Below are 124,613 nucleotides of genomic sequence, written 5' to 3' on the forward strand. Positions count from 1 at the left end.
ATATGTTTCAGTTGCCAAAATTAGGGTGTTCACGGTCCAGTTCAGTGCGATTTGGAGAAAATCTTAGACCAAACTAGTAAATTATGGTTTGAAAATTTTCTAAATCAAATCAAACCGTTTTGGTATGAAAACCAAATCAAACCGTTTTATTACAGTTTGGTGAAGTTTCTAATACGGTTTGGGGACTTTGGTCCATTCTATGCTCTTTTGGGCTTAACCCAATTAGAAAGCCCAAATAGCACCCCTAAAAATTAAAACTTAAAAACTTGTATTTATTATTTATTATAAAATAAAACGTACGTTATATATTTATAGTCTTATGTATTCCATTTAGATATATTATATATAATATTTAGGTTTACAGTTTATGGTTTGGTTCAGATTATAAAATTAAATAAACCAAACCAAAACTGTAATTCGTAATTTAGAAAAATTCTCAAACCGAACCAAACCAGTTATAGGTATAAACCAAACCAAACCGCAAACTTGGTTTGGTTCAATTCAGTTTTGCGATTTGAACCATATAATGAACACCCCTAGCTAGTCAAAATAACATTCTTGAATTGAAGTGATTTAAAAAAAAAAGAATTGATTTTCAAGTACCAAAAAAGTAATACACAAAACAACTCGACAACAACAATAATGACTAAATTCACTATGAATTTATAATCCAACTTTAGCATTATAATCATTATTTGAATAGTAATCAATCAAAGCTACTAAGCTAGCAAGTGAACATAACGAAAATGACTTACCTAACAATTGAGCATGAAAAAATAACACAAATGGAAAATGTAAGTTCAAATATTTTCGATCATTCTCTAATTTAAACTCCTCTTCATTACCAAAAAAAAAAAAAATAAACTCCTCTTCTTGTTTTCTTGTTTGGTCTATAAATTTAATAGCGGTGTTCCTTCCATCCAAAAGCATTCCTTATAGACTAGCCCAAAACGACCATGTCAAAACAGAAATAGTAGTCTTTCCAAAGCTATTTAAAAGTGAAGAATTGAACCACTATCTCAGTTGCAAGTTATAGGGTTGTATAATCAGCTTTTCTCTTCATATAAACTGCTATACACCCAAAACAAATTAACCAAAAAAATAAGCATAAAAGATAAACCAAAAGAGAGTGCAAGTTAAATCAAAATTTAGAATTTTAGACAAAATAAAAAAAAATTAATAAACTAACTACTTTGTTGAGCTCTTCTTATTTTGGATTCTAAATTGATTGTGTATCCAAATAAAACGAAATAGCATTCAAATCCTATAACATACTACACCCCTATTTAGGTTCAAATTTGGAGGATTTTTATAAATATGATCACATTTTTGTTAAAAATGGGGAGATACATCCATTCAACTTATCAATTAAGTTTATCCTTGAAGGAGAAACTTTGAACTTATCATGATGATTTGATTCCATTTAATATCATGAAAACAATCCAAAGTAATGTGAGAGTTGTTCAGCCCAAGGTTTTTAAAACCAACCCAGACAACGAACCAGTCAGGGGTCCAGTTCCCAGGTCAAATGACCCGTTCTGACAAAAAATACAAAAAATAAAAAAAAATAAAAAAATAAAAATCGGCCAAACCATTGAACGGTTCGAACAGTTCGACTCCTCGGGTCAGCGATTTGCTGACCAAATCTATAGTTTTGGGGGAAATAATGGTTTTGGGGTAAAACGGAACCGGTCACTTGACTGATTCCCGGTTTTTCCGGTCAAGTAACCATGGTTCAACCACATTGATATTTGATAAAAATTTAACCAACATTATGACTACCTTAATAGGGTAACCATTACGTGGAGAATTTCGATGTCCACGTATTCATCTTTTTAGGGCACTTGTCTCTCTTGTATATAAGGGTAAAATAGAAACTTGTGAATTTGCTAGATTGGTTGTCAACCTATTCAAAGTTGTATTATTAATAGGGGTAAATTTGGAAATAAAAATTTGGGTTTCAATGAAGAGCCATTGATCATTCTCATCTTTAATAATGTAGATAATGAGATGAGATAATAAATTTGTATTATTAATAGGGGTAAATTTGGAAGTAAAAACCAGGGAGTTCAACGAAGAGCCATTAATCATTCTCATTTTTTGTAAATAAAAATGAGGGTGTTCTACAAAAAAAAAAGATAATTTTCTTATTTTTAAAATTTTTAAATAATGGGGTATATGTTAGTTTGGCTGTTTTGTATTATCAATAGGGGTAAATTTGGAAATAAAAATATGGGTGTTCAACGAAGAGCCATTGATCATTCAAATTTTTAATAATGAATAATGAGATGAGATAATAAATTTGTATTATTAATAGGGGTAAAATTGGAAGTAAAAATCAGGGTGTTCAACGAAGAGCCATTAATCATTCTAATTTATATATATATATATATATATATATATATATATATATATATATATATATATATAAAAAACAAAATAACAAATTACAAACCAAGTTAGTTGTACCATGGTTTTTAAAACCAAACCGGTCAAGGGTCTAGTTACCAGGTCGAACAGTCAAACTGTTCGAACCAAATGCTTGGCCCGTTTTGACAAAAAAAAAGCGGTCAAAACTGTTCGAACGGTTAACCGCCCGATTCAACGGTTCGCTGACCAAAATCAATGATTTTGGGGGGAATCCGGTTTTTGGAGAAAACGGAACCGGTCACCTGATTGGTTCCCAGTTTTTCTGGTCCGACCGTCCGGTTCGGTTTTGAAAACCATGAGCTGTACAAAGTTAATGTTTATACCAAAATGCCCCTTTGTTAAAATCTCACTCAAGAATTTTCCTTGCCCAAAGACCAAACACCTCTTTCTCTTGCATGATTCCTCTTCTTCCTTCATCTTTCTATTTGGGTTCTCAATAGACCTGTTCATGGGCCAAGTAGCCCAATGGTTTGGCCCGCACCCCAGTTGGGCTAGGGCATGTAGTTAGGCCCGCGGACCTGACCTCGGGCCCAAAACACCAAGCCCGATTGTGTTTAAGGCGGGGCTCGGGATTTGTCAAAAAAGTTAGGCCCGACCCGACTAATTTATATAATATAAAATATATAATATTTGTTATAATATATATTAATAATTTAATATATACATTTTTTATTTTTTTTTCTTTTTAATCTCTCTCTCTCTCTCTCGCTGCTTCAGCGATAGCAGCGGCAACAAGTTGAGCATTAGAGTTTGGGCTCGGGTCCAGGCCCGGGCTTTAGGCTTTTTATGAGGGTCGGGCTTAGGCCCAAGTTATAGACCCAATGGTTAGGCCGGGCTTGGGCCTTAAAAAAATCTATTAATAAAGAGTGAAAGCCCAGCCCATGAACATGTCTAGTTCTCAACCATGGTCTAAGCATTTGCCTACCATGGCCATCTAAGGTGGTATTTGATGCATCTTTTCAGCATGTCTTTCAATTTAGTTCAAAAAACCAAAAAATGTTTTTTTTTTTTTTTTTGTTTGGTATCATATAGACTGAAAGACCTGAAGACAAGCATATAGAAAGATTGAAAATGTCAAGAATCGAGAAGTTTCAAATGAAGCTTTTGGTCTTTCCATGCTAAAAATAGCCTTCCCAACTGTTTTTAACAGCCCACTAGACCATGATGTGAACCAAACAATCTTGATTAGGGGTGAGCATTCGATTTAAAACCAAATCGGATAAACCAAAATTTAAAAAACCAAATTAGAAAAATGAAAACCGAACCGAAACTGAAATTTTCGGTTCGGTTTTTGGTTATTTCAGTTAAAACTGAATTTCGAAAATATATATACTATACTATATATTATATATATCATAGCATATAATATATAAATATATATTATGAAATTAAATTTTATTATATTATATATTAATATATATAAATATATTATATATTAAATATAATATGTTATATATTATATATTACATGCTATATAGCAAAGTTCGGTTAATTTGATTTTTTTTTCGATTAATCGAATCTAATTCTAAAAACCAAAATCGAAACCAAAATATTTTAAAACCGAAAAAACCGAATCGAATTAACCAAAAATCGAAATAACCGAACTGAAAAAACCAAAACCAAAACCAAAACCAAAATTTTCGGTTCAGTTTTAACCGAATAATACTCACCCCTAGTCTTGATATTCAAGAACAATACCCCAAAAGCTTAGTGCATCTTCTTGCCTATTGGGCTGTTGAAAGATCTACCTAGAAAGACTTGCCAAACAGCCCCTAAATGTATTCTATCTTATCCGTCTTCTGGTTTGTAATAAACTAATAATTCCTCCTAGAAAAGAAAGTGCTCTTAGGTTCTACTTAGCTACTTACTCCTAACTATGCATTCAATTCGTTGTTAGTAATAGCTGTCGAAGCAGTTTTCTTTGAATTATTTCTTGATTTATAATTGATATGTTTTGAGTTTGATCAAAGCTTTATGTTTAAGTTGAAATGGAAAACTAATTGTATGCCAAGTGGTAATCTCGTTGGTTTCAAAGATATTTATTTTGTTTTCGTTAATGTGGGGTTATTGCTTTCTTTCACTTCAAAATTATTTTTCATTTGAATTTTGTTTCAGCTTTATTACTTGCATCACATGTGCATGCGTGCACCTTAGGCTCAGTTTGGAAGGAGTAAAAATACAAATATGTACGGTACAAATACATATAAAATACAGGGTTTTGCACTCTAAAAATTTACATTTGTACTCTTTCAAAACTGAGCTTTTTGAAAGGAGTACAAATACAAATATGTAGAATGCAAAGTCTTGTATCTTGTATTATTTTATATGTATTTGTATTGTATATATTTGTATTTATACTCTTTCCAAACCGAGCCTTATATTTTGTAGAGTGCAAAACCTTATACAAATTTGTATAATGGAAAATCAAAGAATAAACATGAGCAATCCATTAGGCTCAAATTGGAAGGAGTACAAATACATATTTGTAGAGTGCAAAACCTTATATTTTAAATTATTTTGTATATATTTATACTGTACATATTTGTATTTGTACTCTTTCCAAATAGAGGCTTAGTCTCAATTTGGAAAGACTGCAAATACAAATTTGTTCAGTGCAAAACCTCGTTTATGATATTACTAAACATTATATTTGTACTATTTGCACTCTTCCCAATTTGAGCCTAAGGCTGCATTTGAAAGCAGTACAAATACAAATTTGTAGAATGCAAAACAAAAATGTCTAGTTCATGTGAGTGCAAAGTGGTTCAAGATTTACACATCTACTTTGCACTCAACTCATTTGTTTTGAAAGATGCAAATAACAATACAACTTTTGTGGTTGATTGGCATTTTCATCGATGCAAATACAACTGTGTCTTGCTCCCTATTGTGTTCCAACTACTCCCGCCATAAAGCAAACATAAAAAATAACAGACCATTAAACAAATATAAAAAATAACATATTATAAAAAAATTTTAAAAAATGCAGGAAACTTTATTAGAAATTTCAAGAAAAATAAAAATAGAAAATTGGTTGTAAGTCATTACTTGCCCCATTACCTAAATGATTACATCTTTCAATTTCTTCCTCCAACTTGTTAGAAGGTAGAACATCACATGGGCCTTGAATTAAACCACCCATTACAATGCTTTCATGGTTTGATTCATAGACCTGCAATGGTTTAGCCATGTGAATGTACGAAATTATGTAGAAAAAACAGAACAACAGATGGCCAAAGAAAAAAAGGAAGTGGGTATAGGGCCAAATTTTCCATCAATTAGCAATGCCCTTGATCAGATGATCAATATGGAGTATACCAAACTTCATACAATACATAATAATGGATTAAAGTTCAAACTGAAAATATGAGAAATCACTTCTACTATACCTCATTATCTTCCAACATACATGGTCGATCCACAACCTCTAGCAAATCACTCAGTCAATAACACCTATTCACAACAGTCCACTTTGACCTAGTTCTAGTATTCTCCCAAAGAGCCTGAAATAAAGAGTTCACATCTCCGCCCCACAGCCCATCCCCGCCGTGTATTGGGAACATCTTCCGATGATAGATGTTATCATCGGAAGATGTTCCCAATACACGGCGGGGATGGGCTGTGGAGCGAAGATGTGTACTAGAAATAAAACACAAAAGTTTACAAATTAACAAATTTTAATAGAATTCAAAGAGATTTGCACTATACAAAAAGACCTTCCCTTAAAACCAAAAAAAACAGGTAGTGGTACCACTTCAGAATGCTAAACCAACAAATTATAAAGCCAAAAAAATCATAGTAGAAAATTTATAAATAAAAAAAAACCATCAAATTTATACTGACTAATAAGAAATAACAGATCATTTAAACAAATATAAAAAATAACAAACTGATTAATAAATTATAGAAAATATGGGTGGGGCAAATATGGTCAACTAGGACATGGGGACTTTGAGGATCACCTTATCCCCCATCAATTGGAAGCTCTACGTGATGGTTTTATTTCTCAAGTCAGTTTTGTTTTCACCATTTTTTACTAGTGATGATTTCTTACTTTCTTTTACCTTTTACTTTTCAATGGAAAGATGGTTTGCACTTTTGAATTAATGAGGAAGTTGGTTAAAACCACTTCACTTGTCCCAAATCCTATTAAACCATACCATAACTCAAATTTAGGATCTGCTATAAAAGTCATTTGAGACTGAAAGTTTTCATATCTCCTTGACTGGATTTTCTAATGAGATTTTGTATTTTCCTTGATTGGATTGTTTTTATTAAAAGGAGTAGCTAATAGGGGCTTTTATTGATGGGATTGAAGACCAGATTGGTGAATTAAGAGCAATGGTTAATGGACCCACTTTGGTCCTTTGTGGTAAATAAGATTTTATTCTAATTTTATTTAAAAATGATGTTTTATTTATTTAAATATTGAAATAATAAAAAAATTCTGATGGGTAAAAGTAACCTTTTCTTTTCAAAAAAAAAAAAAACTTTTATTAATTAAGTTGAGAATAGAATTGGTATCTCTATATTGGGCGTCTAAAGTCTTGGATAATGTGGTGATGTCTTTGAGGTAACTCTTGGATAATGTGGTTATCAAATAAGCCTTTGTTCATTCAACAGAATCGACATCTCTATATTGGAGTTAAGTTGACTATATTAGTTGGTTTGCATTTATAGTTATCTACATCGACTACCAATAATCGATGTTGAATTGAATTGTGTTTTAACTCATGTTTTGTTATATGTTATGATGAAGGTGTTCCACAAGAGGCACTGAGGTAGGTTCTAAGCCTCCATTTTTCCTTCTACATCATAGTTTCTCTAGTTTGATAATCTAGCTAGTCCATGTCAAAGTAAGCTAATCAATTTTTGTTGTTTTAGTTATTCGTGGGGCTGCAAGAATAGAAGTGTGAGAGTTACATGCCAAGAGTCCATGAATTCTCTGCGGATATAAATATCAACTATAGCGGTTATTAGATTAATTAATTAAGTAGTTTTTGAGGTTTTGGCTTGCTAGATGCTGGGTTGCATAAGGTCCAATGATAGAAACATGGGTTTTGGTTTTGCAACTTGGCGAAAACCAAGATTAGAATGAGCATTATTTTAACTATGAAGATGATGATATGCAAGCTTATGAGATTTAGTGAAGAGTGGTTGAGCCCTAGTAAAGTTTCAGATACATTAGTTTCTTTCTAGATTCTAATTTTTGTTATGTTTTCCCTTTTTAAACATGGGCCATAAAATGGCAAGAATGTTGAAACTCTCAATTATGCATTTGGATTCAACTTCTATCTCCCGATGATGACATCATCGAGACTGGTACTATCATCGGTAGATGTTTACAATACAGGGCGGAGATGTGCTGTGGGATGTTGTGGGGCGTAGATTTGAACTCAAAATTAAAACCACACACATACACACATATAACGTGTCATGATCTGACTCATTGGACCCATATGGGGAGATAACTTCATGAATTAGGAGTGATTTTCAAACTGATTTCTAACATGATAGTGCCATATCCATGCAAATAAGATGCAAACAAATAATCTTGTGACAATTACATTTTATTTTATTTTATTTTTGGAGAAATTATTGCCTTGCAGCATGCATTTTATCTACCAAGCATAGTTTCTTGGAGAAACTGGTGATTTGTCAAACCCCTCAAAATCATTGATTCTTGAGGAAATGATTTGACAAATCAATGCTTCCAACCAAACACACACTTATAGATTGAGAATTAATACTAACTAGTACTAAGTTATACTTTTTGCATTATGAAAAAAGCAAAATATAAACCCATTGAAGAGCTATAGAAATTTTCTACTCAAAAGTGCTTTTTTGTATGAACTTACATATCATACCTTTCCATTGCATTGATGTATACACCTTCAATTGATGGATAATAGCCTCTAGTTGTTAGTTTTGGTAGCAACTCTCCTACTCATTATTCAATTAAAACTAGTCTCTTTCATGAAAATAGCTTGGGAGTAAAATATGGACTGCAAGCGGCAAGTTGCACATGAGAAAAGTTTACAAGAAATCGGGATAGATGGAAACCCCAAATTCCATAACCAGCAAAGGATGACTTTGCATAAAGGATTCGACAATTTAGACTCCCCTTTGATAAGATTTAACAGGAAAAATTAGCAAGAAAACTAAATCAATTTTACCATTAACCTAAGCTCTCCATATGAAAACTGATTATTTTAATTCTTCTACAAAACATACTTTGCTCTTGATGTTGAACATATTTAAAACTGAATGCAATATCATCAGAAAAATCTTTAAGCATGAAATTATCCAATTAGGTTAATCAGCTCACATATTGGACACCAAACTACTCCCTTTGTTTAATGAATTGGTTGCTCCTAAAACTGGATCTGTTGGGAAGTAGATAGATCTCCACGATTTGCATTGTGTGTGTTTGATCAAGCTCTCCTTTTTGGGGCCTCTACTATATCATACATATAGTGTTAGACATCTTAAAGGAGGTGTGTGATTTCTATACCCTTAAGCATTAGGGTTTCCTAATGACATGCCTTATCTCTTTGTTCTTGGATTGAAATCTCCATTCCACTCTCTTTGACCTTGATTAAGAGGTCCAATAACACATTTATGATTATATTCATGAGGCGCTTTTGTACAAAACCAAATGACAGTTCTATCCTCCCATACAATAGTATCAAATTCTGATTGAAATAACACAAAGAATCACTCACAATTTGGATCAATCACTATCACATGATGCTTAGTCAAGAGTTCTAATACCAATGAAACACATCTAAGAAATAGAATTTGTAACATTTTTAAATAAATTATTTATATAATAATTGGCTTGCTTCAAAACTCTTTCAAAGGGTAACATTGTAAAAGACCATCTAGGACCATGCAACCCCCAAAATAAAATCTACATTACCTTTGAACTCTGGCCCATAGACATGTATCCCTCCAGTCTCACATCATGATTCATGAACTCTGGCCCATTGACACCTAGACTTATCCAAGATGTAATCAATTCATTTAAACTAGTTTTGAGTAAAGAGCGAAAGCATCATATCTACATTAATTCTTCTCTCTCTCTCTCTGGGCCAAATTGCAAATCAATCACAAGAGGGCCTTTCATTTAGCTAGATACGTAGATAGGGTATTAAAGGAAAAAAAAAGAGGCTTTGGGCATAACTGAACAAAGAAATGCAACTAGCTAAGTAGCTAGAATGTGGTCAAAACTAGCTGGTTTAGGGCCTCAGTTTTCACAACATAGTTTTTGGAATTTCGAAGGTAGTCATTATTAATAAAAGAAATTTATATTTTATTTTATTTTTATTTATTTCCCTACACCTAAAAATTCTTTATAGGCGGCTAAACTGATGGACAAGCACATGCTAGGTGAGCCCATTTTGCTTTTAAGTTTGAATGATAATGTTGTTGGGACCGGAAAGCCCAGAAAGCTTTAATTGAGTGTTGTAATCCTTTACGCCCGTAAAACCCAGAAGCCCGGTCTGGGCCTAGTATAACACCCTTACACCATGTGTATAATCCGGCCTGGGCCCATCCCGGTCCAGCCCAGGATAATACCTAATACACACACTGCCACTTTGGCAGTTTGGTTGAAAGGATATTTTGGAATTATCAAATCCGAATGGTAGTAATACTAAGGCCCCGTTTGGTTTTCAGGAATAGGGGTCTGGAATCAGAATCGAAATGGGCTATTCCGGTTCCAACTGTTTGGTTGGGTGGAATTGGAATCCCATTCCCATTCTCTCTGGAGTAGCATTCCCCCATTTGAGGGAATGGTCATTTCCTGTCCTTCACTTGGGAATGAAATTTCATTCCTGCTGATTCTAATTCTCGTTTCCATTCTTGTCTGAATCAGACAGACTATGAGAATATACCATTCCGATTTCAAATCTAAAGGATTTTGATTTCGAATCAAACGGACCCTAATGGTTTTAAATATGTTGTAAAATGCAATGAAATGAAATTTTTCCTTTTTTTTTTAAGAAGAAATGAACAGGAATGTGGGTCAAAGCCTATTGCTAATTTGCTATGCCCACTTCTAACCATTCCACTCAGTGGTTGCATTGCATATATTTGTATTTTAGGGCCCTGAAATACTTTTACTTAGCCTGGTGTAGCCTTTGCTCTTAATTAATCTTATGGTGTGACAATGTTTTTGCCACGTATATCATGACAATCTGATCTTCCACTCTAGGATATGAATTTCCATTTTGTTAAAAGGCAAAGTTGCTCACATATATTTTGAGGTCTAGTTTACATTCCACAAAGGATCAGATCGGATTTCCTCCTCACAAAATTCATACTCACACCCACCTCACATCCCTTGTAGCAATGTATTGAAAACATCTACAGAGATATTCCTGATGTACGGCGGCTACAAGGGCTGTGAGGTGGGTGTGAGGAAGAAATCCGAACTCTGCAGGGGCATATTCAAACTCTCTCGAGTCCAACTGGCTAGGTGGCAGCTGATGTGGAGACTTCTACTCTATCATGTTGTCTCAGTTATCCAAACTGATGTTTTTGCAATTAATCTTTAACAAACTATAATCATGTAACTATGGATATATGAATACTCTCTATGGAATTATTATCGAACTCTTCAACACCTTCTGGGTCTATAATTCCTATTGTTTGAATTAGAGAGATCTAATATTAATTGTATGCAATTTTTTGTTTTAGTTTAACTCTATGAGGCACTTGTACAATGTTGAGTTTGAAATTTATTCAGAGTAGTAGGAAGAAGTATCAGCTGATAGATGAAATAAGCAAAGAATTATCAAATTACAGAATGTCCATTTTGGTCTGACCATGTTTATACAATTTAGAATGCTTCATGTCATAACAAGAGTTGGATAGCGTGAGGAGAGTCAATGTATTGATCCAAAGCCAAACAAGAATTCTATTTTGTAACATGGTGTTTACCTATTGGTTGGGCTTGGGCATGTATATGACAATACAATGTCAAAACCAAGGTTCAAGTATTACAATGTTTTGGTGCATATAGGATATATATTGGTTTTCAGGTCGCTGAAACACTGGATATTTTGAATTGGTTTAATTGGTGGGTTTAAATAATAATATTCATGTGAAGTTATAATGTAAACTTCAGACTCAAAAAAGTAAAAAAAGAAAAATGATACTGGTTTTCTAGTATTGAGTGTATTGATATTTTGAACTTTGATTGAAATATGATTCATTATTGATAAGACTTAGATGATGACGACTTATTATACGTATAGTGACAAATTGGAGACTGGATTATTCACACAATTCTCCCAAAATTCAAGTTCAAATTTTGCCTCAGCAACATGGGGAGTGAGTCTGATGAAGCATCAGATGAGCTGGAGACAAAATCATACACACCCGGCTGAATTACCTATCACGAGTGAACATGTCAGTGCTCATTATGTTTAGCCATGATAGGTAGCTCAGGTCAGTGTGCATGATGTTGTCTCCAGCTAATCCGCTCCTGCATGCAACATGGATTCAGCTAGAAATGATCTGCAAGGTTGTTTTACAAGTCATGTCAGAGAAATATGCAAACTGTTGCAGTAGAGGTGGAAAGAGAAAGAGAGAGAGAGAGAGGATAACAATGAATGCAGATAATGAAATCAGAAGAGAAAAGAATACCAAATATGCTAAATTGAAGGCAATTTTGGTAAATCAAGCTCTTTCATCCACAACCTACATGGATCTATTGAATTCTACAACAAATTGTCCAAATTTCTTGACAACCCAAGTAATTTAATGAGGGTGTTTCTGTTGTTTTATTTCTAGAGATCTCACTGAGCTATTTTTTTTTTATTAGCCATATATGTAGTAAACTGAACTAAAAACATAGTCTTCTTCTACATGCTTCAAAGGGAAGAAGTGAAGGATGCATCCTCAAACCCATCTCTCTAACAACCTCTTCAATCAAGTCTCCAAATATATTATCTTGTAAAACCAATCCTACTCTTACCAACTCTCTTCCCTCTCCCCATTCCATGTCCTTGGAAACTTCATTGACACTCTGTATCATGGCTTTGCTACTCCCAAACGGCGACGACAATGTCTGCTCCGATTTCTTCACCGTCGACTCGAAATACTGGCACGGATAATCTCCTTTTCGACTTGCGAGCTTCGGCAGTGATTCAAGAGTTACTCTTTGGAAGGACATGCTGATGTTTTCTTCTCTTGCCTTCTTCAGTTCTCCTGCATTGTAATGTACTAGTGTTGTTAGTAGAGCTCTAATTGACAGAGATTTTAAGTTGGACCTTCGGCCCAGCCTGTTATGATCTAGGGGCTTAAGCAGTCTTGGGTCCTTATTGGGCCTGACTAGTTCTGGCCCATTGTAACGAAACAATGGACGTCCTTCTTCTTCTTCCTGCCTTGTGGGATCCGCACACACAATGCACGTGCAGGTTGCAGAGAGGCAGGTGAAGAGTGGGGACCGCCAATTGATGCGTTCCAACTAGGACATTTTCCTTTTGCAGGATCAACGGTCAGCATCTCCACTATTCAATGTGGAGTGGTGTCTCTTTTTCGACTGTATCATCATTCCCTGTTGACCGTCTCTCCCTGGGACCCACTTAATCCTTTACCATAAACTTGGGATCTTCGGCCCAACTTGCCACGTGACAAACATGCAGAGGGTGGGACCATCTATTTTATGGGTCCCCTGTGATTTCTGTTAATTGTGAGAGAAAAGAAAAAAAAGTCAAAAAGAATTGAAAAGTGGAACGAACCATGTCTCTGCCCTCTTCTCTCGCAGGAGATTAGCGGGGAAGAAGAGATGTCGTCGAGAACGGAAACGGGACTCGGCTGCTCGCTGCTAAACTCCGAACACCTCTCCTTCATCCTCCAATCTACACCGTTGGAATCAACACGTAAACTTCGTTTGGACCCAGAACTTGCTCGAGATTTAAGGCTAACATCTCCTTCTGCCGATTGTTTACTAATAGACCTCGACCCTGGACTACTTCTTGGACATTTGACTCCGGCGTTGTCCACCGCCGGCGACGAAGGCATTTGATCCGCCGACCGAATGGCTTCGATGATCTTCTTAAGAGTTTGGAGGTCTTCGTCACATTTCTCCAACGCACCCAACAGTTTCCTCCGCTTCTCTGCCGCTGATTCCGGCGAGGGTGATGCCGGAATTTCATCCAATCCCATAAGCCGCGCCACCACCGGATGGGGGCGGCGATAATCTTCGGGTGAATTGACAGAATTTGACCGCCTGATCTCCGCCGGCAATGTTGGGCTTCGCGGCACGTCGCATGAGAATCTCCGGAAATCGCAGGCTGAAGTAGGATTCTTTCCTAGCGTTTGGACTGCCTCTCCCTCCTTCCCATTTCTTCCAATTGCTGTCACAGCCGCTTCATTGTTTTCCGTTGTTGGCTTAGGCTTTACCGGAGATAAATTACCGTTATCATCGTTCTTCTCCTGTTTCCGAGCTGAACCCAAAATCAAAAGAACAAAGAATAATATATATTATCGCGTCAGAAACGAAATAAACAAAGGGAATGAATTAAGTCGCTGGAATACCAGAGGTGAGGAACTTCCGGCGCTGTTGGTATTTGCAGACCAGCTGAAAAATGCCTGACATGCAGCCAACGCTCTTGGCTTGGTGGTTTTCCGGCGCTGTTTCCCGGCGGGATGAAGACGAAGAAAGCACGCTTTCTCGTCTCTTCATCGCGGGGTTTTGGGGGAAACTTTGGAGAGTGAAAGCCGGAGTCCGGAGAGTTGCACCAAAAGAGAAGTGAACGGTGTAATAAAAACTGTGGAAGGACGAGAGAATGTTATAACAGTGTTGTACGAGAATAGGCTTACGTTTTCATCATATTACAAAACTGCCACTTAAAGGGGTCATTTGGAGCGTGGAATTAATGCCCATTCAACCTTCAAGTGAATGATGATTGAGTTTGAAGATGAAGAAGTTTTTGATTTTCAGCTTTCAGTGGGTCTCACCCAAGAGATGAACAAATCAGACGGCTGAGATGATCCAATATTCTTTTGTTTCTTTTCTTTTTCTTCAAAAGTAGAAGTCTGTTTAGTAACTGGGTTAAAGTTGGAACAGTTACAATGGGTCTCACTTTTGTCAGCTAAGTTTCATGTGTTCATGTGTCATCCTTCCTAGTAAAAAGGAAAAAAAAGTACATCTAATGGGGTCGATTGAGGAAGCTGGGGCAGAAGGGTGTTGGCCCACAAACAACCTTGCCACGTGGAAAGGTTTTTAAAGCCACAGGAAAGCCTTCAACATGTGGGGCCAAGCCACTGCTAATTGTCATCTAGCTAGCCCATATATACCAAGTGGCAAGTGCTGAAATTCAATACGATCTGATTGCTATCTTCTTGTTCAAATGTTTTGTATTTTACATAAAGCAATCTCTAAAATATTCCTCTAATTTTGGTAAGTTTTCTTGTGGGACCCACTTAAAGGGTTAAAGCTTGCAACTGCTTGTGAAACTAGAAGGCTAGAGGCTAGCTCTATAAAGGGTAGGGTGGGGTGGTTGATTCAGGGGGGTAGCAAACTTTGGCCCTTTGCAGTACAATAATTCTCTAATTCTATGGATCTTGTTCTCCATGGAGTTGTGCAATTCCAAAACCATATATTGATAGCTTATTAATAACTATTCTGCTAAAACCCGTTAACTCATTTTCAGTCTTCTTCAACAATATATAAAGACCAAGAAAAAAATGAAAATATACAGCAAACTGTCACTTTGTTTGGTAGGGTTGAAAACAAAGTAATTAAGAAAAGAAATGGTTTGATTTTCTTGAAAATAATTTTTTAAAAGCCCTTTTTTTAAGTCATTCTTTGCCTGTTGCTTGTTTGTTCAAACACAAAAAGTTAAAAACCATTTTTTTATTGTTTGCAGTGATCACTGATCAGCATAGAATGCTCACAAATATAGATGATTGATTGTGTGGTAGGTGATTTTTTTTCACCTTGGAAACTCAATAAACACTTCTACATGAGAGAGAGAGAGAGAGAGAGCTACTGAGCTACAGAAGATGCTAAGGCCAGAACCTTGCAAAGCACAAAAGACAGAAAGCCAAATAGGGTTGTTGACCCTGTTTTAATTTGTCCTTTTGTGTTCTCACAGGGTGTTGGACTGCAATTTTGTATTGGTTTTTCAATCTGTAAGCTTTGGGTATCAAGTAAACATAGAGTCTAGGAGACAGTACTGTTCAAATGTTGTGAATTGCAGATTTGTAGCCCTTGTGGGTTGTGGCGCTATCATGCCCCAGTTGATCCTGTACAAGACAAACAGCTTTGAAAAGCTGCCTTTAGTGGACCAGGGGGCACCAGTCTTTGCACCCAAGCACGCTTAAGGCTGAACTGTTCTAGAAACAAAGACTGGTGGTTCATTTTTCTGATTTTCCATGGATTCGTGGGACCCATTAAAAAATAATAAAAAAATCCAGATTTCCTCTATTTTTTTAGTAAATTAAGCAAATTTAAGGGTGATTTTGACATTCCAATAACGGTATGATAGGATGTTGGGTGCTGTTTGGGGAAATTATAATGAATGGGTTGTGTGGGGTGTTATTTTTCTTGTTGTTTGGGTATCAATTCTTTAGTGAGTGAGAAGAAAGAAGAAAGTCTGCAAAGTGCAAAGCTACTTTAGAATGAGACATCAGTCTCTACTGTTTGACCACTGCCACCACAAGGAAGGGTGAAAACCCCAGCTTTTGAGGGTACCTTCTTCACTTTATGGGCTCATGCACACAAAAGTGAGGCCCATAATGCCTATCAAAATTATCTCCAATCACATGTGTACATAGTATTCCCTCACTTTTTTTTTTAACTTTAGCACTCCACTCAATTTTGATCGATTCCCTTTGGGACTTCAGGGTAAATTTTAGAGTAGTTTGTTAAGGTGGGAATCGGGTCAAGAGAACAGTCCAAAAATCAGACCGGATGTCAAGCTAGATGGTTGGAACTGGCGATCCAATCTTCTCTGGCCTGGGTGATCATTTCCAAGTTTATATTTGACAACCTAGAATTCTTTTTATTTTCTTTTTTAGGTTGGGGAAAGAGGGATGTATTGTAGTTTGTAGATAGTGTTTTTAACCTGCAGTTGAACCGGATGGTCCGACCATTCAACCTGCTGCTCGACCACATTTCTGCTTCTGTTTCGCCCTGAAACATTCAGTTGAAAAAAAAACTGTTTATTTGGTTGGTGACCCAGATAACTAAACCGCATTGAACCATTTGACCTGGTCAATGGATTTTTTATGATGTAACCAATATTGACCCGGATGGTTAAACCAGTGACCCATTTCCCAAACAGAAAAGCGGTTACATTCCAGTAGAACCCGGCTTTTGGTCAGACCCATTTTACCCAACTGGCTGATCTTGTCTGGGTTCACTCAAAAGCATTGTTTTGAGAGACTTTTATGTCATCATTTATCTAAGGGACTGTTTGGCAAAGTCTTTCTATATAGATCTATTGACAGTCCGGTAGACAAGAAAATACATTAAGCTTTTGGGGTGTTGTCTTAAATATCAAGACTATTTGATTTGTGTCGTGATTTACCAGGCTGTTAAAAACAGCTAGAAATAGGGGTGTCGATTGGACTGGATTTCGTCCAATCTGATCCAGTCCAATGTGAATTCATTACAAAAGGATAAGATTCAATCCAATCCAATGAATAGTTTGGCCCATTTTGAACCGGTTCAATTCAATGTTTGGACCGTCTAATTTAATTCAAATTCATTTTAATTTAGATTGGTTTCAACCCAAACCCAGTCCATTGACACCTATATTCTTATCTTGTATCAATGGATCAGATATTGGCTTAATCCAACTAAATCCAATATAAATTTATTATGGATTGATCAGGTCCAGTCCAATCTAATAAATATTTTAGACCGAATTGATCCAATCCACTGTCTTTTTGGTCCGTCCAATCTGTCTAAATTGATTTTGGACTGAACGGGGTCCAGTCCAAAACCATTAGTATATTAGTAGAATGTTTTGTTAGCCAAACCCAAATGCAGTAAAGGAGATTCAAAGGACCATGTGCTGATGTGCACGGCAAAGGAGAATCATCACTAGGGAAAAGTGAACCTCTCTGTCTCAGTACTTCATGTGTTGTTACAGCCAACAGGAGGTTTCATGTCCTGAATGGCACGTTGATCAATTGAAGAACTCACAACTGATGCCAGAGGGAATGAGTATTGTTGCAGGACTTACTGAAACTGGAATAGAAATTAAAACAGAAACAATGAATGGGGATAAGAAGAAATTTAATATGTTTGTTCAGGGATTTATCAAAACTTCAATCTATTTACGATTTTATCTCCCACCCCACATTAACCCTCGAACATTCTACTAAAAGCAGTATTATCAAATTTAGAGAACCGTTTTCATCACTTTGTATCACCGGTTGTACCGGTCGACCATCTTTTCGATTTTGGCTTGTTTCATTAATTAAAAATTAAAAAAAAGATTTAATGAATAATAAATGGTTTTAAATTATATCTTAGAACAATCTTTTTTCATCAAAACACATTTAACATAATAAATTATAAATAGGGGTGACAGTGGAAAGGTTTGGTTCAATCCAAATCGAGACCTGAAATCACTTCAACCCAAACCTGACCTGACTAAATGAAATGGGATGCCAAACCCGGTCGACCTAAACCAAGACTACTAAAGTGTTTCAATGCTACAATGTCAATGAATTGGGTTTGCCATGGGTTGAACACGAACTCTAACCTGATTCAAAATCCAATTTAGGCTGACTGTACCCTAATCCGATAGGAAATGTAAGCCAATATTTCTGATTTGTTTGTTTCTCTAAAGCAGCTCAATTTCTGTGCAGAGGCAAGATCCTTCATGAGTCGAAGAAGCTGAGCTAATGACAGTTTTCAAAGCTCTTTGAGTGGGCTAAAGGTAGGAATGTATGACATATTACTATCTATTCAGCTGCTTCAGGTGTTATTTTGGTTTTAAGGTTCAGTTTATTGAAAGAGTATACAAATATGTACAATACAAACACATATAAAGTAATACAAAATAGAAGGGTTTGCACTCTACGCTTGTTTTTGCACTATACTTCTAAACTGAGCCTAAGGCTTAGTTTGAAAGTTGTACAAATATAAATATGTACTGTACAAATATATATAAAATAATACAAAATACAAGGTTTTAATTTGCGTTCTACATATATATTTGTACTTGTACTCCTTCCTAATGGAGCCTAATAAAACATTTTTAATTCTCTTGGTAAACTTATCATTTTCTCAACCATATCAAATGTATCTTCACCCTTTAGGCTCAGTTTGGAAGGAATATAAATACTAATATGTAGAGTGCAAAATTATATATTTTATATTATTTTGTATGTATTTATACTGTACATATATATTTGTATTTGTACTCCTTCCATCTGGAAAGAGTACAAATACAAATGTGTAGAGTGCAAAACCTTATATTTTATATGCATTTGTACTCTTTCCAAACTGAGCCTTAGGCTTCATGTGTGAGTTCAAATACAAATAAATATGTTCAATAACCCAAATACAAAATTTAGAAATACAAATATGAACATATTTAGAAATACAAAACCTTATGCAAGGTTTTGCACCGAACATATTTGTATTTACACTCTTCCCACACTGAGCTTTAGGCAGCATTTGGTTGTTGCAATGCAAATTTATTTGCACTGATTCAAAATTATGGCTGTGCAAATAGTTTGGGTCTAAATTCTGATTTATTTTTATTTCAAAATTTACCTTATTTGTTTGGTCGTTTCATATAACTAAGGTAAAATAAGACCTGAATCAGAATAAAATAAAACCCAAATTAAATTAAACCGGAATTTGCATTTTTTTCATTTACACTCTCATACTTTTATTTTCTCATACATTTATATTAATGTAAATAAAATTGCACTGCTACCAAACGCAGCTTACTTATATACATACGTTGTATGGACAAAATGTGGTCCAACTGGGCAGATTGACACGTGAGGTGATGGCAATTTAGTGGTTATGATGATGTGGTTGCTTGTTATTTAAGTGAAATGGATCCATTTCCAGTATGAGGCCATCTTCTGCATGGTATCATCTACAGACAAGTTGCCAGAGTTGCACGAAGTGAACCCATCAAAAAACAAAAATGGTATCATCTCCAGACAAGAACTACAACAGAACCTTTAATTTGCACGAGATTTGAATCCTTACATGAACAAGGGTACAGTCCATACCAATTTTATATGCCAAAGCCATAAACATAAATGGCATCTCTTACATTCTAAAAAGCAGCACGGCCGTTTGATAATTTCAGTGACTGATTTGTTGCTTTGACTTATAATGAATTTTATGGGTTTCTTAAGCTGAGTTTGAGTTTGAAAGGAGTACAATATGTAGAATGCAAAATCTTATATTGTGCATTATTTTGTATGTATATTAGCATTTATACTCTTTTCAAACTGAGTCTTAGGGACTCTTTGGAGGGCTGAAGTGCAGCAATTTCTGGATTTGTGAGGTTATGTTTGATGAAAATTTTGGAGGGCCCGAATCATCTGTGAATCGCTCGTTTGAAAGGTTGGTCTGCTTCAATCATCTAGACTCTAGAGTGTTTCAAAGCAACTGAATCAGTTTAGCTAAATATTCAGTTTAACCCTCCCAAACGAACCCTTAAAGGCTGAAGCTGATAAGCTTGGGTTGATTACATGATACCAGCTGAAGGGTTTTGACCAATCAACCCTCCTCCCATAATGCTCGGTGATTTTGGTGGATCCACCTGATTTGATTGGTTACCATTTTTATAATATCAATTGATTGGTTAAAAATTTTAATTTTTTCGGTATCATTATCAGATTATTTATTTATTTGGGGCATTTGGTAGTTCTTTTTTATGTGGTTTTTTTGAGCTTTTAAAAAGCTTAAAGGACTAAAATTTGGTTACGTTTGGCACCCCTCTACTGGTCTGCGGTCTTTTGGAATGTCTACTTAAAGCAAAGTTTTAAAAATCGACCTAGAACCGGAGCAACTTTGATCACCAGTTTTTAGATCGAATGGATCAATGGTTCGACTGTTCAAGACAAAATCGTTGATAAAATCACAACAGTTTTTGGCCAATAACCTAATTAGGGATGAAATGGAACTAATTACCTGAATGATTTTTAGGCCAAATGGTCCGACCATCCGGATTAATAACAGTTCAAAAACACTGCTTGTCGCCTCTCACCAATGAAGTCATTCACCGGAAATGGAGACCTATTGCTGCCACCCGACCATGACCAAGGGTGCATGGAATCATGTGTTAAATGTTAAAAGTATGTCCTTCCTCTACGGTTCCATATTGGCTTGAGTTGTCAAATCATTGTGTTGTGTTGTGTGATCTCAATTCTCAATCATCCTATTCCTTTGTAGTTTGTACAAACAACAACTATTCTCATACATCATTCTTGTCCAAGCCATATGAATTGGGATAATAGATTTGTAGGGCGAAGGCTGGTTATATAGTGGGACCCAAGCCGGCAAACCCCCCAAGTCTTCCTGGCTAGGATCAGATCAGACCCGGACGGTTGGGGCTGTTGTTATACAAATGGGTTTGGGCTTACTATTATACTTGACGGTAGAATCGCCGCTTTTTTATTTTTTATTTTTAATTGGGAATTGTTTAGTCAATTGGTTTCGTTTTATTTCAATCCCAGCTTCTGACAAAAAATCATTAAATCAGTCAACGATTTATTGACCCGAGTAGTCAAACCATTAATTCGTTGACTTGTTCAATGGTTTTAGCAATTTTTTTATTCTTTTAACTTTTGTTGTCAGAATGGGTTGTTCGTTCGAACCAGACAATCAAACTATTGACTCGAAAACCAATGGCCAGAACGGTTCAATTTTTGGGTCGTATGAGTAAAATGACGTAACACGTATGATACTGCTTAATGGACCTCACACACTCAATTTTTTGCATGTAATTTTTGTTGTCAGAACGGGACGCTTGTTTGAACTGGACAGTTGAACCATCGACTTGAAAACTGGTGATAAGAACGATTCCATAATTTTTTGCCTATAATTTTTGTTGTCAGAACGGGCCATCCATTCGAACTGGACGGTCGAACCATCGACCCAAAAACTGGTGGCAAATAAGATATATAAAATTTCTTATGTTTGTTTTTTGTAATTTGAGAAATTTGAAGAATCTTTAGTAATTATAATGGATTTGAACTATTGCCATTATAATTGTTAGTAATTTTGCCTGTAATTTTGTTGTTAGAATGGGTCGCCTATTTGAACTGGATAGTCAAACCGTTGACCCAAAAACTGATGACCAAAATGATTCCATAATTTTTGTTGTTAAAACGGGCCATCTGTTCGAAGCAAACGGTCGAACCATCGACCCAAAAACCGATGGCAGATAAAATATATAAAATTTCTTATGTTTATTTCTTGTAATTTGAGAATTTTGAAGAATGTTTAATAATTATAATGGATTTGAATTACTGCCATTATAATCGTTAGTAATCATAATGGTTAGTAATTATAATCGATAAATTTAATTAATAATTAAATTAATGCCATATAATCGTTAGTAATTATAATGATTAATAATTATAATTATAAATTTAACTAGTAATTAAATTAATGCCATGTGGAAAAAGGGGAGACAACCCCTTTCGTATTAATATATATACTAGCGTAGAGGCCCCTGCAAAGGTAAAATATTAAAAAAAACATGTGTAAATAAGGGTGGGAATACGTGCATAAATGAATCAACTCATACCAACCTCGATCCCAATCCAACTTAACAAACAAAAATATTATTTTTCTCAAACTCGGGTTGGGTTATGGTTGACATTAACCGATCTAACCCGGCCCAACTTGCGGCCACATCTTTGTCTCGACAATCAACATTAAGTCACAGTCCACCAAAACAAGAATCTTCACCAACATCCATTTTATCATGCAATCTGCAGGGGACCCACAACCACTTCTATGGGAGGGAGTTCCTCTACTGTTCTGAACTTCTGTCATCACCCAGGCCATGAGTCCCACTACTATGACCACTTGGGGTGGATAAGGTTTGGTGAGGGGCTTGAGAGCCTAAGACTAAGGGCTTGTTCGTTTGCTCTAACGTTTGATATCTGAAAGTTCAATAATTACATTAAGAGGTATATTGGTATTGGTGAACTTTTCTTTCCTCTAAACTTTGAATGCATAGAATATTGTTCTGAATTCTAAAAAATGTCAAATGTCAAATTTAACCCCATATAAGATAATTTTTATTTATCTATATAATTCAATAAAGAAACAATATTAAAAATTATTATAATAAATATTACCTAATATTAATTATTAATAGTAATTAATTAATAATAAATTAATGATTAATTCATTAGTTATTAATTACTAATTATTTATTAATAATTAATTATTTTATGATTGATTTATACTTATTATTAATAATTAATATTTATTACTAACAATTAATTAACTACTATTAATAATTAATTAATTAAAAACAAGTAATAAGAATTAAATATTACTTAATTATGAATTATTGTTATTAATTAATGAATGATATTATTAATAATTAACAATTAATTAGTAATTAATACTTAATCTTAATAATTAATAATAATTAATAATTAATTCAATAATTATTAATTAGTCAATAACTATTTATTTTTATGATTAAATAATACATATTATTAATAATTAGTATTTTTAATAATAATAATAAGTAATAATAATTAATTATTATTATGATTAATTAATAAATGTTATTAATAATTAATTAACTACTATTAATAATGATTTATTGATTAATCAATAATTAATTATGAATTATTATAATTATTATTAATTAATGAAATATTATTAATAATTAATAATCAATTAGTAATTAGTAATTAATGAAATTGTACGGTGATAATCAATATTGTAATTAATTAATTTCTATTATAATATTACTATAACATATTATAATATTAATCATTAATTAGTAATGTTAGTAATATTATATGATTATATTATAATATTAGTATTATGAATATTATATTATTACTATTCATATTTTATAATACTATTTAATATCTATATCTATATAAATATATTAAGCTGAAATATGTATGTAAGAAGATCTGAGGATGAGGGAAATGGAATCTAACAGTATTTTTTGCCTTTTTACATAGAAATTACAAGAACGCCACTCTCTCTCTCTCTCTCCAATCGAGGGAGACCTCATCTTAGTTGCTAGGGGACCTGCAATCAAAGGTAGTCGAGTTTGAGCCAACCCAAGCTCAAACTTCTAAGCTCAAGCTCATGTCTCTAATTCGAATCAAGCTCGAGCTAGACAACACCTCAACCACTGAGGGAGACCTCGGTCACTAAGGGAGATCTCGGCTCAACACCTTGACAACTGAGGAAGACCTTAGTTCGACACCTTGGCAACTAAGGGAGACCATAGCTCGACACCTCGCCTGCTAGGAAAACCTCAACTCGACACTTCAGCAGCTGAGAGAGACCTCGATTTGGCACCTCGACAATTGAGGGAGACCTCGACTACTTGAGAGATCTACAATCAAAGGTAGCCAAGGTCAAAATTCCGAGCTTTTGACTCGAATCGAGCTTGAGCTCGAGCTTAAGTCTCTAATTCGAATCAAGTTGGAGCCTGATAGTTTATGAGCGAGCCCCTACAACACAGGGCCCCCTCCGCTAGTAAATATATTAAGTTGAAATGTGTACGTAAGAAGGCCTAAGGATGAGGGAAATGGAATCTAACATTACTTTTTGCCTTTTTTTCATAGAAATTACATGAATGCCAACTCTTTACCAACTCTCTCTCTCTTTTGCTTTTTTTTTTTTCTTTCAAATTATAAGAATGCCACTCTCTCTCCTACCAACTTTCTCTCTCTTTTTCTTACAAATTACAAGAATGCCACTATCTCTCCAACTGAGGGAGACCTCAGCTCGACACTTCAACAGCTAAGGGAGACCTCGATTTGGCACCTCGGCAATTGAGGGAGACCTCGGCTCAGAACCTTATCTTGACACCTTGGCTGCTAGAGAGACCTGCAATCAAATGTAACCGAGTTCGAACTTTTAAGCTTTTGATTCGAGCCAAGTTCAAGTTCGAACTCAAGTCTCTAATTTGAATTGAAGTCGAGCATAATAGTTTATGAATGAGCCACCTACAACGCAGGGCCCCCTCCGCTAGTAAATAATTATTGGTTTCATTATAATTGGTGATGGGTCTAATGAGTCTTCATATGAGATGTTATAAATTAATTGAGCATTAGAGGGGCAATATGGATAAAATCCACTAAAATAATGACCCGAGTCATTTGTACTTTAGATATTATTGGGCTTCAGTGTTAAGATCCACCGAACACCTCTTTAGCGCTGAAAGTGGTACGAAACCACTTCAATGTAAAGAGATTAGAGGGGCCGGTTCACACCTGGTCCACATTAGTAGGCGCCGTACGTAAATGACGGATCAGCTCTCCCTAAGTCCCTTTTTTAAATAGGAAGCTCTCACCAATCCTTCTTCTTCTCAGATTTGTTTTCTCCCTCTTTGTCTTCTTCTTCTCAGATTTGTTTTCCCCCTCTTTGTCTTCTTTATCACTCCTTTCCTGGAAATTATAATTCCGAAAAATCATGAAAAACCTTCTCAAATCACAACTGGCTTGAAATGAAATCTCTGTAATAGTAATATGCGAGATTTTCAGTCGTGGGTCCCATACAACGCATAATAGCCAGTGGGCTAACACGGGTGGCGCTAAAATATTGTGGCTTGGTGATGGGTACTTTCAGGTGAGGTGATTGTCGGACGACGCCGAAGAAGATGATTATCAGCGTGAAGGAGTTGATTATGGTGCGCCCGACGCAGGAGACGCCGCAGCAAAGCCTGTAGAAGTCTAACATGGACCTGGTGGAACTCTAGCAGTTCGGCTTCAGCCAATTTCTTCGATTGGAAAGTGCTCAAGGAAGCTCTGAGCAAGGCTCTTGTACCATTCTATCCCATGGCCGGGAGCTGAAGAGGGACGAAGATGGTCAGATTGAGATCAACTGAAGAGGCTCTTGTGTCGTTTTATCCCGTGGAAGCAGAAACTAGTTCAGTCATCGATGATTTCGGTGACTTTGCACCCACCATGGAGGTCAAGCAGCTTATTCTAGCAGTGGATTACTCTAGCGACATCTCTTCGTATCAACACACACACACGAGCTATTTGCACGTGTCCATCCAAGTGGAGGGGTGCTGGCTTGCCGATGTGCCATGTCGGCTTTCCTTGACTTGTCGAACTTCATCCTTCACCGTGTCGATCTGTGCCCGTAGGTCGGTGATCTGCTGGCCGAGGGATAGGCTGGCTGCGTCTTGTTTCCTTTTGGCTTGCTGGTTGCAAGGTCATACTGATTCGTTCTCCCTTTGATCGGGAGGTTGGAGGGTCCTCGACGGCTGACCCACACCCTGGCTGCTTCTGCCGGGTATTGAGGGACTACGAAGAGCATCCGCGGCGGTGCCCCCGACTTTTAGTGGGGCGGCCACCCTACGGGCGACCTCCTACTGATTGCCAAACCTTGTCTTGCTTCTACGTGAAATTGTCGAGCCGGTCGAGGACCGTTTGGAATTGGTCCCTGGTAACCAAATTGTGCTTAGTTTCCTTGCTCCTAGCCATTTCATTGGAAGCTGAGTTATAGCATTGGGGGGAAGACTTAGCAGTCGTTTCCACAGATGGTGCCAAGTGTTGATGCTCAAAATGGGCTGAGGACAACACAGTAAATTTACCTTGTCTCTCGGATGAGCTGGCTAGGAGGATTTGTGAACTGTTGAGGGCGAGGACTGTCTAAGTTTGAGGTGCATTGCGGTCGAGGACCAGTAGGGTCCGAGGTGTGCCGAGGTCGAGGACCTACAAAGGAAGGGGACGTCAAAGGCCCCGGGTGTTAACCCAAGGCGGGGACTCCGATGGTCAAGTTAGTAGGGACTAGGGTGAAGTGAAGAGGGCGAACGAGGTCCGAGGAGTTCGGACGAAGTCACCAAGAAGCTGGAGAGCTAGAATGTGGGATGCAAGTTGCGGATCAGGGTCCAGATCCCTTACCTTGGGGGAATGTTGCCCTATTTATACTTGAGGTCACCTAATGGCGGATGTTACGAACGGTCAGGATGCAACCTTAGCTCTAGGCGGGAGGACATCCGAGAACTATTGCGTTTGGTCGCGCCATTGGTCCCGCGCTAGACACTAACCCCTGCCCTTTACGACGTGCTAACCAGCTCCGAGCTCGGCCATGTGTCAGTGCGCCGAAGGCTTGCCAAAAGGGCCTACATCAGTTCCCATGGATCGAAATAATTAACAATCTACTTGCGATGATGATTCTTCAAAAATGGAGCAGAACAAGAAGCCTACTTTCAATGAAGGTCCTGAGCAGTAGAAGTATAACTAGTGTCAGATTAGGCATCATACCTTCATTTCGTATTTGGAAATCTTGAATTTGTCTCCCAAAACCAAATTGCTCTACAAAATCGCAAAATCATATCCAACACACCTTCTCTTACTATGGAGAAGGTCCTAGAAGAGACAGGAGTTAGGGTTACGACAAGAGACGACAAAGAGGTTTTGAAACTCTTGTATGGCTACCCATCTACTGCCATGAAGTTCTTTTGCATTTTTCTTTATTTTGTTTTAAAAATATAAAACAGTAATGATTGCTTATCTTGATTAGGTTAATAAAGCTACACACTATTAGAGAGAGACCTTTGGGTTTTTCAATGCATTTTATTTTAATGCATGCTATTATTCCATTTAAAAAAGATATTTAAGAGAGAGAGAGACCTTTAGGTTTTCCAAGCCTTTTATTTTAATGCCTGTTATTATTGCATTTAAGAGAGAGAGAGAGAGAGAGTAGTAATAATATAAATAGGTTGAGGTTAAACAATAAAAAAATTATTAATTTAAAAATCCACTAAATGTTAATATGTAATTGTTAATTATTAGTGAAATAATTATATATATATGTATATAATTAACATTTTTAACAATAATTACAAAAGATAACTTTTTTTTTCAATTTTGATTAATTTAAAAAAAAGTACTTATGTTATATACTTATTAAATTATTACTAAATTAATATAATATTATTTTATATATAAGTATATATATATGTGCTATATATATTTTTTTATACTAGAATAGAATTATATAAAAATTTTAATATGTAAAAAATCATAGTTTTATAATTAAAACATGCCTCCTTAGCAAAAGAAAATGTGCAAGCCTGAGTGTGAGCCCGACTCGACCATCGGGCCTAGATCTTGAGCCCAAGCCGGAAGCCTGATCTGTACACAAAATGTCTTATTTTAAATATACTTTTATAAACTAATATTATATTAATTTAGTAATAATTTAATAAATTAATAAACTAATTTATATTTCTTAATAGTAAATTGATATTTATTAAAATTTAAGAAGTATATATTATATTTATTATATATAACATAAGTACTTTTTATATATGTAATAGTATTGGGCCAGGCTTAGGCCTGGGTTGGGCTTATTTGAGAAAGCCCAAGCTCAAGCTCACAGGTTGGGTCGTCAGGCTACCCAACCCATGAATAGGTCTAATTGTATAAACAATTGTATACATTAAAAATCTTATGAAATAACAATTTAAACATATTTTTTATTTTTTTTTAAATGGACCTCTTATAGCTTGGCCCGGGTTGCGACCTAGCCTGGCTGAAGGCTCGACCCATGGACAAGCTTGGCCCACGGCACGACATAGGCCCGTACGGGCTCGGCCGTGGGTTGCGTCGAACTAAACCCCCAAATTGTCCTAGGGGAGGGAGGCACGGCCAGGGATGCCTCATGGGCCAGCATGGCACGATCCACACAAAGTGTGAGTTACATGCGGGTCGTGCCATGCAACACAATACGACCCAATTTACACCTCTACTTGAACTGCCCAGTACTAGGGATGGGGCGGGGAAATTCGAGGATTCCCCATCCTTGATGAGGAGTGGGGTGACTTGCCCCTAAACCCGCCCGACATTGAGGAGTGGTTACCTTGTCTTGAACTTGCCTCACACTAGGGATAGGACGAGGATGGGGTAGAGTGTCTTGACATTGAGGAGTGGTTACCTTGTAATTATTTTTATTTATTTAAAGTTAATCAAAATTTCATTTAAAAATAATAACAATTATGAAAATTACTAAAAATTATTAAAAATTTTAATTTATTAAAAAATATTTGTTCATATTAAATTAATAATAATTATTCTCTGTAAATCAACATTAAATGAAAAATACGATTATTAAAATTTTAGATATTAACAATAACTTTGAATACTTTTAGTTAATTAACAACAAATTTTGATTATTAATTTAATATCAATTAATAGTAATTAATGTAAATACAATTATTAACTTATGATAATAATTAATTTCTGTTCAGTTACAGATTCGTCTTACAGATTTCTTTACAGTTAAAATTTTCTATTTTTAAAGGCTGTAGTATTGGAACATAGACGGATGCATGGGTCATGTGCCCCTTCATTTATTTTACATTTAAGCATTGTAACCCACCATAATTATGAAAAAGCCGTAATAGCAAGCACCCGATACTATTCAATTCATAACCAGATTGGACCTACCAATAAGACATGTTGAATTGGGCTAGTCTGGACTTGATGGTCCAAGGTATTTATTGGATTGGATTGGACTTGATCCATCTGTAATGGATTTATATTGGATTGAATTAAATTGAACCAATATCTGATCTATTGATAAAAGATAAGAATACAAGTGTCAATAGACTAGGTTTCAGTTTGAAGCAATCTAAATTAAAACCAATTTCAGCAGATTGGACGGTCCAAATATTGAATTGGATTGGCCCTAAATGGTCTAGAGTATTCTTCGGATTGGATTGGACCTGGTCCATATGTAATGGACTCATAATGGACGAGATGAGATTGCACCAAATCATGTTCAATTCACATCCCTAATTTTATATAGGAGTTAGAATCCATTTAAAAGAAGGCTCTAGTTCTTAAAACATGAGATATGTGGCAAGTAGGCACTGACTCTAACAATGATGAGATGGAGGAGGACAATGGTACCGTAAGTGTACTTCTAATAATACATTAACAATTAAGGCCATGTTTGGGAGTGCTTAATTTAAAAATAAGTGATTATTTGAATAAACACTTATTTGTATTTGGCATCCAACTTTTTCAAGTGCTTATTTTTACTTATTTTATATTGGGTGTTTGGTAGTTTTTTCTCCAATAAGCACTAAAATAAGCATTTGTGACTATTTTGACAATTTTCTTCCAAATTTTCAAAATATACCCTTACGAAAGTACTTTATTATTTTTTTTTATAAAAACACTTTTATGAATGTACTTTTGCGAAAGCACTTTTAAAAAAATAGTTTTATGAAAGCACTTTTACAAAATTCAAATGGAATTGTTTTATAAGTGATATTTTAAAATTCAACTAAGGATAATTTTAGAAGAAAAAAATTGAATAAGGGCTTAAAAAATAAGCCCTTATTTTTAAAATAAGCACTAATTTTGGGCTTATTCCCCAAATACCAATAAATACTTAATGGTCAAAATAAGCACTTATTTTTAAGCACTCCCAAACATGGCCTAAAAACAACACTCAAGACTCCACAGTCCACATATGACCAACATTAAGTTTCTTTGTATTGATCAAGGTTCATAAAGATGAACCCAAAACTTAGCATCTATAGGCTATTAGTCCCATTACCTATTTTTACATTATGTAATATCAAAATTATAAGGATTGTTCTTGTACACTAATTTCAATGGTATAAAAAATTAATGTTTTTAAAATTGATCCAAAAATAAAACTGTGTTTTCATCTGAGTGGCAGGTCCATAGTTCAAATGTGGTATAGTAATTAGATAATAAAATAAAAATATAAAAAATATATATATGAAATATAGAAAATTTGTTAAAAAAGACACATCTCTAACATTATATATTCTTCATGCTGGACAAAAATAAGCGTGTAACAAATAATAATTACTTTTTATTAATGATGAAAATAGAATATTAGTAAATAAGGAAAAAAAGAGAATTAATATCTAATTAGATTAAGGCAAATGGTTTAGCAATCAAATCAAATGGTTTAACAGTTCGACTAATATAATTGGGTCACCAAGTTATTGACTGAGGCAATAGTTACTTGCAACTATCAATTCAATTTTGAAAAAGGACCCAGGAGGTTGAGTGATGGATTGATAGTCCGATTAATTCATTTGACCATGGGTTATAACAATGCTTTAAAAATTGACCTGAAACTCAAATCGCTTAGGCCACGGATTTCGGATAAGAGGTTCGATTGTCTGGTCCAAACGGATCAGCCTGTTACACTTTAAAATATTAAAAAAATAAATAATTAAAATAAAAAGTTGGCCCAAAATCTATTGTTCGGGTCAAATGGCTTGCTAATTCGATTGCTTGGGTTAGTGGGTCACTGATCAATTCAATGATTTTTGGAAAATAATGGTTCAGAGCTGAAATGGACCCGATACCTTGACCCATTTCTGGGCCAAGCAGTTCGGCTGTCTGGGTTTAAAACCTTGGGTTAAAAACGTTCGAAAAGGCAAAAGCAATGTTTTAAAAAAACCGTTTGGAATTGCATTTCCCTCCAATCTCAATTCAGTAGTTTAACCACCTAGGTCAAACAAATCAATTCTCATTACTAATGGTCAATGGTTCAACTAATTGGGTCATCTGTTGACAAAATCAACTATTTAATAAAAAGGGGCTTGGGATGATAAAACCTATAAAATTTGGCTAGATGACAAAATTAGCAGGTCTAATTATCCTGTTCAACCACAGGTTGAAAACATTAACGTGAACCACAAGTAGGAAATTTTCAAGATACTAGAGGTTGAAATGCAACTAATCAACCATCATATAATGTTTTGATCAAAATTATTATTATAAGAGGGCATTACACAATGTTGGTACTAGCTGTGTTTGCCAGCCCGAGGTTCCACCGTTATACAAATAGATGGCCCCTAATCTGGTTAAAATATTAGCAAATAACAAAGGGTTCAACTATGATACGGAAAAGATATGAAATCTGAAAAACTTCTAAACAGTCAGCTGGAATCATAAACGCGGTTGCAAATTAGGTGTTATTTATCAAAATTCATGTGTGGGTTTTGAATGGTCAAAACTCTTCCCATACCGTATCTTTTCCACATCATAAACGTTGTGCTGGTTGTTAACACTTTCTTTGTTTAACAATAAGAAAGGCCAAAGATAGCTGAATTCCCATCTAAATTACGTGACCATAACCTCTTTGAAAATTTTCGAAATCTATTTTTTTGAAGACAATAAATCTAAAATTTGAGACATGTGAAACATCTCACAAATATCTTGCAAAATTTTTGTAAGTAGGACAAAACTGTAATAGTTCATAGTTGTTAGAGATGAACTTGCTCTTTTATTTCTAAGAGAGAGAGAGAGAGAGAGAGAGAAGTTCTAACATACTATTTCTTATATGTTTTTGCTCTTTTATTTCTAAGTTCTAACATACTATTTCGAAAAAAACCACAAAGATCCCCAACACAAGTATTTCTCAACCCCCTAAACTGTAGATTGTATTTTCATTCTCATCGAAGATTCAAAAGCAAGTAGAATAACTGTAGTAGTAATAGTAGTAATCATCACCATCATCATCATTGTTACTATTATCCTCATCAATAAGACCAACACTTTAAAAGCCAACACAACACAACATCTCAATATGTTCAAGATTGGACAGCCACATCACAAATGCCAGTAATTTATGACAATATAAGACAGACCAAATCCGAAGAGTACATTCAAATCCACAAGGCACTGTCAATGCATCTATGACGATAAGGTCACTGCTACTCATGGCAAAGGCAAAGTTGCTGAAAAACCAAACCTTAGTATCTTCCATTGTAGGAATTTCCTACCTGATCCCCAAAGCCCAACCTTCTTTTCCACCCTCAACCCCTAAAGAAAAAAAAAGGAAACAAAAAAGAAAGAAAAGACAGGATGGAAGGTAGGATAAAAGACTTCTACGAATCGAAACCAGAGTTTCATACAAGGTGGTACCATGGTAGAAGGAAACCAATCATTGCAATATCTTCAAGATAGTCTGAGACATTGAGACATGGTCATACAATCAAGAAGTTTCTTGGAGACGATAAACTGTAATTTCTTGCTGCTTGAAATACCGTCGGTCCTCTTCATCCACAAGAACAAGATTCAAGTAATACTTCACACTGAATTTATTGTTGATGTTACGATATGTTGGAGTAAGTTCATATGGGCTCAGAAATAGTCTGATTGGAATTGATTCCCCTAATGGACAAGAATAAACATGTGTATATGTGAGACAGCTACTTCATGAGAAGCCTAGATAACTGTCTTAGATAAACCATAGTCGAACCAAGCCTGAGAATATATATGATGAAGATAAAGGAAGAAATACCCATTGCTGGATGATTTCCCCTTGCAATCAAACTAAAAAGCTAGCTTGATTAGAAGATTCAGAGCTAATCATGCTAATAACTTGATAATCTCATCACCGATTTAACAATCTTCTCAAAGAAGGTAAAATTATGGTGCTTAGAATTATCTACATGTGGCAACCTTTTGGCCTAAAAGATTTAAGCGTGACATAACACAATTAACATCTCACATTACAGTTCCCACAAGCACATGTGCCATGCACAATCCTTATATGTATTGAACTCATATCATTATCCCCTAATTGCATTAAACTTCATCTCTCAAACATAAATATGATACCTACTACATACGAGGGAAGAGATGCAACCTAAAGTGAAAAAGGATATCTGGATAAATATGGTACTATATGCAGAACTCAATAAGCACTTAAAAACAGTCACTGGATATACCTCTTACTGGAGCTCCATCCATCAATTCAAATTTTGCAAGGGTCTCTGTCTCAACATATGTATTAGGCCCTGATCCTGTTGATTCTCGACGTCTGATCTCAAGCTCCATATTTTTAATCTTAATTCTCACCAGAAGAAAATATATTTTACCAATGATTACATCCTTCAGATGATACCTGAAAATTTAACTAATTAGCAAAAAGAAATATGTCTGACTTTATCTGCAAAAAGATTGAAGGGATTGCACTTGCAATTAATAATTCCAACAGGAGTTCACTTACTTGCTTTTATTGTACTCAAACTCAATATGCAGGCAATCTTCAATTCCAACTTCCATCTACACAAAGAATCAACACTAAGAAAGAAGAAAGCACAACTAGCGTCCAATAAAACAGATAAACACATGAAGCCAATGACAGATGAGCATAATATTATATAATAATAGTATTTTGCCAATGAAAATAGACAAAAAAAAGGTTAATATAAAAATATTCCATCAAGGAAGTTGGCTATCTGCTATCCAATTCACAAACTATGAACACGAACCAAAATTGACGTCATCTGAAGCCAACAGACAACAGTGTGCAAATTAAAGGTTTACAATAAAAAGTAAGATGGCTAAAGAAAATATAGAATCTGTCATAACCACCAGCATCATACCATAATTGTTAGAAGACACATCTAAATGCACAAGCATTACTGGCATATAAATACCATAAAAGTTACAAGTCTTTTTTTAAGATAAAGTAAAAATTTTATTAAAACAAAAAAGAAGTACAAAGAAAGGTGATGAGCAACCACCCGAGGGAAATATGTACAAGTCTGACTAACCTTAATGCTGTTATTAATTGACGGAAGTGGTGTGTAATTATAAACCTGCAGAAAAAATAATATAAATCAAATCCATATGACACAAAATGGAATTGCCATATGTTTATATGTATGTACAGACAAACATATAAGCATGTACATGGTTTGTAATTTCCCCAATTTTGTTTTTCTTTAGTTTGATCAATAACAAAAGGAGAACTTCATTGAGAAAGTAAAAGGTACAGAAAAAGGCAAGCCCTCCAACATACAAGGGAGAACAATGATAAGAAATAATAAAGTGAAAGATATAAATACATGGGATAGTTGAACCCAAATATAACTAATCCTTTATAATTCCACTCCTAGCCAAACTATAAACCAAAAAGTTAGCTGACCTAGGGATTCAGATAAACTAGCTGTTGACTCTGGAAGACAGGGCTGAACTTCTACGATTGATGACTTCACCCAGAGTTCAATGGAACCTTCTCAAAATTTTCTTTGTTTCTTCAGTGAGGAAAACAATAACCCCTGGTAATATGAAACTCTCAAATTTCTGCTATTATTTCTTTTCTTTACATTTTGAGAAGTTCAACATATCAACAAACTTCTCAATTTGTCATGTGCTTACATTCTAAATTTCTTCAAAATATCATGGCAGTTTCACTGACCAAATCAACTAGAAGCCATCATCAATTTAGAAAACACCCCTAAACCACATAATTGCACCCAAAAAAATCATGAATTTATTGACTTTAGATAATGAATCACATAGCTGACCCATATGCTTGGGATAAGGCTTAGATGATGATGATGAGATAATGAATCAACATCTGTATTTAGTTTTTGCTTAGAAAAAGCTATTTTTGATGTTCCAATAAAATAACTTGTTTAACTTGTGGGAATAATCCTTAAAGCTAATGGTGGTCTGGGTATAAGACAGTTGAGGATATTCAACAATTCTCTGCTACGGAAATTGTTTTTGCAGGTTAACTAAAGAACTGGAGAGCTTATTGAGGCAAACACTTGTAGTGGTTAAATATGGTTCGATGGCAAAAAAGTGGAACCAGGGAGAATCTAGACTTTGGAAAGGTGTCGAAAAATCCTACCATAACTTCACCAAAAGAACAAAATACACAATAGAAGACTGCACTCAGGTAAAAAAAGCAGTAGAGGGACTATTGATAACAGACCTCTCATGGACATTTTCCTTGCAATCTTCATGACAGCCCAAAAAGGAAAAAAATGCTTTAAGCCATTTACAGCAGGAACAATCTGGAATCCAAGGATGACGAGAAATCTTAATGATTGGATTGTTGAATCAATAACTGAATTTATGCTAAAACTACTAGGTCAGCACACAAGTTCAAATCAAAGCAATTCCATAACCTGGGTTTGTGATCAATGAGGAAACCTTACAGCTCAGTCTTTCATTTGAAAGCTAAGTTCTAACAACCAAAGAACATTCCCAAGCAGTAGAATCTGGTGTCCTTGTCCTTTTTTAAGTGTTTTCTTTGGTCAGATCCAGTTCCTTGTCTTCAAATTTAGCTTATGAGATTAATAATTTTCTGGGATTTTTTTTTGTATTTATTTATTATAGAGGTACTTACATAATTTTTCTTAGTTTCTATGGTATCAGACTTGCCAGTTATGTAAGTTAAGTCTTGTTTGACTTGTGTTTAAAGTTTCACAGTCATTGGATAAGTATAACAAGATTTATGGTATTTTCTTTGGCCTGAAGCTTACCAATGGCAACTTTATAATTTGGGTGAACAATAATCTGAACCCCACTTTTTATAATATGTCTTCTCAACCACTATATGGACAGGGAATGAATGGAAATTAAATTTTGAATAATGAGACTATTTGAGTGTCTCTTCTGCGTGAGCTATTATTTCTCTCTATTATCGTTAGTTTTTTCGCTCTTCTCTTTTCTCTTTTATTCTCTCCTACAAGTTCACTCAGCTCCAGGCATTTGAGCATCCAAGTCATAATCTTGGAAGCATCAATAGAAAAATGGTGGGGAGAATAAAAAGATAAGAGTATCTCCAGCGGCGAAGTGGAGAAGACATCTTAGTGTCGAAGCAAAGGTTCATCCTCAAGAAGACTGACAAAAACCAAGTAGAGTGATTCTAAAGATCAGGGAGAGAGACAGGGACAGTGTTGAACAATCTTGTTGAAAGGCTTCATTGATGGAGCTATGCATGCCAAATATAGGTCTCAATGGCCAGATCAGAATACTACACAGTACAAAAGAATAAGAACAAGGGAAAATTCCAAGGAATACAAATTTCTGTTCTTGTCATAGAGGAATTTGCAATAATATGCCAATTTCTTATAATGCCATCACAGGAAATACAAGCAAAGATGGACAGCACTTTTACCCAATGTGTCACTCTTCCCAAAATTGTAACTATGAAACCCTCTTTTGCTTGATTTTTATCCTCAAAAATTCTACTATTTCTTTCTTTCCATGTAGACCACACAACTGCTGCTCTTGAACACTAGAAATTATCCCTCTTCTTTGGTGGCGATAACAGTATTACTCTCCATGATCTGAGAACAACCCTAAGAACTGCAGGTGGAAGCTTTTGCCACAACCCAATAAAAAATACAAGCTATCTATCAAAAAAAAAAAAATCACAAAAACATCAATCCACTCTAGAATAATTCCCCAATCAGGCCAAGTAAGTCTTCTCCCTCATATCTTTTCTTTAGTCTCATGTTCTCTCACCATATTTCACCCTAGGAACTTTCAGCATTTGTAAATGTTTTTTTATCAGTAAAACAGAAATAGATTTATTGAGAATAGAAAATTGAATTTATATCAATGAGCAGCCTCGGGTATGTCTCTCTTCTTCTTTCTTCCTTTTTCTTCTCCTTAATCCCATACATATTGTATGGAGAGTTGATTGGTTAATTAATTAGCAAGTATTCAGCCTAGTTAGAGGAGGTTTTTGGAGAAGATTGCAGTGCTTGTTTGGGGCCCAAGGCAGGTTCTTGGAGAGTTTCCCAAAAACCCTAGCTAACTAGAGAGTTTTTTATGTTAAGGGGTATAGAGGAAGTTTGGAAGTGGTGCATGGGGCTAGAATAGAAATATTCTGATTATCTTTGAGATTGATCCAAGTTGGAGAGAATTCTAGAGCCTCTGGTAGGAGCGGCTAGGCTTTCTCTCTCTTCTTCTGGGTGTCGGGTCCAGTGAAATCCTATTTTTGGCTGTTTGAAGAGTAGTTTTGGCCTTAGGGCAGTAAATGCTAACTAGTAACACTCTATTTTTATTTTCGTTTGTCTTCGTTTAGCCAATGGAGCAAACTGAAGGTGAGATGAAAAAATCTACAGATTATGGGTTTGGTTTGGGAGGGTTTGTGGAGGCTCTGTTGGGGTCAGTAATCTCAGTGAAGTTAGATGGGACTAATCATCTGGCATGGTCTCAGTCAATCAAGATTCATGTTTGCAGAAGAGGGAAATGGGACAATGACCCTGCCTATGAAAGGTGGATGTAGGAAAACAATATAGTTGTAGGCTTGTTAGTGAATTCCATGCAACCTCACATTAGTCAACATTATTTGTAGATGGAGATTGCAAAGGAGGTTTGGGACAATGTTACAAAGACCTATTCCTAGAAGTTGAATGTTGCTAGGTCCTACAAGCTGAAGAATGATGTAATAATTTATCACAAGGGGAGAAACCTTTGGTTGCTTACTTCTCTATGCTGAAATCTCTTTGGTAGGAGATTGACTTGATGGAGATTGTTGTGTGGGGGTATACTAAAGAAGTTGATGCTCATAGGAAGTTAGTGGAGAGGAATTGGGTGTAGTTCCTTATTGTACTCAATCCCGAGTATGATATTATCAGAGAAAACATTCTAGCAAAGGATGAGTGACCTTATCTCAAGCTTATACCATGGATAGCAGTAAGGAGAGTAGGAGACAGGTGCAGGCTACAGAAGTCTCAACTGTTCACTTTGCCAATGCTGGGATGAATCCAAGGGCTACCACTAAGAAGAAAGATGTAGTAAGTATTGCAAGAAACCTAAACACACGAAGGATACTTGTTGGAAGCCACATCTGGAGCTTATACCTCCTAGATTTAAGAACAATATTAATGGTAAGAAAAATGAGACTGGGAAGGGTGACAATGCTAATGTAGCCACCTCTTCTAAGGTTGAGAAAGGTTCCAGTGATGAAAAATCAGTGGGAGAATAGCTTGCAGCCACCAGAGTAGAGTGAACATCTGTGATGGAGCTTGAATTCATCTTGGAGTTGTTAAATGGTTTGCATAGTTTGGTAACATTGTAGTGGGTATTCGGAGTCATCTTAAGAGTCTATATCCATATTTGAGTGTCCCTATTGGTTATATGTAGGTTGCACTAACCCAAATGCAATTAGGAGTCATTTTGGCACACTATTCAAGTTGGAACTGGAGTCTGTAGAGGAAGATCCAATTCTGTAGTGTATAAATATAGTCATTGTAATGGAAACAATAAGAGTTGAATTGATAAATAAAAGTTTATTCAAGTAAGTTCCAGTTGTTTCTCTCCTCATCCTCACCCCCAAGTGGTCTGTGGATTCTATGCCTCTGTTCTAATAGCAAGAGTTCTCCTTCCTAATTCCAAAGTGCTTCATTTTTTAAACCAAAATTCCTGATCATCCTTTGTGGACAGCAAACCATCTACTTGCTTCTCTGTCTCTTTTGTTCATCCTTAATCACTCAAATTACCTTCTCTGACCCAAGGAAGTGCATCACCAAATCCAAAATTTGTAGACTCCATACCTGTCCTATATCATACATCCTCTCTCTCCTCCCTATCACTTTTTTTTTTTCTTTTTGATGGGAAACGATAATTTTGATTAATGTTTAAGGAGATTAATTACAACTGTCAACTTTTTTTTGATAAATGAGAGTAGTTTTATTAATTCAAATAACGAAAATACAATCAGCCTAGGAGGAGGCATGAGATGTTACCTCACCCGAGGACTCATATACACTAAACATGCCCAAGCCTGAAACACAATTACAAAGTAGCCCAAAGCAGATCTCCCCTTGATACCCCTTGCTTGGCCAGAGAATCAGCCATTGCATTTGCTGATCTTCTGACCCACTGAAACCTGACAGTCATATTTCCTGTCATCCGTTTAACTTTCTTTAACAGATCCCTGTAGCCCCAACAAGCTGTTTCTGGGCTAATCAGCCAGCCTACTACTACCTTGGAATCCCCCTCTACTAACAGATTGTTCACTCCAATTTGACTAGCCATCTGTATACCTTGTACCGCTGCTAGTAGCTCTGCCCTTACAGAATCACCTTCACCCACTGGTCCTGAAAATAGAGACAACATATTGCTGTCTTTGTCTCTCAGAATCCCACCAATTCCGGATGGCCCTGGGTTACCTTGGCAGCTGCCATCAAAATTCAATTTTACCATTCCATCCGGTGGGGGTTTCCATTCAACTGTCACCTTCATAAACAAGGTGACCCCTCAACCAAAATAAAACTCACGCCCAAAAAAGGTTCTCCCTACTAACTCCTTGGTTTGCTAAAGTATCATCCATTCAATTGGCTGATCTCCAAGTCCATTTAAAACAGACCTCCAGCTCCTTTGTTAGGTACATAGTTTCCCTTACATGTAGTGCCCAAATTGTTTGATTGCATCCATTCTATTACCAATTTCAAATCTCCTTCTACTTCCAAATGTTGGAAACCTAGTTGTTTAGCCAGTTTGAGCCTCTGTAGGAGTTCCAAAACTTCTGCTCTAAGAGAGTCCCTCACACCCATTGGGCCAGAAAACAGAGCCATAACTCTTCCTTCCCCATCTCTCCTCCCTCTCTTTCCTCTAAAAGATGCAATCTATTCTCCTCTTCCTCTTCCTCTTCTCTTTTACATTATATATAAAATTCTACTATTCACTAGGACCTGCTCCAAATCACAGTTCTCCCCCTACTCTTGTTTTCATTGTTCCAAGCCTGCATCCTAAGGGTATAGAACCATATCCATCAATTCATGACAAGCCATGTGGAACCATTTTTTCTTTTTAGATCAGTCATGTGGAAACAATTTTCATGTAGATAGTTCAGAAAGCTATCAGAGATACAAGGAAAAAAATGGATTACCACAAAATCCTGGTACTCAACAATGTTGCTAACATAGTTGCGACTGATTGTCACTTTCAGAATATACCTACAATTTTGCAAGATAACAATGCATGTCAGTCCAATTTGACAATTACGTAATAAGAAGGCACCAGTAGCTGATGACATTGCTGGATTATATATCAGTTTTGTTTTTATAAATTTGGGTTTCATGTAAATGTCCCAGGCAAATCTAGCAAATATATAAAGAAAGCCAAAAAGGGCTTCATTGCATAAGCATTAAGCATTACAACTACACAAGCGCCAACAAAATGAATAGGCATCCAACCTAAGCTTCGGATTGCATAAAGCATTAAGTGATTTACTCTCAAGAAAATCACTTACGTTCCAAGAAGTAACCAAAACAATTAAAATAGACATCATACCTAAGCCTCACATTGACCCCATTGTATGTCTCATATGGCATCTCAACAGAAGAAAATTCAAAAGGATAGGTTTTTCTTTCATATATTTCACCAGGCACTTCAAGTTCACGTACTGTGGACAAGGACAACAATAGTTAGGCCCAAATTAATGCCAGTAGCTTATGTGTAACTTGTCAAATATAGAAATTTCCAATACCACCATAGTCCAGGCTGAGAATGAATTCAAAATTTTGATTATTGATAATTACAGTACTTAAACCATTAAAAATGTAGGAAAGAAAAGAAAGAAAATAGGATGATTTTGCACCAGGTAATAGACTCACCAAGTGAGGTAAAGTCATAAAAGTTGCCCCGGTCAAAGTACAGCTCTGCAGAGAGATAATATAAAAGTTAAAATGGTTAACATGCAAAAATGCAGAAATATAATATCATGCATCTAGGTCAGCAACAAATTGGATTCAATGCCAACAACCACCAAAAAGAATTAAAGAACCAGATTAATAATTATAATGATAGAGGAAAAAAAAGGGGTCTAGCAACATATTATGAATATTACACTTCTCTCAAGTAAACTCCTCTTCTCTTCTCTCGCCTCTTACAATCTTACTCTTCTACTATTCTTATATACTATTGTTTTCTTGTTTCCAGTAATTTATTCATAATCTATATTGCATAATAGTGAAGTTGATTTCAGATCAGGGGAGACAATACTCTTATTTATTCTCATCCATTCATGCGATAGAGCCCTTATGACCTAGGTCAGTGCTCATAATCTAAATATAAACATCTGATCAGTTCGATGTTCTTTTGGATCTCCCAATTTTTGAAGATAGTTTTAAGATTTATTCAGAATTTTCTGTTTAGGCATGTTAGCCTAGAGAAGATTACTAAAAAATTCTCAGAAAAATCAGTTTTCATGTGTGCAGATCAGTGGATGTTTGTAGGTTAAAATTGATGAACTCAGTAGTTACAATTTGACATAGGAGATAGTTTTTCTGCTAGAATCAATCAGTAAGTGATCTGTGATGTTTTGAATATTCTATGAAGATTTATCTATTCATATTTTACCACTGCCTACATCTCGTGTGACTAGAATCTCAATCTGTCAAAACATTTGTGACTTGTCCCATTGCTTCAGGTGACTACTAAAGGTGATTGATTGCGGCTGTGTGATTGCAAGTGCATTATTGTGGTTCTTTGAAGTGGCTTCTTGGAATCAATAGCCCATGGAATTTGTTTCTGATATGAAATGTCAGGTTAAGTGCTATAAACTCTTAAAATAACCATGGTAGTGATCAAATGCATCTACTCATAACAACAATAAAAGGCCTTTTAAATATTCTGGATGGCCTTGTCTTTGATGTTTTAGGGGAAGATAGTAGGTGTAGAGTGTGGTCTCTCAATCCCTCTGGGTCTTTTGATTGTAAATCCTTTTTTTTCTTCTCTTGTGTCCACCCCCATTCCCCTTTCCTTTTCCTGTGAAAGAAATTTGGAGTGCCCCTATTCCCCTAAAAGTTGGTGCCCTTTGTTGGGAAGTTTATCATGGGTGCATCAACACATGTGATATGCTACAAAGGAAAAGGCCAAATTGGTGCTTGCCTCCTAATTGGTGCATCTTGTGTAAGGCAAACGGTGAGAATGCTTTCCATCTTCTAATTTCTTGTTCTTTGCTTGTTGTATTTGGGAATGGTTCTGCTCTCTTTTTGGTTTCAGGTGGAGAGCTCCCCTGGTAACTTGGAAGGCCTCTTTAGTCCATCTCTTCTGAGGAGCATGAAGAGAAGAGGTAGAATCCTTTGGAAGTGTGCAAAGAGCGATGGAGTGGTCAGTTTAGGAGGAAAGAAACCTAAGAATCTTTGAAGAGAGAAAGAAATAAGGAGGCACAAGTGGAGATTGTTACAGTAAGAGCTGCACATTGGGTGAAAACTCAGAAAGTTTTCTCAGACTTCTCAACGGATGACTTCTTCCGGAACTGGAGGTCTATTGCCCTCTCCTCTTCTAGGAAACATAAGGTCTTGGAGACCTGGAGCCCCCCAAGTGGTGGGTGGATGAAGCTGAACTTTGATGGAAGTAGCTTTGGCAATCCAGGGCCTTCCAGAATTGGTGGAGTGTTTTGAGGTGAGAATGGGAATTTATGTGGTTTGTACTCAGGATCTATTGATCAAGGTGACTCAGTGAGAGCTGAATTTTTGGCTGCTATTGTTGGGGTGCAAAAAGCTAAGGATATGTGAATTTCTAGGCTGATTCTTGAAGGGGACTAAAAAATAGTCATTGGCTGGTTGAAAAAAGAAGGGGTTCTTTAGCAATTCAGAAATGATTCCAGAAGATTCAAGATGATCTCACGAAATATGTGAATCCTGTAAGATGGGTTAGGAGGTCTGAAAATGGGTTGGTAGATGGATTGCCTAAGCAAGGAACTCATAGTCAGAATTTGTTTTGGGCTCAATGTTAACTGTATGGGGGGATCTTTGCTGTAAAGGGTCTTTGACCTAACAACTTCTTGTTGTACCTTTTTGTCCTTTAATCTTTGTTACAGAATAGGAAGTAAATACTAGGGAGATATGATGTTACAGAATAGGAAGTAAATACTAGGGAGATATGATTTACCTTGATTGTAGGACTGATTTGTAGGAATTTAATTAGTCTTCTTTCCTAACATAGAATTTGTAACTTGTACATACGAGATTGATGAATACATATAACAAATTCTTCTTCTTCCTCTGTTTACTCTTGTTTTACATGGTATCAGAGCATCTTGTCTCTGCCTGCCCTTTCGTTTTTTTTTTTTTTCTAAGTAAACAGTAGGTAGAGGAAAATTTTTGGGTGTTTCGGGTCACCTCCTTGGAGCAGTTTTTTTTACTCTCACCACCCATCCAGGAAGAAGCGCCGCCGATCGGAGGTTCTGCAAAGTCCGGCAGTCAGCAGCCCTGCGCGTGTGTCTCACGCGCCGCCTGAAGATTCTGCCACAGTCACACGCACCGGCGCGTGGAGGCGCGTCTGTCGCCAGAAAATTTTTCGGTCGTTGTCTTTTGGCTCGCCTCGTCCTGTATAGCACATATTTGTGCTTTGTTACGTGCATATCCATTCCGGTGTTTTCAATAGTCTTGGTTGAGGGAGGATGCTCGTTTGTTCTTGCAGATACGCAACTCCATTGAAAGTGAGGTGGTTGGTTTAGTCACTCACTGTGGATTTGTTAAGGAATTAATGAACTATCTAGAGTTCTTGTACTCCGGAAAGGGGAATATTTCCCACATTTATGATGTGTGCAAAGCCTCTTACAGGGCGGACACAAGCGATAGATCTCTTACAAGCTATTTCATGGATTTCAAGAAAACATATGAAGAACTTAATATGTTGCTTCCGTTTAGTACTGATGTGACTGTTCAACAAGCTCAGCGAGAAAAGATGGCTGTTATGAGTTTTTTAGCTGGCCAAACTTCTGAATTTGAGACTGCTAAATCTCATATTCTTTCCAGTTCAGAGATCTCTTCTCTACAAGATGCTTTCAATAGGGTCCTTCGTACAAAAAGTTCCCCACCTGTTCAGCCTAGTAGTGCCCTTGTTAGCCGCAATAATACATCTGAATCAGGGAGACAACAATACAAGAGTGGTAGTGGTAGAGGATCCAACAATTATGACAAGTCAAGTAACTATGACAGGAATACTAATACTCGTGGACAGGAGTCAGGAGAGATAGTGTGTCATTACTGTCATAAGCCAGGACATATGAAGTGGAATTGCAGGAAGTTGCAGAATAAGAAAACTCAGTCTGCCCATATTGCATCCACCACGGATACTTCTGAGAAGTCTGTTATGATATCTGCAAATGAATATGCCAAATTTGCTCAGTACCAAAAATCATTGAAACCTCAATCTACTCCTCTTCAAAATGGGTCATTGATTCTAGAGCTACAAATCATATGACAGGTAATTCAAGTTTGTTTTCTACCTTTCAGTCACATAAATCTACCTCTCCTGTTACTTTAGCAGAAAGGTCAACATCTTGTGTTATTGGGTCTGGCACAATTAATCCAACACCATCACTTCCTTTGTCATCTGTTCGTAGTTTACCTCAGTTATCATTTAATTTAATTTCTGTTAGCAAACTCACTCGTACCCTTAATTGTTGTCTCATTTTTTCCTGATTATTGTTTATTTCAGGATCTTATGACGAAGAAGATTATTGGTAAGGGATATGAGTCTAGAGGTCTCTACATCCTTGATACACAAGTTCCAAGATTCATAGCCTGTTCTGGAGTTGTAACCCCTTTTGAAGCACATTGTCGGTTGGGCCACCCCTCTCTCCATGTGTTAAAGCAAATTTGTCCTCAATTTCAGAGTTTGTCGTCATTAAATTGTGAGTCTTGTCAGTTTGCTAAACACCATCGTCTTAGTTCGAGTCCTAGAGTCAATAAACGAGCTAGTGCTCCTTTTGAGTTAGTCCATTCAGATGTTTGGAGTCCGTGTCCAGTTGAGTCCAAAATTGGGTTTAAGTATTTTGTTACTTTTGTTGATGATTACTCTTGTATGACATGGTTATATTTAATGAAAAATCGTTCTGAGGTGTTTTCTCATTTTTCTGCTTTCTGTGCTGAAGTTAAAACTCAATTTAATGTTTCTGTACAAATATTGAGAAGTGATAATGCTAAGGAGTACTTGTCAGAATCCTTTCAAACTTACATGCTTCAGCATGGCATTCTTCATCAAACTTATTGTGTAGATACACCATCTCAAAATGGGGTTGCTGAACAGAAAAATAGACACCTTGAAACTGCAAGAGCTTTGTTATTTCAAATGAAGGTTCCTAAACCTTTCTGGGCTGATGCAGTTTCCACAGCATGTTTTTTGATTAACCGTATGTCTTCGTCTGTCCTTCAGGGTAAGACTCCTTATCATGTTCTGTTTCCAAATAAAACATTGTTTCCTATTGAGCCTAGGGTATTTGGGTGTACATGCTTTGTTCGGGATGTTCGTCCTCAGGTTACCAAACTAGATCCAAAATCTTTGAAGTGTGTTTTTCTTGGGTATTCTCGTGTTCAAAAAGGGTATAGATGTTATTGTCCTACTCTTCACAGATATTTGTGTCAACTGATGTTAATTTTCTAGAAGATACACCTTGCTTTCCATCTACTCCTCATTCAAGTCAGGGGGAGGATGATGATTTGTTAATCTATACTGTCACATCATCTGTTTCACATCCTATTGAATCTGCTCCTGCCAGGCCTAAGCCACCTACAGTACAAGTTTATTCTCGGCGACCAACCCCTCTGGATCCATGTCCTGCACCAGCTCCTTCGTCGGCAGATCCAGTCTCAACTGATCTTGTTCCTTCGTCATCAAAACCAGTCTCTAATGATGATCTTCCTATTGCTCTTCGTAAAGGTAAGTGTAAGTGTACTTATCCAGTATCTTCATTTGTGTCTTATAATCATTTGTTGTCCTCTTCTTGTTCTTTTATTGCATCTCTTGATTCTATCTCTGTTCCTAAGACTATTAAAGAAGCCCTTTCTCACCCTGGATGGCGTAATGCTATGATTGAGGAGATGAATGCTTTAGAAGACAATGGTACTTGGACCTTGGTAAATTTACCTGCAAATAAAAAGGCTATTGGGTGTAAATGGGTGTTTACAGTTAAAGTCAATCCTGATGGATCCACTGCTTGATTGAAAGCCTGTCTTGTTGCTAAAGGATATGCTCAGACTTATGGAGTGGATTATTCTGATACCTTTTCTCCTGTTGCTAAACTTACTTTTGTCAGGTTGTTTATTTCTATGGCAGCTACTTATACTTGGCCCCTTCATCAGTTAGACATCAAGAATGCTTTTCTTCATGGGGATCTTCAGGAGGAAGTTTATATGGAGCAACTGCCTGACTTTGTTGCTCAGAGGGAGTATGAGAAAGTTTGCTATCTTCATAAGTCTCTGTACGGGTTGAAGCAGAGTCCTCGCGCCTGGTTTGGAAAGTTTAGTCAAGCAGTCAAGAATTTTGGTATGAAGAAAAGTAAGTCTGATCATTCTGTTTTCTCCAAGCACTCTACTGCCGGCATCATTTTGTTAGTTGTGTATGTGGATGATATTGTCATTACTAGGAGTGATACTACAGGGATTTCATCCCTTAAATCCTTTCTCCACACTCAGTTTCATACTAAAGATTTGGGAATGTTGAAATACTTCTTGGGTGTTGAGGTAACAAGAAGAAAGAAGGGAATATTCTTATCTCAAAGGAAATATGTACTTGACTTGTTGTCTGAGACAGGAAAGTTGGGAGCTAAGCCATGTAGCACTCCAATGGTTCCTAACTTGCAACTCACAAAAGATGGCGAATTATTTGAAGATCCTGAGAGATATAGAAGATTGGTTGGAAAGTTGAATTATCTTACTGTAACTCGTCCAGATATTGCGTATTCAGTTAGTGTGGTGAGTCAGTACATGTAAAGTTGAATTATCTTACTGTAACTCGTCCAGATATTGCGTATTCAGTTAGTGTGGTGAGTCAGTACATGTCCTCTCCAATAGTTAATCACTAGACAACTATAGAACAAATTTTGTGCTACTTAAAAGGAGCACCTGGGTGAGGAATTTTGTATGGAAATCATGGTCATACTAGAATTGAATGTTTTTCAAATGCTGACTGGGCAGGATCCAAGGAAGATCGAAGGTCTACTTCAGGCTATTGTGTATTTGTTGGAGGGAATCTAGTTTCATGGAAAAGCAAGAAGCAGAATGTTGTCTCACGTTCAAGTGTAAAATCGGAATATAGAGCTATGGCCAAGTCTGTGTGTGAAATAATGTGGATATATCAGCTTCTGACTGAAGTAGGTCTTAAAACTTCAGTACCAACCAAGTTATGGTGTGATAACCAAGCTGCTCTTCACATTGCATCTAATTCTGTTTTTCATGAATGAACTAAGCATATCGAGATTGATTGCCATTTCATTCGTGAAAAGATTCAGCAAGGTTTGATTTCCACAGGTTATGTGAAAACAGGAGAACAACTGGAAGATATCTTCACGAAGGCTCTTAATGGGGTCCGGGTTGATTATCTTTGTAACAAGCTGGGCATGATTAATATCTATGCTCCAGCTTGAGGGGGAGTGTTACAGAATAGGAAGTAAATAATAGGGAGATATGGTGTTATAGAATAGGAAGTAAATACTAGAGAGATATGATTTACCTTGATTGTAGAACTGATTTGTAGGAATTTAATTAGTCTTCTTTCCTAACATAGAAGTTGTAACTTGTATATATACATACGAGATAGATGAATACATATAACAAATTCTTCTTCTTCCTCTGTTTACTCTTGTTTTACAATCTTAATAAAATTTTCTTGAGTTGCTGATCAAAATAATAAATAAAATAAAACTTGATGGAACAAACTATCTTCAATGGGTACTTATCCAAAAAAAAAAACTTTCTTCAATGGGCTCAATCAACCAAGATGAGTATATGTGGGAGAGAAAAGATGGAATATTTGACTGGGAAGGAACCTAAACCAGCCAAAGATGGCCCAAAATATGTGATGTGGGAACAAGAAAATTTAACAGTAATGACACAGCTTGTATGTTCTATGCAGCCATGGCAAACAAATTCCTAATTTCAATTAGGGGATCCCTTTTAACTGATTGTTTTGACACAGTTGAATGGACCTATACTTATTCAAGAATAATTGGATGATGAATAAATAGTTCCTTGATGTTGACCAAGTAATTGTTGAAACCTTGCCTTGGAATAAAAAGTATTTCTATTGGTGTGATCTGATTGATTATCGGAGATCAATCCTGAACCCACCGGATCATTCCTTTTTTCTGATTTAAGAAAATAAGTGACTTCACTTAGTCCATTCTTATGAGATTTCGAATCAGATCATTTGCCCTTATTTGGGAAGCATGAACCTCTTCTATGGAAGAACCTTTTTTATTTGATCCCAATTCAATACTAAACAAGTCCAGGATGAGGTGAAAGAGGTGTACTCTCAAGCTCAAAACCACTGCTACGGTGTATTAGTTATGATATGAATTATGACGTGAATAATATTTTTTAGGGGGAGAAACCTCTACCCATGTACTGTTTTAGCAAGTAGGTGGAAGATTTTTTTTTTTTTATAAATGATTGAATTTTATTAAAAAGCTTTATATCATATCTTTACCAGCATCCCTAAGAGAGGCACGAGCTGCTACCTCTCATACATAAAAGAAATCCCATTACAAATGTGCCCTGAACAAAATAGACCTTTCCACCCCTTGCTTAGCCAAAGCATCTGCCATCCCATTTGCTGATCTCCTCACCCATTGTATCCTCAAGTTCAAATTCCTGGTTAACCATGTAAATTTTTTTCATCTCAGTCCAGTAACACCAAATTATAGAGACTGGGTTTTTTAGCCATTCTATCATCACTTTTGAATCCCCTACAATCACCATATTTGTCAAGTTTAGCTCACTTGCATCAATATGATATGGCCTGTATCAGCCATATCGTATCATATCTTGGGATTCCCGAAATACTAATTCTTAAGAGTTTGGATGCATGGCCTATTTTAAAGGTTAATAACACCCCTCCTAAGGATGTCCCAACTCAATTCTCAACACTTAAGAAATTTTTAAACTTGAGTATTATGTTCATTTGAAACGCCTGATATGCGCAATTTTTGCATATAAGCATATCGATACTTTGAACCATGCTTGAGCTAAGATGGAAAATTTTAGCAATATTTTATCTCAATTTGATTGTGAGCCTAGAAATTTTAACTCTTCCACTGCCTTTGCCAAGTAAAGTACTCATTCATTTGCTTGTCAGGTTTCTTCCTCTTTTTACTAGGTAGTTGACTCTGGTGCATCTGATTACACGACAGGTATGTCCTCTGATCCTCTCTGTTTGCTTTGTATCACTTATGTTCTAGTCATGACAAAGTAACTACAGTTGATGGTTCCTTTGGCTTCTATCTCTAGCAAGGATACCATTCAGCTAGGTGAAAATCTATCTTTGAAGTATCTTTTTCATTTTTTTTTGATAAATGAGAGTAATTTTATTAAATCAAATAACAAAAATACAATCAGCCTAGGAGGAGGCACGAGATCTTACCCCCCCTAGGACTGAACCATATACACCAAAACTGCACAAGCCTGAGACATAATTACAAAGTAGCCCAAAATAGATCTCCCCTTGACACCCCCTGCTTGGCCAGAGAATCAGCCATTGCATTTGCTGATCTTCTAACTCACTAAAACCTGACAGTCATATTCCTTGTCATCCATTTAACTTTCTTTAACAGATCCCTGTAGTCCCAACAAGCTGTTTCTGGGCTAATTAGCCAGCCTACTACCACCTTGGAATCCCCTTCTACTAGCAGATTTGTCACTCCACTTTGACTAGCCATCTGTATACCTTGTACCGCTGCTAGTAGCTCTGCCCTCATTGAATCACCTTCTGTTGTGGTCACACCATCTGGCAGCGCACTGCGGCGCAGTCATAGGCAGCAGCACGCACAGCAGGCCGCACCGCGGCGCAGTCACAGGCAGCAGCACGCACAGCAGCAGGCACCGCCTGGCAGCGCTGCACAGCAGCACGCACCGCCGATGGCGCGCAGCACGCACTGCACGGCAACACGCACCGCCGATGGCGCGCAGCACGCACTGCACGGCAACACGCACTGCGCACACGCCCGGCACCGCACGGCAGCGGCACCATGAGGCACGCGCACGCACTGCGCGGCAGCAGCACTGCACGCACGCACCGCGTGGCAGCGGCACCATGAGCCTCGCGCACGCACCCAGCAGCAGCAGAAGAGCGGGGCCCACACGACAGCTCATAGGGGTGGGCCCACCCTTATCTGGACACGTCAAGCCAACTCGCCGCCAGCTTACCTTATCCTTATCTTATCCCTTATCCCTCATCTTATCTTATCCTTATCTTTATCTTATCTTAAGTAAGAGTGAGTTACCATTAGGAGTAGGTAATTAAGAGTTTGAGTTCAAGTTGGAGTTTGAGTTTAATTAGGAATTTCCTTCTGTAATCTCCTATTTAAGGAGCTACGAATTGAAATAAAACATTCAGTTTTCGCAGTCAAGAAAAGAGTAAGGAGAGTTCGGGTGGTCTCTTGGACAAATCACCCATTCAGTTTCCGCTAGGGTCTGCACGCAAGGGAAAGCAGAGCTTTCACACCGTGGACCGACCCATGACGGGATCCTACGTGCGGGACCATAACAAATTGGTATCAGAGCCAAACGTCACAAGCGATATGGAGCAGCTGTCTTCCAAAGTCCACGAATTGGAACACCAACTTGTAGAAACCAGCATGGAGGTTCATGAAGTTAGGGAAGACGTCCGGGAGATGCGACGCCTGCTGGAAGCATTCCTCTCCAACAAAGAAATGAGTTTGGAGGGAATCGCCAACACAACAGACGCCGTCCGGACTGGGCAGAGGCATGCAGCGAACAACAGATCGCTGCCCCTACAGCCGCAGTTATTTCCAAGGATCAGCGCACGGAGGATGAAACTGTAAAGTCTCCTCCTTTGGCCGGGGACGATGTCACGAACATTATAGTAGAACCCACAGAATGTGCTCCTTTGACGGAGACAGGTGGGCTTGGCGATGTTGTTGGGGCTTTACCGAAGGCCTTGGCTCGGCGTGGACATAAAGCTATGGTTGCGGCACCACAGTATGGTAACTATACAGAAATCCAAGAAATAGGAGTGTGCAAGAGATGTAAGGTGGAGGGGCAGGATATAGAGGTAATTTTCTTCCAAGCTTATACTGATGGCATAGATTTTGTGTTCATGGACAACCCTATGTTTCGTAATATTGAGGAAAATATATATGGGGAAGGCCGAGAGGATATTTTAAAACGCATGGTCCTCTTCGGTAAGGCCGCTCTTGAGGTCCTCGACTGTAAGCATACCCGGTGCATTCTTATGATCCACAACATAGCACACCGGGGTCGTGGTCCAGTACGTGATTTCTGTTATGTGGATCTTCAACAAAACTACTTCAAACTATATGACCCAGGAGGTAGGGAACACTTCAATGGCCTTGCGGCTGGCCTGAGTGCAGCAGAGCGGGTAGTCATTGTAAGCCATGGTTATGCCTGGGAGCTAGAAACTAAAGAGGTGGCGGTGGTCTGCATCAAATAGTCCAGCGTTATGCACTGAGAGACGAGGCAGTCCCTGTTGTTCATATTGTTGGTGGATTGAGAAATAGTGTGCAGCCGTTTGAGCCATTCGCAGAGTCCCAAGCCATGTATCCGGAACACGAGCTTGAGGACAAGCTCGTAGTCCAGGAGGGGTGTAATGTTGTGGTCACACCATCTGGCAGCGCACTGCGGCGCAGTCATAGGCAGCAGCACGCACAGCAGGCCGCACCGCGGCGCAGTCACAGGCAGCAGCACGCGCAGCACGCACCGCCTGGCAGCGCTGCACAGCAGCACGCACCGCACGCACTGCACGGCAGCACGCACCACGCACACGCCCGGCACCGCACGGCAGCGGCACCATGAGGCGCGCACACGCACTGCGCGGCAGCAGCACCATGAGGCGCGCGCACACACTGCACGGCAGCAGCACCATGAGGCACGCGCACGCACTGCGCGGCAGCAGCACTACGCGCACGCACCTGGCAGCAGCAGAAGAGCGGGGCCCACACGACAGCTCATAGGGGTGGGCCCACCCTTATCTGGACACGTCAAGCCAACTCGCCGCCAGCTTACCTTATCCTTATCTTATCCCTTATCCCTCATCTTATCTTATCCTTATCTTTATCTTATCTTAAGTAAGAGTGAGTTACCATTAGGAGTAGGTAATTAAGAGTTTGAGTTCAAGTTGGAGTTTGAGTTTAATTAGGAATTTCCTTCTGTAATCTCCTATTTAAGAAGCTACGAATTGAAATAAAACATTCAGTTTTCGCAGTCAAGAAAAGAGTAAGGAGAGTTCGGGTGGTCTCTTGGACAAATCACCCATTCAGTTTCCGCAATAGGGTCTGCACGCAAGGGAAAGCAGGGCTTTCACACCGTGGACCGACCCGTGATGGGATCCTACGCGCGGGACCATAACACCTTCACCCATTGGTCCTGAAAATAGAGACAACATATTGCTCTCTTTGTCTCTTAGAATCCCACCGATTCCCGATGGGCCTGGGTTACCTTGGCAGCTTCCATCAAAATTCAATTTTACCACACTATCCGGTGGGGGAATCCATTCAGCTTGTGATTTGATCTTGGTGGAAACTGTAGCAGCCACCACAGCCCAATTTCTCCTTAAGTCATCAAAGGAGTAATTTGCCAACAAGTGTGAAGATTTTAACCATGAAATAGTCCTTGTCAATATGCATTCATTGATTTCAGCAAGACTTCTTTCATGTTCTTGAAATATTCTAGCATTTCTCTCCTCCCATACAGTCCACAACGTAGCAGCTCTGATACATTTCCACATTAGCTTCCCTCTTTTTGTCAATCTCCCAAAAGCAGCCGGAGTGAATAGAAACTTTACTTCAGAGGGCAAATTCCACCTGCACCCAAATAATGAAACAACCCAGTTCCAAATATTGGTAGCAAAGGAGCATGATATCAGCAAATGGTTACAGTCCTCACCCTTCACTTTACACAGAGAGCACCAATTAGGGGACAAACACATAAAAGGTTTCTTCTTTTGCAAGTTTTCCACAGTATTGATCTTACCATAATAGGCTTCCCAACAGAAAACTGCTATTTTGGGGGGAATTGGTCTTGACCATACCTCTTTAATGGGGAAGACTTGAGAGGAGGGATTGGAGCAAAGGGCTTTAAAGAAAGAAGCACAAGTGAATGAGCCAACTGGGGTTAAGGACCAGACTCTTGTATCCAAGTTAGGGGGTCCAAACACACCGAATCTAGAAGCAACAACAGCTCTGAAACGCAAAGGAATTCTTCATCCCTTAACCCTCTTTGAAACCCAAAATCCCAGTTTAAGGCCAAAGGGCAAACCGGGGGGGAAAGGAACCAAGAAATGGGTTTCTTTTTAAAGAGGGAGATGGAATAGAAAGAAGGGAAATGGTCTTTTACGGGTTGAGAGCTCACCCAAGTATCTTCCCAAAAAAGAATGGAGTTCCCAGAGCAAGCATCATACCTTACAAAACTACGGAACTTGGGGAGAATGATAGAGATTACCTTCCAAGGTGTTGTGAGCAAGGCCCTTCAGGATACTCCTGCATCCCAACCTGATTTGGAGCAGCCATGGATACTTTTCACTACTTCATGCTACAACCTCTCCCTCTCTAGGGTCCACCTCCAAAGCCACTTACCTAAAAGAGCCTCATTCTTGCTCACCACGTTCCCTAATCCTAGGCCTCCTTCTTCCTTACTCCGACACACCACTTCCCACCTAATCAAGTGATCTTTTTTCTCTTCACCAGGTTCCCATAAGAAATCCCTCATTAGTTTTTCCAGCCTCTTTGCCTCTCTTTTAGGAATTCTAAAGACTGACAAGAAGTATAGAGGCAAGTTGGCTAAAGTTGCTTTAATCAAAGTAACTCTACCCCCCTTGGAAATATAGTTTTTCTTCCAAGCTGCCAATCTTTTTTCGAATTTTTCCACCACCGGGTTCCAGAACCTACTTTCCTTTGGATTTGCACCTAATGGAAGTCATAAGTAGGATAGAGGCCACTACGAGAAAGTGCACTCTAGCAAGGCTGCTATAGACTCCAACTCCCCTCTGTTCAAGTGAACTCCCACAACACAACTCTTCTCAAAATTTACCTTTAAATTTGAGGCCCTCTCAAAGTGAATTGTTAAATCCTTCAAATTCCTTACCTCCATCAAATCACAACCTTCACAAAAGATTATTATGTCGTCTGCAAATTGGAGATGGGGGTTATTGAAACTCTATCTCTACCTATTCTCCACCCTCTTAGAGATCCGACTCCATCTACTTCTGAGAGGAGTCTACTAAAAGCATCAGCGACTAAAGTGAAAAGGAACGGTGACATGGGATCACCTTGTCTCTGACCCCTACTAGCTGGGAAAAAATCATAAACTACTCCGTTGACTATGATGGAATAATGGCAATGGACAGGCAACCATTTATCCCCAAACCCACACTTCCTTAGCACAATTAGTAAGAATCCCCAATCCACCAAGTCATAGGCCTTTTCAAGATCAAGTTTACAAACAAAACCTTGACGCCCCGATCTCCCCATCTCCTCCACACATTCATTTGCTATTAGTATCTAATCTACAATTTGTCTCCCCTAAACAAAAGCTCCTTGCGCTTGGCTGATAAGAGAAGGAAGCACCTTTTTTATCCTCAAAGATAAGACCTTAGCCACAATCTTATAAGAACTAGTCACCAAACTAATAGGTCTAAAATCCTTTGGATGCTTGGCCTCTTTCTTCTTGGGAATTAAGGCTAAAAAAGTAGCATTAATTCCATGACTCATCACTGGATTATCCTCAAATTCCTTAAAGACCTCAATTAAATCTTCTTTGACTATGTCCCAACAGTCTTGGAAGAAAGCCATTGTAAACCCATCTGGTCCTAGTGCTTTTGACTTGTCCATTGAAAAGATGACTTTTCTGATTTCTTCCTCCTCAAAATTCCTTTCTAGCCAACTTCTACTCTCTTTTGGAAGTCTCTGCCAAGTAATGCCTTCCAACTCCACCCTAGGTCTTAGGGGTCTCCTCAAAATGGATTTGAAGTGGTCAACAAAACAATTGGCTATCTTCTCTTGGGTATCAAAGACTATTCCATCCACTTCCATCTTGGACACTAGGTTTTTCCTTCTCCTTCCATTGGCTAGGCTATGAAAGAATTTAGTGTTCCCATCTCCTTCCTTAATCCATTTACATCTAGACTTCTGCCTCCAAGAAATTTCTTCTCTCAAAACAACTTCGTCTAACTCTCTTTTTAGTTCCCATCTCCGGTCTCTCTCTTGAGGGCTTATGGTTCTTTGGGATTCCTTTGCATCCAATTCCTCTATTTGGGTCAACAGAGAGGATTTCAATTCTTCTATTCTCCCAAAATGCTCCCTATTCCACTCCTTCACATGTGCTCGCAGTCTTTTAAGTTTTTTTGTGAAATCTTACCCCTTTCCACTTCACCCCCTTATGTCTTCTCTCCACCATTCCTCAACCTTCTTCACGAAGTCCGGGTGAGTCAGCCACATGTTCTCAAACCTAAAAGGTCGGGGTCCTTGACTAGGCCAATGAGGCATTGGTCAAAAGTGACTCTCGGTAGAGCCCTAGTTATCAAGTCCACCCACTTATTTTCCCAGCTTTCATTGAAAAGGAATCTATCTAACTTAGAGCAGGTTGGTGTCTCCTGAAAGTTGGACCAGGTATAGAGGGCTTGCAGCATTGGGAATTTTTTAATTCATAGTTATTAATAAAATCATTGAATCTCCGCATGCTGGTTGTAATGACCTGTTGGGGATTAATTGATTCATTCGTAAATCATATTACATTGAAATCTCCCCCCAAGCACCACAAACCATCCCAAAGTCCTTGTATCCCAAAAAGCATTCCTCTCTCTATAATTGCTTGGTCCATACACATTAGTTAGTGCCCAAGTAAAACCATCCTCTACCATCCTGAATTTTAACGACACTGAAAAATTTCCTACTAGCTCCTCCACAACATCCTCTCTCCAAAAAGTAACCATTCCCCCTGAAGCCCCCCAAGAGGGTGTTGAAACCTAATTTATTCCGCTAGATTTCCAGATACTTCTTGCCCAACTTCTATCAATATCGGCTAGTTTGGTCTCCTGTAGCATCACTATATCCGGCCTTTCCCTTCTAAGGAGGTCCTTAATTAGCCTTCTTTTCCTAGCACTCCCCAGCCCCCTTACATTCCAACTGACAATTTTCATGGAAATAAAAGATTTGGCATCCCCTCCTAAGATCAGGCCCCTACTTGGAGGCTTTCCTTCTCTCCCCTCTTTCGTTGAACTCCAAATTTTCTTCTATATCTGATATCAACCTTTCCACCTCTAATCTTTTCTTCTTCCTTCGGTTATTAATTGTTCCAGATTTGTTTAACACAACTTTTGTTTTATTTTGACTTTCCGAAAGTTCTTGGTTTTCCTCCACAGGTTCCTTTGTTTGCCTATTCTCCTCATGGAGAGCACAAATCTGTCCCCAAATCCTCTCTAATTCCTCCTTCTCCTTTCCCATAATTGATTCATCCCTGACTTTTTTGCTAATTTGAGTCCCTGTTTTTACTGAACCTTCTTGAACCCCATACTTCCCTACCTCTTCCTCTCTTCTCTTGTACTCCCCTAAATCCTCTTCCTGTAATTCTCTTCCCCTTTACACTTCCTCTCGTCCTTTACCCTCCTTGTCCCCAATTAAATATTTTCCATCCATGGCTGTTGCATCGAGTTGAGCTGCAAAAGTACTTGTTCCAGGCAAAAAACCCCACATCAATACCAAAAAATGAATTGACAATATTACCTGACAGGTTGTGGGAGAAGGCCAATGGATCTTGAGAAGCAAAACAAAGGAGCAAGGTCGCGTCTAGTCCTTCCAAAAGAGGTGATTGTGAGTCCCCATTGTGTTCAATCAATATTGTCTTATTCCTTGCATTAGAATCTGCCTTTAGATGTTGTCCCCTGATTGATACCATTGTGTTCAGTAATCGAGGTAAGTCCTATTCCTCTAGTCTTCTATTAGTGCCTTGCCACTCTAGCAAACTAAGAGCAAATTTAAGAGCCGGTATCCTTTGCCTCTCCTCTATAAAAGCTACGGTAGACCCCACTTCCTTAGGTAAGGGGGAAGGTGTTAGACAGTGTATGCCTTAGCTCCAATCAGAATGATGTACCTTATGACATTTAATGTAAATGAATAAAGTACATATTTGATTCATATTATTGTGGTGTGTTTCTGTGTAATACCCTGAAACTAGACACATGAGAGACTCGTGTTAGTTTAGACTCTTCACAGCCGCTGGATAGATCTTGGGAGATTTATCCTGCCAAGGCTGACACTGATGTGCTGCCAAGTTGGTTGGGGTAGCATGTCTCAGCTGCCAGGGTGATACCTAAGGTAAATGCAGTGTGGGTTTTCTTGAAACCCTGAACTGGACCAGAATTCCAATATTGCCCTGGACCTTGGAGATTGATGGGCAAAACTGGAATGTTACACCTGACCCCTAAACTCGATTATGATACTGCACTAGGTGTCGAATTGGGCTGTCTTTGATATGCTAATCAGTGAGATCCTTAGAGGGGGTCAAAACCTAGGTATGTTGGGACAGTCCGAGAATTCATCTGAGTGGGTGATCATAGTGACAGGATCAACCCCTTTGTCGGACAAAGTGAATGATCGGGGATGCACTCTCTCTGATGGAAACCAAAACTGCCGACAGTTGATTTTAATCGTTGAAATTTGTTTTGCAAAATATATTTATATAGAGATATACATATATATTACGGTTTCAAAATGTCTGCAAAAGGTTTTAATTCCCGGGATCCATGTGAGTAGAGAGTGCAACACTGTACCTTGCAGTCGAGGGAAAGGTCCTCTCTTGTCGGATGGGCTGAGAGGTTAAGTGTAAGACCATTGAGGGTAATACATGATGGGTTAATCTTGCATCTGCCCACAGTCCTTGGGTTTTTATAAGGTGGTTTGGCCCAGGGATCACTTAGTGTAAGTGTTGGGCCCATTAAGAGCCCATGGTGATGGGCTCAGGGGTTCACTGTCTCCTACAGTGAATTCGGCCAGGCCTTGTAACAGAGGTTGGGTTGAACCCATGTGGCTGATGTGTAGATCAATGTTTGGGTCCCACGCCATACAAGGATACCCAACTAGGCAACAGTTTGGAGGCTAAACGAGCACATGGACTTAATGGGCCTAAAGCCCAATTCGAATTGGTTTAATATGATTAATTAAAGAGGGGTGGTACTGGGATTTAGATCAACAAATAGGATAGGGAGTTATCCCTATCCACTCAGAGAGTCCAGATCCAAGTAAAGATTTGGATTAGGAAACTCCTAATAAGACTAGGAGGGTTGATCTTTATTTGCAGATAAGATAAGGGATTATCCTTATTTCTTAAATAGAGTCCAAATCCAAATACAAGATTTGGATTAGGAAACTCCTAATGGGATTAGGAGGACTTCTGTTTAAGGCTATAAATAAAGGAGGAGGGCAAACCCTTCAGCATACAATCTGATTACAGATCCAAGAGAGAAGACAGCTCCAGTTAGACTGATGCCATCTTCTATTCTTGCCTCCTTCTATTGCTGCCACCATTGCCAGTTCGTTCTCCACCAATAGGAGTGATCAAGAAAGGTTCTTGATATCAGTTTTTGGTAAAAACTGATCTGAAGTCGTGCTCACTCACCCTCCATCGAATTCTTGCTGAAGAGTTTGGTTCTTGCTGAAGAACCACCTGCTGATTCTGCTCCACCCTGTGTTGTGTCATCTTCAGTGGGAGCAGTCTTTGGCGTTTTCCTTGGGTGTGAACACCTTCGTTGAGAGTTACTGCTACTCCGTATCAGGTATATCCCTCTCCTACCTTTTGGTTTCAGATCTGGTTCGGTTTAGGTTCAATATTGATCCTTGAAAATAAAGTTTTCTAAAACAGGGAATGTGATTCCCATATGGGTGAGAGAGAAATTTTTGAAATTTTGCCCAACCTACCTGTAGGGTTCGGCCATCCATATGATAGATCTCTCATCCCTTCAGAAGGTTGAGTAAGCTTTTCCTGAACTGAGTCTTTTAAATCTGAGTCGCCGTCTTCCAGAAAAAGTAACTCAGTATGTAGGCTCTCATTATCGCTAAGGGGCTTGGCTTTTTTCAGTTCTACACTTCCAATACTTGCTAAGCCTTCAAACTCTGAATCTGAGCTACTTCCTCTGTTCGCAGTCCTCAAATGCATCCTTGGTATTCTGATTTTTTGTCGCCAGAAAGAGGGAGAACCCTATCTCCACTGTCGTCAAATGATGCTTCTTGAACCTCAGATTGCATCGTTCCAGAGAGAAGCCCTTTTTCTTCAAGCTTGGGACCCATGCCCAGTTCAGATTTGGCGCACCATTGCAACAAACCCTACCTCCTTCAGGCACCGGTTGCGAATTTCTCAAGGGAGATGGTGATAAACCAACTTTTCAGTCCATCATCTCCCCATCTCCCTTGGTCACGTGCTCACTTAAAAGGGTGCGTGGCTTTTTAAGTTCTGGGTCCACCCGATTTAAATTAGTTGGCCCATTCACTTGACCAGACCCATTAGGTCCTGATGGGCCAGGGCCCAACCACTCAATTTGAACTAAAGCAAGCCTATCTCCAATTAATTCCCCTGTCACCGACTGAGCATAGAACCTACCATCCCTCAACCCACCCTACCATGCTGACTTTCCCCAAGTGTTTAAAACATCCTCTTTTTTCTTTCTTTTTACAGGTTTGACCTTCCATCTGCCCCAAAACTTTTTGGCTTCCTAGAAATTGTTGGCCCTTTTTAGTGAAAGATTCCTTCCCATTTGAATTAACCAATCTCACAAGTCCACGTAATGCTTCTTCTTCCTTCTCACCTCCTTCCACAGCCCTGCTTCAATGGAGGATGCTAGCCAAACAGAAACAAAACTCCCCTATGTTCTTACCTACCTTTTGTGGAATGTCTTCTGGCTTCACACCACTTAGCAGGATTACTACTGAATAAAGATCACCCCAGAAAGCTCCTTCCAAGTTTCCTCCACACAATAATGCTATAGATTCTGCTACTTCTTGTTTCCACAGATGAAATGGCAAGCCTATTACACACACCACCACACCATCTTCAACAAAGAAATCCTTGGAGTTGGATGTTGGATTCCATTTAAAAACTGAATGATCCGAAATCAGCCTGAATATTGATAGCTGATATTTCCAGTTCATTATCTACTGGATCTAGAAAGGCTTTACAGTTATCGAAGGGGGTTACTATGAAGACACTCTTCAACTTCAAACTGGTTGTCAGTAAGTCAGCTACCCTCCTCCAATCATTAACCTTTTCCTTGGTTTGTATCACAAACTTACTGTCCCACTCTTCTCTCTGTAGACCTCCTACCATTCTGCATTGGCCTTTTGTTTTTGCCATGACCACTAGCCCGTGTTCTACCCTATTGTTGCTAAGATATGCCTTCTCCTCCCTTATGGAGGCTTTTCTATCATTTGCTACTCTTTGAGCTAAAAACTCTTTAAGCAACCAGTCAACTTACCCCCAACCTTGTCTCTATTTCCCTCCTGGTAGACACACCAGTTGCCTTCGTCCCTTACCAAAATATTCAGACAAAGCTATGAAGGAGCCTTTTCTATTCCTCTTATATTCAACTACATACCTTCTCCCTTCTAATGTTCTAAAATCCTGCCAGTTTATCTGCTTACCTTTTGAACAGGCTCCAGCTGTCAAATCTCTTAGCCACTCAATCACTTCTAATCCTTCCAGCATTATTGTACCCTTTTTCACTTCTTACCTTCAGACTTACCTTCCCCTTGATTCTCATCTCTTCAAACAGAAAATATTTTGCTTCTATCTTCAAGGATCTCCTCCACCAACCTGCTTGCACGAACTCCATTATGGAACCTGTAGTGTCTTTTTCATTTTATCGATAAATAAAAAAAGAATGCAATATGTACAATGTATTCAACAGCCCTGTACACTTACCACATCTATATTCCCATGTGCTTTGCGCCCCCCCCCCCGGCACAGGTCACAAATGAGCCCAATACAATTCTGCCCTATTAACCCCTTATTTGGCTTAGGCAAAAATTATCACAAGATTTATTTATCATCAATCAAGAAAAAAAAACAAAAGCAAATAAGCATACCTATCTGACCAAGTAGCTCAATTTTCACTCCATTGTGTTCAACCTTCTTCCCTTGAGTTGGTTCTATAGAAACCTACATGTGATACCACATAATAAGAACTTCTCAGCATCCTAATTATTTAACCTAAATAACCATGAGTGAGTATTTCAATACCATTTCTAAATTTGAAAAAAAGAACAAATATCCATAATACTAGAAATACCTCCCCAACAATGTTTTCCTTGTTTTGAAAAAGAGGAACCATGGTTGTTTGACCATTTTCCCTCTTTAGAGGGACCTGTACAAACAAAAGGAAAAAACCAGGTAAAGAAATAAATAAATAAATGAAAACAAAATAAAAAACTAACAGAAGACAAAACAGAAGCTCTGACCATAGGGCATGCATTAGTTGTGTTTGGTAGCATTGATGTTTCTACCTGAAAATGTTTTGGGTTGATCAATATGAATTTATGCGAGGATTTTTTTTCTACCTGAAACATTTTGGTTGATCAATAGAAATTGTTGTGTCTACCTGAAACGCCCGATTTGACATTTCAACTATAAAGATCAATGATTAGTCCAACACATGCATTTTTCTTTCCAATTTTATCAAGTCTACCCTAGTTAATCTCCTTGTGTACTATCTCTCTGTCGACAATTGTGAAAAGAATTGAGAAGATGCCCAATACAATTGTTCCCTGTTTTCCCCTTGCTTGGCTAAACCATCAGCCATAGCATTTGTTGATCTCCCCACCCAACATATTCGAACACACAAACCTCTTGTCAACCACTTGAATTTCTTAAGTTCATTCTTAAAACACCACACCACTGACTCTGGTTTCTGTAACAACCCCACAACCACTTTGGAGTCTCCTATTAGTAGTTGTTCCACTCCTAGTTGTATTGCAAACTGCACCCCTTGAAGGGCAGCTAATAATTCTGCCCTAGTGGAGTCCCCCACCCCTAAGGGGACTGAGTATAAGACGACCACATTTCCACTTTCATTCCTTATAACCCCTCCCATCCCAGAGGGACCTGGATTGCCTTGGCTACTACCATCAAAATTTAGATTCATAAAGCCTTTCAGCAGGGAGTGCCCAACTCAAACACATGCTCTTCTTCGGGGAGGAGGAGCTTGCCACTACTGCCCAACTCCTCCAAAGATCATAAAGGAAAACTGATGAAAAGAACCAGAGGTTTCAGCTGCAATATAGCCATATACATACAAAACACACTCCTTCAATTCTTGTAGACTATTCTCCTTCTCTTGGGAAATCTTTGCGTTCCTTCCCACACTGTCCATATCAGAGCTGCTCTTGCACACCTCCACATTATGATTCCTCTTCAATATCGCCAAACAAAGGTAGACAGATCAAAAAGCATGCTTACTTCTGCTGGCTTATTCCACCTGCACCCAAAGATCAAGAAAAGCTGATCCCATAATTCTACATTAACTGGTTTAGTACATGACAACAATCCTCACCATGAGATCTGCAAAGAGTACACCAGTTAGGAGGGATGCAAAGAAAAGGTCTTCTCTTTTGTAGATTATCCAAGGTGCTTACTTTCCCATAGAACACTTCCCAATAGAATGCCGAAACCTTGGGGGGAATAGGCCTGCACCAAACCTGTTGCAGAAAAAACCCAAGAAAACAGATTTGAAATGGCACTCAAGATGAAAGTAAAACAGAGATAAAGAGAAACAAGCACAAAGAACACACAGATTTACGTGGTGCGACCCAAGCCCTACGCATCCACCACAAACCACTATGAAAATTTGCCTTCGGGTTTTTTCTCAAATTAATTCGGAGAGGATTCATGAAGCGGGTCGCCACAAGGAATTCAAGGCACAAACATAACAAATCTCTACCATGGCTTGAATTATCTCAAGCATCACAGAATAGTAATCTCCCTCCACCTTCTCCAACAAAAGCCCCAATGGGGAAACTCAAATGCTGTAAATACCAATCAAGTCTAAGCAATGCTTGAACTTAGCCACAGGAAGAAGCTTTGTTAACATATCAGCTGGGTTATCTACAGTACCAATCTTCTTCACAATGATATCTCCTTGTTCTACAACATCACAAACAAAATGGTACCTCACATCAATGTCTTTCGTCCTCTCATGGTACATTTGATCCTTAGTCAGATGGATAGCACTCTGACTATCACAATAAACAACAGTCACCTTTGGACCCAAACTGAGTTCATCAAACAAACCTCTCAACCAAATAGCTTCTTTAACTGCTTCAGTCATTGCCATATACTCAACTTCAGTAGTAGATAAAGCAACTGTAGACTGTAAAGTAGCTTTCCAATTAACAGCACAACCACCAATAGAAAATGCATAACCTATGAGTGATCTTCTCCTATCAAGATCACCTGCATAATCTGAATCAACATAACCCATCAAACTGTCACTACTTCCAAACTCCAAACAAGTATTTGATGTACCTTTCAAGTATCTGAGAATCCACTTCACTGCCTGCCAATGTGTCTTGTTAGGACATGACATATATCTGCTCACCATACTAACTGCATGTGAAATGTCAAGTCGTGTGCAAACCATGGCATACATAATACTCCCAACTGCACTAGAGTAGGGGACAGGTGACATATATTTTTCCTCTTCATCTGTCTGTGGTGACAAATTTGTTGAAAGTCTGAATTGGGCTACAATAGGAGTACTTACTGGCTTAGCATCTTTCATGCCAAAGCGCTCTAAGACCTTTTCAATATACTTCTGTTGTGTCAAATACAACTTCCCTACTTTTCGGTCTCTCGGAAACTCCATGCCAAGAATTTTCTTTGCTGCACCCAAATCTTTTATTTCAAACTCACTGTTCAACTGTGTTTTTAATCTATTGATCTTAGATATTTCTCTTGTTGCAATAAGCATATCATCAACATAAAGCAACAAGTAAACAAAAGAATCATCTGCAAGTTTCTTGAAATAAACACAACTATCATACTTGCATCTAGAATACCCAAGAGCCACCATAAAAGAGTCAAATCTTCTATACCATTGTCTAGGAGACTATTTTAAGCTGTATAGAGATTTCTTTAACAAACAAACATGGTCTTCCATCCCTTCAACAACAAAACCCTCAGGTTGATGCATATAAATCTATACATCAAGTTATCCATGCAAGAAAGCAGTTTTAACATCTAACTATTCTAATTCTAAATTATGCATGACAACCAAAGCAAGAAAAACACGAATGGAGCTATGTCTAACAACTGGTGACAAAACATCATTAAAATCAACACCTTGTACCTGACTGTAACCTTTTTCAACTAATCGTGCCTTATATCTAGCATCCTCTACACCCGGAGTACCTTTTTTTCTTTTGAAAACCCATTTGCATCCAACAATCTTCTTTCCTTTAGGTGGTCTTACCAACTCCCAAGTCTGGTTCTTATGCAAGGATTCAATCTCTTCATGCATAGCTGTCAACCACTTAGCAAAATTAACAAATGAGATAGCTTCTACATAAGTATTGGGTTCTGTAACATCAACATTCTCTGCAACTGACAATGCATAGGCAACCAGATTAGCATAACCAAATCTCTGGGGTGGTCTAATCTCTCTCCTTGTTCTGCCTCTAACAATAGAATATTGTTCCTCCTCTTCTTCCTCTTGTACATGTTCTTTTATCTCAGTAGAAATGGGCACCTGGACTGATGTAAACTAAGGTGAGGAAGCACTTTTAACTTCTAACTCCACCTTTTTTTTATGAATGAAAATAATTTATTAAATTAGGATCAGGACACCACAATCTGTATCCCTTCACACCTGAAGCATAACCAAGAAATATGCACTTCTTGGCCCTAGGCTCAAGCTTGCCTTCATTAACATGTGCATATGCTGGACAACCAAATATTTTCAAATTTGAATAATTAGGAGGGTTGCCAGACCATACCTCTTCTGGAGCCTTACATTCAATGGTTGTAGATGGAGATCGATTTACCAGGTGACAAGCCATATTAACTGCTTCTGCCCAAAAATCCTTTGAGAGCCCAGTATTTGACAGCATGCACCCTACTCTCACTAGTAGAGTTCAATTCATACGTTCTGCAACTCCATTCTGCTATGGTGTTTTGACAACAGTACGATGCCTTAAAATGCTTTTATTTTTGCAAAACTCATTAAATTCATTTTCACAAAACTCTAAACCATTATATGTTCTCAACCGCTTGACCTGTTTTCTTGTTTGCTTTTCAAGCAAACAAGTATAGAGACTCCAACTGTTGCCACAAACACGCAGCAGTCTTCTCATGAACGACTTCCCACAAAACTTCGTTTGATAGTAGAAACTGAATCGTGATTAGGGCTTTAAAATCTAACTCCTCCCATTCTTCATCACTCATAGTTGCAGGTTTCTTCTCCTTTCCGTATAGAGCTTTATATAGTCCGTCTTGTCCCAAAATGGCATGCATCTTAACTTGCCAAATACTGAAACTGATGCTTCCATCGAACTTCTCAATATCAAACTTCATCGATGGCATTAAAAGTGCCAAACGAAAATAGGGCTCTAATACCAGTTTGTTGCAAAAAAAACAAAAAACCAAGGAAACAGATTCAAAATGGCACTCAAGATGAAAGTAAAACAGAGATAAAGAGAAACAAGCACAGAGAACACACAGATTTACGTGGTTCGGCTGATAGCCAACGTCCACGGGTGAAGGAGGAACAGAATCCACTATGAAGTAGGTAATGGAGAAGAAATACAGAGTTGTGCTCTCATAGAAAACCTTAAGCCCCAAATACACCCAATGTCTCATTCGTCTCTTACAAGACTCAAGCTCAGTGTAGAAGAGAGAAAACCCCCGAAATACATAACTCTTCATATTTGGTTCGGACCTATAAGATGAATACGGGTCGGGCTACGCATCCACCACAAACCACTATGAAAATTTGCCTTCAGGTTTTTTCTCAAATTAATTCGGAGCGGATTCATGAAGCGAGTCGCCACAAGGAATTCAAGGCACAAACATAACAAATCTCCTTGACAGGAAAAATCTGTTGAAACGAAGACCAGCAAAGGGATTTAGAAAAGGAAGCACAAGAGAAAATACTGGAGGGCTGAGAGGACCAGATCCTTTTGTCTGGTTCAGAGGGGTCCAACTCCTCTGGCCAAGAAATAATAACCTGAGAGAGAGGGGAAAAAAGAGAAACTTTTGGCAACAAGAATTCAATACACCAATCTTTATGTCTTCAAATCAACTCTCCAAGGCTCCAACTCCAATTACAATTACTCTAATTATAGACTCAAGTTATTAACTCAGATGTCACTTTACATAATCCAATTTGGGCTAGGAAACTGACCTAAAACACTTCTAATGCTATAACACTTGGATAAACCACATAAGTAACCCATAATGATGCTTAAATAAGGACTCCAATTCCTAAAAAACTCTAATAATATTTTTCTAATCCTACTAAAACTTACTCTTAATACACCATAAATTACTAAAAAGAATAAACCATGAGTTTTCTGAAAATAGTAATTACGAGAATTACTATAGATGTAAGTCCAAGAGTTACCATAAATAGTAATTTTGAAATGAAAATCTAAAAAACATAACCACGTTTTTAAGAAACCAACAACTAAAGAATAAATAAATAATTGAAACAACACCAATATCCTATAACCCAAAAATTCTGAAATTGGTATAGGAATTGGAAGATTGGTTTGTTTTTTTTTTATGAATAATAGTAAGTTTATTGATTCAGAAGCAAATTAGAGTGAGTTCATACATCATCCCAGTGAGAGGCGCGAGCTGCAGCCCCTCCTTGAAACTTATAAGTAAACTAGGAAAGAAAAACAAGAATCACAACTGAGCCCAAAATAATTCTTCCCTATTTACCCCTTGCTTAGCTAACACATCTGACAAGGTATTTGCTGATCTCCCCACCCATTGTACAGTGACCAACATATTCCTTGTCAACCAACTAAATTTCTTCATTTCATTCTTGTATTGCCACATAGCCTCTTCAGAATTTTTCAACCAACCCACCACCACTTTGGAATCCCCCTCGATTATTAGTTGTTGTACCCCCAGCTGGTTTGCAAATTGGACCCCTTGTACAGTAGCTAAAAGTTCTGCCCTGATGGAATTCCCAATTCCCAAAGGACCTGAGTAGAGCAACAAAATCTCTCCCTTCTCATTTCTCAAAGCACCCCCCATTCCGGATAATCCTGGATTACCCATGCTGCTTCCATCAAAGTTCAACTTAATTGAGCCTTCGGGTGGAGGAGACCAGCTTGTAATTGATTTGGCCTTTAAAGATGAGCACCTTGCTACTGCTAACCAATTTCTCCAAATGTCATTAAAGGAGAATTGACGAAAGATTTCCAAGGTCTTCAGCCAATGTATTGCCCTGTTTAACACACAGTCTTTCAAATCTTGGTTGTTCCTTTCCTTATCTTGAAAAATTCTGAGATTCCTTTCTTCCCAAAGAGTCCAAGTCAAGGCAGCACGAGCACATCTCCACATAATTCTCCCTATTTTTGTAGGCCAATAAAAAGTAGAATGGTTGAAGAGCATGTGAACTTCTGCTGGTAGACTCCAACTACCCCCAAACAACGAAAGTAGCCAAGCCCAAAGGTCTGCAGAAAAGGGACAAGATACTAATAGATGGTAACAATCCTCACCGTGAGCTCTACAGAGGATACACCAATTAGGAGAAATACAGAGAAAAGGTCTTCTCTTTTGTAGGTTGTCTAAAGTGTTTACTTTCCCATGGAAGTTTGTTCCCCCATGAGTTCTTTCCTTGCTTCTGCATCTGCATCACCACATTGTGACATTTGTAACTTCTAGGTTACAAAATATCCTAAGAAAACACCTCTAATAGCTTTGGGGTCTAACTTGGATCAATAAGAACCTAGAACATGTATAAAACAAGTAAACCAAACACATAAAAAATGGCAAGGATAATGGAGACTTGAAGTCACCTGGAGGATAAGAATGAGAGGAGGGATGGTAAGTGGTTTTGGCTGTTATTGCTTGCATTGGGGGTTGTTAGTGTGGTTGAATGTTGTTCATTTGTCATGTTCAGCTTAGAGAATGTTGATATAGTGTTTTTTGATGTGGAGAGGTGAATATAAATTTTGTATATCTTGGAGTGGTTTGCATTGTTTTTGCTTGGGCTGCAAAGCCTTATACATTCTTGCCTTTTCTTTTTAATAACTTTTTCCTTTTCTTTGATCAATATTTAATAATTTTTTCCTTTACTATCAAAAAATAATATTATTTCCTCTTCTGTCTTCATATACCCTTCTCTTTGTTCTCTCCTTCCAACCATGTTGATAGCTCTACATGTCATCTCCTTTTAATTCATATGCCCTCACCCCCCCTCAACTATTATTCTACCTCTACATGAATCTAACATTACTAAACAAAATGCTGATACAACTTGACCAGATGTGCACTACCTCATAGACATAATAAAAATCTTGTATTTCAGGAATGGTTAAAAAATAAAGAAAAAGAAAGGACACTTCCTTAGAAAACAATAGCCTAAGATACCTGCTTGCGAGTTCTTCCATCAGAAAATTTGATTGAAATGTTGCATGGCTGCTTGAAAGCACCAATAAGATAGTTCTGAAAAACAAATGCTAAATCATTATCCCATGTTTCCAATTCCAGAATCTCGCCAAAATGCTGGTCTGAACACTGAAAGGTATTGTAATGAAGTTCTTATGAGATCTTACCATGGTTTACAATCAAATCCTAACCTGAGGCTTTATCTTGCATAAAACACCTACAGAAAATAAGCATGATTAAATGCAAGGTCCACATTAGATTCTAAAAGAATAAGTATAATTAAACAGAGCATTTATCAAAAAAAAAGGAATAATTAAATGGACTTCTCAACCAGGAATAAGTGATTCACCATGCAATTCAAAATGAACTTTTCTGTCATTCCAATCTCAATAACTTTACAGAAAAAAGAGATGATATTGAATCATAACCAAAGAGATGATATTGAATCATAACCAAAGAGATTATGTCTTAACATCCCATTGTCAGTCTGTTAGGAACCTGCCCAACACAGCTCTCTTTAAGGGGAGCTCAGCCTCCTTACTGCTATGTTTGGTTTGAGGGAAAAGGTAGGGAAAGGAAGGGAAAAATAGGGAAACCTACAACCTACAAACCAAACACAACCTACAAGAAAAGAGAAGGGAAAAACTGGGGATTAATCTTTGCCCTTTATTCCTTGGACAACCTAGCTTCTTACATATCAGGTAGTTACGATAGGGTATCAGGTATTCTGTGCCACTGGCTGGCATGGCCTTCTAGAGTAAATGAATTGGTATCCCTAATGCCAGTGTCCACACTGGGCTGGGGTCTTCGTGGACTCGATACCTGGCAGCAGAGGCCCATCCTTACTTGGGAATTGAGCCTTGAGGAGATTATATGGTTCCCATGTGGCATTGGTCTCCTTAAAACGTGTCCAGACAACAAAAGCCTCCTGCACTTTTTCATGGCCTCATTGGACCCACCTGAAGTCAGTCAGTTTGAGGGGCTCAAGCCACTCAACTTGGGCTCTCCCTAGTCATCAAAGCTGGGTAGGGAGGGGCCGATCACCATATTTTTTCCAAGGCTCCTCTTCAAGAGGAAAACATGAAAATTGGAGTGAATCCAGGAAGTGGCAGGCAGGTTGAGTTTGTAGGCAACTGGTCCAATACACTCAACTACACGATAAGTCCCATAATACCTTGGGGCCAGCTTCTAACAGGCCTGTTTAGCTAATGTGGACTTTAATCAATAGGGGTGGCAATTTCCCCATCCCCGACAGGTACCCGGGCTCCCCGACCCGATGGGGTCATGTATGGAGGGGTACTTTGGCAGGGTTGGGGTCGGGGATGGGGCTATCCCTGAATCCCCGATCGGGTTTGGGGACAGGGATGGGGAATGCAATCCCTGCCCCGCCCTGGCCCCGATTAATATATATATATACATATATATATAATATTTATATTATATATTATTCATTTTTTAAAAGATTAAAACTTAAAAAAAAACACTTGATAGTCAACACTTCGACAGACAGAGAACTCTGAAGTCTGAACCGATGAACCCTAGTTCTTCACTTCTTCTTCTTCCTTCGTCTTCGTCGCCGACTCGCTGACCGTTGTCGCCCATCGGACTCTCTCTCATCGCCAACCTCAACTCACAATGGTCCTCTCTCACAGTCTTAGTCTCTCAGACTTTCAGTCTCTCTTTCTCTCTCAGTCTAGATTTGTAGTGACCCTCAGGGATTCAGGTCCCCGACGGGGATCAGGGACGGGGATGGAGGGTGATTTAGGGGTCGGGGATGGGGAATGTAATCCCCGCCCTGTTGCCATTCCTAGTAATCACTGTATACAGGGCTGGAGATGGACAAACCGAATCTCCCACCTCAAAGTGGACTCCCTATGTTTTCTGGAGATGGACCTTAGTTCTTGGAGGACCTGATCACCTGTCTCCGACTCCGACTCCGATTGTTCTTCCACTGATGCCACTGTAATAGAGCCCTTTTCATATGGCAAGATGGCAGGGGGTTCACGCCAGGGCTCGAAAAGGGGTCACCCCGATTGCAACCTGATAAGGTAGTGTTATACCAAGTTCGGCTCAAGAAGCCATTTGGACCATTGTTTGGGCATGTCCCCCACAAAGCATCTGTGATAAGTCTCAAGAGTCAAGACACCTGTTAAGCACCTCCATCTGACCATCAGATGTGGGTGATAACTAGTTTAGTGATGGAGTTTCAATTCAGGAGACAGAGTACTGTTTCCAGAAGGAACTCATAAAGACTGGGTCCCAGTCTGACACAAGTGACATGGGAGTTCAATGCAGCTTGGCCACATCTCTTACAAAGACTTCAGCAATTGTGGAGGCTAAGCATGGATGGGAAAAAGCAGAGAAATGCTTGTATTCAGTGAGTCTATCCACGACCACCATAATGATTAATTTACCATATGAACAGGGGAGGCCCGAGATGAAATCCATTGTGATATTATCCCACACTCTTTCAAGTATTGGGAAAGGTTGTAACAATTAATAAACCAACTGGTATCTAAAATTGGTATTTTTACAGCTCAGAATGGGAATGCAACTTCCTAGCATTTGTTGCCCTTTCTGCAATGAGGTCCCTGAATCCTCTAATCACATTTTCATCTACTACAGTTTTTCTCATCAGCTTTGGAAATGGCTTTATCCTGCTTTGGTGTTTGTTCTTGCCTGCCTGTATCAGTCCTTCAGCTTCTTCAGGGGTGATCTCTCAAGGGTCTGGATGTAAAGAGGCAAGCTGCTTTGGAGGATTTTTCCAGCTGCTATCCTATGGGCTCTATGGAAGGAAAGGAACAGCTGGATTTTTGACAATCATTATAATAATATAGCTTCAGTCAAGAACAAAGTTTTAGGTTCTCTGTGTGCTTGGTTAAGTGTACAAAGAGCTTTTAATGGTGTCCAGCTTTTATCTTTTTTGCAAGTTGGACCTTTTTTTAACTGATCTCTGAGATCTTTTGTAAATTCCCAATGTGCAGGCTCTCATTGAACATGGACTGATGTATTTGGCTTTCCTTTTGCAATACAATACTTTATCTTCTTCAAAAAAAATGGTATTTTTGCTGTTGACAAATTGAGCACTCAACCACATACTACTAAATGGAGTACTTCATTCCCTTCCAATGATAATGAGAAGATAGCCATTTATAAGTCCAAAGCACACCTGAATGCCTAGCCAAAGGAGTGTCATGAAATAATTGCAGTAACTTGGGTATGAACTGAGATGTGGGAAGTACCATAGTACCAATATGACCCCTAAAGAACAATACCCCATCAATGACAGAACAACAAGGAACCATGGTTTGGTTATGAGACCATTGGGCCCGAATAGTATTCAGATCTGGGTCTGATTGGGTTTCTTGCCTGATTTCTTGTGTCAAAAAAAATGTGGGCATGGACAGGCCCAATTGGGCCAGCTCTTCATTTCTCGGTAGTGCATCAACTACCACATTATGTGGGTATGGGCTTGTACTCAATAATGTAGTTGTAGCCCAGATCTGGCTTGCACCTTCCTTGCCTGTTCAGAAGTTCGTTTCTGCCTCAAATGACGTTACCACAGAAACTGCACATTGCTTTTCATTTTCTGAAATTGAAGATGCCACCAGGCAGTTTGAGAAGAGAATTGGTTCAGGAGGCTTTGGAGTGGTATACTATGGAAAGATGAAAGATGGAAAGGAAATTGCAGTCAAAGTTCTAACTAGTAATTCATACCAGGGGAAGTGAGGATTTTCAAATGAGTAGCATATACAGTGGAACTGCAATGACGATGACGATGTTCTGAACTGAAACTCCAGCGTCGGCGACAAGGAGTTTTCTGCCATGTCCAGACCACAGCAAGATGGGTTTTTGGGCAGTGCTGTGGTTGGAGGCAGGCCTGCTTCCAGTTGGTTTTCAGAGAACTGGTATCGAAGGAAGGACCCTGGAGGTAAGGTCAGGAGTAACATACCTTCCAGTAAGGTTTTGACAGCAGGGGCTTGGCTGGAGTTAAGGCAAGCAGATTTGAAGTGGGTGGATGGTAGGAAGGTGATTTTTACTGAAATGGAGGGGGTGGAGGCCAGAAGACAATTCCTTTACAACTGCTTGGTGGGTCGCTTTCCTGAGGAAGCAGATGCGAAGCAGGTGGACGCCTGGGCTAATAGAGTTTGGAGAGAAGTAGGGGGTGTGAGTGAAAAATCTCACAGATCGCTTGTTCCTCTTCATTTTCTTGTCCAGATCTGAGGCTGAATGGGTGATCCAGAATGCTTCCTGATGGTGGAGAGCTAATGTGTTGCTCGATTGGTGGGGTGCAAGTGTGGGTTGTTTCAAACTGGAGGTGGAGGACCAGCAAGATCCATCGGTGGAGCAAAACTGGATCAGGATTTATGGCCTCCCTCTACTGCTCTGGTGTCCAAATGTGATCAGAGTCGTGGGGGATGCTTGTGGAGGATTCATCCAAACGAACAATTCTCCCAGTGAACTGGCAACCTGCGAATGGGTTTGGGTGAAGATTAGAGATGGTAGCAACATCCTTGAAAAAGTGGACATTGTGGCTGGCAAGGTGATCTTCACTGTCCGTGTTTGGCCAGAGATCATCCTAGTTGTATGAAGGTGGAAGTCAGGTTCGAAGGGCAAGGAGATCGTCCATCATAGACCAAAACAGCTGCCGGAAATTTCTAAAACAGTCGTTCTTGGTGAGGAGGGGGATGATAGTTTCTCTTGTAGAGGTGGTCAAGAGAAGGGGTCAACGAACTCCTCACCTTCCCGATCTCAGCAGGGGGCGGAGCAAAGTTGGGAGGTGAGGGAGGAAGGTTAGATAGGATCTGCACAATCGCTGCTTCGTTGGACGGCCAGGATGAGCGGATAGGGGGAAGAGTGACGGGAGGGAGGTTCAATTTTTAAATTCTAAAAGCGAGGGGAATGTTTTAAACGTCGCTTCCCTAAAAAAAATTGATTAAGGAGTGCCTAATTGAACTTCGAGTGGCGTTTGAAGGGGAGGGTTGTAGCCAAGAGGGGGTTAACTTGAATGGGGAAGTTTCTCTGGGGAGTGAGGAAGAAACGGGTTTGTTGGAGCAAAGCCAGAACCCGTGTACTCCACCACATCTGATTCCTAAAGCGGGACCGGGTGGGGGCCAGACCTCTAAAGTCGCCAGCGAACCAAGCCACCACAATAGACCTTCGGTCTTAGTTGGTCCAAACTGGCTCACCCAACCGACCAATGGTCTCGAGGGAGCTCGTCTCAGTTCGACTCCAAACCTAGTCTCTGGTAGGAACTCTCCTACTGAAGCTGTTGCAAGTGGAAGAAGCCCGACTGTGGTACCTGCTCAAGACAAGCTTGTAAGTCCTCCAACGAATGTGTCATCGTCAAGAGAGTATCCCTAACTCCTTATAGTACGTTTGGATGACGACCTGGTGGAGAAGTGACTCCTTTAGCGGTGGTTGCTGTCAAGGGAAGTACAGATGTTCACTTTGGGTCTAGACAAGGTGAAGAAGAAGCCATACACTCGCCTGACACTCTACAGCAAGTTGTTACCTCCTCGTCCATGAAGGATAAATCAGGTATGAAACCATTTGAGACCCCGAAAAAAAAGCGATTCAGCTAACAAGTCGCTGCCCTCCACTTCGGCTTGGGTTAATTCAAAATTGTTGGAGTTGGGAAGCTTCCTGAGAGTGTCAGTGGAGGGGGTGGAGGAGTTAAAAATAAAATATCTGGAGGCGATGGGACAAAGAGTGTTATTGGAGAGGGGTAAATTAGCAGCAAAAAAGGGGGCAAACTCCATGAAGAAAAATCAAGAGATGTTGAGACTGACTTGGGGTCTAAATGACAGAGTGGAGAGTTGTGATGGGGTGTTGAGGGGAGGTAAGAAGTTTTAAGAAGGGGGTGGCCAGGGTTTTTTCTTACTATTGTTCTTTCTTAGTTTTTGTTGATGGAGTTGAAATTTCTGTCATGGAATGTTAAGGGGTTGGGGTTGGGATCAGATAGAAGGAGAATGGTGGTTTATGATGTTCTCAAAAACTCAAAGTCCTAGGTGGTTCTCATTTAGGAATCGAAACTTGATTTTCTGGATGCGTCTATTATTCGCAGTATTCGGGGGGCTAGGCAGGTTAAATGGCTTGCCAAACCTTCAGTAGGGAGCATAGTTTTAAAGATGTGATTAAGGCGAGGCTAAAGGCGTATGCCTCAAGGTGAGGTGGTACAAAAACGCTTGGCCTCAATAGCCTCAACTATGTTCACTAGGGCGCACGCCTTAAGTTGCTGAAGGCGTACGCTTTTAGCCTTTAGCCTCTTTATGTGTAAGGTAGTCGCTTCAAAGACTAGCAGTCAAAGCCACTTATTTCAAATCCCAAGTTCAAATTTTTAAGGGTAATTTTGAAATTTAATAACACATGAACAAAAAGACAAAAATTTAGGGCTTTTGGGTCGACTGTTTTCTCTCTAGACTCTACTCTAGACTCTCTCTATGATAGGAGCACAGAAAGACCCATTACCACTGCTCGGCCCAGCAGCATGATACCCATACAGCCTTATCCGAAGACCTATGTGAGAGGACCACGTCAGCTAGTTAGTTACAACTGAATCAGTCCCCCCATGTGATGTAATGGGCTATAAATAATAGAATAGCAGTAAAGGGTATTACCTTTTGAGCACCAAACCATTTTTTCTCTTCTCTTTCTTTCTGTAGGAGGTCTGAGCTCCCTCGAAGAAGCTTCTAAGGTAGGCAGAAACCTACCAAGTGGTATCAAAGCCCAATCTTGGGACGAGACCATGGTGGGAACGAGAGTGTCCGTTAGTGAAGATCGAATCAAGAAATTGGAAGGGGATATCACTGAGATCAAGGCGGCACTATTAGCGGTCTTGGCCAAGCTGGAGAAGGCAACTATCAATGAAAATGCGGATGGCGAAGGAGAAGGCAGCAGCCAGCCCAGCAACCGGTTTGGAGGAAATGGAGTGTTGCGGCAGACCAAAATCACCTTCCCGAACTTCTCAGGTGTGGACCTTGTACCATGGATTTATAAGGCTGAGAGATACTTCGAATACCATGAAATACTAGGAAATCAGAGGGTATCAATTGCCGCTATCCATTTGGAAGGAGAAGCAATTCTCTGGTTCCAATGGTTTCGCTGATCACACCCCAAGTGACTTGGGCAAATTTCACCGATGCTCTATGTGTGCGATTTGGACCCACTGGATTCGAAAACTACGATGATCAACTGGCAAACTTAAGACTGACGGGTACAATGAGGGAATATTAGGTGGAGTTTGAGCGTTTATCTTCGAGGGTACAGGGGTGGCCGGAAAATGCTCTGTTGGGCAGTTTTATCGGGGGGTTGAGGGAGGATATCCAAGTGGAGGTGAAATCCATGCAACCCCCGACGATCATGGCTGTTGTAGGCCTGGCCAGGCTTTATGAAGAGAAATTCAGCAGACTCAGAAGACCACCGAGTCGCCCTCAGGGATCTCTCCTGAAGAAAGAAGCGGCCCAAACCTAGTCACTACCGGGCTTGCTAAACTAGAGAACCAAGGCTTCAAGCCCAACGTCCCCTTCAAAAGATTGACATGGGCCAAGATGAAGGCCTGTAGGGGCAAAGGCCTATGTTACAACTGTTACAAACGATTCGGCCCAGGTCACAGATGTATGGCCCAACAGGCTTTCTTGTTGCAAACAGATGAGCCAGAAGAGGGAGAGCAGACGGTGGAAAGCCTTGAAGAAGACAGCCCAACTAGCCTTGATATGATATTCGGGCTTGGCCCACCTGAGATTTCTCTACAAGCCCTCACAGGCCTCACGTCACCCCAAACTATGCGTGCCATGGGTAGATTGATGGGTCAGGAGGTATCAATTTTGGTGGACAGTGGGAGTACCATGAATTTCATTTCAGATGAGTTGGCCATCCAGATGGGGGTGACCATTAGACCTACCTCTAAATTCAATGTCCAAGATGCCAACGGTAGTCAGATACCATGAAGGGGTTTGTAAAGACATGGAGCTAGCCATCCAAGGGGAAGTCTTTCACGCTGATCTGTACACATTGGCCTTTAGTGGGGCCGACATTGTGCTGGGGGTACAGTGGTCGCAACAACTGGGGCAGGTGATTTGTGATTGGTCCAAACTGACCATGGAATTTCAAAGGGGGGATCGCACCATAACTCTAAGCGGCTCCAGGTTGTTGGTTCCACAACCAGCTACCCTTAGCTCTATAATCAAAACCAGTTGGGACCAAAGCCGACCCACCTTGATGTTCTTAGGGGCCTGCACACCTGGTCCACATCCGAAGCCCATGATCAATGAAGGTAGGATGGGCAGTCCAGATCCATGACTGCAAGCAGTCTTGGCCGAGTAACCTAACGTCTTTCAAGAACCACAAAGGCTCCCTCCCAAGAGAGTTCATGACCATCGAATCCCCATTGTACTAGGGGCAACACCAGCCAATGTATGGCCCTACCGGTGCCCATACTACCAGCGCTAGGAAATCAAGCACTTAGTCCAAGACCTGCAAAAGGGGTTCATACAACCCAGCAACAGTCCATACTCCTCCCCAGTTACACTAGTGAACAAGGGCGGTTCTTGGCGGTTTTGCGTAGATTACCAAGCATTGAACTCCATCACTGTTAAGGTCTGGTTTCCAATTCCCTTGATCGATGAGCTGCTGGACGAACTGCAAAAGGCCTGGGTTTTCTCAAAATTGGATCTCAGGTCCGGGTATCATCATATCCGGGTCCACGGTGACGATGTGCATAAGACAACCTTCAGGACTCACGATGGCCACTATGAGTTTAGTCATGCCGTTTGGTCTATCCTACGCACCGTTAACCTTCCAATCCCTTATGAATGGCATATTCAGGCCCTTTTCGTAAGTTCATTTTAGTATTTTTTTATGACATTCTTATATATAGCTCTGATTTGGAGCAGCATCTTCTACACTTGAAGCTAACCCTGGATGTGCTAAGGCGAAATCAGCTCTCAGCCAAGCCCTCCAAATGTGTTTTTGGGCAGGGGCAAGTGCATTATCTTGGTCATGTGGTGGAGGAAGGGGAGGTGAAGCCCGATCATGAGAAGTTGGCCAGCATTAGGCACTGGGCCAGGCCCACTTCAATTAAACAGTTGTGGGCCTTCCTAGGCCTAACTGGGTATTACTGACATTTTATCAGGGATTATGGGCTGATAGCAGCTCCGCTAACTCAACTCCTCCAAAAGAAGCAGTCTCCACTCCGCCGACATTGGTCCTACCAGATTTTGAGCAGCCCTTCGTAGTAGAATGCGACGCATCTGGTGCCGGCATCGGAGCTGTTTTGATGCCAGGGGGTAAACCCTTGGCTTATTTCAACAAAGTTCTCTCCCCTCGAGCCAAAGCCCAACCCACCTATGTTAAGGAGCTAATGGTTATCGTTCTATCAATCCTTAAATGGTGCCACTACCTCCTGGGGCGATGCTTCATCATCAGAACTGATCAACAAAGCCTCAAATATCTGTTGGAATAGCATCTCCTTACGGAAGAGCAGCAAAAATGGGAGTCGAAATTGTTGGGGTTTGACCATTTAATAGAATACAAAACTGGAGCTTCTAATTGGGTAGCGGATGCCCTGTCTAGACCCGTGTACCCACTGTTGAAGCAACTCAAACAGGAGATATTGAATGATGAAGAACTGGCAGCTGTCAAAAGGAGATGGGCCGAGTACCCAACCAAAACTCCGGGCTATGCCGTGAAGGACTCTCTCTTGTACTATAAGGGGAGACTGTTTTTACCTTCATCATCCTCACACATAACGGTGCTTCTACAGTTATTCCACTCCTCCATAGGAGGTGGTCACTCAGGGGTACTAAGGACTTATCGGCGCATTGCAGCACACTACTATTAGAGGGGAATTAGGAAGCAAGTACAGGCCTTTGTAGCCGGCTGCCCAACCTGTCAACAGCAGAAATATGATACTCAACAACCAGTTGGGCTCCTTCAGCCCCTTAAGATACCAAATCAGGTTTGGGACGATGTCACCATGGATTTCATCACCGGTTTGCCACCCTCTCAAGGCAAGAAAGTGATCATGGTGGTGGTCGACAGGCTTAGCAAGTATGCTCACTTCTCAGCCTTGTCACACCCTTTCACAGCAGCACAGGTAGCAGATCTGTTCGTGAGGGACATTACCAAGTTGCATGGAACACCAGCTTCCATCGTTTCTGACCGGGATCCTCTACTTATGGGAAGATTTTGGAAGGAGTATTTTAAAATCCAAGGGATACACCTAGCACCCCCAGTCTGATGGGCAGACAAAGGTAGTTAACAGGTGCATCGAGACCTATTTGAGGTGCTTCGTGGGGCAGAGGCAAAAACAGTGGTTGAAGTGGTTATCTTGGGCAGAACTGTGGTTTCCACCTTCCATGTGACTACCGGTATGACACCTTTCAAGGCTTTGTATGGGAGAGACCCCCCTGCCATTCTCCCATTAGAGACGGATTCCACTACTGTAACTGCAGTAGATGAATATCTCACCAGCCGAGACTTAATTTGCCGCAAGCTCAGTATGTAATGAAAGCTGCATATGACCATAAGCATCGTCCCTTGGAATTTCAGCCTGAAGACATGGTCTACTTGAAGCTCCAGCCCCACCGGAAAACCTCAGTAGCCAAGCAAGCATGCCAGAAACTAGCTCCCAAGTTTTATGGACCCTTCAAAATCTTGGAGAGAATCGGGTCAGTCACCTACAAGCTAGAGCTTCCACTATCCTCCAAACTCCACCGTCTTTCATGTATCACTATTCAAAAAACAAGTGGGTCAAGGGGACAAATCTCAAGCAACCCTCCCAGCCTTCACTGATGAGGGAGTCATGATCATGGAGCCCCACAAGCTGATAGACTTCCGTTGGGTTCACAAGGGGAGATACTACATAGAAGAAGCCCTGGTAGTATGGAGCAACCTGCCGGAAGAAGAAGCCACCTGGGAGGAATATTCTCGATTGAAGCAGGACCCATTATCACTGCTCGGCCCAGCAGCATGATACCCATACAGCCTTATCCGAAGACCTATGTGAGAGGACCACGTCAGCTAGTTAGTTACAACTGAATCAGCCCCCCCCCCCATGTGATGTAATGGGCTATAAATAATAGAATAGCAGTAAAGGGTATATTACCTTTAGAGCACCAAACCATTTTTTCTCTTCTCTTTCTTTCTGTAGGAGGTCTGAGCTCCCTCGAAGAAGCTCCTGAGGTAGGCAGAAACCTACCACTCTACTGTTGAACAACAAGGAAAAAGAGAATGGTTGGAGCTTGTAGGTATATAACATACTCTCTTCTTCTTCTTCTTAAACTCAAAATTTCTTTCTTTTCCAAGTTTTGAGGTTTCTCTGCTTGCATCATTTGTTCATTTTATTATTGTATTTATGTTTCAATTTTTCTGGTCTTCTTCTTTCTTACTTCTGCATTGCTCAAAGAGGTTTTGGTGGCTTTAGGATCAACAGCCACTCATAGATTCTCGTCTTTTCCCTACAAATTATAAAACATTGATGGGCCATTGGTGATTTGTTCAAGACTTCGGTAGGTAAAAGTGGAAAACCACATTAGGAAGTAGATTCCACGATACAGGTCTCAATTCTCAACATAAATACATAATATACTGAAGTGCTAAATTTCTATTTTATACCATATTTGAGACATTTGGTAATTGTTTCTCATCCATGGTAAACATTTGGCCAATTTCCAGTAGGTTAACAATAGTTTTCTTTTGCCCTCGCATCCTTGAATCATCCCCTGTCCTCTTCTTTATTTATTTATTCTGTTTGTATCTCTTAACTTTAATGTGATCATTTTATTGAAGCCATGATAAATTGCACCTCAAGAAAAACCGATGAGACATTTGTTTGTTTAAAAATTTAAACCAGATTGATATATAAAAGGCTTTATATGTGTCTTTTGGCTGTCCTTGGTTGGGCAGCTTGCAGAGAGTAAATATCTAATGTTACTATTAGGGAAATTTAAGAATTTTTCAATTTATCCTTTAAAACATCTTCTATAAAGTCTAGTGTGCTTTTAAGGACAAACTGAGACTTCAAATTTCATAGTTTTTTTTTCTTTTTCTTCTCTGAGTTTGCTTTCATCATTTTTTCCCTTTCTTTATTGCTTTTGGATTATTGGAGTACAGCGGTTAATGTTAACTAAAAATTAGTTCAGTATTTTATCCCTGTCAACTTGTTTAAGTAGTAAATAACTGAAGTATCAATTCTCTACATTTTTCCTTTAATCCATGAGCATTTAACCAAAAAGAAATAAAGATCAGTTCTCTGAAGACTTAATTTGCTTTTTATTCAGGACTTTGCACATCAAGGATCCATATTTTGTCATTTGTCTATTGGGTTGTTTGTGTGTTTGTTAAGGTACATTTGTTAATGATTTTAGGAAAACAATGCTGGTAAGATTTGAAGAATTATTGGTCATTGGTGATCAGACCATTAATATACAAATTAAGCCATAAATAATTATATGAAACTTCAATTCTTTCTTTTTTTTAATGTTTTTGTTGCTTATGGATTATGCCCATAATTTTTTATTTTTTAATTTGAGGCTTACGCCTCGCCTCTCCAAGACCCAACCGCCTCGCCTTCGCCTTTAGCCTTTTAAACATGGTTTCAAATGTCGCAAAATGTCGTCAATGTCGCCCAACATATGTCAATGTCAAGGCTCACCGACATGAAAATGGATGGTAATATAAAAATTACATTATTTCGGTCCAAATCGGTCCAAATAACCAAAAAAAAGACAGTTTTTCCTATTATGTCGACAGGATGTTGATAATGTCGACACGATGTCGACTAATGTACATTAATAATACAATACATTAGTATATTATATTATTAGAATACAAAATATTAATATAAATTATTCCATTAATAATTTCTATTTAATATTTCAAATAAAATATTTATAAAAAAGAATTAACAAAATATAAAAACAAAAGAATAGATTAATTACTTTATAATATAAAACAAAAAAATATTTTTAAAGTAATAAAATATTAACTAGTTAGTATTTTTTTAAATATTTATTAAATTTTATAATAAAAAAAAATATTCTACATTTAATATAAAAAATCAGAATAAATTTATTAAATTTTATACTAAATCATAATTTATTATAAGTTTAGTATTAAAAATCATAATAAATTCATTAAGTTTTATAAGAAATCAGAATTTATCATAATCGTAATACTACAAAAAGGAGAATCAGTTTATTAAATTTATAATAAAACATAATGTATTATAACTTTAATATTTAAAAAATCAGAATAAATGTATTTCTATTTACTGGTGTGAAATAAATATATTAGAATTTATAATAAATCAGAATTAAAAATAAGAAAGGAAAATATCAGATAACCTTGTAAAAACATCAAAATGCATAATAAATCAGTAAATCGTCATTTACTAATTAGTTATAGATCTTAGTTTCTTAGCTTTATATAATGGTTGGGAATAAGATAATAGTCTAGAAATATGTATTAATGCTTCTTTTATCATTTTTCAAAATATCATTGCATATTTCCATATATTTCACAAAATCTCCACAATGTCTCTAATTTTTACAATATTTCCCCTCAACATTTCCAACATATGTCCTATATTTTGGTAAGCGACATTTCCATTGACATCGACATTTTAAACCTTGCTTTTAAAACCTTGGTAGGGAGTGCGGGGGGGAGGGGGGGCTGGGGTGACCATGTGGAATCCAATGAAATGTTCCTTAATTGCCTACTTGATTGAAGACTTCTCAATAACGGTGTCTTTGGAGATCACTGGGGGAGGTGTATGCCAAGTCTCAAATGTCTATGGTCCCATGACTCTAGCCAAAGAAATGATTTTGGAATGGGTTAGCTAGGAGCAGAGGGTCCTCTCCTCATCCTTGGGTGATTGGAGGTGATTTTAATGTGATTCTGTCAGCTGAAGAAAAAAAAAAAAAAAAAAAACTCCGGTGGGAGAAGATCTACAGCAATGGGTCTTTTTGCAGATTTCATTAACAGATTTGATTTGATGGATCTGCCTCTTCAAGGTGCTAAGTTTACTTGAACGAATAATCAAGATTCCCCGACTCTGGTAAGGTTGGATAGATTCTTGGTTTCTTCGGACTGGGATAAGCTCTTCCCTTCTTTCAAGCAGATGGCTCTGCCAAGGCCTGTTTCTACTTATTGTCCTATCCAACTTGTGTGTGGTCATCACAGTAGAAGCAAAACTCCCTTTAAGTGTGGGAGTGCTTGGTTTGAGGAAGAAAGCTTTATCTTTATGCTGGCTAAGGTGTGGGGGGATTATTATGTTAATGGTTCCAGCTCTTTCATCTTAGCAAAGAAGCTGAAGGCAGCCAAGGAGAACCAAATTATGGAGGTTGGAGAATAGTTTGGCTTTGGAGACCAAAAAAAAATGTTTGAGTGTAATTGATGAAATTGATAGAGCTGAAGAAGTTGGTCCCTTAACCCAAGAGCAAAGAGCGAAAAGGTGCCAGACCAAATCAACCTTTGACAAGCTAGCAGTGAGACGAAATTAGATGGAGACAAAGAGCCAAATCAACTTGGCTGAAAATGGGGGATAAAAACACTAGTTTCTTTCATAAGATAGCAAATGGGCGTAACAGAGTTAAAGAAATTAGTATATTGGAGTGGGAGGGAATGGTCGGAGAGTCAGTTGCTGAAATCAAGCTTATTGCTTCTTCTTATTGTAAGCAGCTCTACAAAGAGCCATGGGCTAATAGACCCCTTCCTCTACATACCCCCTTTAAAAGACTCACTGAAGATCAGAAAGCTTTTCTTGAAATTCATTTCACTGAGGAGGAAGTTAAGGAGGTGATCGTTCATTTGGAAAATGAGAAATCTCCCGGGCCAGATGGATGGACAAATCTGTTCTACTTAAAATGTTGGGATAAAGCAGGATATCATTAAGGCTTTCCAGTCCTATCACAGTAGTGCATGAGTGCATCTCTTCAAAGAAGCCTTAACTCCACCTTTATTACTCTCATCCCTAAATAGCTGGGATTTCAGGCCTATTAGCCACCTCAACAGCTTTTATAAAATTCTGGCAAAAGTTTTGGCAGAGAGGTTGAAAAAGGTCTTGCCTTTGGTTATTTCTGAGAACCAAGGTGCTTTTGTTCCTGGGAAGCAGATTTTGGATAGTGTCTTGATTGCAAATGAGCTAATTGACTCCAGAAAGAGGGATGGTAGAATGGGTTTAGTTTGTAAGTTGGATATTGAGAAAGATTATGACCACGTGAACTAGAGATGTCTTGACTTTGTCCTTGGAAAAATGATTTTTGGCCAATTCAGTAAGCTGGCTGTGTGATCTTATGGAGGTCTTTGCTCAATTCGGAGTTCTTTGAGAGTTCTAGAGATGTTTTGCTTTTCATCTACCTTATGGAGGTCTATACTCAATTCAGTAAGCTGGCTGTGGAAAAAGGCATGTGGGATGGGTTTGAGATCTCTCTAGGAGGGGAGAAGTTTCATCTTCTCCAATTTGCAGATGACACTCTATGTTTTATTGATTCCTTGGCAGCAGGTTGATTCTATGTTCAGCATTCTTTGCTGGTTTGAGGTTGTAACTGGGCTCAAAGTTAATCTTGGTAAGAGTGTGATCTTTCCCATTGGTCATGTGGAGAATTTGGAAGAGTCAACTGAGATTATGGCTTGCCAGGTAAATCATCTCCTTGGTAAATTTTTGGGTCTTCCTCTGGGAGCCAAATGCACTTCCTCTTTGATCTGGGATCCTGTGATTGAGAGAATGGAGAAGAAGCTGGCTTCCTGGAAGGCTAAATACCTCTCGGCGGGGGGTAGAGTGACTCTTTTAAAGAGTACGCTTTCTAATCTACCAACCTATTTTCTCTCTCTCTCTTTCCCATCTATGAATGTCGGAAAATATCTGGCAGTTCACTTCATGGCCGAACATATGGAGTCGCCACCCATCAGAAATCAATAATGGGGAGTGATGGGTCTCCCAAAATTAAAATCGCTAAAACGTTTCAGAATTAGTAGTGACTCCATATTGCCCAGTCGAGACAAGGCTATTCCAGGTAAGTTGAGAGAGAGAGAGAGGGAAGGGGTTAGCCACCCCTCTCTCTTGTTAATGTGAACACCAGATTCCCTTCTCTGACTTGGGATTTGATGTGAGAAGTCGAGTTCTCAGTGATTTGAGAGGATTCGGGAGCTTCTCTCTTCTCCTCCAAACCAACCCCCTTTTGGACATAGGGGTCTGAGCAAAAGGATGAATTCTCACCCCTTTTCTATCAGACCCCCACCTTCGGACTCAGCTGGTTGGTTCAAAGGGCAAAAAGAAACGCTTCAAATCCTCTCGGATGCTGAGGATGGTTCTCACATTCAAACTCAAACTTTACACAAACACCAAACTAGCACAGCAACATTAACATATAAAAGCTTCGCATAAAGCTAAAGGAGATGAGGTAAAATACTTGTAACCTGAAGATTGATGATGCTGCCGAACTCATATGCAGAGGTTCAGCGTATGGTTAGGCTTTTGGTGCTATCGAAACCCTAGCTCAGAGGTGCTAGGAGCGGCACTGGGTTTGAAGAAGGTAAGATTGGCAATGACAACAGAGGTGACCGATGGAAGCAAACTAGCGGCACAATGAGATTGGCGATGATGACACAATGAGGTTAATATGGCAGCAACAATAGGCAGAATGGCATCTTTGGTAACTAGGAGCACATAGGAAGATCAGGTCAGTCTCGCTCTCTCCTGCTTGTTATCCATCTCTCTCGGAATTTTCTACTCTCCCTCTTTCTCTCTCGAAGCTCTCGAAGCTCTCGGCTCTCTGATGCCTCTCTATTGTTTTTTCTCAAAAACCTCTCTCACATTCTCTCCTTAACCTTGAAGCTCTCTCTCGGAACTCTCAGCTCTCCCTCTTTTCTCTCTCGAAGGCTCTCTCTCGAGCTAAAAACCATTCCCCTCCCTCTAAGAGCTCCCTCTCATTTTCTTTCTCGAATGCACACTCCTCTCTAACTCTCTCGGAGGTCCCTCTCTTAACTGCTCCTCCCCCTCTTCGACAGCTCCCCCCCAGCTTGTTTTATGTGAAGGAGGGGTTTTTCGAAATTCTTCATAATGAATGAAGGGGTCTATTTGGTAAGTTAGGATTCAGAGGGGCACCCTCCTAGGTTAGGGTTTCAAGGGTCAAAAAGTGCAATTTAGGGAAGGAAGGGGAAAATGGTAACTTGGGATCCAAAGGGGTAGGCTTAGAGGGGTATTTAGGTAATTTGAGAAATGAAGGGTATTTTGGTATTTTTTGGGAACTTGGAGTAATTTGGTAATTTTGTACAAGAGGTATTTTAGGAATTTGGAAAAAAAGGGGTATTTTGGTAATTTTGGGTAAGGGGATTTTGCTAACTTTTGGGAGAAGGGGTAATTTGGGGAATTGATCCTAGGGGTAATTTGGGTGATCTGGTCAAGGGTATTTTAGTAATTTGGAAAGAGGGTAATTTAGGGATTGGATCAGGGGTATTTTGGTAATTTTGGTCAAGGGTATTTTGGGAATTTAGGAGAAATTTGGAAGGAAAGGCATTTTGGTAATTTTGGAAGGAGGGGTATTAAGTCAGAGGGTATTCTGGGAATTGGTCAAAGAGGTTTTTGTATGTTCTGGGTCGATTGGTGGGGTCAGATTGGCTCAACTGGGCTGGATGGGGCAGATCTAGAAAAGGTTTGACACGGCTAATCCGGAGCCTCAGAACAGATTTAACTATGAATCTAAGGGATCTCGGGGTGAAAGTTGGGGTTTTCTGGGTTTTTGGGTGTTTCGGAGAGGTCAGAAGGGTCTGATCGGGTGGGTGTTTGGGGTGAACTAGAGGTTCAGGCAGCGGACCGAGCAAAAATTGGGTGCTAACACCATCCCCTCCAAGGTGTCTAAGAAATTAGAATCCCTCCAAAGGAACTTCTTGTGGAGGGGTTGGGAGGAGGAAAAGAAAATTCATTTAGTAAATTGGGATCAGGTCTGTTTGCCTGTTAAAGAGGGTGGGCTGGGAGTGAGAAAACTAAAGATTTTCAATTCGACCCTCTTAAGCAAGTGGATTTGGAGATTTGGTGTTGAGAGGGAAGCATGGTGGAGGTCTCTGATTGCTGCTAAGTATGGGGTGGACTGGGGTAACTGGAGATCTTTGGACCCCTTTCAGTTGTTGGGCTGCTCCTTGTGGAAAGGTATTATGAAAGTCTTCCCTATTTTTTCAGACGGTTTGGAGTTTAAAGTGGGTGATGGAAGGAGGCTGAAATTCTGGAAGGACCCCTCGTGCTCAAACTCCCCCTTTGCTGAGCTCTTCCCTAACCTCAGCCTTTGCGCCTCCTCCCCTGATGCTTCAGTCTCTGACTATCTAGAGTGGTAGAATGGGTGTGCTGTTTGGTGTCCTGTCTTTAGAAGAAACCTCCATAACTGGGAGCTGGTGCAGCTGCTGGAGCTATTACAGTTAGTGCAGAATCAGCAGGTTTCTATTGAAGTGGATGACGAATGGATGTGGAGATGGAGTGGTAATGGGGTTTTCTCAGTTAAATCTATGGCAGAAAAACTAAGTCAAGGTGCTACTGTGGGTCTTCCCAACAAACAGATTTGAGTTTCTACTAGCCCTTTCAAGGCAAGCTTTCTAGTTTGGGTGTTGGCTCTTGATAAATGTCTATCTAGAGCTAATCTGAGTAGGCGAGGGATTCAGATTCCCGATCTGAACTGTGGTTTGTGTGCTATGGTTCCCGAAACTGGTGATCACCTTTGTATTCACTGCCCTCTGTCTGCTAAGTTGTGGGAGCATTTCATCAAATCTGCCGGCATCAGCTGGATTATGCCTCGTTCTATAAAGGAGGTGCTGTGTAGTTGGAAGATTCCTGGGCTGAGTAAGAAAGGGATGCTGGTCTGGAAAACTATTCCTGCAGTTGTCCTGGTCACTGTCTGGACTGGAAGAAACAGTCGTGTTTTCTGCAACAAGTCTAGAGCTCCTGAAGATCTGCTGAAAACTGCTGTCAATTGACTTGCTTCCTGGTTATCTGTAACTTCAGATTTTAAACATGAGAATGTTTTTCAGCTCCTTGAACCCCACTCCATTTGGGAATTGTAATGCGGTTGTTCACCTAGTGTTCTTCCACTAGGTTGCTGTTGTACTGTAGCCTCTTTTATCAATAAAGTTTTTACTTTACCTTCTCAAAACAAAAAAAAAAAACAAAAAAAAAAATCTTAGACACCCAACATCGCTGGTCTGTTATCAACTCAGTTTGCTCCAGTAACTTAGACCAGCAACACCCAACATTGCTGGTCTGTTGTCAACATGCCCACTTGGGCCTGCCCAAGAGGTATGACCGCCATTTCTTAACAATCAAGACCATAGCCATTAGCTCTTTCTCATAAGATGACTTAGACTGAGATTGAGCTGAGAGCACCTTGCTAAAGTAACCCAATGGTTGGTCTTCCTGCATAACAATTGTTCCCGAACCTTGGTTAGAAGAGTCTCATTCTACGATGGTGGGGTGGTGACTGCTACTTCGAGCTTCTCAAAGGCTTATTGGGCTATGTCATCCCATGAGGAGTCTCAAGAGATTTGTCAGGAGAGCAGCTAACTGTCCACAGCCTTAATGAATCTTCTATAGCACATTAGTACCCTGTCAGGCCAAGGAAGCCTCTCAAACTCTTAACATTCATAGGCTGAGCCCATTTCAGCATACAGTCAATTTTCTCTGAGCCAGATGAGACCTGGCCAGTCTCCACAATGTGGCCCAGATAATGGATTTCTTTCTTGGCAAAAGATATGGGCAGAAAATATCATTCATAAGAGCTTGAAAAGCGAATGAGGCATTTGTCAACCCGAAGGGCATAACTAGGAATTCATAATGCCTGTCATGTGTACAGAAAGCTGTTTTATGAACATCATATTTGATGGTAGCCAGTCCTCAAGTCCAGTTTTTAGAAGACCATAGCCTCCCTAAGCTCATCCAGTAGCTCATCTATGATTGGTATGGGAAACTGATCCTCGATGGTGATATGGTTTAGGGAGCAATAATCATACAAAATCACCAAGCCCCATCCCTCTTCTTAACCAATAACACCGAGGATGAATAGGGGCTATGGCTGGGTTCTATATGTCCCTAAACAATTCCTCAACAATGGCTTCAATTTCACATTTCTGAAAATATGGGTACCTATAAGTAGGGGTGGAAACGAATCGAGCTTTTGACGAGCTATTCAAGCTTGTCTCATGAAAAGCTTGATTCGGCTCGGTTTAAAAATTATATATATATATATAATTTTTATTATATGTATAATAATATTTTTATTTTTATGTATAATAATAAATAATTTTTATTTTTTATAGGAAGTTTGGCTCACAGTCAACCTCAAGCCAAGCCGAGCTTGAATGTATGAGATTTTGAGCTAAGCTGAATTCGAGTTCAAATGCCTAGCTCGAATCGAGCTCGAGCCTAATTTTGAATACTATCCTTTGTAACTTGTAGTTGGAGTTGTTAGATATAGATATAGATTCTATGGGAAGTGTGGACATTGAAGTTAATAAAGGTTAATTTATTTCATTTGTTAGCATAAAATGAAAGGTGGCATTGTGGTTAAAGGCACATTTAAGTCTAGGCACTAGCAACATGGGTTCAAATCACGCTAACTCCTCTTTTTTAAATATAGACTACCTAGCAGGTTTGTTGCTGAATTAAAGTCCACTAAGCCTCCATATTGGTGCATATGGGACTGTATCGATATTTAGTGAAAATTAAAATATTAATTAATAATTTATAAAAAATTAAAGATACATATCATGTGCAAATTTATAAATTTTAAGTAGTAAAATAATTATTCTATTATTAATATTTTTATTTATATGAATTTCTTAAGATTAAAAAACTTTTTTTGATATACATGTGGATTTGATAAATTATTTATTCCATTAGTTTATAAAATACTAATATTGAATATTATCCTTTTAATTTGTAGTTGGAATTGTTAGATATAGATATAGATTTTATGTGAAGTGTGGACATTGAAGTTAATAAAAGTTAATTTATTTTACATCTTAGCATAAAATGAAAGGTAGCTTAGTGGTTAAAGGCACACTTAAGTCTAGGCACTGGCAACATGGGTTCAAATCACGCCAACTCCTCTTTTTAAATAGAGACTATCTAGCACGTTTGTTGCTGAATTAGAGTCCAATGTGCCTCCATATCAGTGCATATGGGACTGTATTGGCCGATACTAGGATGCACCAATAAGGTGACGTATCGGACCAATACGCACAACTGGCAAGATACACCTCCAATTGTAAAACATCCCGTACTGGTATCGTCTGATATCGATACGATACGCCCAATACAAGGTGTATCGTATTGATATTTTAAACATTGGATCCACATATAACTCCCACTCCCCAAAACTCGGCCTATTAGGAAGCTTCTTGCCATAATTTGGAGGTCTGATATAACATTTTTTTCATAATAAAAGAAAACTTTTGTTTAAAAAAAAAAAAAAGTGAGTACACCATCATGAAAGTGTTAAGCCAACATTGTGATACAAATTACTCATAAATATATGAAGGAGCAGTATTTGATAATTTTAACAAGTCCCAAAACCTATCCAAATTCTGATATGGAAACCTGAGCAAAATCTCACAGCACCAACACCCAGTTTATTATAAATTTGCCAATATCTGCCACCAACCTATCCACTCTTCTGGCCTTATCATCTTGTATTTCTTTCCTTCCAAATACCCCAGCAAATTGCAAAAGGCACACAACTCCAGACTATTTTAGCTTTCTTAGTAGTTAGTACCTTGCAACTTCGGCCAATTAGAGAAAATCTCTGATGTAGAGTTCTTCATTAAAAGCATCTTACTCCATAAGGACATGAGAAGAATCTCCAAATGAAATTAGCCACTTACATGAGAAAAGCAAATGAAGGACAGACTCCTCAGAAAAACACAAATAGCACCAACTAGCCATGCTGGAACCTCTATACTTTAAATGGTCTGCAGTTAAAATGCTGTCTATTGCTACAAGCCAAGTAAAATCTTCCACCCTCAGAGGAATACAGTTACCCCAAATGCCCACAAGTACCGCAGCACACTCCCCCAATAACTGCCTATCCATCTCACCAACTTGAATCATTACAGTCTTAAAAAGATTGGCTTTATGTACTGCCACACTGATATAAATGATAATATAGGTGCCACCAACCTAGTTTTTGAGCCTCAAAATATTCTCTTCTCTTCTCCTCCTCTCTTCTTATCTCTATTTTCTTCTTACTTTTACTTGAATAATATGGTATTAGAGCACTTTTTTAGGTGCTAGAAGAAGATCTGTTCATGTTCTACATCAGAAACTTAACTTTTTTAATTGAAGACTGAAGAAATCCTTCTAGATCTGATCTGAAGGAGTTAGGAACCAGCCCAATCCAGCTACTGGAGCACAGACAGGCCCAACTGGGGATGCTTAAAGAGGTGCTTTCAGTGATGCTTACCCGATTCAAAAAGAGTCCTCGAATTAAATCCACGGAGAGTAATGGAGAAGGCTCCGGCCATGGCAGCAACTGGAAAAGTGGATCCACACTCTAGAGACAAGCCAAATTGGGCTTCCCAATTTACTAGGTAAGTATCCTATACTTTGGATCTACAAGGCTAAGAGGTATTTGAAATACCACAAAATACCTAGACATCAGAGAATACAGATTTCCTCAATCTACCTTGAAGGAGAACTAGAGAAGCCATATTATGGTTTCAATGGTTTAGGCTGTCTCTTCCGCAAGTTACCTGTCCGGATTTCACAAAGGCCCTCTGTGTTTGGTTTGGTCCCTCTGGATTTGAGGACTACAATGAACAGCTATCCAAATTCTGATATTGATAAAAAAACAGCTATCCGAATTGAAGCAGGGTGGTACTGTGAGAGAGTACTGAGTAAAGTTTGAAAGGCCTGCATAAGAAAGCACTGGTCAGGTGCTTCATCGGAGGCCTAAGAGACGAAAATCAAATTGAGAGGTTAAGGCAATGCAACCAACCTCAGTTATGGCCACAGTGGGCCTAGCCCATTTATAGGAAGAAAAATGGACCAATTTAACAAAGATCCTAAACAGAACTAAGGGCAGCCCAATTCTTAAAAACCACTTAGGACCTAGGAGTAGGGATCCATATAGAGCAGACACCCAAGCCCAACTTACCATTCAAGAGGCTTTCATAGACCAAAATACAAGCCGATAGAGAGAAAGGGCTATGTTATATTTGTGATGATAAGTTTGCCTCCAGCCACAAATGCAAGGCCCAACAAATTTAGTTCTTACAAACTGATGGGCCTGAGGACTTGGAGGCCCAACCACCCAACCTGAAGTTGAACAAGAACCAGTGATACACCAAGACATTTATGGGCATGAGCCCCCTGAAATTTCCCTTCAAGCCCTGAGCCCCTGACTGGGCTGACATTAGCACAGACTATGAAAATTGAGGGGAGCCTATTGGGACAGGCTGTGTCCATTGATCCATTCTAGTGGATAGTGGCAGCACACTTAACTTCATAACAAAAGCTTTAGCCCAACAACTCAAGCTGTACGATATGCCTACTGACCGATTCTCAGTCCAAGTGGCAAATGGTAATCAGCTTTGTTGTGAGCGGGTATACACCACCTTGACCTAAAAAAATGCAAGGACATACATTTAAGGTATGCTCATACTAACCAATTCTCATTGCCAAAACTCCTAAATCCTTTGTGGTGGAGTGTGACACATCTGGATTGGACCTCAGGGCTGTCCTCATGCAAGAAAGGAAGCCTATAGCTTGTTCCAGCAAAGTTCTCACTCCTACAGCCTAGACAAAGTCCACTTACATCAAGGAGTTCATAGTAGTAGTATTTGTTGTGACAAATGAAGGCCCTATTTATTGGGCCAGTTTACCATCCACACCAACCAATGCAGCTTAAAGTATTTACTTGAATAGAAGATTCTCACAGAAGAGCAACAAACAAAATTATTGGGCTATGACTATATCATTGAATACAAGCCCGGTTTAACTAATATGGTTGCTAATACCTTATCCTACAAACTGGAGTTGCCTAGCCTTACATCTTCCCAGCCTACATATCCCTTGCTAAACGCATTCAAACAGGAAGCCCAACAAGATATGGGCCTGGAGGACATTCGGAGTTGCCTACCCATGACTTGTTATTTCTCCCTCACTTGATCTCTTTTAATCTTCCCTTCCTTTCTTTTCTCTTCCATCTAACATCATATTCCAGTTAGTTCATGTATTGTTAATCTTTCAAGTTGATATTAGAAAATCCAATTGTCTTCATCTGCCAGTGCTTTTCAGAGGAGGTGAATGGTACCCACTAACATCAGTAGGATTGTAGAAGGCCTATGATCAATTATAAAAAGAACCCTAGAATCTGATAGATCTTGAGGAGGTGAATGGTACCCACTAACATTGAAGTATGTACTTGAATGTTCTGGACATGTAATTGAAGTATGTACTTGATGTTGTTGGTGTGTCATCTAGATAACCAATGTGATAGGATGTAACCTTTTCTTTTAATAAATTTTCTTTCTTCTTGATTCTTCAGAAAAAAAGGGTGATTTCCATTATAGATTTCATGATGTTTGAACGGATTGAAGCTTTTTTATACTTTTTACAGTGGAAAATACAAAAAAAATACATATTTGGATATTTCAGCTCCTGTAAATTCAGTACTTTTCTTCTTTGAGAAGGAAAAAGAAAGAAAACCTCTTTAATAGAAGCAAAAAATATGCAGTTACAACCTACAATCTATGCTGAGACCTGACTCAACCTTACAGTACTCAAAAACAGGCCAATATAAATAAAATATCTTTTACAACATAAACAGAACTTGTACTGCTAAATCACTACTTTTTTATAGTAAGAAATAAAAAATCCATTAAAATGGACAAAAAAGAATTATAACTTCATTAGTGAGTTTTCACCCACAACATACATGATACAACACTACAAACAGACCATTTTTTTAGGAAAAAAAAAAGTGGGCAAGTATATTGTATTAAGTATAAAAAACATGTGTCTGTACAATGAGGTTCTGTATAACTACAGAAGTATTCAAGTATCCCCAAAAAGAAGTTTACAGGCAAAAAAGAGGAAGAGAATTTGATATCCTTGAAATAAACTGTAGCTGATAGCCATTGCCTCAGAGCCTCCACAATGCCATTGATCACTCTCTCCACAGGATTACTTTCCTTTTCAAATACCCTTGAATTCCTCTCCAACCACACCATCCACATTACTGCCAGAGGGATGGCAGACCATAAACATCTTCCTTTTTGCTCATTCCAGCAACCTTCCAACCATGTGGCAGATCCTGAACAGTGGCCTTCAATGAAGAAATATATGATTAGAAGACTCTTCTTCCTCCATGCACAGGGGAGAGAGGGTGCCCACCAGATTTACACCCTTCCTTATAAGCATTTGCTTGGTTAGACATTTTTCCCAAGCCACTACCCAGGTGAAAAGCTACACTTTTGAGGGGGCATCAGACAACCAAATGGCTTTACTAGCAAAGGAATAGGTTATATCAGAATCCAACCCTAGGTAGCATGACTTTACTGTAAAAATATCAGATTTAGACCATTTCCAGCATCTGCAATCTTGAGTAAGAAGATTAACTGTCTGAGACTGAAGCAAACCTAACAACCCAGATATCTGGAGTGGTACCCAGTCATTGAAATTTCTCCTGAATTGTGGAGTCCAGACAATAGATTTCCCATGGCATAAGAGTCTGCCACCAAAGCATTCCTATTGCTAGCCAGCATGAACAACTCCAGAAACAGCACACATATAGGTCTTTCACCACACCAAGGCTTCCATCCAGAATTTCAGCCGGCTTCTATTTCAAGTTTATATTGAATTCCTTTTAAAAAGCCTGGCAGAGCTTTATAAATTCCTCTGCACATGCTGCATCCATGAAGTTGAGTGGGGGTAGCTATGTCCCATCCATTTTTCTGCAAGCCATATTTTGCTGCAATTAGTCTTCTCCAGAGTCCACTTGGTTCTGAGATAAAACGCCAGAACCATCTTCCAAGCAAAGCTAAATTAAACCTCCTGACCTTGCTGATACCCAAATCACTACTATTTAAAGGCTGACAGATCTAGCTCCCAGTTTACAATATGGTAATTAAGTCCTTCCACCCTACCCACAAAAAATCCCTCATAGATCTCTCAAATTTTTCAGCTGCCTCTACTGAAATAAGTCTCTCTAGGTAAGTTAGAGAAGAGGGAGGGAAGGGGTTAGGCACCCCTCTCTCCTGTCGGTGTGAGTGCAATTCCCTATCCAGATTTTAAACAAGGACGAAATATAGAACCTTAAAACAATTCAGGGACGAGTGATGATATCTGTGGACTAAAAGGTGTCAAGTATGGCAAGAAGCTTCTCTAACGTGTCCCAGCCCTCAACCTCGTATTCGGGTGTGGGAACCCTTAGAGGAGCATAGAGGTAGGCAAGTACACACCATCCCCTTTTTTATCTAAGGTTCCCAGCACCTTTACCCACCGAATTCAAAGAGCCTGACCACAAGGAGATCAAACTTCCATGGGCATTCCTCAATCAACTCTTCATACGCAAGTAAGTGCTTCCAAACATCGAGAGATGATAAGAAGAAATCAGAAAATAGAGAAAGAACGATTTAGATGAGAAGGCAGATAAATAATTAAACCAAAACCCTTTTAAAGGGAAACAGATTAAGAAAAACCTTGAACCAGCAACCAAGAAAGTTTTTTTATCAAGATAATAGCAACTCAAGGATTTTATCTTATCGAGATAAAATGAAAATGGGAAAAATAAACCATTAAATACTGGCGACAATCCCAAACATAACACAACGATAAACACCCATACTGATAGAAGTTGAAGTTCCAAACCCCAATCTCTTGAACACAAATTGCAATATAAAACAAGCAAATAACGCTTAGAAATCAATCTATCCATCAAGCAAAAAAAAAAGATTAGAAATCAATCTATCCATCAAGTGAGGTAGATGGCTTACCTCTATTGCAGCCTCTGTAGGAAAGAAGAAATGATGCTGCTGATGTGAATCAGTTACTGAAAAATTGAAGCAAGGCTAGGTAGTATGAGATTCCTCGCGTAAATCTTAGTTCATTGTGCTCCTAAAGGCTGAGTTCGTAAAAATAATAGATGACGCTTGGACAGAGAAGTGGCAGCCGCAATCTGAGATGAGGAATGCCTCGATCATCTCAGGCTAAACACCGGAGAATGGGTGGGGTCTGAAATCTTTGTAGTTCAAGACATTGCATGGTTCGGTTGATGGCCAAAACGCTCAATTCTAGATTGTACAGCGGATGGGAGACGATGTGCAGCAGCAGTAATGGTTGCAGTGGGTTTAGACGACGGTGAAACTGAAGAGGTGGATCAGAGAAGAGATGGTCTACCCTCCCCTTTCTACACTCCCGGCGGTTAGCTCTGATTATATATTTATATATATATATAAAGGTAAAGATACAAGTTAAAAAATGTTTTCCTAAATTTATGATTTTCTATGGACCCGTTTGCTAAGTCTTTTTGGAATGATTTTTGATAGTTCTAAAAGTCAAAAGACGTTGGTAGGTTCTCTGACTCGTCGGAGTAGAGACCTGGGATCAAATCCCGCTGCCACCGGGGCGTGGGGGTTAAGCGAAAGGGGATGGGCTACCCCCTCTTGTTTAGTTCATGAAACAAAAAAAAAATCAAAAGATGCATTGAACTTTTGCACGAAGATCTGAGTAGCTCGAAGCTAGTTTGGCAGATACATGTTTTTTAGTGTGAGAATAAAACATGAAAAACGTGAAAAACTTTATTTGGAGCTTCCAAAAATCAGCCCAAAATAGGCTTCTTGCATCTTTTTGGATCTCCGGATTTTGGCGACTAGATCTTTCATGAACCAAATGGGAATAAACCAAAAATCAATCTGCCCGACTTGTAAATAGCCAAAAGACCACGTTGAAAGGCGCCAGACGGGCCCTATATTAAATACCAATATAGACTTTTTATACTATAAATATAAAAACAAAAAAAAAAACTGGTTTTTGTAGAATTCACAGTTGCACCCCACAAGACATCCCAACCGTGTTTTGAGAATATCTCCCAATGACAAGTACAAAGATGTTTTGTCATGCATGCTGAGATGCGCATGTAGGGTATTTTTGGTGCACAGATGTGAATTTGTCTTTTTAGAGAAGTTGATTGGAATTAATTTTAAACTAATCAGGACCTTTGCAATGAATAGCATGCAAAATTGAAGATGGAGTTCTACTACATTTTCAATTAAATGGTGTTCATCTAAGTTCAATCCGAGTATTATTTTTTGGGGTTGTGTCTAGTTTATCCGGTTACAATCTAAGTTAAAGCTTTAGTCAGAGTGGCTAACTTCTTATCCTATAGATAATTTTGTATTTTTTTTTGTATCTTAAAGCTAACTTTTATTAATTTTTTTGGAAAAAAGATTTTTTTATTGATCTATTATTAGTTTTATGTTATTTTTAGGTAAAATTATAGATAAACCTTTTAAAACAATTCTACGACCAAAAAAGTTCAAATGCCTCATTTTCCTCTCTTCGGAAACAAAGATATTAAAGTTACTAAAATATCCTTATCATTGTTAATGCATTACCATACATAATTTAAAGTTTCAACTTTATCCTCTACTAATCTATTTTAATAGATGATGTAGCACAATCCGGTCACTCCTAACTGGCGCTCGCGTGGCTCTTGAGAGGTACCTGAAATGCGAGGAAAGAGGAAGAACTCCCGGGGGATTCCCGGCAGGAACGCTCCGATGGTTAAGTTAGTATTGTGTGCAAGAAGCTGAAGGAGAACGAAAACTAAGAGTGCATGTTGCGCTAGTGATTCAAGATACCTTGTTCCTTGAGAATAAGCTCCTTATAACCGAATTCCGTTGCTTCAGGCCCTCTGACTTCTGACAGGGCAGGTATAACTGCCACTGTCAGCCCGCCACAGCTGTTACAGGCAGGGCTGAGGTGGCACGCGCGGGGCCGTCGTGCAAGGTACGTGTCTGTCAGGTGTGGGACGCCTTTCTAAAGGTGGCAGGCGCGGCGAGGGGACATGCCTGCTGTTCGCAGGTTTGTCGGGTACGGTGGTCGGGCAGGAAGCCCTCCTGTGGTATACCGAACTGTTCTCCTGCGAATTACCCTGAGCTGGGTTGTCTTTTGAGTGACGGGCTGCCTGTAGCCAGTTATGCCGAGCTAGCCAACCCGAGGTCTTTGTGCCTTGGCGCGTCTGAAGAAGAATCGGTGCGTTCTTGCTTGGGGGTGGCCCAAGGTCCATTGGGAGGAGCTCGAGTCTCAAAAGGGGTCAGGGTGCCCCGAACTCGGGACCCCCCGAAGTGCCTTAACCTCGGGGAGGAGGTGCGGGCAAGGCGGCTTTCGGCGAGTAGTTTACCTGCCGAGTTGCTGTGCTGAACTCGATGGGACTTCCCCTCCGAGTTGTGCTCACGTCCGTTGCGTTGTCATGCTGAGTCACTGTTTGAGCAAGGTCACGCCCACGTGTACCTGAGCTACGAGGTCGGGCCAAATCACCCTCCATCAATTGCCCCCCACTCCCTGTGCTGGCGGCGGTGACCCAGTGTGGGGAGGTCATGACGCGCCGGGTGATGGCGAAACCTGCCGCTAAGCCCACCGCTAAGGGGTCCGAGGTGATGGCGAAACCTGCCACTAAGCCCGCCGAGCCTGCTGTCAAACCCATCAGACCTGCCAGAGAAAGCGTTGCCAAGGCCAACACTGCTGCTGCTGGGGCTCATCCTGCCGAAACTGCTGCCGGGGCTCATCCTACCGAAGCAGCTGCCAAGGTCTCCAAGAGCTCTACAAATGATGTGGAGATGACGGCTTCCAGCTCGGAGGGTCAGGGGAGCCAAACCGTTCTGAACCCCCAGTGTAGCCTGAAGAAGAGTAAGCTGGCTACATACTCGGGGGAGGTCAACAAGTGGGCCGAACTCACTCCTGGTCAGCTCGGCGCCCGAGCCGTCACCCATACTATGGTGGTGAGTTCCCCTTCTCTCTCTCTTTTTTTTTTGTGGTCTCCCTCTTAACCGGTTCTCCTTTTTGTAGGTGAACTCCGCCATTCGCGCCTTGACCCTCCAATCGGATAGACATCTGAGGCAGGCTCTGGAGGCTGAGGAATCGTCTCGCGCAGCCCATACTGAGTTGAGGGCAGCTTGTTGTCAGGTTCACCGCTTGGAGAGCGACGCCTCAGCTCAAAAGAGTTTCATCGAGGTGTTGATGTCAAAGAAGGGAGAGTTGGCTCAGGATAAAGACAAATTAAGGGCCAAAGTGAATGGTCTCCAGGTCGGTCAGGAGGCTTTAGGGCTCGGGGTGAGCAGCCTCAAGGCTAAGCGGGATGCCCTGAGGCTTGAGGTACAAGGCCTCAAGGAGGCGAAGGGGAGACAGAAGCATGAAGTGGGGTACCTCCAGGAGGACATAAGGGAGAAGACTGCAATCTTCGAAGGTGCTCTCGAGGAGGCCAAGACCCAGGTTGTCATTGACTACGTCAACTCTTCGAGATTCGACGATGTGATGACAGAGGCCTACCGTAAGGGCTTCAAGCTCAGTCGGTGGCTGATCAGGCACCTCTACCTCGAGCTGGACACGAGCGCCATTACTACTTCGCGGATTACTGATGACATCGTGCGTCAGTCAAAAGACGACCCCGACTCCGAGGATGAAGGTCCCGAAGATGGAGCAAAGGATGCCGGTCCAGACATTGTCCCCGAGGGGGCCCCTGATAGAGGCGGCGGGCCCCCTAAGTAGTTCGCTCTTGTAACTTAGTCTTTTTCTTTTTTGAACTGTGAATGTACTTGTCCTGAGCCTTTGAGCTCGGGTAAAAATTCTTGTACCTGAACTCTCTTTTTAATGAAACATAGTTCCTTTTGAGTATCTCTTAGTGCAAAAATACTTCTAAATGTGAGTGGACTCCGAGCTGGTCAATTTAATGTATAGGTTACCCGAGCTATCAAGCCACTGAGTGAAGTTGTGTTACTTCGGGTTGCCCGGGTTACCCCGGATTATCGGGCTACCGAGCTGAGTAAGAGCAGCAAGGGTGTAGACACCGTAGGGTTCATACCCGAGCTGTCTTTCCCTTAAGGGTTAGGGATAACCAGGTTTTTGTCAGTTCGGCATTTTGTGGCCCTTAGGCTTTGGGAGGGATTCGTAGTCCGTTCCAGAATTTCCCCCATGCCGAAGTGGCAACTGGGGTTTCTTGTGGCCCTTAGGCTTAGGGAGGGACCCATAGTCCGCTCCTGGATTTCACCCAAGCCGAGGTGGCAACTGAGGTCTTCTTGTGGCCCTTAGGCTTAGGGAGTGGCTCATGGCCTACTCGATTTTTACATATAATATCGCCTCGGGTTGACAATATTCCATGCTCGAGGTACTTGTTTCCCTTCGAGGGTCTCGAGCTCGTATGTTCCTTCCCTGAGCACTCGTTTCAGTCGGTAGGGACCTTCCTAGTTGGATCCGAGCTTGCCAGCGCCGGGCTCAGGTACCATAACTTTACGAAGGGCCAGGTCGCCGACGCGGAGGTTCCGCTTCTTGACCCTGGCGTTATAGTACCGAGCTACTCTCTGCTGGTAGGCTGCGGTCCTAATATACGCGAGGTCCCTTACTTCGTCGAGTAAATCGAGGTTGGTACGTAGCTCATCTTCGTTTATCTGATCACTGTATGTTTCTAGCCGCAACGTAGGTACTTCGATCTCTGCGGGGATCACTGCTTCGGTGCCTTAGGTGAGGTTGAAGGGTGTTTCTCCCGTGGTGGTCTTCTCCGTGGTCCGGTAGGCCCATAGGACACTGGGTAGTTCATCTGCCCACAATACTTTAGCTCGGTCCAGCCGTGCCTTTAGTCCGCGGAGGATGACTCTGTTCGTGACTTCTGCCTGGCCGTTTGCTTGAGGGTGCGCGACTGAAGTGAAATTCTGTTGGATCCCCATGTCTCAGCACCAGTCTTAAAACTTGATGTCCTCGAACTGCTTGCCGTTGTCAGAGATCAATACCCGAGGTAATCCAAAGCGGCACACGATGTTCTTCCAAAAGAAATTTTGGACATTTCGGGCTGTGATCGTCACGAGGGGTTCGACTTCTACCCACTTGGTAAAATAGTCCACTGCCACTACTAAGAACTTCCTTCCACCTGTTGCTGGCGGGAATGGCCCGAGTAGATCGATACCCCACTACGCAAAGGGCCACGGGCTGGTGAGATACTTGAGGTCGGCAGCGGGTTGGTGGTGAATATTGGCATGTCTCTGGCATTTGTCACATTTTTCTGACGAGCTCAATAGCGTCTACCTTCATTGTTGGCCAATAATACCCTTATTGGAGTGCCTTTTGGGCGAGGGCCTTGCCCCCCAAGTGCCCACCGCACAGACCCTCGTGGGTGTCGCGGAGTACGAGCTTGGCTTCGATAGGTCGCAAGCAATGGTAGTGGAGCGTGTAAGATCTCCGGTATAGTTGTTCGTCTATCATGACATATTTGGTTGCCTGGCGCTGTACCCTTCTAGCTGCATTGCGGTCTGCAGGGAGGGTCTCGTGTAGCAAGAAGCTCGCGAGCGGGTCAATCCAGCTCGGCTCTGCTTGAACGACGGGAGTGACCTCATCTGCCCCCCTGAGAATGCTAGGCCGAGACAGGTCCTCTATGTATATAGTTCTCATGGTGATGTCGCTGGTGCTAGTTAACCTGGACAGGGCGTCGACCTCTGCGTTCTCTGACATAGGGATTTGTCTGATAAAGTGTAACTAGAAGTTGAACATGACCTTTCTGACTTTGGCTAAGTAGGCGATCATGGTTGGCTTGCGAGCTTCGTACTCGCCGGTGACCTGGTTGACCACAAGCTGGGAGTCGCTGCAGATAACGATGTGCTTGGCATTTACTTCTCTGGCTAGAGCTAGTCCAGCTATCAATGCCTCGTACTCCGCTTCATTGTTAGATGTCACGAACTCGAAGCGTAGCGCGTACTCCAGTTTCGTGCCACTTGGGCCGTGCAGAACTATTCTGGCTCCGCTGCCCTGCTGGTTTGAGGAGCCATCTACGTGAAGGATCCAGGGCTCCTCATCCCATCTCAGGCTGGGACGAACTAGGAGAGATGCCATACTGGTTACTACCTCACGAAGCTCGGGCTCACCTGAGTTGGGAGCCTCGTGCTCAACCGGCCTGGGGGCTTCAGAGCCGAATGTGCACTCGACGATGAAATCTGCCAAGGCTTGGGCCTTAATGGCAGTTTGCGCCTTGTACTGGAGATCGTATTCGCTGAGCTCAACGGCCCATTTCGTCAACCGACCAGAGACCTCGGGCTTAAGTAAAACTTGCCTCAGAGGTTTGTTAGTGAGAACGATAGCAGTGTGAGCCTGGAAGTACGGGCGGAGCTTCCGAGCTGCAATTACCAATGCGTACGCTAGCTTTTCTATCTCCGGGTATCTCGTCTCTGCTCCCTGCAATACTTTACTAACATAATAGATGGGTCGTTGGACCCGATCTACTTCCTTTATTAGTACCGAACTGACCACTTCGTCGCTCGCCGAGAGGTACAGTTCTAAAACATCACCCTCCTCGGGCCTGGTTAAGATCGGCACACTAGCGAGGTATTTCTTGAGCTCGTCAAACGCGAGCTGACAGTCTTGGATCCACTCGAACCCTTTGCTCTTAATTGCCTTAAAGAACGGCAGACAGCGGTCCGCCGATTTGGACATGAAGCGGCTCAGGGCGGCTATGCGGCCATTCAACCTCTGAACCTCCTTCAACTTACGGGGTGGTCCCATGTCTAAGATGGCCTTGACCTTATTCAGGTTGGCTTCAATGCCGCGCCGGTTAACGATGTATCCTAGGAACTTACCCGAGGTCACACCGAACACACATTTGTTTGGGTTCAATCTCATATTAAACTTACGCAAAATTTCAAAAACAGAATGCAAGTCTTTTATTAATTCATGTGAGAATTGAGTTTTGACGACTATGTCGTCTACATAGCATTCTACCTTTCTGCTGATTAACGGCGCAAACAATTTATTTACGAGCCTTTGAAAGGTTCCCCCTGCGTTTTTCAACCCGAAGGGCATTACCTTGTAACAGTATAGACCGAACTTCGTGATGAAGGTAGTCTTTTCTTCGTCCGTTGGGTCCATCTTGATTTGGTTATATCCCGAATAGGCGTCCAAGAAACTTAGCAACTCATGCCCTAAGGTCGCGTCCACAAAACGGTTGATTCTGGGGAGCGGGAAGCAGTCTTTCGGGCAAGCCCGGTTCAGGTCGGTGTAGTCGACGTACATGCGCCACTTGCCGTTGGCCTTCTTTACCAGGATGGGGTTGGCTACCCAGCTCGGGTAATGGACTTCTCTTATGAAGTCTGCTGCGAGGAGCTATCGACTTCCTTGTCGACCGCTTTCCATCGTTCTGAGGCTAGGTTGCGTTTCTTCTATCTAACGGGCCTAACTACAGGATCAGTGTTCAACTTGTGAGTTATGAGTTCGGGGTCTATACCGGGCATCTCTGCCGCGAACCATGCAAAAATATCTAAATTTTGAAGTAAAAAGCTTACCAGTTCGGATCGTAGGGGCTCCTGGATGGAAGTGCCGATCTGAAGCGTCCAAGCTGGGTCTGCTGTTGAGGTCGGGACCGTGGCTGTTTCTTCCGTGGGCGTGGCTCGCTTTTCGCCTTGCTCCGTGGGTCGTTCCAGTTCGAGGTCATCGGCCACCTTGGTTTTCCCCTTCAGGGTGGCAACGTAGCACTTGCGGGACTCGAGCTGGTGGCCCCGTGCTACTCCCACACCGAAGTCTATTGGGAACTTCATAGCCAAGTGGTAAGTGGAGACCACTGCCCGTAGGACATGGGTGATCGGTCGACCTATTATGGCATTGTAGGGGGAGGGGGTTGCTACCACCGGGAAGTTGTGTTCGAATCTGACCACACAAGGCCATGTGCCGATCTCTACAGGTACTGTTACTTTTCCAAGGGGGCGGACTTCCTCTCCGCTGAAGCCCACTAAAGGGGTGTCCGTAGGCCTCAGGTCGCTTCTCTGCAACTGAAGCTGGTCGAACGCAGCTTTAAAAAGGATGTCGGCTGAGCTGCCCGAGTCCACGAGTACGCGCCTGACCTTGAAGTCGTTGATTCTTAGCTTTATTACAAGCGCATCATCATGGGGGTAGTGGACCCCTCGTGCATCGTCTTCTATGAAGAAATTTGGGTCTCCCGTCTTCGGCCGCTTTGAGGGGTTCTGCCCTTCCCGGGTGGCCTCACGAACTGACGTTCGAGCTGCTGCTGAAGTGCAACCCGCAACGATCGAACCTCCCACTATCATGTGGATGGTCCCCCGAATTGGCCTCTCCTCTGGAGGCTGCCTCTGCGGTTGTTCGGCCGGCCTGCTGCTGGACTCGGGAGCATCTTTACCGTGTTCCCCTTGCTGACCTGTTCTATTTCTATTGTTATTATTATTATTTTGTACAAAGTTTCTCAAATATCCGCGATGGATGAGCTCCTCAATCTCGTCGTGGAGGTTTTTACAACTCTCGGTACTGTGACCATGGTCTTTGTGAAAACTGCAATACAGACTCTTATTTCTTTCTTTGGGGTTCCCCCTTAGACGGGGTGGCCACTTTACGTGCGGGGCATCCTTGATCGCCATCAGGATTTCGGCCCACTTCGTGTTCAGTAGGGTGTAAACAGCTCGGTCTGGTACAGGAGCTCGGAACAATTGACCCGGCTTTATCCCCCGAATTGTTTCCTTTTTTTTCGGCTGTCCCCTTGACTGGAAGGCTCTCCTTCTCTCTTTCTTTTTTCGGGTGCGCCCTCGCCCTTCTGGTTGATCTCCTCTTCGGTGGCTATGAACTTATCCGCAAGCTTCAGAAACTCGGTTATGGTCGCGGGTTGGTTGACGACCATGTGCCACTTGAACTCTTTGTGCTTTACGCCCTCTTGGCTGCTGCAAGGCGTACGGCGGGGTCCAGGCGCGGTATCTTCATACAAGCGTCGTTGAACCGCTTGATATAGTTCCGGATGGACTCTCCCTCTCTTTGTGTTATGTTGAGGAGGTTTTCTTCAGTTCGCGGGCACCGTTTGCTGGTGACGAAGTGCGACGTGAAGGCTTGTGCGAACTGCGCCCAACTTCTTATCGACCCGGGTGCCAAGTTCCGGTACCACGTGCGGGCTGCTCCCCTGAAAGTAGTGGAGAAGGCCACGCACATGCATGATTCACTGGCTCGCGCCAGGTGCATCTGTGACTGAAATGCATCTACATGATCATTCGGGTTGAACGACCCGTCATACTTGTCAAGAGGGGGGAGCTTGAAGTCCTTAGGCATTGGGACTGACAGGAGTTCGGAAGACAGGGGGGACGGAACTGAGGGGAGGGGAGCTTTGGCTTCGGCCGAGCTTACCTCTTCCTTGCCCATGAGCTCGGGCAAATCGCGGGTAACAGATCGGCGAGCTCGGCGGCGGCGCCTCTGCTTCTTGGTGGGCTCGGCGTTCGTGCTGCTCACCTCTGCGCTGTCCGGAATGGTTTGCGCAGGGAGTAGCCCGATCTGCTGGTGATGGCTGTGGACAGAGGGGTCCTGCTTGAAGTCTGTTGCCAGGATCTCGAACCGGTTTTCAAGGATCGGGGTTCCAAACTTTGATTGTCGAGGTGACGTAGACCTGCGAGCCGGGGTCCTCCCGATCTGTCCGCCCGTGGCGAGATCGGGGTAGCCGGTCTCTCCCATCTGCCGTGGGGGGAGGCCTGATTTTTTGGGAGATTTTGGGGGGCTTTTCCTCGGCCGGAGGGGTGCTCGCTTTGGCGGCGAGACTTGGCTTGCTGCGAGGCTGGGCGCTGAGGCGGGAGCTGAGGCTGCTGAAGCTGGGATTGGGGCAGCTGGGGGAACTGCTGCTGATATTGATACTGGGAGACCTGGTGCAGTACGTGTTGTTGATAGAGCTGAAGTTGTTGGAACTGTTGCATTTGAGCCTGCATGGCCCTCATGCACTGCATTAGGTCCTCCAGCTGGTTCGGGCTGGCCGCTGGGGGCACGACCAAAGGTTCGGTGAACGTCGTCCTGACTGTAGCAGGGAGTGAGGCGATGACAGGTGCCATTGTGAGGGGCACGTTCAAGCTGGGGATTCCATCTGCTGAGAGGGGGGCGGTGAACTGTCCGATACAAACAGTAGGAAGCTGGGGTTGTTCCTTGGAGTTACCCATTTCCGTGCTTCATCCGACGTTGCTGGAGGAAGCCATGAGTGTTGAGTTTCTGGAGAGTAAAGAGACGTGAATGTTTGGAGAAAGGCTTTTCGAAGTGTTTCCCACAGACGATGCCAAATGATGTAGCACAATCCGGTCACTCCTAACTGGCGCTTGCGTGGCTCCTGAGAGGTACCTGAAATGCGAGGAAAGAGGAAGAACTCCCGGGGGATTCCCGGCAGGAACGCTCCGATGGTTAAGTTAGTATTGTGTGCAAGAAGTTGAAGGAGAACGAAAACTAAGAGTGCATGTTGCGCTAGTGATTCAAGATACCTTGTTCCTTGAGAATAAGCTCCTTATAACCGAATTCCGTTGCTTCAGGCCCTCTGACTTCTGACAGGGCAGGTATAACTGCCACTGTCAGCCCGCCACAGCTGTTATAGGCAGGGCTGAGGTGGCACGCGCGGGGCCGTCGTGCAGGATACGTGTCTGTCAGGTGTGGGACGCCTTTCTAAAAGTGGCAGGCGCGGCGAGGGGACATGCCTGCTGTTCGCAGGTTTGTCGGGTATGGTGGTCGGGCAGGAAGCCCTCCTGTGGTATACCGAACTGTTCTCCTGCGAATTACCCTGAGCTGGGTTGTCTTTTGAGTGACGGGCTGCCTGTAGCCAGTTATGCCGAGCTAGCCGACCCGAGGTCTTTGTGCCTTGGCGCGTCCGAAGAAGAATCGGTGCGTTCTTGCTTGGGGGTGGCCCGAGGTCCATTGGGAGGAGCTCGAGTCTCAAAAGGGGTCAGGGTGCCCCGAACTCGGGACCCCCCGAAGTGCCTTAACCCCGGGGAGGAGGTGCGGGCAAGGCGGCTTTCGGCGAGTAGTTTACCTGCCGAGTTGCCGTGCTGAACTCTGTGGGACTTCCCCTCCCAGTTGTGCTCACGTCCGTTGCACTGTCATGCTGAGTCACTGTTTGAGCAAGGTCACGCCCACGTGTACCTGAGCTACGAGGTCGGGCCAAATCACCCTCCATCAATAGACAACTTTCAAAAAATAATTCTCTTACTCTTTTTGGATAAATGTAAAAGCGTTGAAGTGAAGCAAAGTTAATGCATTAGATCAACATTTTTTTTTATTTGGAATGCTAACTAAAGGAAGGTAATTGCACCTTTTTTAAAAACAACTAGCAGTTAACCCATGTGATGCACAGGAAAATTTGAAAGATTTAACAATTTTATTTATTATTAATTAATATTAAATTAATAATCAAAATTTGTTGTTAACTAACTAAAAGTATTCAAAGTTATTGTTAATAACTAAAATGTTAATAATTATATTTTCATTTAATGTGGATTTACAGAAGATAATTATTGTTATTTTAATATGAACAATTTTTTTTAATAAATTTAGTTTTATTAATAATTTATAGTAATTTTAATAATTGTTATTATTTTTAAATGAAATTATGATTAACTTTAAATAAATAAAAATAATTACAACAGCTAACATTTTTATTAATTTCACTAATAATTTATAGAAATGACAATAGGGTGGGTTCAGGGCAAGGCACCCCATCATTGTTCCTACCCCTATAGTCAAGACACTACCCAATCCATGCACCACCCCTAGTGTCAGGTGGGTTCAAGGCAAGGCAACCACTCCTCAATGATGGGCGAGTGTAGGGGCAAGGCACCCCACTCCTCATCAAGGATGGGGAACCCTCAAATTTCCCTGCCCTATCCCAATATTGTGCAGGTTCAAGTAGAGGTGTAAACCGGGTTGTGCTGGGCCGAGCCTTGGGCCAAGCTATGAGAGTCCATTTAAAAAAAAAAAACTGAAAAAGATGTTTAAATTTTTATTTCATATTGATTTTTTATGTATAAAATTGTTTATATATACAATTAGACTTATTCATGGGCCAGGTATCCTGACGGCCCAGCCTAGACTGACCCGTTATTTTTCTGGCTTGGACAAAATTTTAGGCTTGTAGACTTGAGCTTGAGCTTTCTCAAATAAGCCTGGCGTGATACTATGACATATGTAAAAAGTACTTATGCTATATATAATAAATATATATATATATATATATACTTCTTAAATTATTAATATATATCAAATTACTATTAGGAAGTATTAATTAGTTTAATAATTTACTAAATTATAATTACTGTTAATAATTAATTTAATCAATTATAATGTAATAATTTATTAAATTAGTTTAAATGTAATTTTCTACTATTTATAGATTAAATTATAATTAGTGTTAATTATAGTTTAAAAATAATTATTGTTAATTATATTACTATTAATAATTAAAATACATTATTATTCAATATTTTTTGCAATAAAACATAATTAATTTAATTAAACTTTAGGTTTTTCAAAATTTTTGGATTTTAATTAATTTTTGGTGTTTTTCATTATTATTTAGTAATTTTTGCATATGAGTATTTTTCAATAAAATTTCAGTATTTTTATCATATTTTTTTGCATAACAAAATTAATTTGCATATGCTTTAGGTTTTTTAGAATTTTTGGATTTTAACTAATTTTTGGTGTTTTTTCATTATTATTCAGTAATTTTTGCATATGAGTATTTTTCAATATTTTTCAGTATTTTCAACATTTATTTTTGCATATTAGTCACTACAAAATTAATTTTCATATGATTTCAGTAAAAAAAATTAAATAACTAAATAAATACCATAGTTAATAAACAATACAACTAATTTTCAATATTTTTCAATAATTTCTGGCATAGGTATTTTTTTAATAAACTTTTATTTTTTTATAATAAAATACTATCAATTGTATTTTTAATTATGTTCAGTAAATACTTTTATTAATATAAAATATATAAATTTTCAAAATTTTTAATTATTCTTAGTTTTTTAATTATGTATAGTTTTTTCAGATTTTTTTTAGATTTTTAATTAATTGTTGGTATTTTAAAACTATCAATTAATATTTTTATTAATGATTATTAAGGTCTTGGCTCATAAGTTATCTAATAATATTATTAAAACTATTAATTAATATTTTTATATTTAAATTTATTAGTTTTATTAGCATTTATTAAGTTAGATTTTTAAGTGTAATTGAAACAAATTTTTAATATTTACTAAGTTTTGTTAATATTTATTTTTAGTGAAAGTTTAGTGGATTTATAAATTAATATATTTTTTTTATTGTTTAACCTCAACCTATTTATATTATTTGAATTATATCGTGGTTTTCAAAACTGGATCAGACTAGAAAAACCGGAAACTTGTCAGGTGACCTGTTCCGTTTTACCCCAGAACCGTTATTTCGCTAAAAACTGTTGATTTGGTCAACAAATTGCTGACCCAGGTGGTCAAACCATTTGAACCGTCCAACAATTTTGTTTGTTTTTTATTTTTTTTTAAATTTTTGTTAGAATGAGTTGTCCATTCGATTCGAACGGTCAGACCATTCGACCTAGGAACCGGACCTCTGACTGGTTCATTGTTTGGTTCGATTTTAAAAACCTTGATTTATATTATTCATATTCAATTTGTTCTCTCTCTCTCTCTCTCTCTCTCTCTCTCTCTCTCTCTCCCTCTCTCTAATGTAATAATAATATGCATTAAAATAAGAGGCCTTGGAAAATCCAAAGTTCTCTCTCTCTTAAATGTCTTTTTTTAAATGTAATAACAACATGCATTAAAATAAGAGGCCTTGGAAAACCCAAAGGTCTCTCTCTAATAGTGTGCAACTTTATAATCTAATCAAGGTAAACAATAATTATTGTTTTATATATTTAAAACAAAAGAAAATAAGAAAAAATGGACAAGATAGATAAATTGCTTCTCTCAAAGGAGAGACATGCTGCTGACATGGACATACCATATATATATATATATATATATATATATAGATAGATAGATAGATAGATAGATAGATAGATAGATAGATAGATAGATAGATAGATTAGATAGATAGATAGATAAGGGAGGATTTTGTTAAGGTCAAAACACTAGGGAATTTCATAAGATTGTTAGAAAACCCAAGGATGTTTTTATAATTTTCCTTATTTTTTAAATGAAATTTAAATTGATTTTAAAATAATTAATCTGTGTTTAAACTAACATTTTTTATTAATTTTTGAAATTAGTAAAAAATTGAATTTATTTAAGTATATTAAGTTTTTACTAAATTTAAATTCCTTATGAAATTTAATTAACTATATAAATTTTTATTTTTTAGTGAAACTTAAAGTTGGTTTTAAATTAATAAAATTTAATTATTAAACTAATATTGTTAGATAATCTTGTATTAGTTTTATATCAATTTTAAATTGATATTGGTTTTTAATTTATCTTATTCCTTTTATTAATTAAATTCTTTTTATTATATTAGTAAAAACGTTTTTATCAATAACAATAATTAATAATTGCTTTTATTTTATTTAATTAACTTACTAGATTATTTTATTATATTATGATTTTTTTGCATAACAAAATCAAAGGTATGAACATTTTGACTTACGAAAAATCCCGAAATACTATCTTCATATGACAAATGGGCAGATGGAGGAATTTGGGGTTGAAATTTCATGGGTAGGTATTTTAGGTTGTTCGAAGTCTAATGGTAGTGCCTGTAGATTTAGGGATGTTAAGAGCATGAGAATTTGGGTTGTGGGTGTTTCGGCAAGAAAGCCTAGAATGGAATCTTGATTTGATACAAGGGTAACGAACAAGATGGATCTTCAATCGGATGGGTAAAATAAGAGAACTAAGGGTTGAAATTACCATATATAGGTCATGCAGAGTTAACTAGTGACTCTCATAATGGTCATATAAGATGGATCTTCTTATCTTTTTTATATGATTTTTATTATCTTCATTATCATTTTTTGATTATTTAATGGGATATAACTTCTTGTGGAAAACTAATGCCAAGGACTTTGAAAACAAGATAATTAATGAATTGATAAATTCTCTGCCATAAGAGGCTTTGGTGCCACAAGAGACTTCGATGCCATAAGGGACTTTGAAATAATTAATTAAAATTTTAAATGACTTCTTTTTTTCATGAAAGATTTTAGAATTAATATGGTTAGAAGAAAAATATTGATTTAATTACCATAAGTGACATTAATATTGCGAGGGACTTTGAGACTAATATGATTCAAATGTGAAATTAATGATTTTTAACTGAAATAATGATGATTTGTTCACCATAAGAGACTTTGGTGCCACATAGGATTTTAATGACACGAAGGACTTTGAAACCAATGCAATTGAATGAAATATTCATGATTTTTTTTTTGTTGTAAGGGACTTTAAAACTAATATAATTAAATAAAACATTAACAATTTCATTGCCGCGAGGGACTTTAGAATTAATATGGTTAAATGAACAAACATTGTTTTATATGCTACGGGGCGGGAGATTAATACAATTAATTGAAACATCAATGATTTACTCTCCACCAAGCGACTTTAGTGTCGCAAGTGACTTTGAAGTTTATGCAATTAAATGGCAGTTGATGATTATTTTCACCAAGGGACTTTATAACTTATATGATTAAATGAACCATTAACAATTTCTTCGCCACGAGAAACTTTAGAACTGATATGATTAAATGAACGAACATTGATTTTTATGTCATGTGGGCGGGAGATTGATAAAATTAACTCAGACATTAAAGATTTACTCGCCATGAGAGACTTTTGTGTCACAACTGACTTTGATTGTAGAAGGGATTTTGAAACTAATGCAATTAAATAACAGTTGATGATTTCTTTGTCGTAAGGAACTTTAGAACTGATATAATTAAAGGAAACATTAGCAATTTCTTTGCCACAAGGGACTTTAGAACTTATATGGTTAAATGAACAAATATTGATTTATATGCCATAGGGCCAGAGACTAATACAATTAATTGAAACATCAACGATTTACTATGCACAAGGGACTTTGGTGATGTAAGGGACTTTGATGCCGCAAAAGATTTTGAAACCGATGCAATTAAATGCCAGTTGATGATTTCATTGCTACAATACAATTAAATGAGAAATTAATGATTTTTATGCTAGGAGGGGAGAGATTTTAAAACTATTACAATTAAGTGAAACATTGATAATTTATTTGCCACAAGAGGCTTTGGAATTGATATGGTTAATTAAAATTTTAATGATTTTTTTCTCAGTCACGAAGGATTTTGATGTCATAAGGGACTTTGAGACTAAGATGATTAACTAAAAATAATGATTTTCTTTACCACAATGGACTTAAAAACATGACATGATTAACTAAAAAAAATCAACAATTCTTCTACCATAAAGGAATTTTAGAGGAAATTTGGAAATGATTAATCAAATGAGAAAATGCAAAATATTAATGAAGGATGTAATGTGAAATGTGAGATATTCAAAAATTGTTTAAAACCAAATACATGAAAAGGACATGCAAAAGGCCATATTAATTTAGAAAAGTAAAATAATGAATGCTTAAAAGATGGAACTCGAATTGTCCCCAATTTCTCTAAAAATCGTTGGGCACCACACATGAAGAGGTACCCCGGAAACAGTTAGCCCTTCCTCAGAATGTAGACAATAGCTAGAGAAATGAACAACCAAGCACATTAGGAGGAGGAAATCTTCCCGTTCTAGTAGCCCTTCCTCTGAATCTCAGCGAAGCACCAATAACTTTTACCTTCACACATCCTGTCTCAGAGATGCCTAAAGATGCCATAATTACTAAAATTGATTGAAATTATTTGAGAAATCGAGTATCGGGTTGAGTCGGGTCAGTTTGGTCGGTTCTTACCCTTTTCTGAACAGCCCTATAAGAGGAGTTCTTAATCAATAATTTATATCATTCTCAAAATTTTAAAATTCATCCCTAAACCATAAACATACTCATAATTAATAAACCTTTTGACCAAGTTGGTGGGTCACAAGAGATTCAGATCAAATCTGAATACGATCCATGTCCAGTATAGATTTCCAATTGAATTGGATTATATATATATATATATAGATATGAAGTTTCAACAATTGGATCAGAGTTGAATGTAAGTGGATTTGATCCAACTGCAACCCAATTAGAGCCATAAAGAAATGGCCAACGTTTATGTGTGCTATGCCAATCATTTTAATAGACATGGTATATATATTAATTTGCACTATCACTGGGGCTTTTTATTAGTTGCTGCAGCCAGTTTTGGAGTTCCAAGGGTAGGCATAGAATTTAATCCAGACTGGTTGTTGACGACTTGGTCGTTATCAGTTTGTGGTCAAATGTTCAAGTTTAGGCAATACTCCGAGATTAGGGTAGGTCTGTAAGAGAGTGCCAAATGAACGCCCCCCAACACCACCAGATGAAGAAGCCAGAAATGGCCACGAGATGACCATTATAGGAGAGAGATGGTTGAAGAGTCTGTCATGGCCCTTTCTAGACAACCCATCATTCCCTCTTCTCCTTCCATATAACACCTTGCCTTCTCTTCCATTGCAGCTTTCTTCTTATGCAGCCTTGGGCCTCTCCAAGGTTGTAGAGCGGCATCGCTGAAGCAACCAAAATGCAGGCCCTGGGCTGCCTTTTCATCCTTTTTCTCCTCCTCTTCTCCTCCCAGCCTTCCTTCTCCTTCACCCTCTCCCAAGCCGAGGCCTCCTTCATTGCTAGCCGCCAGCTCCTAGCCCTCCCTGAGAATGGTGATCTTCCCCATGATTATGAGTATGAGATTGACGTGAAGGTGACATTCGCCAATTCAAGGCTTCGCCGGGCTTACATCGCTCTCCAGGCATGGAAGAAGGCCATCTACTCCGACCCATACAACGTTACAGGCAACTGGGTTGGTCCCAATGTCTGTTCCTACAATGGTGTCTTCTGTTCAGTTGCAGCCGATGACCCCCAGGCCAGCGTCGTCGCCGGTGTTGATCTTAACAATGCCGACATAGCCGGGTTCCTTCCCCTTGAACTTGGACATATGACCGACCTTTCGCTCTTTCACGTCAACTCCAATCGCTTCTGTGGAATCGTTCCCAAGAGCTTCTCTAAGATGGAGATTCTCCACGAGTTAGACCTGAGCAACAACCGCTTCGTTGGGCCGTTCCCGGAGGTGGTGCTCTCCATTCCAAAGCTCAAGTACCTTGACATCAGATATAATGACTTTGAAGGTCCACTGCCTCCGGAGCTGTTCGATAAGGACCTGGATGCAATATTCTTGAACGACAACCGATTCGAAGACACCATCCCTGAGAATCTCGGAAACTCACCGGCTTCGGTCATTGTTTTTGCGAATAACAATCTTAGTGGGTGCATCCCCCAGAGCATTAGCAAGATGAAACACACATTGAATGAGATTATATTCTTGAACAACCACCTCAGTGGCTGCCTGCCGCCGGATATTGGGTTGCTCGAGAATGTTACAGTTTTTATTGCTGCATCCAACTCGTTTTCTGGTATCTTGCCTAAGAGCCTCTCTAGCATGAAGAGTTTGGAGCTGCTAGATGTCTCGGACAACCATTTAACAGGATTTGTTCCGGAGAATATATGTAAATTGCCTAGTTTGGGGAATTTCACCTTCTCGTATAATTACTTCAAGGGTGAGTCGCCAGCTTGTGTAACATCAAAGCAGATGGATGTTGTGTTTGATGATACAAGCAACTGCTTGCCTGATCGTCCTAAACAAAAGACAAGTAAAACTTGCATGCCGGTGGTGAACCGACCGGTGGATTGTGGAAAGTCCAAGTGTGCTGGTTCATCATCTCCATTGCCATCTAGACCAACACCTCCTGATCCCCCCCACCGTGAATCTCCAATCGTGCGAACAAGAAGTCCTCCACCACCTCCACCTGTGTACTCTCCACCACCACCAGTTTCTTCTCCCCCACCTCCACCAGTTCATTCTCCCCCACCTCCGCCTGTGTATTCTCCACCACCACCACCACCGGTGTACTCTCCTCCTCCCCCAGTCCATTCTCCACCACCACCTGTCCACTCTCCTCCTCCCCCAGTTTATCCTCCACCCCCACCTGTCCACTCTCCTCCTCCTCCCCCAGTCCATTCTCCACCACCACCTGTCCATTCTCCTCCTCCCCCAGTCCACTCTCCACCACCACCTGTCCACTCTCCTCCTCCCCCTGTCCATTCTCCTCCTCCCCCAGTCCACTCTCCTCCTCCTCCAGTCCATTCTCCACCACCACCTGTCCACTCTCCACCCCCACCCGTGTACTCCCCACCACCACCTATCTACTCTCCACCACCACCACCACCTTCTCCATCTCCTCCTCCTCCTGCACACTCACCACCTCCCCCAAGCCCCGATTTCATCCTCCCTCCACACATAGGCTTCCAGTATTCGTCGCCTCCTCCACCAATGTTCCCAGGCTATTAAGTAGTGATTCTAAAATTAAATCCCCCTCCACTATTTTTATTTCATGGCCCTACAGAATATATATACTTACGGTAGTTGCACTGTTTAACAAGAAGTAATAGCTTTCTCGAGAGGGATCACTCATCTCTATAAAAAATCAGAACGGCAATACAAGCGTCATCATGTAATTTTGAGAAATTAATAGAGATGAAGCATATACTTTTCATATTTCATATCGCAATCTCCTTTATTATTGTATTTGCATGTCTTATGGAAATTAGCCAAATAAGATTGCTTTGGAGGGTCTGTCCATTCAAATCATTTCATGCCCACCACTTATCAGCGTTTGGATTGTTTTGGGAGAAATTCTCACTCATACCAACTATATTAACTGCTAGTGTTTGATTAAAATAGGTAACTGTTCAAATGAAAAGGACAAAAGCAAAGGTATAAGTGTATAACAAACATAATGGGAGATATAACTAAATGAAAGATTTAGATTGGACTGAAAATAATCTCACCGAACTGGTTAATTTGTAGTGAGGTGTTAATATTATATTTATATTAAACTTTTACAACAGCTACAAATTTAAACTTCAAAATACAAATAATGTTAATCTGGCCAGTCAAGAATAATCGTATCTGTCAAGGCTGTTAGTTGACTGAGGTGATAAGGATTATCACAACATCTAAGACAAGTAGTCTAACATCCCCCTTCTTGACTGAGGTGATAAGGATTATCACAACTGAACTAGGTTCTAGAACGTTCCGTTTGCTTCTGTTGAAAAATAAGAGTGGTAATTTTGTAATTTTCCTTTATGTTTTGTCTTTTGTATTAAGTGGGTTGTCTTGGGAGTTAGAAGCTGAAAGGTGTAAAACTCCTTTATATTTCATGTAATCTGATATATTTTGTAATAGAGCTCAAGAAGCTAAAAAAAAAAAGTAAACCCAGAACTCTACGTGGGTTTTTCATATTCTTTCCTTCTTCTCTTCATTCTCTATATTCATCTTCTCTTCTACAGATTTTTTTTTTGCTTCTTCCTTTGATTTTTACCACCACACTTCCATTGCTCCAACAAACATTTGGTATCAAAGCAAAGCTGCATTCAACCATTCAAATCTAAAGCTAATACCTTTCATGGAATCAAGTTCCAACAGCTCAGTTCTAGATCCTTTTCAAAAATTTTCACTTCCTATTTTTGATGGAGAAAACTATGATTATTGGAGCATACTGGACTGAAGACAAGGATTACAAAGAAAATAGGAAAGATGATGCTAGAGCCCTGTACCATATTTAATGAGTAAGTAAAACAATCTTTCCAAGAATCGTGGCTGCCAAAAGCTTAAAAGAAGCATGGGATATTCTCAAGAAAGAGATTCAGGGCGCCGAAAATGTAATATCTATAAAACTTCAAACTCTTTGGAAGATTTTGATAATATTATCATGAAGGAAAGTGAATCTATTCAAGAGTTCTTTTCTAGAGTTGCTGGTATTGTAAATCAAATCAGGACATATGGAGATGTTATCTCAGATGAAAAAATTATAAAAAAAGTTTTGAGAAGTTTACCAATTAAATTTGATCATGCGGTGACTGCCATTGAAGAAGCCAATGATTTAACTAAACTATCTATGCATGAGTTAATGAGCTTACTTGAAACTCTTGAGGATAGAATGAAAAAATTTTCATCTTCTTCAGTGGAGCAAGCTTTTCGGTCCAAACTCACCATTGCAAAAAAGAAAAAGAATGATGGTGAAAAAGAAACTCCAAGAGAATGGTCACATCAAATCAAAGGAAGAGGATACCAAAATAATGGAAGAGGTAGATCATGTGGAAGAAGAAGAGGTGAAAAGCAAAATAATGGTTGTTTTATTTGCAAAGAAGACAACCATTTGCCCCAAGACTTTTTTTTTTCAGATGTAAAAGAATGCAAAAATCATGTTCATGCTCCAAAAGATTGCAAATTTAAGGAGAAAGAACAAGCCCACTATACTGAAAATGATGATTCAAAATCTATTTTACTCTTGTATAAATACCCAACAAGAGCAAAAAGAAGTTTGGTATTTGGATAGTGGCTATAATAACCACATGACGGGAAACAAAGAATATTTTCTTGAGCTGAATGAACATGTTAGTTCTCAAGTGAAGCTTGGAGATGGAAAACTCCAAAGTGTTGAAGGAAAAGGAGTTGTTGCAGTCCAAACTAAGCAAGGTAATTCTAAACTCATCTTAGATGTTCTTTATGTTCTTGGTTTGACTCAAAATTTGCGTAGTGTTGGACAACTTATACAAAAAGGTTATGAAGTGCATTTTGACAATAATGAATGTATAATAATTGATAAGAAGAAATATCAAATCATTGCTAGAGTAAAAATGGCTGCAAACAAAGTGTTTCCATTAACCATGTCCTATGATGTGAACTATGGGCTGAAGAGTGAGAAGTTGGATGAATCAATGTTATGGCACTTGAGATATGGACATTTGAATTTCAGAAGTCTCTATTTGTTAAATAACAAGAGTATGGTGATTGGACTTCCTCAAATTGATAGAGAACATAAAGTATGTGAATGTTGCGTCTATGGGAAGCATCATAGGTTACCATTTTTAGACAAATGCATTCAAAGGCATCATTGGAGCTGGTTCATGCTGACATTTGTGGTCCCATGAAGACACCTTCCTTCAACAAGAGGTACTTTTTTTTCTTTGTTGATGATTTTACTAGAATGATGTGGGTATATTTCTTAGATGCAAAATCATAAGCATTGCCTACTTTTATTCAATTCAAAGCTTTAGTTGAGAAGCAAAGTGATCACAAATTAAAAGTTTTGAGGACTGGTAGAGGAAAAAAGTTTACATGGAGAGAATTTGGGAAGTTTTGTGAAGAACAAGGCATTAAAAGAGAGTTGACAGTAAGACATACCCCACAACAAAATGGGGTAGTTGAAAGAAGAAATAGAACCATTGTAGAAATGGTAGAAAGCGTGATGCAAGGTAAAAATCTTCCCAAAAAATTCTGGGCTGAAGCAATTCATACTGTTGTTCACATATTAAATTGCTCTCCCACCAAAGCCATGCAAAATAAAACACCTTTTAAAGCATGACACAAAAAGAAGCCTATTGTTAGCTCATTTAGAGTGTTTGGCTGCATTGCTTATGCTCACATTTCCTCAAAGAAGAGAGAGAAGTTTGATGGCAAAGGTGAGAAATGTATCTTCCTTGGTTATAGTGATGAATCCAAGGGTTACAGATTGTTGAATCCAACTACAAATGAGTTGATAATTTTAAGTGATGTAATATTTGATGAAGAGGGGGCATGGAACTTTGAAGAAAATTCCCCACAAACAAAGAAATATGTTATAGAAGAGGAAGAAGTGATGCCCAATGACCATGAGCACGGTATAATTACATCAAATGCAAGGCCAACAAACTCAAGAAGATCAAGCTCAAGAAGTTTTAGCCCAAGAATGAATCCCTTAAAATGAAGAAAGGTACATTCACTTCAAGAAATCTTTAATTCTTGTGATGTTGCATTTCTTGCATTAGAACCACAGAAGTTTGAAGAAGCTTCAAAAGAAGAAGTTTGGGTGAAAGTTATGGATGAAGAAATTGAAATGATAGAGAAGAGCAAGACATGGGAGTTGGTAGATAAACCCAAAGAAAAAGAAGTGATTGGACTGAAATGGGTTTACAAAACAAAGTTCAATGAAGATGGATTAATCCAAAAGCACAAAGCAAGATTAGTGGCTAAAGGTTTTGTCCAACAGTTGAGGGTAGATTTTCATGAGACTTTTTCACCAGTTGCAAGAATGGAAACAATCAGAACTGTGCTTGAACTTGCTGCTCTCAACTAAAACTACAAGTATTTCAATTTGATGTGAAATCAACCTTCCTAAATGGAGATTCAGAAGAAGTTTATGTTGAACAACCACAAGGATATGTGATAAAAGGAAAGGAGAAGGTTTACAAGCTTCAAAAAGCTTTGTATGTCCTAAAGCAAGCACTTTGGGCATGAAATAGCAAGATTTATAAATATTTTCGTAAGAATGGATTTGAAAAAAGTCCAAATGAGCCACCACTCTATGTCAAGAAGGAAGGTATGCATGATTTTATTCTTGTTTGTCTTTATGTTGATGATTCGATTTATACAAGTAACGACCCAAAATTGTTGAACGAGTTCAAATCAGCAATGACTAAGGAATATGAGATGACTGATTTGGGGTTAATGAGATACTTTCTTGGAATTCAAGTGAAGCAAATAAAATGTAAATTTTTTATGCCCTAAGAGAAGTATGTCGATGATTTGTTAAAAAGGTTTCATATGCCAACATGTAAACCCCTAACTACTCCTATGGCTGTCATTGAAAAGTTGTCAAAGGAGGATGGAGCAGAATTGGTAGATGCATCAATCTACAGAAGCCTTGTTGGTTCCTTGATTTATTTTACTAAAACAAGGTCAGATATTGTTCTTACTGTGAGCATTGTTTTAAGATATATGAACAAGCCAAGTAAAGTTCATTTTGGATCAGCAAAGAGAATACTTAGATATGTGAAAGGAACCAAGAAATTTGAGCTTAAATATGAAAGTGAAAACTGCAAGCTGGTTGGATTTTCAGACAGTGATTGGGATGGTGCCATAGATGAACGAAAAAGCACAACTACATATGTTTTCTCTTTGGGAAGTAAAATGATCTCTTGGCCATCAAAGAAGAAAAATACTGTGGCACTTTCTTCAGCTGAAGTAGAATACATTTCAGCCACTAGTGCATCTTGTGAAGCAATTTGGCTAAAAATCTAGTTTTTCAGCTATTGCAATGACCAAAAATCTAGTTTTTCATGGAAGAACAAAGCACATTGAACCGAGACACCAGTTCATCAGAGAGTGAACTGAGAAAGGAGAGATTGAATTGAAGTTCATCAAGACTAAAGATCAAATTGCTGATATCTTCACCAAGCCCCTAGCTTCTGAAAAATTTTTGCATTTAGATCTCTAATGAAAATTACAAATTAAGAGGGGGTGTTGAAAAGTAAGAGTGGTAATTTTATAATTTTCCTTTATGATTTGTCTTTTGTATTAGGTGGATTGTCTTGGGAGTTGGAAGCTGAAAGGTCTCTACCATAAAAGTAAAACTCCTTTATATGTCTTATAATTTGATATATTTTGTAAACAGAGCTCAAGAAGTTAAAAAAAAGTAAAGCCAGAGCTCCACGTGGGCTTTTCATATTTTTCTCTTCTTCTCTTCATTCTTTATATTCCTCTTCTCTTCTAAAGATTTTTTTCTTGCTTCTTCCTTTGATTTTTACCACCACACTTCTGTTGCTCCAATAGCTTCGAAGCCATGCAAAACATTGAGAGCTTAATGATTTTGTTAAGATGTCAGCAAGTTTATCGGTTGTAGAAATATACTTGACATGAACTTGTTTGTTGGAGACTAACTCTCGAACAAAGTGAAAATTGATATAGCTGCATGCTTTTTGTGAGAGTGTAAGACTGGATTGGCATTGAGACATGTGAAACCCACATTATCACACCACACAACGGTAGGCACAGAGAGAGAAATATGAAGTTCATGAACAAGTGATTGAATGCATAATACCTCAGAACAAGCAGATGCCACACTAAGAAATTCTGATTTAGTACTTGATCTCGCCATAGTAGTTTGCTTCTTAGAGGACCAAGAGAGAATGTTAGGCCCAAGAATAACAGAGTACCCTCCTTGAGAATGATGGCCATCTAGGCACTTGGCCTAGTCTACATCAGAATATGTGTGAAATTGCTGAGAGGAAGAAGGGTGAATAAATAGACCATGATCCAAAGTAACTTTTAAATAACAGAGTATCCGTTTCACAACCACAAGATGATGTGTGGTGGGACAGCACATAAACTGGCACATCTTGTTAACAGAGAAGGCAATCTCAGGGCGAGTGATAGTGACATACCGGAGAGCACCAACCAATTGCCTGTACAAAGTGGAGTTGGGTAGAGGATCACCATATGATTTGGAGAGCCGAGTACCAAAAGACATTGGCGTGGAGACAGGCTTAGCTGACTGCGTGGAGCTCTTGTGTAGAAGATCGGTGATGTATTTTGTTTGAGAGAGATGAAGAGAAGAGCAACGAGAAGCAACCTGAATTCCCATAAAATATGAGAGGGTACCAAGATCCTTAAGCTTAAATGTAGATCCATAGAATTAATGAGAGAAGAAATGGCTTTAGAATTCAGTCTGATAGTGACTGGCTTGATTAAGGGACTCAAGGTCTGATGATAATCGATGCCTTCCCATTGAGTATAGCCTTTTGCAACAAGGTATGCTTTAAACTACTCAATGCTTCCATCAGCCTTTTTCTTAACGTGATAGTTAAAGTAAAAGAGAAGAGTTGTTTTCAAAGATTTGGTCAAATTTCACTATATCGAATGCTTGTACAAGACTGAATATATACACAAAAATAATAAAGAATAAATTGGAAACAATTACAAGAATAGAAGCAGAGAAATAAGGACAGAAGCTTTAGTAGGAAACTTCCTAAGAGGAGAGTTTCCTTTTTGCTTTGATTGATCTCTTTATAGTAAGACTCCTTTGTATAGTAGCTGGTCTCTTTTAGCAGGGAGATTAGAGCCTTCTTTAGTAGGAGATCTAGAGCTCTCTTTGGTAAGAATTCTAGAGCTCTCTTTAACAAGAAGGCTAAGAGGGGAAGAGCTAAGGTTGGTCAACTCCTCAATAGTGATACACCCCATCTAATGATGTTAGCATTGGGAGGAAGCGGTACTAAAGCCCATGTACCATTGTCAATCAAGGTAGTGAATTCCTTAGTCATAGCATGACGCCTTCTGGGATCCTAGGAGGCTTGGGTAAAGCCGGTTGGTTCAGTGTTGGGTAGGTATTTGGTGACTGAGGAGAGGGTCCAGAACAAGTTCGATCAGGTGGAGGGGGTTCAAGGGCAGGAGGTGATGGTGGTGCTGGAGGTTGAAGGGTAGTGGCTAATTAACCGGTTTAGTAGATATACAAATGTTTCAAAAGCTTCAAGCCAATAAGTAGTAGGAACAGAGCTAGCAAATAACATGATAAGGCACATGTCCACAATAGAACAATGCTGCATTCTGAAACACCATTTTGCTGCTGAGTGTGTGACATGAAAAACAATGAGAAATTCCATGCTATGAAGAAATAATGCAGTAAATTTGTGAAATTCACCTCCGCCATCTGTTTGTAATATTTTAATGCAACAACCAAGTAAATTTTCAATTATCATGAGTAGGTGGTTTAGATTTGTCTTCTCGATTCTTGTCATTATCATGAGTTTGAGAAGACAATCCAGTTGAGTGATGTTTGGAAAATTTTTCCTTGATGGCAGTATTTGCAGTAGGAGAGTCCAAATGAGGAAAAGAATGCATCCGTTCAAGTCTTATTTCATGGTTAAGTAACAGTCTTTGTAACTCATTAAAAGGGAGTGAACCATATCCCGTGTAGTAATGGCAATAGCAAACCTTTCATAATCAGGTCCAAGGCCATCAATGGCCTGAAAGAATAATTCAGATTTAGACAGAGACTGTCCAACTGCTGCAAGTTTATTAATAATAGTTTTGAATTTAAGGAGACATGCACTCATAGTTAGATTACCTTCTGCAGATTTCTCAACTCATTTCGAAGTTTATCCAGAGTTCTCGAGTGGTACGCTGCAGCCTACGACTTGAGCCATTACGGATTCAATGAGAGATGATAAAATCCAACTGAAGAGCAGTTGGTCCTGGACTTCCCAAGAATCATATTCTGGGTTTGGAATTGATGCAGAAGAGGCCGAGCTTCGATCATCATTTGTTGTGGTTAGAAATTTAGCCGGCCTGTTGACGGTATGATCCATAAACATATCCCATCAGCTTTCTCCCTTTCAGAACTGATGGAAATTGTGAATGCCATACCAAGTAATTCGTTCCATCGAGTTTCATTGCTATAACAGGTGCAAAGTTGAGGCCGAAGGGTACAGAGAGGCAAAGTTGTTTGAGCGAGTTTGAGTTTTGGGTCTGGAATTAATGAGGTCGACATGAAGAAGGAGAGAGATAGGATCGAGATCAGCAGATATTCAGAGTCCCAAGCTTTGATACCTTGAAACATTAATTTAGATTGGACTGAAAATAATATCACCGAATCGATTTGTGGTAAGATGATAATATTATATTTATAATAATCAAACTTTTACAACAGTATGATAATACAAATTTTAACTAATGTTAATCTGGTCGGTCAAGACTGTTAGTTGAGTACTTGACTGAGGAGATAAGGATTATCACAGAATCTGAGATAAGTCTAACACTGAAAACAAGATAAAATGAGAATCCTTGTTGTCAGGAGTTTGCCATGCAACCACCATGCACGTCATCCTTGTTATTAGCACCCCCTCAAGGTGAGTGAGGACTGAGAGGATGCATGCAACGTTTAGCTTTTTATAGAGCCAAGAAAACCAAGGTTAAGCTAGCCAAGGGCTTTGTCATGATATCAGCTGATCTCAAGAGGAAACTCTATCTCTCTCTAGCTTATAATCAAGTCATTTTTTTTTTCCATTTAGCAGCAGCTCCTCCTCTCTTACTAATCAATCCCATCCAAACATAGAAAAATAATTGTTGCATGTGAAGACCCACAAATTTTCACTCTTCCTCTTCTTATATTTATATTATTTTTTACTTGACTTACACAAGAGTCTTCATCAGTTGGTGTTGAATAGATCTGTTCATGAGCTGCATTGCGTCGGGCTTTGCCTTTTTGTTAACAGAAAATGTCTAGGCCTGAGTTTGAGCCCAACCCTTATATAAAAGCCCAAAGTCCGGTTTGAATTTTGGTAATAATATAATAAACCAATAAATTGATTCCTATTTCCTAAATTGTAAATTTTAGTAATAATTAATTTAATAAACTAATATATATATATATATTATTTATATTATTTTATTATATGTAATATTATTAAGTTGGGCTCAGACCATCCCCCAGGCCTAGATTGCAAGCCCAGGCCAGGCCCTACACGGGTCTGAGAGGGCTTATAGGCTTTTCGAGCTTAATGAGTAATGATTATGAGTGCATAACATCAAATAATAAAAATTTCATTCTTTAAAATTTTTAATTTAAGTAACATGTACTAAATGCAAAAAAGAAAAAGAATTATACAAGCTAGAGTTAAAATTGGGCTTTGCTAGTCTTTGGGCCTATAACACAAAAGAT

The 124,613-nt window shown here is 39.5% G+C and overlaps 2 protein-coding genes and 2 pseudogenes across 4 annotated transcripts; 2 read left to right on the forward strand and 2 right to left on the reverse strand.

Annotated features, from left to right (window-relative positions):
* Positions 1–12,107: 12,107 nt before the first annotated feature.
* LOC104593538 (uncharacterized) lies at positions 12,108–14,219 on the reverse strand. The gene is made up of 3 exons (XM_010253430.3): positions 13,981–14,219; positions 13,182–13,889; positions 12,108–12,648 (listed from the first exon to the last, which is right to left on the reverse strand). Exons 1-3 carry the CDS (start codon positions 14,126–14,128, stop codon positions 12,284–12,286), a joined length of 1,221 nt encoding a protein of 406 aa, XP_010251732.1. The 5' UTR covers positions 14,129–14,219; the 3' UTR covers positions 12,108–12,283.
* Positions 14,220–32,157: 17,938 nt separating this feature from the next.
* LOC104593537 (vacuolar protein sorting-associated protein 26A-like) lies at positions 32,158–96,659 on the reverse strand. Of its 2 annotated transcripts, XM_088891149.1 has the most exons (13): positions 95,925–96,350; positions 69,116–69,165; positions 68,931–69,005; positions 62,881–63,025; positions 61,621–62,805; positions 61,418–61,490; positions 40,980–41,024; positions 40,657–40,768; positions 40,253–40,319; positions 34,167–34,211; positions 33,617–33,672; positions 33,336–33,511; positions 32,158–32,775 (listed from the first exon to the last, which is right to left on the reverse strand). In XM_088891149.1, exons 5-13 carry the CDS (start codon positions 61,801–61,803, stop codon positions 32,597–32,599), a joined length of 936 nt encoding a protein of 311 aa, XP_088747275.1. In that variant the 5' UTR covers positions 61,804–62,805; positions 62,881–63,025; positions 68,931–69,005; positions 69,116–69,165; positions 95,925–96,350; the 3' UTR covers positions 32,158–32,596. The 2 variants fall into 2 exon arrangements, with proteins under 2 accessions (XP_088747275.1, XP_010251731.1); XM_010253429.3 differs by lacking the exon at positions 62,881–63,025 and having other exon boundaries at positions 61,621–61,695; positions 95,925–96,659.
* A 16,788-nt stretch (positions 96,660–113,447) lies between these two features.
* LOC104593535 (leucine-rich repeat extensin-like protein 7 pseudogene) lies at positions 113,448–115,726 on the forward strand (annotated as a pseudogene). The gene has a single exon (XR_016078639.1). The product of XR_016078639.1 is annotated as a leucine-rich repeat extensin-like protein 7 pseudogene (transcript).
* Positions 115,727–119,752: 4,026 nt separating this feature from the next.
* On the forward strand, positions 119,753–120,199 carry LOC109114437 (secreted RxLR effector protein 161 pseudogene; annotated as a pseudogene).
* The last annotated feature ends 4,414 nt before the right edge of the window (positions 120,200–124,613 follow it).

The sequence above is a fragment of the Nelumbo nucifera genome, chromosome 7 (genome assembly GCF_055504915.1).
Source record: "Nelumbo nucifera cultivar China Antique chromosome 7, China Antique-T2T, whole genome shotgun sequence".
Lineage (NCBI taxonomy): Eukaryota > Viridiplantae > Streptophyta > Magnoliopsida > Proteales > Nelumbonaceae > Nelumbo > Nelumbo nucifera.

Excerpts from the sequence above, each read along its gene's own strand:
- LOC104593537 (XM_088891149.1), bottom strand. The coding sequence starts at position 61,803 with ATGCATGCCCTATGGTCAGAGCTTCTGTTTTGTCTTCTGTTAGTTTTT. Across the intron at positions 33,673-34,166 it reads CAATTAATAACAGCATTAAG|ATGGAAGTTGGAATTGAAGA; the intron begins GTTAGTCAGACT and ends TTCTTTGTGTAG. Across the intron at positions 33,512-33,616 it reads TTTGAGTACAATAAAAGCAA|GTATCATCTGAAGGATGTAA; the intron begins GTAAGTGAACTC and ends TTAAATTTTCAG.
- LOC104593538 (XM_010253430.3), bottom strand. The coding sequence starts at position 14,128 with ATGAAGAGACGAGAAAGCGTGCTTTCTTCGTCTTCATCCCGCCGGGAA. Across the intron at positions 13,890-13,980 it reads CCGGAAGTTCCTCACCTCTG|CTCGGAAACAGGAGAAGAAC; the intron begins GTATTCCAGCGA and ends TTTTGGGTTCAG. Across the intron at positions 12,649-13,181 it reads GAGAAGAGGGCAGAGACATG|GAGAACTGAAGAAGGCAAGA; the intron begins GTTCGTTCCACT and ends ATTACAATGCAG.